The sequence below is a fragment of the Panicum virgatum genome, chromosome 4K (genome assembly GCF_016808335.1).
Source record: "Panicum virgatum strain AP13 chromosome 4K, P.virgatum_v5, whole genome shotgun sequence".
Taxonomy (NCBI): Eukaryota; Viridiplantae; Streptophyta; class Magnoliopsida; order Poales; family Poaceae; genus Panicum; species Panicum virgatum.
The window spans coordinates 45,023,807-45,129,426 of record NC_053139.1 but is presented as its reverse complement, the minus strand read 5'-3'; the positions used below and the strand labels follow the sequence as shown (position 1 = coordinate 45,129,426).

The window sequence follows — 105,620 nt, the reverse complement described above, 5'->3', positions numbered from 1 at the left end:
CTTTTATTTTGCTACAGAGTTTCAACTACTCAATCATCTTCGCATGTTAGCAAGTATGTTGCTGGAACAATTCTAGTTTCGATGACGACTGAGTTTGGTGTCCAGTCAAACTGACAGCGTCAGCGTTCTAGTAATCACTGGCGCAGGTTCGTTCGAGAGGCCGGCAGCTCCGCCGTCTGCGGTAGCACGCCAAAACGCGGCATTGGTCCCATTGGTCAACTGTCATTTGAGCAGCAGCCAGCGCCTACGAGTCTACGACGATCAGCGTTCCCTCGAATGGGCTCGATCTGCCAGTGGAGGTTCAAGTAATTAAAATGGACAGGGGTCCAACGGCTGCCGCTTGCCTGTCCCTTTTTTTTTTATCCCCATCCGTATCTCCTAACACGCGGAAGTCATCTATTGGTCAGGGGGCTGGGTCTTCTTTTCTATTTTACCATCAACACGATAACAGCCTCATTCGTATCCTTTCTTTATGTCAACAGGCTGAGTGTTGATCCTGAAAAAATCTGATGATTAGTAGCAGGTGGCGTGATGATGCTTTGTACTTGTTGAAGTAATGGCATGTAGATGATCGACATCTATTGCAATTGGCGTGATGATGCTTTTTTCTCTCCATTAATTCTGGCAACTGCTGTTTGGCGCTTAAAAAAGGAAAACGTGCAGGGGCCACGAACGGAATGGTTACGGGAAAATAACATAGGGCTGGAAGCCGGAGACACGAACAGAGACAGGTAAAGAGACAGACATTCTATCAGAATCAAATCTCAAAGATAATAGTGATGAGAATGCAGGGAACAGCCTGAAGGATAGTGGAAAGAAGACAAAAGGAACGGATAAGGAGGTGGCAACGACCGGTCCTGGGGCTACCGGCAAACTGCCGGGCGCTACTGAGAGCGCCCGACAGGAACCATGGATTCCCTCATGGTGAACGGCCGTGGTGAGGGATGGCCACGGTCTGTTCAGGTTCTTGTCCAGCTTGCCTGGACTTTAAATCCCGAACTGGTGTCTGATTCTAGTGGTGGTCAGCTTGTGTTGGACTCATCTGCTGTGGGATGGAACTCAGTCTGCAGAAAAGGGTGCCCCTGCTCTTTAGGGCTCTGCATGGATGTTTTTGTTGCTGCTTGTTTTTATCCTCCAGATCCCTCATTTGTAATGGCTCCAGGTCGTTATGAAATAAAAAGATGGAGCTGCTTGGCCTATGTGCTTGTTTGTTCTCTTGTCAGGTCTCCCCTGTGGTTGTTGCCAAAGTCTCTTGTTGTGTTTCCTAGTGCTGCAGTCACTCCCTATTTGTCTGATTCTAAGGCTGTTCCTTAGTGTTAATCTTGGGATGTACAAAGATCGTGACCTCAAAATATCATGTGATGGTGTATCATGTGATGGTGGGTCGATGCAGGCTGTGGGTGTAGGTTCTGAACATATTGCAGCGGGACTGCCAAAGCAGTCTTGCGGGGACCAATGAAGCTCATCGCATGCAATTGCCGGGGGTTGGGAAACGGCCCGGCAATTCGTGGCCTTCTAAATCTTTAGAAGGAGGAGGATCCCGACATTCTCTTTCTATCCGAAACAAAAATGGACGAGAGGAGGATAGAAGGTTTGAGGTGGAAGCTCGGGTTGACGAACTTGGTTGTGAAAGATTGCGTAGGGAAGAGTGGTGGTCTTGCAATCTTTTGGAAGAAGGAGATCAATCTTCAGCTGCGCGATGTGTCTCAGTTCTACATCGACGCTGATGTGGTGGAGAAGGATGGTTTTATTTGGCGGTTTACTGGCTTCTATGGTGAACCAAAAACTGACCCAAAGGAGCTCTCTTGGAAAGCGCTCAGAACACTGAATGCGAGCAGGAGGCGTCCGTGGCTGTGCATGGGGGATTTCAACGAAGTCATGCTTGGTTGTGAGAAGGAGGGTGGACAGCCAAAACAGCAGGGCTGCATGGATCGATTTCGGGAGGCTTTGAATGACTGTGAGCTGTCCGATTTAGGTTTTGTGGGGGACCCGTTCACTTAGCGAAACCAGTCGCATAACAGTGATAACTACATTAGAGAGAGATTGGATAGAGCTGTGGCGGATGAGGCATGGTGTGCTCGTTTTCTTGACTTTTGTGTGATTAATGGGGATCCACGACATTCGGATCACAGGCCCATTATTGTGGTGATAAGGGATGATGTAGCAGCTGGAAGGAAATTGGGAGGGCACACCTTTCGCTTTGAGGCTGGGTGGGTGCAGGAGGAGCAGTGCACCTCTATAGTGGACAATGCGTGGAAGCTTACAATGAACGCACGAGTGGGCAGTGTGGTTGATGCTGTGCGTGAGGTTGGAGCTGAGCTGTGGGACTGGAGTAGAAATATTTTGGGTGATCTTGAGAAAAGGATTAAACGTGCAAAGAAGAACTTGGAGAAGTGCCGACGGATGACAATAAATGGGAGAAATATTGCAAGGGAAGAGATCCTGAGATATAAACTGGAGAAGTTGGAGGCACAGAAAGAACTTTATTGGCACCAGAGAGCGCATAATCATTGGCTGAAAAATGGTGATCGGAATACATTCTTTTTTCATGCCTTTGCCTCGGAAAGGAGGAAGAACAGAATAAGAAGGCTAGTGCGGGAGGATGGTGGTGTGGTGGAAAATGAGAGGGAGCTCCATGATCTTATTGCTAACTTCTATAAAACCTTATTTCGCAGCTCTGCAGGAACTCGCTATGATGAATTGCTAGGACAGGTCCAGCAAAAGGTCACACCAATGATGAATGAATTTTTGTTGGGGGAGTTCTCTGACACTGAGATCAAGACAGCTCTTGATAGCATGGGTGATCTGAAGGCGCCGGGGAAGGATGGTATGCCTGCACTCTTTTATAAACAATATTGGGAAATTGTGGGTGCTGATGTTACAAGGGAAGTAAAGAATCTGTTGCAAGGAGGTGCAATGCCAGCTGGGTGGAATGATACTGTAGTTGTTTTGATCCCTAAAGTCCCTGAACCAGAATGACTAAAGGACCTTCAGCCCATAAGCCTCTGCAATGTTGTGCATAAGATTGCATCTAAGGTATTATCAAATCGTCTGAATGTCATCCTACCTGAGATTATTGTGCCGAATCAAAGTGCCTTTGTGCCAGGTCGGCTGATTACAGATAATGTCCTATTGACTTATGAACTGACTCATTATATGCAGACTAAAAGGACGGGGCAGCAGGGCTTTGCTGCAGTAAAGTTGGATATGAGCAAGGCTTATGACCATGTTGAGTGGAAATTCTTGGAGAAAATGATGGCAAAGCTCGGGTTTCATGAGCAATGGGTAAAGTTCATTATGAATTGTGTGACTACAGTGACATATCAAATCAAAGTAAATGGTGAACTTACTGATGTGATAGTACCTGAGCGTGGTCTACGTCAGGGAGATCCACAATCCCCCTATTTGTTCTTGCTGTGTGCCGAGGCTTTTTCTTGTTTGCTTCAAGCAGCCGAGGAAAGAGGTGATCTGGAAGGGGTCAAGGTGTGCCAGGGTGCGCCGAGCATCAATCATCTTCTGTTTGCTGATGATTCTTTGCTACTTCTGAAATCCGATACACGAAGTGCAAGTCATCTGCAACACATTCTTTCATTGTATGAAGATTGCTCGGGGCAAACTATAAATAAAGAAAAGTCGTCGGTGATGTTTAGTAAAAATGCTAAGTGTAGACAAACAACTGAGGGACCGAAAAGGCGACCAGATGGGGGTGAATGGGAGCCAATTAAAATTTTCTTCAGGGAAAGTTTGGCCTATAATCCCAAACGCGCACCACAAGCCCTCTCTTCTAGAGTGTGCAAAGTGTAGCTATAGCTGAGCTAGACACAAAGCACAAACCCTAGGAACAAGCTTCGAAGAGATCGAGTCAAGAACGGCGAGCGAGCAACAGAGAAAGCACGGTATATGAGCACCAGTTAAACAGACGTGGGAAGAAAACTCTCACCGGTTTAACCAACGTCACAGAGCCGACAGCAAGAAAAAAACAAGCACCGGTTGATTCGACGTATAGGTTTGAACAACATCGGTTCAACCGGTGTTACTACACCGGATGATCCGACAAAATCAAGAGTCAACGTCGGTGCAGTTGTCCAGAGACACCTCAAAACGGACTTAACGAGCACCGGTTAAACCGATGAAAACAAAACTCTAGCGTCGGTGTAGTTGTCCAAAGAGACTGCAAAACGAATCGCACTAAGAACCGGTTGAACCGACGTTGATGAATTTCTATACGCCGGTGCAACGAGCAAAACAGCACGCAGGGATTGCGGGTGAAGCTTCACCGATTGAACCGATGCATGTGGAACTAATGCACCGGTGCAACCAAGCAGAAAGGCCAAAAACCCTAAAAGCCAAAACTTTTACTCACCGGTTGATCCGACGATCTTGATCTCAAGCGTCGGTTCAACTGGCGATAACAAAAAAAAACCAGCCCGAGCAGAACTGGTGTTTCACAGCCCGCGACCTTTGGAAAACTTGACGATTGGAGGATCAAAACAAGTCCAAAGGGGCTCAAATTTTGCAGGCACGATCACAAAGATCTTGTGAACATACCCACCAAAGGAATCGATGAATCACTCCATGGTTTGGGAGGAATCGAGGAATTCCTGAGCAAGAACAGGGTTTTCCTAGAACGTGAAAAGCTTCGATTTGAAAAGACTCGTAATTCCGTAGGATTTAGCACTAGGCTAGGTGGATTAGAATCACTTCAAAGAGTCACGTGATCATCAAGAAACAACCCCTCATCTCGTGCACAAGAATCGACACGGGAAAATCGAATTTCAACTAAACAAGGCACAAGATATATGAAATTGAAACGAATTCAAAAGCCCCGAGGGCACAAGGAGGAGAGGGCCTCCTTTCCCGATCAATTTCATACAAGAGTCTCAAAAATCCATAGCCCTAAAATCCTAATCCTAGAGAAGAGGGAAGGAACAGGGGGGAGGAGGAGGAGAAGATGCCTGGGAGAGGGGGCGGCTCCACGTCTGGGCGCCAGGCAAGGAGCGAGGAAGAGAGAGTGGGTGAGTAGGTATTTATGCTCACTAACTCCAGAACTAAATGACTAAATTACCCCTAGACTTAACAAGACACTAGAAAACCAGAAAAAGATACAAGGACTCATCCGACGGCCAAGGTTCTTTCTTCTAATCAAAGTCTTCTCCGCGATGCCGCCGTGGGGATGAAGATCCGGTCCACAGTTTTGGAGGGTCCACGAAGCCCGGGTAGGTGGCCGGTTTTGAGAAAACCGCCAAAACTCCACGCGCGGGAAGATTCTCGCCTCCACGCCGTGGCCCTGGACGCCGTTCCCGCCTCGGCCTTCTGACGGCCCTAGACGCCGCCCGACGCCCATCACCTCCTCGCCCGCAGCGAGGCCCTAGACGCTGTCGACGCCCGTTCCTCCGCCAGTCCCGAGACTGACGCCCGTGCCTCCACGACTTGGCGTCTTCAACCGCCGTCCGCCAACTTGGTTTTGTGGCGCAAACCAAGAAACCCGTCATCCACTGGTGCTTGCGCCCTCGATCCAGGAGTGAACGCCACAGCTGCCGTCCGGCCCGAGCTCCGGTCCCGGCTGCCCTTCACCGTCGTCCACCGCACGGTCCATCGGCCACAGCATCTCCACGGCAGCTCTCCGTCGACACTCGACGCCCGTGTACCTGCAACCAAAGACCAAGCATACGATCACACCGTATGGTTGACAATTCACTCATCACAGCTAGGAGAAGGTACTCAAAATTCCTCAACAACTTGTAATGACTGCTCTTGGCATAAGTGCTGAGGCACGAAATGAGAAATATTTGGGGCTGCCAGTTTATACGGGACAATCGAAAGAGAAAACCTTTAATTATCTGAAAGATAGGGTCTGGAAGAGAATTCAAGGATGGAAAGAGAAATTGCTATCAAAAGCGGGTAAAGAGGTCCTAATTAAATCTGTGGCACAGGCTATACCCAGCTATGCTATGTCTTGTTTTGATCTCACCAAGACACTGTGTGATGCAATTAGCTCTATGATCTACCGGTTCTGGTGGGCACAGCAAGATAATGAACACAAGATGCATTGGTCGTCCAGGGAGGTTTTGTGTACACGAAAGGAGAAGGGTGGGCTGGGATTCCGAGACTTGCATTTGTTTAACCTCGCTTTGCTTGCTAGACAAGGGTGGAGGCTGCTGACAAGTCCGGATTCATTATGTGCTAGAGTCTTGAGGGCGAAGTACTTCCCGGATGGTGACCTTCTGAATGTGCAGGAGGGGCCTGGCATGTCATACTCGTGGCGCAGTATTGTGCGAGGTGTTAAAGCAATGAACGAGGGGCTCATTTGGCGAGTTGGTGATGGAACAAACATCAACATCTGGCTTGATCCATGGATCCCGGATGGTGTGACAAGAAGGCCGATTACCCCGAGAGGGCAAACGCTGCTGACAAAAGTTTCTGAACTGATAGACCCCATTACAGGCACATGGGATCGTGTACTGATCGAGGAAGTTTTCTGGGAGGAAGATTGGAAACTCATTCTCAGGATACCAATCAAGCAAGGAATGGATGATCTGATTGCCTGGCATTTTGATAGGAAGGGTGTTTTCTCAGTTAAATCTGCATACCATACTCTGGATGCGATCAAAGGAAGAGAAGCATGTCGTCAAGTTGGTGCTAGTAGCTCGAGTGCAGAAAGCTCAGGTGCATCGCCATCTAATACTGATTTCTGCTGGAAGAAAATTTGGAGTCTGAAGTGCCCCCCCAAAAGTGCAACAGTTTTTCTGGCGATTTACTCACAGTAGCCCTCCTCTGCGGAGAAGTATTTGTAGGCGTGGGATGGAGGTTGATACTCGGTGTCCAGTATGCTGGAGGTTGGATGAGGATGGTGGCCATTGCTTCTTCAAATGCAAGTTTTCCAAGAGGTGCTGGCGTGCTCTGAACCTAGAGGAAACAAGGCTATGCCTGAATAATCTGTCATCAGCTAGACAAGTTGCAGCACAAGTCCTAGTTATGCCTGAGGAAAGGAAGCTACTGATCATTGGGCTCCTTTGGGCAGTGTGGGAGGCACGTAACAAGGCAAATGCAGGGGAACGGAGAAGGCCAATTGAAGATGTGATATTCAGAGCTCGCTCTGTCATACGCCGAGAGGAACCAACAGCAAAACAACAGGCTGGAGCAGGTGGAGGAATCCAAGCACAGAGGTGGAGGCCGCCGCCACCTGATATCTGGAAGATAAACGTTGATGCTGCTTTCTGGAAGGAGGAGTTGATGGGAGCATGGGGCTTTGTGATTCGTGATAATCTTGCGACAGCAGTGCTAGTAGGTGCTGGTCACCTATCTACGGTGAGCGATGCTTTGTGTGCTGAGGCACATGCGTGCATTGAGGCACTTCAGGCTGCGGCAGCTCAGGGGATGCAGCACATAATTTTGGAGACGGGCTCTGCGACGACGGTGAAAGCTCTACAATCAAGTGAACACGATTTGGCGCCGGGGGGTGTTCTATTTAGAGAAGCGAAATTCATACTTGATACTATGTTCTCCTCGTGGTCGGTGGTCTTTGTTAATCGGTCCTGTAATTCTGTAGCTCATAATTTGGCTCGCTTTGGTCGTGATAGGGATCCGAATCATCCGTTCTTGTGGATGCATCCCCTCCCAGGTTTTGTAAACGACTTGTTGGTCCGTGATATCACGGCTCTTTGAATAAAGCAACGAGCATTCCCATAAAAAAAAAGAGATAGGCAAGCTGCGCCCCTTTGCCTCTGCTCCTGTCTGTCTCGGTGTCATCGGAGAATGCTTCAGAAATGCGTCCATCGATGGTCGCTCCCTAATTGTTCAAAAAAAGATTGTCGCTCCCTTGGTCCCTCCATTGAAGAATGTTTCTTTAGGTCTGAAACAATTGCAAGACCTTTGAAGTATCCGGAACGTTTGTCCCTACCTCACCCCAAGGATTTACTGCTTGCCTCTGTCGTGACTACCTAAAACAACTCGTTTATTAGTATGTGTTTTATTTATTGCACTCCACGAAAGATGCATATAAGACAACCAGCCAGCCGGGAGGGTGGCTGATCGAGCTGTGGCTGTTAGCACTTAAGCACCTCGGATACAGAGACGACCTGCGGCCTCAAATTCTATGTATCACTGATACGCGATACGGGTACGGCGATACCGGTACGGCGATGCGGCGATACGTGAGTTTGAAAGATGACACAATGGTAGTATAAAGAGAGTATCGAAGTATCGAAGTATCGGATACGCAAGTATCGGATACGGATACGGCTGGGTTAGTGAAGTATCGGTGATTCATAGCTCAAATTGTCGAATCGCGCATGGCCGCAGCTAGCACCGTCCATCCTCATCTCAGCTGGGGAGCAGAAGGGAAGTATGTCTAGAGGCGGCTGGGGGGAGTAGCGTGCTCGATCAGTATCAGGCCCTCCAAAAGAGATTTGTTCCGCGGTACGTGCCTTCACGCTTTCTTCTTGATTTTCATTCCTATTTCAACAGCCATGTACACACGGGTGCGTCGGGGCTGGATTTTATTTCCTTTATTATCTAGAAAAAGAGGGTCAATCGCTTTATAGACATTAGTTTGTGTGAAGCACGTCTTGCAAAAGAAAATGGAGGACCATAAATAGCTTTCTGACGCGACTTCGTCAAATTCACTTGGAGAGTTATGTTTGAGCGCACGTAATTCTGCAAAAAAAAAAACAGAGATTATAACACCAATAGTTTGTTTGCTGGACCATTCTTGTGTAGGACCGAGAAATGCGACCAGAGGGGGGTGAATGGGAGCCTTCGAAAATAATCGCGATCAAAAACTTCGGCTCACAATTCTAGAGTGCACCCCAACCCCAGAGTTCTAGGCGATGTGCAGAGTAGCTACAAGGGAGCTACACTAACACCAAACAAGCCTAGGAACCAAAGCGATCAAGCGCAGAAGCAATTGCACGAAAGCAGTGCAAGAACCAAGCAAGGTATATATCACCGGTTGATCCGACGCACACGTTTGAACGACGTCGGTTAAACCGGTGATACAGAGCCTGCAGCAAACAACCAGTGAGCACCAGTTGAACCGACACTGGGTTTTGAACCTCGTCGGTTAAACCGGTGATCGAACGTCGGATAAACCGACAAAATCGTAAACTCACGTCGGTGCAGTTGTCCAGAGGATCAACAAAATGCACCAAACCAAGCAATGAAGCCCGGTTAAACCGATGCTCAAAAACCTCGAGCGTCGGTGCAGTTGTCCAGAGAGACAACAAAACCGAAGTAAATGAACGCCGGTTGATCCGACGTAGGCAAAACCCTATACGTCGGTCAACCGCCAAAAACTGCAACCAAATTAGTAACGCCGGTTAAACCAACGTCGGGGAGATCAAAGCACCGGTGCAATCACACAAAACCCCAAAAACCCTAACCCGTGACAAAAGCACTCACCGGTTGATCCGACGCTCAGGAACGCCAGTGTCGGTTCAACCGGCGTTAAGGAAAAATCCTGCCCGAGCGCAGAACCTCTGTTTTCCTCTCGGCACGACCAAAAACTGGAAGATTGATCGATCAAAACAGGTCGAAAGTTCTCCAAAATTTGCAGGCACACTCACAAAGACCTTGTGAGCCTACTCACAAAAAGAATCGACGATCTACTCCATGGTTGGAGAGGAATCGACGAAGAACCGAGGAAGAATGGGGTTTTCAGGAATTTTTCAAAACTGAGTTCTTGAAGGCTCACGATCTAGATGAGTTTTAGCACAAGACTACGATGATTCTAATCGCCAAGAAGAGCCTCAAGAACTACGGCAACAAGTGGTAGACACACCAACACGAAGAAATCAAGAACAAGGATGATTCATGCACACAGAGCTCAGTAGGACATGGAACGAACCTTGATTTCAAAGCCCCGAGGACACAAGGAGGGATGGGCCTCCTTTCCCACGAATTCTCCTTACAAGTTCTTCAAGAATCCATGCCTAAACCCTAGGGAAGGTGAGGGAGGAGGAAGAACACGGGAGGGAGGAAGAAGAGGGCGCCTGGCTCTTTTTCCTTTCTCTTCTGATTTCCAGGGCGCCAGGGTCCAGGGAGGAGGCCTTGCCTTTTTGTGTCCAGGCAGCCACCACCCACTCCATCTCTCCCATCCTTTCTTCCACTCCAAGTCTCCCTTTAAAAGACTAAACTACCCCTAAGTGCTAGACTAAACTAGAAGGCCCTTAGGGGCAAAACCGGAAAAGATACATCGAAGACATCCGACGGCCGTGACGACTCGGAGAACCTTGCCTCATCTCGACGCAATCACCTTGATGTCGCCACGCGTCCTTCTGGAATCTTCCGGGGGCAGTTTTTGGAAAACTGCCGAAACCGAGTTCGGTTGCGGTTTTGGAGGGAACCGCGAACCCTTCCCGCGCGATGTTTCCGGGCACACCCGCCAAGCCCGATGACGCCACGTGTCCGACCTCCCGCCGAAACCTCTTCGACTTGGCCGACGTCGACGCATCCCGCCGTTGGTTTTTCCCGAGGTACCAACAAACTCCACGCCGTCCCGCCTTGGCGCCAGGAGTGGATCGCCACGCGGCCCAGCAGTGGCCCAAGCATCTGGGCTGTCCTTCTCCACCGCACGGTCGTCCGGTTGGGCCTCCAACGCCACCGCAAGGTCTCCCGCCTCCGCATGGTCGTCGAGCTCCCGCCACTGCAACGCCGCCGCATGGTACATCGGCACGCACCACGCTCTTGTTCAAACCGACTCGCTGCCACCGCGCCATCCGTATACCTGCACACCACAGACCAAGAAATCGACGCAATCTCCACGAAGTCGCGACTACACCACTGTCAGTCCACTCCACGTGTTGGCAATCACTCATCACACTAAGGAGCAGGCCTCCACTGCCTCTCAATCTCCCCCTTGATGAGTGCATTGTCAACACCACACCCCACACGGGCACTGGTGAAAACAAAGATAACCAAAAAGAAATAGAAAACAAAGAGAGCTATCTCAAGTGATCAAAAGCGAATAAAAGCCAGAAAAGATCACTTGAACATAGCAAAGCCAAAAGAGTCAGCCCCTAAGACAAGGGCAACGGCTCGACGCACTGACTCCAAAACATGCTTGACCCCTCAAGAAAGAGGCAAGGCTCAACACAGCCAAGCATGTGCAAATCTGGTTCCTCCAGAAAGAGGCTAAGCTCAACGCAACCAGCAAAGAGCATGAAAAAGCTCAAAAAACTCCCCCTGAAATGCTGCTCCCCCTCACTATGCAACTCTCCCCCGATGTGTGCACACTCAAAGTCTGAATCTCTCCCTGAGATCAAACAAACAAACTCTCCCCCTTTGGACAAGGATCAAGAAATTTCACCCTAACCCCTAAGGTGAGACAAAAAACAACATTCTCTCCCCCTTGTTGACAAGGCACACGTCAAGGAAACTCCCCCTGCCTAGATGCTCCCCCTGGAAATATGCCATGAAGTGCAAGCATGCGTGCCTAAAAGCTTCCAGGTACAGAACAAGAGCATTTGCAAGGGTCAAATCAGCACAGCATATGAGGGTGCATATACAAAGACAATGCATGAAGAAGCTCATAAGAATATATCTATACAGATCATGAGCAATCATTTGTCATTTGTAAAAGAAAAGCATCACCATAAAGGACCTAGCATACTAGAAGGCAAGCAAGCATGCTAGAGCTAGCAAGAACATACATGTGAGCTATCCAAACCATATCACAGCAACTGCCATTCAAGCAGCCTTGATACCAAAAGAAAACTTTCAAATTTCGGTGCCAGGGGTTGAAAGCTTGCAAGCGCTTAACTTAGCGAATGTGCCAAGCCTAGGTCAAGGACCATCAGAAGCTTAAGACACCACTCTCTGTCATCCACAGCCTTGTCCAAGTTCTCCAGAGGAGCAGTCTCGATACAAGAACAGTGGTGCAAGCAATCCCACCTGGATCTTTTCACTCAAAGCAACCCAAGATAAACCAATTTGTTGGACTTTTTGAAATTAGATACCAATTAAACTATTCCAACAGAAAAGAGGGCATCTTGTTGCAAGTGAGAGCAAGGGACCTAGCCACTAAGCATGATCAAGATAGCATAAGCATACAAACCTACACATACTAGTAGCAGACCCTGAAGATGACCATGTTTTATGATTTTCAGAGAATAAAATAGCTAAGCTCAGAGCCAATATACAGCATATTCAAAGGAGCTAGCTACACATGGTCAAAGCATATATACAACTCATAGCATAGCACAAGGCACAAGCAAATGCAGATATCATACATGAGAAGCTTAGTGCAAGTGTAATGCATATGAGCAAATGCAATGCAAGATGGTATGTACACAAAATGCAAGAAAAAGCAAAAAGAAGGAAAAACAAAACCTAAACTACAAAAACAACTACCCAACTCAAAATGGGTAGCACACGCCAAGCTCTCCCCGCAAGCGAGCATAGGTGGCTTGTTCCAGGGGCTTGGTCAAGATGTCGGCTACTTGATTAACAGTGGACACATGGGTCAGCTCAACATCACCCTTCTCATAATGATCTCTCAGGAAGTGGAACCTCACATCTATATGCTTGGAGCGAGAGTGTAGGACGGGGTTCTTGGCTAAGCTAATGGCTGAGGTGCTGTCAATGAAAATGGGAACTCTGCCATAGGTTAGGCCATAATCACTGAGAGTGTGTCTCATCCAAAGGATCTGGGAGCAGCAACTAGCAGCAGCAATGTATTCGGCTTCTGTGGTGGAAAGGGCTACACTAGTTTGCTTACGGGCAGACCAAGACACAAGAGAAGTTCCAAGAAACTGGCAGGTGCCTGAAGTCGACTTGCGATCAATCCGACAACCACCATGATCAGCATCAGAAAAGCCAACCAACGCAAGAGAAGAGGAAGCAGAGTACCATAAGCCAAACTCTAGAGTGTATCGAAGGTACCTGAAGATCCTCTTCACAGCGTTCCTGTGAGACGTGCGCGGAGAAGCCTGGAACCTCGCGCAGAGACAGACCGCGAACTGGATGTCTGGTCTGGTGGCCGTCAAGTACAGGAGCGAGCCGATCATGCTCCTGTACTCCTTCTGGTCCACAGTAACACCTTCAGTGTCCTCATCCAGCACCATAGAAGTACCCATAGGAGTCGGCATAGGACTGAGGCCCCCTAAGTCGAACTTCTTGAGCATGTCCTTGGTGTACTTGGCCTGGTGGACGAAGGTGCCATCCCGGGTTTGCTTGATGTGCAACCCGAGGAAGAACTGAAGCTCACCCATCATCGACATCTCAAACTCCCTGCTCATATCATCAGAAAAGCTAGAAACAAGAGAGTGAGAGGAGCCACCAAAGATAATATCATCCACGTAAATCTGTACCAACAGAAAATCAGCACCACGCCTGAGGAGAAACAACGTCTTATCTACCGATCCCATGACAAACCCCTGTTTAAGCAAAAAGGCTCTCAATCTCGCATACCAGGCTCTAGGGGCTTGCTTCAGACCATACAAAGCCTTCTGAAGCTTGAAGACTCGGTTTGGAAACTTGGGACTCTCAAAGCCAGGAGGCTGCTTCACATAGACCTCCTCCTCTATAAACCCGTTCAAAAAGGCACTCTTAACATCCATCTGATACAACTTGAACCCCTTCGAAGCTGCAAAGGCTAAAAAGATCCTGATGGCCTCTAAACGAGCTACAGGTGCAAAGGTCTCCTCATAATCTATCCCCTCCTGCTGGCTGTAACCCTGAGCTACTAACCTAGCCTTGTTCCTCACAACCATCCCATCCTCACCCTGTTTGTTCTTGAAAACCCATTTGGTACCTATAGGGTGGCAATCTGGTGGAGGCTCTACTAGGACCCAGACTTGGTTTCGCTCAAAGTTTTCTAGCTCCTCATGCATGGCATTGACCCAGTTAGAATCAGATAAAGCATGTCCAATATCTTTTGGCTCAAAGGAGGCAACAAACGCTGAATGAGCAAAGCCAGCGATACTTGTTACCTTGGACCTCGTGGTTCGTTCGTTGAGGTCACCTAACATTTGTTGAGGTGGATGACGACGCTGAATGTGTCATGGTGCTTCTCTTGACGAAGTCGCCTCGCCACCGCCCTCAACATGGGTCCCGGAGGAAGAACCTTGAGCTGGACGTGGATCGGCCGTAGTCGAAGCTGTGGGGAGCGGGCCGCCATCGTCGTCAGAACTCGAATCTCCAGGAAGTGGGCCTGCAGCCGGCGCAGGGACACCACCATCATCCTCAAAGGCCTCAGGCTCATCCTCATCCTCAAAGATGTCCTGGCCAAACTCATCATCACCTGCACACTCCAAAGAAGCAGACAAAGAAGGAGTGGACTCGTCGAAGGTTACATTACAAGTTTCGACGATCCGGTTAGTCTCAAGAATAAGAACACGATAGCCTCTGGATTGAAGAGCATAGCCAAGAAGAATGCCATCATAGCTCCTAGACTCGAACTTATCAAGATTTCCCTCCTTCAGAACAAAGCATCTACAACCAAAAGCACGCAGGTGGGACACTCTGGGCTGTCGACCAAACCGCAACTCATACGAAGTCTTTTTCATGAAAGAGCGAAGAAAGATGCGGTTGGCAACATAGCATGCGGTGTTGATCGCCTCGGCCCAAAAACGCCTAGGAGTCCTATGCTCATCGAGCATCGTCCTGGCCATCTCCACTAGGGTCCGGTTCTTGCGTTCAACCACGCCATTCTGTGGAGGAACATAAGGAGAGGAGTACTGGTGATCAAGACCAAAGCTACAACAGAAGTCATCAAAACGAGCGTTCTTAAATTCAGAGCCATTATCACTGCGGATAGCCCTCATGGCATGTGGAAGCTCATTCTGTAACCTCAAGGCAAGATCACGAAAGTGCTGAAAAGTCTCATCCTTAGTCTCCAAGAAGAAAACCCAAGAGTACCGAGAGAAGTCGTCAACGATCACAAGAATGTACCACTTCCCACCGACAGAGCGCACGCGAGCAGGACCAACGGTGTCCATGTGAAGAAGCTCGCCAGGGTGCGATGTCATCACCTGATTTACAGGTGGGTGCGGAAGGGAAACCATCTTCCCGTGACGACACGGGTGACACACAAGGTCCTTGTCCATCTTCAGCTTGGGCAATCCTCGGATCAGACCAAGTGAGCTGAGCCTAACTAGTAGATCAAAGCTCAAGTGACCGAGTCTCCTATGCCACCTCCAGAGCTCAGAAGACTGACCAGTCACCAGGCAGTGAGAGGTGCTAGAAGAAGATCCAGAAAAGTCAATGCGAAACACACGGCCAAAAGGAACAATGCCGCACACAAACTCTCCTCTGGAATCAAGAACACGCGAGCAACCTCTCTTAAAACTCACTTCAAACCCATCATCAAGAAGTTGTGAAACAGAGAGCAGATTAAAACCCAGCTTATCAACAAGAGCAACTTCTCTCAAGGTGAAGTCATCTGAAATCCGAATAGCGCCAACTCCACGTACCTTTCCTCTGCTGTTATCCCCGAAGGTGATGTACTCTTTGTCCTTCATCGGGGTGAGGCTGGAGAACCATCTGTGACTTCCGGTCATGTGGCGCGAACAACCGGAGTCCATGAGCCATATGTCCTCCAGGCCTCGAGTGTCCTGCTCAGTAAGAAGAGAAAGAGCGGGCAAATGGCCCGACACTGGGGTTAGCACAGAAAGAAGCAAACCAGTGTCGTGCCATCTGCTCGAAAGCAGGGTAAGTATCCTCAAATGAAAACTGTGGCTGGCGACCACCACGCTGAGGAAAACGTGGTGCACCTCCGCCACCAAAGCTTCGGCCACGCTGACCATCACCGAAAGCACGGTGTGGAATGGGGCTGGCGAAACCACCAACAGGAGCACGGTAACCACCACCGCCTCCCCCTCCTCCACCTACACGACGTGGCCTGGCATCCCGCCTCTGTCCACGTCGAGCTGGAGTGTGTCCACCTGTAGGCTGGTGGAACACTTCCGGAGCGCGCCTCTCAGACTGCCTGCGCTCAAACCTCAACCTCCGGAAGCAAAATTCTGCCAAGTGACCCTCCCTTTCGCACCACTCACACAGGTAAGGCTCTCTCTTGTGTGTAGGCTGTGGTGTAGAAGCTGGAGCTCTCTGAGGAACTCTGGGGGGCTGAGTCCTCACCTTGGGCTTAGGAATTGGCTTACCACTAGGAGGGAGTGTATCCAGTCGGTTCTTGAGATGGTTAGGCTTGGGAACCCACACTGGATTTTTAGGTGGAGCTTTAGGTGGCTCAGTGAGGATTCCATCCTTAACTGGTGCTGGCTTAGGAACTGGTGAAGCTGTGGAAGAGAGTACATTCACACTCGGCTCGAGTATCTCACCAATCTTACCATAGGGTTGGACAAAGTCAGCAGGAGTAAAAGCAAAACCAACCCCAACACCATCAGGACGCTTAAACTGCTGAACCATCATGCCCAACTGAGGCTCGCGGGCGGACACCCAACTGAGAATCTCCCGAAGGTGGGAGTTCTCCTCCTCCATCCGGTTCTTGTCCTTCCGTGCCTCCTCAAGCTCAGAGATCAGGCTTGGGCACACAGTACAATCAGCAGAGCAAGAGCTAGGAACTGCGGATTTCTCCAACTTCCTCAAAGCAACATTCTTCTCCTTAAGCTCTTCTCTAAGTGTTGGGCACTCCTTGCAAGCACCCAAGAGGGTAGGCCGGGACTTGAGCTCATCCAAGGCCTCCTTGCCCTCCTCGAGCTTGAGCAAGTTCTCATCATACTTGCTCCTGAGCTCGGACAGGTCAGACATCAAACCGATGCACTGACTACACTCATCCTCCTCAACACACTCCTCCACAATAGGTGCAGACTGAGCAATTTCTAGAGCTAGCTTAGCTTCCTTCAGCTCCTGTCTCAAAGCTCTAAACTGCCTCTTTGCATCCTTAATGATCAGGTCTTGATTATCTAGAGCAGTGTAAAGATCCTCCAACTCCTCAGGAGTGGGGTGCTCAGGACGTACCTCAGAGCTTGACTCTAGCTGAGGTGCAAGCTCTGCAGTAGTGGAAGGAGTTCCGTCAACGTCGGAGTCAATGGCCATGGTGCAAAGACCGGCCGCCTTCCCAGCATGGAGGCAAAGGCCAGTGAAGCCCTCTGTGGCCTTCTTCTTGGAGCTCCGCTTCTTTTCGCCGCGGTGGTGTGAGTCGGAGTCACTGGAGCTGGATGAGGACGAAGACGTCGAACTCTGGCTGGTGGAGGAGTGATCCTCGCTCTGGGCGACGAACGCCTGCTTGTCCTTGTACTTGCCGACGTTCTTCTTCTTCCGCTCGTGGTGCCGCTTGGAGCGTCCGCCATTCTTCTTGTGGGAGTGCCCACTCTTGTGCTTGTGGCGGTGCTCGCGGTACTCCTCGTGCCTGGAGCGACCGTCATCATCCCTGGAACTCTTCTTCTTGGGGCACTCGGCGGCGAAGTGGCCGGTCTTGCCGCAGTTGAAGCAGGTCTTCGCTCGTGCTTGTCTGTTGTTGAAGGCACGCTGGAACTTGTGGATGATCAATGCAAGCTCCTCGTTTCCCAGCACCTCCAGCTGCTCATCTGTCACAGACACAAGAGAAGACAAGCAAAAACCTCCAAGAGAAGGGTCAGAGTTAGCTCCAGAGGTGCCTACTAGGGCCATAGACTTGGAGGCGGAGGCATCAGCATGATTGCCTTCCATCTTAGCTCGAGAGAGCTTCTCCACCTCTGAAGCCTTGAGCTTGCTGAACAGCTCATCCACAGTGAGGGTCTCATAGCTAGCAGACTCTATGATAGTCTGGACCTTCACCTCCCAGACCTTGCGATCAAGAGCATAGAGAAGCTTCATAGCCTTCTCATGATCGGAGTAGGCCTGGGTGCCCTGTGGTTGGTTTGCACGCACCTTGTTCACAATCGACTGAAAACGACTGAACATGATGTCGATGCTCTCACCCGACAACTGAGAAAAGTTCTCGTACTCCCGCCGGTGAGTCTCATACAGCCTCGACTTGACATAGTTGGTTCCTTCATGGAAATTGGCCAACCGTGTCCAGATCTCCCGGGCTGTGAGAAGGTCGCTGACACGATCGAACTCAGGACGAGAGAGACAGGCTATGAGAGCGTTGTATGCCTTGCTATTGACCTCATGTCTCCTAACCTGAAGCTCGGTCGTGCGGACCGCAAGGTTCACATAATCAGGGTCCATACAAATCTCCCAGACCTCGGAACCTAGACTCAAAAGATAGGCACGCATGCGCACCTTCCAATAGTCGTAATCGGATCCATCGAAGATCGGGGGTTTGCCCGGTGAACCCATGGTCGCACAACGGTTTCGAACCGGAGAAGGCTATAGAGAAACCGTCCCGGCTCTGATACCAATTGTAGGACCGAGAAATGCGACCAGAGGGGGGGTGAATGGGAGCCTTCGAAAATAATCGCGATCAAAAACTTCGGCTCACAATTCTAGAGTGCACCCCAACCCCAGAGTTCTAGGCGATGTGCAGAGTAGCTACAAGGGAGCTACACTAACACTAAACAAGCCTAGGAACCAAAGCGATCAAGCGCAGAAGCAATTGCACGAAAGCAGTGCAAGAACCAAGCAAGGTATATATCACCGGTTGATCCGACGCACACGTTTGAACGACGTCGGTTAAACCGGTGATACAGAGCCTGCAGCAAACAACCAGTGAGCACCGGTTGAACCGACGCTGGGTTTTGAACCTCGTCGGTTAAACCGGTGATCGAACGTCGGATAAACCGACAAAATCGAAAACTCACGTCGGTGCAGTTGTCCAGAGGATCAACAAAATGCACCAAACCAAGCAATGAACCCCGGTTAAACCGATGCTCAAAAACCTCGAGCGTCGGTGCAGTTGTCCAGAGAGACAACAAAACCGAAGTAAATGAACGCCGGTTGATCCGACGTAGGCAAAACCCTATACGTCGGTCAACCGCCAAAAACTGCAACCAAATTAGTAACGCCGGTTAAACCGACGTCGGGGAGATCAAAGCACCGGTGCAATCACACAAAACCCCAAAAACCCTAACCCGTGACAAAAGCACTCACCGGTTGATCCGACGCTCAGGAACGCCAGCGTCGGTTCAACCGGCGTTAAGGAAAAATCCTGCCCGAGCGCAGAACCTCTGTTTTCCTCTCGGCACGACCAAAAACTGGAAGATTGATCGATCAAAACAGGTCGAAAGTTCTCCAAAATTTGCAGGCACACTCACAAAGACCTTGTGAGCCTACTCACAAAAAGAATCGACGATCTACTCCATGGTTGGAGAGGAATCGACGAAGAACCGAGGAAGAATGGGGTTTTCAGGAATTTTTTTCAAAACTGAGTTCTTGAAGGCTCACGATCTAGATGAGTTTTAGCACAAGACTACGATGATTCTAATCGCCAAGAAGAGCCTCAAGAACTACGGCAACAAGTGGTAGACACACCAACACGAAGAAATCAAGAACAAGGATGATTCATGCACACAGAGCTCAGTAGGACATGGAACGAACCTTGATTTCAAAGCCCCGAGGACACAAGGAGGGATGGGCCTCCTTTCCCACGAATTCTCCTTACAAGTTCTTCAAGAATCCATGCCTAAACCCTAGGGAAGGTGAGGGAGGAGGAAGAACACGGGAGGGAGGAAGAAGAGGGCGCCTGGCTCTTTTTCCTTTCTCTTCTGATTTCCAGGGCGCCAGGGTCCAGGGAGGAGGCCTTGCCTTTTTGTGTCCAGGCAGCCACCACCCACTCCATCTCTCCCATCCTTTCTTCCACTCCAAGTCTCCCTTTAAAAGACTAAACTACCCCTAAGTGCTAGACTAAACTAGAAGGCCCTTAGGGGCAAAACCGGAAAAGATACATCGAAGACATCCGACGGCCGTGATGACTCGGAGAACCTTGCCTCATCTTGACGCAATCCCCTTGATGTCGCCACGCGTCCTTCTGGAATCTTCCGGGGGCAGTTTTTGGAAAACTGCCGAAACCGAGTTCGGTTGCGGTTTTGGAGGGAACCGCGAACCCTTCCCGCACGATGTTTCCGGGCACACCCGCCAAGCCCGATGACGCCACGTGTCTGACCTCCCGCCGAAACCTCTTCGACTTGGCCGACGTCGACGCATCCCGCCTGTTGTGGGGTTCTAGGGGTACCCACAGCCGGGTGGCGGAACGCACCCGCCTATTCCCAGTGAGGGAGTACTCGGGGAAGTACTAGGCGACGGGGCTGGATCTACGCTGAGACAAGGACTCAAGAACACACGATTTAGAGTGGTTCGGGCCGCCGGAGCGTAATACCCTACGTCCACTGGGAGATGTATTGTTCTTGGTGGTGTGTATGAATCTATCCTCTGCCGGCCTTGGCTCTTGCGCGGCCTGAGGTTTTCTAGCGGCGCCCCCCCTTTTATAGATCAAGGGGGAGCGGATACATAGGACGTTGGTGCCCCGACAGGTGGGCCCAACGTGACTGTGGCTACAGTGGTAGCGAATCTTTCCTCCGATATGCACACTGCTGCTCTCCTGACTCAGGGGGGTCTTTTCTTGTCCCGTTGGCTAGGCGCCCGTTGGAGTAGCGTAGCTTGCGGCGTGGCCTGCTGAGGCTATTATGTAGCGTCATAATGGGCGAAGCTGAGCCGTCGTATCCATCTGCTATGGCAGACTGGCAGGCGCGGCGTGGGCGGCTCCACTACCTTGGTAATACGCGATCAATAGTGTCCCCTGGTCAATGAAACGCCTCAGCTTCTGTCATATCAATGCAGACGTTCACCTACCGCAATAAATGCAATGGTGGGTGAACGTTGGCATGGAAACCCAAACGGCCATGTCTTGCAGACACGTGGCGGCCCCGGACCACCCCGACGCGGGGCGTCGATCTCTTCCCTTAGTGAGGGGTCCGGTTACTATACAGGGGGTTCGGGACCCTATGAGGGGTCCGGGACCCTGCGGGGGTCCGGTCTCCTTGGGAGGTCCGGAGCCCCGGCTGCTTGGGCACGAGTTCCTGCCTCTTCCGGGACACGTGGTGTCTCCGGACCTTTCCAAACTGTGGAACGGTCCGGGCCGCTGCTGTGAGAACAGGACTCCGGACCGCAGGGGTCCGGCTGTTTGGATGTAGTTAAGGATAACTACAAGATCCTTGCCTAGACACAGCAAGAGGGGGTACCCCAGTCCTGGGGTACCGACAGTGGCCCCCGGGCCCACCTCGGGTGAGGTACGAACCCGCAGGTGGGGCCACCATCGTGATGTGTTCCTACGCAAGTTGATTGCGTTGGTGTGCTCATGGAGAGAGCGGGCATCCCGGACCCCTGAGGCCGGTATGCCTGTTGCCAGGTTCAGGTACTAGAGTGCTCTCCATTGGGCGACGAAGGTGTAGGCTTAGGGTACGGAACCAAGCTAAGCGGCTACACAGACTTCGGGTCGCTCAGGGAGTAGGCACCACTTCCCGGACCCGGCTCTTGTCGACCGTGGCGAGCGGTCTCCGCCGGAGCGGGCCACCGGAGTGGACTTGGAGCGACCGTGGCGAGCGGTCTCCGCCGGAGCGGGCCACCGGAGTCGACTTGGAGCGACCGTGGCGAGCGGTCTCCGCCGGAGCGGGCCACCGGAGTGGACTTGGAGCGACCGTGGCGAGCGGTCTCCGCCGGAGCGGGCCACCGGAGTGGACTTGGAGCGACCGTGGCGAGCGGTCTCCGCCGGAGCGGGCCACCGGAGTGGACTTGGAGCGACCGTGGCGAGCGGTCTCCGCCGGAGCGGGCCGCCGGAGTGGACTTGGAGCGACCGTGGCGAGCGGTCTCCGCCGGAGCGGGCCACCGGAGTGGACTTGGAGCGACCGTTGCTGACAATCCGATGAAGCATGTTACCGGACCTTATAGTAAGGTGCAAAGAAACCAAGCCTTATACTAGAAGAGAACCCGGGACCTCTAAAGACAGCAGTCCTGGATACTAGAGTACTTGTAACAGGGTAGTGAAGTACGTAAACTTAGGGTACATTACCAGGCTAAGCCACGCGGAGCTTCTCTACCCCAGGATACAAATACCACTTCCCCAGAGCAGGTCCTTAGGGGTCCGGACTGCCTTCCAGCTAGAAGGGGTGTCTTCACCTGACCACAAGCCAGCAACTTAACTTGGATTGTTAGCAATAAGGGAAACTCCGGTCAAGAGGAAAGAATAGTTAAACCAAGGCGAATAAATGTAATCAGGGTGGAGCCTAGGTAAAACTGAGAAAGAAAATCTCCTTTATTATTGTGGTTGTCACGGTATACATCGGAGGTCGGGATTACGAGGTCGGACCTCCACCGCTCCGGACCGCTTTTGCCTGTTTGTGTGATAGGGCCAGAGGTCGGGTTTACAAGGTCGGACCTTGACCGCTCTGGACACACACGTAGACGCCACGCTATTACAAAGGAGAAAATCTCTCATTCTTTTCTTAGGAGTAACCTACGGCTGCATGCTAGCAGCGCGTGAAGGCGCCCTGGATGTGCCTGAACCGCATCATCCAGCATCACCTCAGGAGCTCGGGGGACCCCTCCTTGCCTAAGAGCTGTCACATGCTTACATGGCATGAGACAAATTCTTTGGCTTTGAATGGAAGAGGCCCCCTCCCCCTGCCGTTGCCGTTGCCGATGGAAACCAGAGCGCTTGCGCAGCAGATGGACCGGTGCGACGCGTGGAGAAGTGTGGTCGTTCGCCGGCTTGTCCTTGGTGCTAGCGCCAGGGGCCCCCGCGCGAGGAGGCGGGGTCCTGTCTTGCAGCAGCACCGAGCAACGCTGAGGTGGATCTCCGGTGCTGGAGACGGCAGGACGACACGGTCCACATCCTCCGGGATGGCCGTCGGCTCCAGGCTCTATGTTGAGAGGAAGCCTTGAGCCGACACCATGCCACCGCAGAGGAGGTGTGGCCGTTGCTTGAGAGAAAACCTTGAGTCGACGTAGGGGCAGCAGCGCCCAGCGGCGCCTCCGCTGTGCGCCGCTACGCCGGCTCCGAGGTGTCGCAGTGGCGACGCACAGCAGGCGTCGCTGTCGTGCGCCACCGCACCGAGGGCGTTGCTGCGCCGGTGCCAAGACAGCTGGAGTGAGTGTGGCCCTGCCTTCCTTCATCTTCAGGTTCGTCGTTGCAGAGGATGAACACGGCCCCAGAAGCCTGAAGATCCAGTCAGCGCTTGTTCTTCCCCACGGACGGCGCCAAAATGTTGTGGGGTTCTAGGGGTACCCACAGCCGGGTGGCGGAACGCACCCGCCTATTCCCAGTGAGGGAGTACTCGGGGAAGTACTAGGCGACGGGGCTGGATCTACGCTGAGACAAGGACTCAAGAACACACGATTTAGAGTGGTTCGGGCCGCCGGAGCGTAATACCCTACGTCCACTGGGAGATGTATTGTTCTTGGTGGTGTGTATGAATCTATCCTCTGCCGGCCTTGGCTCTTGCGCGGCCTGAGGTTTTCTAGCAGCGCCCCCCCTTTTATAGATCAAGGGGGAGCGGATACATAGGACGTTGGTGCCCCGACAGGTGGGCCCAACGTGACTGTGGCTACAGTGGTAGCGAATCTTTCCTCCGATATGCACACTGCTGCTCTCCTGACTCAGGGGGGTCTTTTCTTGTCCCGTTGGCTAGGCGCCCGTTGGAGTAGCGTAGCTTGCGGCGTGGCCTGCTGAGGCTATTATGTAGCGTCATAATGGGCGAAGCTGAGCCGTCGTATCCATCTGCTATGGCAGACTGGCAGGCGCGGCGTGGGCGGCTCCACTACCTTGGTAATACGCGATCAATAGTGTCCCCTGGTCAATGAAACGCCTCAGCTTCTGTCATATCAATGCAGACGTTCACCTACCGCAATAAATGCAATGGTGGGTGAACGTTGGCATGGAAACCCAAACGGCCATGTCTTGCAGACACGTGGCGGCCCCGGACCACCCCGACGCGGGGCGTCGATCTCTTCCCTTAGTGAGGGGTCCGGTTACTATACAGGGGGTTCGGGACCCTATGAGGGGTCCGGGACCCTGCGGGGGTCCGGTCTCCTTGGGAGGTCCGGAGCCCCGGCTGCTTGGGCACGAGTTCCTGCCTCTTCCGGGACACGTGGTGTCTCCGGACCTTTCCAAACTGTGGAACGGTCCGGGCCGCTGCTGGGAGAACAGGACTCCGGACCGCAGGGGTCCGGCTGTTTGGATGTAGTTAAGGATAACTACAAGATCCTTGCCTAGACACAGCAAGAGGGGGTACCCCAGTCCTGGGGTACCGACACCGCCGTTGGTTTTTCCCGAGGTACCAACAAACTCCACGCCGTCCCGCCTTGGCGCCAGGAGTGGATCGCCACGCGGCCCAGCAGTGGCCCAAGCATCTGGGCTGTCCTTCTCCACCGCACGGTCGTCCGGTTGGGCCTCCAACACCACCGCAAGGTCTCCCGCCTCCGCATGGTCGTCGAGCTCCCGCCACTGCAACGCCGCCGCATGGTACATCGGCACGCACCACGCTCTTGTCCAAACCGACTCACTGCCACCGCGCCATCCGTATACCTGCACACCACAGACCAAGAAATCGACGCAATCTCCACGAAGTCGCGACTACACCACTGTCAGTCCACTCCACGTGTTGGCAATCACTCATCACACTATGGAGCAGGCCTCCACTGCCTCTCATCTTGTAGTCATAAACTCATAGCACATTGAAAGAACTGAAAGTAATTTAATCCTACATAGTCTGTTCTGCAGTGTCCAAACACAAAACCTTATTCTTTATGTATGATTTCCAACCGTGATTGTCGTTCCATTATGCAACAGGGCAGCAGTGAAAAAAAATTGTGTAGCTACTTCACTGGTATTTTCCTTCTTTGAGTAGACAGAGTTCCAGTCAGTCACCCACTATGGCAGAGGTGATTATATCAAGCTTGGCAACCTCAGTTCTTCACAAGGCTGCATCCTTTGGTACTGATTGGGCTGTTAATCAGATCAAGTCAGCATGGAAAGTCAAGAAAGAAGTAGGAAAGTTGGAGAGGTCACTAAGATCCATCTGTGCTGTTCTCAGAGATACTGAGAGCAAGCAGTCTACTTCTCATGCACTTCAAGAGTGGCTGGATAATCTAAAGGATGCAGTCTATGACATAGACGATGTTTTGGATGACCTAGCCACTGAAGCTCTTGAACAAGAAGTTCAAAAAGATCTATTCTCTCGAGTAAATCATCTTATTACTTATCCTTTTCGGTTGAGCAACAAAATAAAACAAGTTCGTAAAAAACTTGATGAGATAGAAGCCAACAAAGAGCAATTTGGTTTAGCTGTGCAGCCAGTGGATAGCCAGGTGGCACCCAGAAGCAGCAATAGGGAAACACATTCCTTCATCAATGAATCAGACATTATTGGAAGAGATGAAGCTACAAAGGATATTGTTACAAGGATTCTGACAGCTTCAGACTCCACAAGTTCTAATTCTGTTCTTCCCATTACTGGCTTAGGAGGCATTGGAAAAACAGCACTAGCGAAACTGATTTACAATGCTGCGGATATTACTGATAAGTTTGAAATGAAGTTATGGGCATGTGTCTGATGTTTTTGATCTTAAGAAAATCTTGGAGGACATAATAGAATCAGGTACTGGTGAGAGCAATAAACATCAAAATCTTGAGACACTGCAGAAGAAGTTGTTTGGGCTTTTACAGGGAAAGAGATACTTTCTTGTGCTAGATGATCTGTGGAATGAGAAACCTAGCGATTGGGAAGAGTTGAGAAGCTTGCTATCCAGAGGTGGAAGTGGAAGCATGATTATAATCACCACTCGTAGTTCAAATGTTGCATCGCTGGTGAAAACTTTAGAACCATATGATGTAGCAAAACTACCACAGGATGAGTGCATGCAAATATTTATTAGGTATGCATTCAGAGATAAGGAATTCAAGGATCCCGAGCTGCTCGAAATTGGAGAATGCATTGTGAAAAAATGTTGTGGTGTTCCCTTGGCAGCGAAGACCCTGGGTTCTCTTTTGTTCAGTTGCCAAGATGTCAAAGAATGGAGATGCATCGAGGGAGACAATTTGTGGAACGTGAAACAAGAAAATGATGGTATATTGCCAGCGCTGAAATTAAGCTATGATGCACTTCCACCTCATCTACGAGCATGTTTTGCTTCCCTATCCACTTTCCCTAAGGATCTTCGTCTTTATAAAGAGATTCTTGTTGCATTTTGGATGGCACTAGGGTTGCTGCATACAGACAGTGAAAGCAAGGACATGTTGTCTATAGGTGAAAGATACTTGCATGAACTTTTAGGAAGATCATTCTTACAAGATCAACGTATCATTTTCGACAACACTATTGAGCAATGTAAAATGCATGATCTAATTCACGATCTTTCAATAAAAATATCACAAAAAGAGCGTGCAATTATTAATAGTAGAAAAGTTGATGTCTCTGATAGGACAAAACACCTAGTTTGGGACTGCCAAGACTTGTCAACGGAGATGAAATTTCCCAAGCAACTAAAAAAGGCATGCAGGGCAAGGACATTTGCAAGCATGCGTAACACTGGCACTGTGAGTAAATCCTTTCTTGAGGATCTTTTCTCAACTTTCAAGCACCTTCGTGTCCTGATTTTCGGCCGTGTTAGATTTGAAGAGCTACCAAGTTCGATAGGAAATTTAAGGCACCAAAGGTACTTAGATCTAGCATGGAATAGGAACATCAAATACGTTCCAAATTCTTTATGCAAGCTGGTGAATCTACAAACACTTCACCTTGGTCAGTGTGACCAACTAGTGGAGCTGCCAAGAGATGTGCAGACACTTGTTAACCTTACGCATTTCAGCCTGACATCAAAGCAGAAATATTTGATAAAAGATGGGTTTTGCGGTTGGCCTTTCCTCACAATTCTGTATTTAGATGCATGTCCTGAGTTAACATCATTGACAGAGGGACCTGGCAGCCTCGCTTCTCTCAGAGAGCTACACATCTTCAACTGTCCAAAGTTGATTTCTCTTTCTTCCTCCACGTGTCAGCTCTCCGCACTCCAGAGGTTGACTATTAATAACTGCGCTGAGTTTGATTTGATGGAATCGGAGGAAGCCTTGAGCGGGGTGTGCTGCCTTCGTTCCCTCGAGCTTGTTGCCCTTCCAAAGTTGGCGGGATTTCCAGATAGCTTCAAATCCGCTGCGTCCTCTCTCGAATATGTTTGCATTGTTGATTGCAAAGGATTGGAGAAGCTGCCAAGTTTCATCCAAGATTTCACTTGTCTTAAGAAAATTGGAATTAGTGGTTGCCCTGCACTGAGCAGGAGATGCACAGTGGGTTCTGGTGAGGATTACCATCTCATCCGTCATGTCCCTGTTGTACGACATTATCAAGGGAAAACTGTCATACGACACTGATGGAGGATTCTCACCTAAAGGTATGCCTCGGCAGTCTTGATCGGCTCCAGGGTCGTGGTCCCTCCAGCGCGCGAATTCAATTCATCAACTAGATACGGAGTAGTGTTTCCTTTGCACCCCAGTGGAAAATAGTTTCGTTCACTTTATTTGTGATTGAAACGTGCTAATGCGCTTAGCTATCCTCACATTGCAGAAAAGAAATCGACTGCATGCGGCCGGACTTCAGTTTGGAGCTTTGGCAAGTGCATGTCGATCTGGAGTGGTGATTAATTATTGGAGAAACGAGTCACAGATTATCTACGCCGGGCGAGCTCTCGGCTGAGCATATAAACTCCGATCCATCCGCCCCTGCCGAATCATCGCCGCAACATCCATGACGATATCCATCCGTTGTTTTTTCTGTTTTCTGGCCCACGTGTGCTCTGCTCTTTAATTTCCGGACAATACTCCACTATATATGGCTGATGCTGTGGTTTGTGCTTCCGAGTGTAATAGTAATACTGTTAAATTACTTTTCTGCTATCCCACAATAATAAGCTGGATATGATTATTGTACTGCTTGAGTTGTGATGGAAGTGGCACGATATCCCTTGCTTATACATGAAGTTAATTCGGCTTTGTTTCTTGATCAAGTCACGTAGCGATATTCCAGCAGTAAGTAATATATATTATATTATTCTGTTTTTAAAAACATACTACTAGAATATTATAATATTCAGCAGGAACTTTGGATTCACTGTAACATTTTGTGCTACGGCGGACATCGTCTTCGTCTCCCTCCCGCTGTCTCGGCTGTCGCCGCCTCGTCCCCTCTCCAGCCTGCCATCGCCTTGTGCTCCCCCCTCTGGCTGACCAGCCATCACCGCTTGCCTCCATGGCGGCGACCAGTGGAGCTCCCCCCACGTGGCAGCTCACCGGCCGTCCAAGCTCCATTTACTTTTCTTTTCTTTTTAATTTTCTTGTAATATTAATTTATATAAAATAGTATTTTATTTTATGTTGTATTTTTTGGATATTTGATTTTGTTTAGAAATCTTCCAGAACAATATTCTATAATATTTGATTTGTTCTGAAAAATAATATAGAAAAGTGTTCTGGATAATTTGATTGTATTCCACGATAATGTTCCGTAACATTATCATAGAACATTTACCTTTAATTTAAAATAATTATGTTTTAGTGATGATAGATCTATTTAGACAATCATAATGGGTGTAATCGAGCTGCCCTACTCGATGATATCCCCTCCAAAATTTCTGACCAAAAACGAGGAAAGTTGTTTTTTCTTCTGTTTTTTGGTACACATGTGCTCTGTTTTATGATGCTGTGGTTTGTGCTTCCGGGTGTAATACTGGTAAATTATTTTCTGCTACCCCACAATAATAAGCTGGATGTGATTATTGTACTGCTTGAGTTGTGATGGAAGTGGCACGATGTCCCTTGCTTATACATGAAGTTTAATTCGGCTTTGTTTCTTGATCAAGCTAAGCCACGTAGCAATATTCCAGCAGTAAGTATATATTATTCTGTTTTTTAAAACGTACTACTAGAATAACTGTAAACGGGTGCTGCAGAGAAGTGCGCTGCAGGGGACACTGGGACAGTAACGAACCTGCGCTCGACAGGAAGAAACAGGCGTAGCACTCGGGTCAGAGCATACCAAGTGGTTAACATCGTTTGGTGCAGCCGTATTGATCGATCAGCGTCATCCGTGGTAGCCTCGGCATAAGCCCTAGTTTGGAACTTTGGATTCACTGTAACGTTTGTGCTACGGCGGACATCGTCTTCGTCTCCCTCCTACGGCCTCGGCTGTCGCCTCCTTCCCTCTCCAGCCTGTCTTCGTCTCCCTCCTACGGCCTTGGCTGTCGTCGCCTCCTTCCCTCTCCAGCCTGCCGTCGCCTTGTGCTCCCCCTCCTGCCAGCCTACCATCACTGCTTGCCTCCGCGGCGGCAACCAGTGGAGCTCGCCCCCCCCCCCCCCCCCCCCCCCACGTGGCGGCTCACCGGCGGTCCGAGCTCTGTTTATTTTTTTATTTTCTTGTAATATTATTTTATGTAAAATAGTATTTTATTTCATGCTTTATTCTTTGAATATTTGATTTTGTTTAGAAATCTCCGAGAACAATATTCTAGAATATTTGATTCATTCCAAAAAATAATATAGAAAAGTGTTCCGGATAATTTGATTGTATTCCACGATAATGTTCTGTAACATTATCCTAGAACATTTACCTTTAATTTCAAAATAATTATGTTTTAGTGATAGATCTATTTAGACAATCATAATGGGTGTAATCGAGCTGCCCTACTCGATGATATCCCCTCCAAAATTTCTGACCAAAAACGAGGAAATTTGATTCCATTCGCAAGCGACGCCGAGCCCCGACGTGTTGAGTTGTTGACACCTCCGCCCGCCACCGGAATCTCACCGGCGCCGCTTGTGTTGCCGGGGCTAAGGCAAAACCATATGCAAACATCTTAATCAACTACATATTCGCAGTAGACAGAAAGGAGCATAAGCAGTGAAAATCACATCATATGATTGACTTCAAGTCATGTCCAAGACGCATGAACAGAACAAACGCATCTGTCTAAGCACTACTGCATCAAATGTGGCACTCATACCATTTCCTGCTTAACTTCCTGGACAGCAGGCTCGGAGATAGATCCTGCTCTCCCCAGTGGCATAGGTGGATTCTCAGGCATTCCCATATGTCGACCTTCTTGCTTCTCAACCTCCAAGGACAGAAGGGTCAGTGCGTGATCTCCTCTCCCCGGTGGCACTGAATTCTGAGGCAGGGCCGCATGTCCATCGTCATGGACCAAAATGTTCAATAGTCTTGTTGCATCATCCTTGACTTCACGGGCCCACACAATTTCATTGTAGACTGCCGCGCCGGTACGCTTCAGTAGCTTACCATCATACAGACGTGCGTCAGCTTTCAACCTAAGTAGCTCGTCCTTCGATAACATCTGAAAGAAACACGTTTGGCCTATTACTAAATGGCTAGATTACACCAAACAGTGAGAAACTGAGAACAAATTCAGAAGATTTGTGGTTTACCGATTCAGGATCATCATATACAATGTCAGTTTCAGGATCATATAAAACCTTGAGAGCTGTTGCAATTTTCATTAAGCTCCAACCCTGACACGCAATACCTGATACCTCCATAATGCACTCACCAGCACTAAGCAAGAATTCAGAATGCTTCGTCTCACATAAATCACAGTCATACAGGACACATGCTGTATCAATAATACGCTCATTAACCTGTATACAAGGAGAGTTGCTTCATCAATAACAGAAAAATATAAACTATGTACAGAAATACTGTATTAAAAAGTTTGGTCAGCAGCAATTAAGGCCTCAAGCCACAAACTATCATACAGAGCGCAGCAGCAATTGAGGCCTCAAGCCACAAACTATCATATATATAATAGTAAATCAGAAAGCATTTAGTTCCATCCATACAGCAAAGCAAACGGTGCTCTCACCATCTCTGGTTTAACACTGAAACCATGACGATTCAGCACAGTCTTCAATCCATAACTCATCTGAAGGCGCTCTTCCATAGGCAGCTCAGATTCTTCCTGAGGCACTAGACTCTTCATGAGATGTTTTATGCCCCACATCACCTCCATCACAGCATCATTAAAAAGGCAGGATATTTTCTGCAAAATACCACAGAAAAATTGCTTCTCAAAATTATGCTAGAAAAATTGCTTCTCAAAATTGTTCAAAGATATAAGCAAAGAAGGTAGACTGTACTAACCAACTTCTGTTCAATGATTGATTTATGCTCCTGCTTTCCAACAGCTAATTTTTGACCTGGGAGATGCCATTTCTTGATCATCTGGGCAAGCTCACTGTTCATACCAGTGTGGTTAAATGCATTGGACTTGTCCTTGAAAGTCTTGAATTCCTTCAGCCAGATAACCTGATATAACAAATAATTAAGTTAAGGGTAAAATACAACTATCAAGTGTCATGCCAGTATCTAGTGGGCATAAGTTCTGTAGGTGCATCAAGGTATATTCTTGTTTTTAAGTCTTTGTTTACCCGACTCTTGCAGTGTAATTAAGAATAAGTATTCGTTCCTAAAATAATGCAATGCTTTTTTTAAAATGGACCATAGTGGCACTTTCTGATAGTAGTACTATCATGTCTGGGCGAAGCCACACCTAGCTAGCAGTCACTAGTTAAAAACTGGTGCATTTGGTTTCATTCTGTGCCAATCAATTGCCTGCATCGTGAACTTTCAGGAAAATAGCTTTCGGGCATGAGTGCAAGTGTGCAACAGCATCACACTAGACACTACATGCTGTGCAAACAGAGTTATGGAAAAGAGTTTGAACAAACAAGATATAATGAACAGTTAAAACTGGCTAGCAGTTATTACTAGTTAAAAACTGTATTAGGTTTCACTCTGTCGCGATCAACTGCCCGCATAGTGAACTTTCAGGAAAATAGTTTTCAGGCATGAGTGCAACAGCATCATACTAGATACTACATGCTCTGCAAAAATAATTATGGGAAAGAGTTTGAATAAATAAGAACTAATGAACAGTGAGCCTATCCATATGCCTCCCATCAAGCAATAGAATACAAAATAGAAAATGGTAATAATGATTATGCAAGATCACTGCTCGGTTATATTGGCAACAAGCAATCAGAAGGAAAGAAAGGGGCACTGACGCGGTATGTCATATAATCTTTGACATAGTTTGCCCAGATGTTCTGCAGGAGACAAAGCAAATACAGAAAATTTAGGTCGATGACAATGCTTCGACAATCAAGTTACATCAGATGGAAGAATAAAACAAGTACCTCCTCTGCTTTTGGTAGAAACAATTGGACACCATCAATGTTGAATATGGCAAATCCAGAGGGTGTCTCAAACAGCAGTAAGACCAAGCCCGTGTTCCCCAACTCATCAACTGCAAAACATTAGTCAATCAAACTTGGGTTGGTATGATTACCAAGGGGAAAAAAAACTTGTACAACAATTGCCAATTCCTACAATGGCTACAAAACCAGCCTCATTTGGAAAGCACATGCAGAGAACAAATGCTAAGCCTTTGCTTGGATTCTTATCCGGAACAAAATTCTGATGGCTGATAACCTAGCGCTAAGAGATTGGCCTCATCAGAGTTCCTGCACCCTCTGCAGCGGTCAGATGGAAACTGGATCCCACCTTTGCTTCCATTGCCCCTTTGCTAATGCTGCGAGGAGCATTTCGACAGCCAATAGCTAATGAACACCACCAGGTCCTTCACTTTTTTCCTCTTAATTGGAAAGTAGAGCTGCCATTTGCGCTAAAGAAAAAACAACAACCGCCGATTCATATACAAAACATGAATTCAACCACCCGGGGAGCAAAAACTTGTACAGCAATCGGCGATTCAGATATCAAAAGTGAAGTCAGCCGCAGATCGGAGGTCCCCTCCGGCCAACCCAGGTTAACAACCCCCTGGTCTCCGGGGACTGGGGGAACAGACCCAAGTCGGTTCCATCAGCGCGGAAGATCACGACACATCCCTCCCTTGGTCCCGCGGTAAAGGTGTAAGACTCCGCTCTAGGGTTCCCTTGTCGTTCTAGGTACTCGATCGATTATTTCCTCCCGGCGTGGTTGGGATTGAGAGAAGGATGGCGACGGCGGGGAGAGGCTCACCAATAGTACAAATCTGCGTCTTCGGAACGGCTGGTGTGGAAGAACGCCCTCGTCGCTTCCAGCCTTTTCGCGCCATCGCTGTCGAGGTCGAGAACTCGAGATCGCAGATAGCGCATGTGCTGCGTGCTGTCCAGTCGCCGCGCCGGCGTACGCAACCTGTTGCCACTGCGGCTAGGATGAGACGAGCCAGCCGAGCAGCCGGACGGCACGGGATGGATGGTTTGATCATTCAAAACTTGAAAAGCGTAGCCGGCCTCCGTTGAAAAAGGTGTGGCAGTCGGAGAGGAAACACGCTGCTTTTTCGGCTAGCGGAACTGCGGAAGGGATCACCTGCTAATGGAATGAAATAAGCACGCAGACATACGCCTGCTCTCCGCGGCGCCGGCGCGGCTTCCTCCTCCAAAGAGATTTCCAAGTTCGGTTTAGTCCAAACTTAACAACGCTGCACAAGGTTATGGATGGTTATACCAAATTTATTTGAGCAAATTCTCTAAAAAAAATTATGTGAGCAAAGGCATTCTGCATAATGTAAAAAACAGTAACTGAATCGTGCCGAGGGTGCTGGGTGGTTGATGTTGGCCAATGTGGTTCGGAGAGAGCGCGGGGTTCGGAGGGTTTGGCGGCCTCGCGAAAGGGTTTGGCGGCCTCGCGGGCGCTTTCAGTCAGCGAGGCCGCGACGCGCCGGGAGATGTCCGCGGGACGCCGAGCCATCAGCGGTGGTAGGCTAACAAGTAGGAAAACCAAATGAATGCGCAAAATGACAAGCATGCATCAAAGAAACAATTTTGCTGCTGGCAGAAGATCCGATCGAAATTGGATGAGCACGAGTTGTCACATACATCATCGAGTACACAAATTATCGAATAGGTTAATCAGCAAAAGAAACACACAGTTAAACTGAAGAATCCCGCAGCGCGCGCTCCTCGACGATGTAATCTCCTGCCCGCTACAGCGTCTCGACGATGAGGTCCCGCAGCGCGCGCCTTGACGCCTCGACGTCGCGACGGGTGAGGAACGGGTGCCCAAGCAGCTGCGGCACCGTGGCGCGCCGGGTCGGCTCCCTCTGCAGGCACGCGGCCACGAACCCGCGCAGCTCCGGCGACGCCTCTGCTTCTTCCGGCACGCGCAGGGGCTCCCCGTGGCAGATGGCCAGCTCCAGCTCCAGCTCCGCCGCAGACGCCTTGTCTGCATCCGGCACGACGGCGAAGCGGCCCAGGAAGAGCTCCAGGACGGTGACCCCGAGGCCCCACACGTCGGCGGCCATGGCGCCGTGCGGCCCGGCGCGGGCTCTGGGCGCGAACCGCTCGGGGCTGAAGTAGGCGCGGGTGCCGGCGGTGATGGGCACCTGGAGGCGCTCGCCGGCGCTGCCGTAGAGGATCCTCGAGGTGTTGAAGTCGCTGATCTTGATCTCGCCGCGGGAGCTGGCGAGGAAGTTGTCGGGCTTGACGTCCAGGTGCGCGACGCCGCGCGAGTGGAGCTGGGCCAGCCCCACGACGCAGTGCGCGGCCGCCTCGGCGAGCGCCGGCTCGGGGACTCCTCCCCTGCTCCCCCGGCGCCGGCACAGGACGCGGCCGAGCGAGCCGGCGTCCATGAACTCGAGAGCGAACGCGGGCTCGCCGGCGGGCCCGCGGAGCATGGCGTGGCAGTCGACGACGTGCGGCGGCGCGGCGGAGCACCTCGGCCTCCTCCTCCACGTCGGGGTCCGCGTCGTACGACATCTTGAGCGCGAACACGGCGCCGGTGCGGCGGTGGCGCGCCTTGCTGACGCGGGCGAAGCCGCCGGCGCCGAGGTCGCCGACCCAGTCGAGGTCCGACAGCCGCAGCTCCTCGGGCGCCGGCGCCGGCGCTGGCGGCGGAGCCGCCGGGACCCTCTTCATCATCTGGTGCGGAAGGAAGCCGACCCGGTGGGTCGCCATCGGGAGGACGGAGCAAGCCATCATCGGACGCGCGGCGCGGTGGTGGGTGGGAGGCGACGCCGGCGAGATGCAATGCAAGAAGCGACGGGGGCAGGAGCGACGGGGCTGCAGACGCGCAAGATGGGAGGGAAGCAGTGGAGGCCCTGGGATTTATGGCGGGGGATGATGGATTGGAACACACGTCTCGTTGGAACCGAATCGAACTGGATGCGGAGTCGCGGCTGAGGCGGTCGCCATTCTTTCCATGTATGGAATGGATGGCGGGAAGGGAGTCCGATTGAGCAGCGGAGAACAACAGCTGGAGAACGATGGCCGGAGTCGGACTCGGACACACCATACAGCAAAGGCGCGTCTCCGTACAGCTGGGCGCTGTGGTTCCGACTTCCGACTCACCTTCCGGCTCCTTATTCGGCCTTCGCGACGCGCGCACTAGAACAAAGTTTCAGATTTTTGTATATCGAAGAAAAAAGGAAAGAATATCAAAGCTCTGCAGTTTTGGCCCAAATTTACCAAAATTTATCCAAAAAAAGTAAAGTATCTGCTACTTTGCAGCACTTGTGCAGGTACCACTCAGAGAACTTGAGCTCATTCAGTAATAGGGTACTGACTCCTGAGAAGCACTTGTGATCTCAAAGCACAGCCACTTAGCCCCACGTTGCACGCATTTTCTGGAAAATAAAAGCAAAGAAATATTTGATCAAAGCTCTTAATTAACTTATTTTGCTCGCAACAAGAATTGAAGTCCGAGCATGTTAGTATTTCTTTTCTTTTTTTGCCAAGAACAAGAAGTCAATTTTCTTGACTGCTGGATTAGTTATATATGGTACTACTTTTTCTTGCCAAGAACAAGAAGTCAATTTTCAACAAACTTCAACTGTGTGGGGAATTTGTGATTTTGGTTCAGCAGTTGAAAACTTATTCAATCATCATACGTACGTACCTCTGTACATCTCCCCAACTTCGTGGCTTGAGTCCACGCATGAGGCCCTGAAGGATGTCCCTCATAAGCTTGTCACGGTATTCCTTGGAGACAAACCTGATCTCCTCGTGAGCCGTCCTCGTCATCCGGCCGTCGGCGACCTCGACCGTGACGTCCGACATGCGCCCCACACTCTCGACGCGCACCTCGTCGGCGTAGCAGCATCGCCAGTCGAACACCCGCAGCTTCGGCGCGCGGAGGCGGAAGGACGCGTACGAGGTGAAGCTGGCGCGAAAGCGCGAGCTTAGCAGGAACCACTTGAGATCGGACGGCGACTCCGTGGAGCTGTACCCTTGTCACGACATGCGGAGCGTCCTCAGCTCGTCGGCGAGCACGCTGATCCCGGCCTTGGTGTCTCTCGTCATCACGCTGACGTCGACGATGTCGAGGTGCCTGAGGCGAGGCATGGCGTCGCACGTGATGGCGATTCTGGCGGGGAGCGTGCACTCGCCGATGCGCAGGTGCTCCAGCGACGGCAGGCCGGTGAGGAGGAAGTCCAGGCGCAGCACGGTGAGGCCTACCAGCGCCAGCGACCGAAGGGTGCTGGCGCTCGGGCCGTGGATGTGTGGCGGTGGCAGCTGGAGGGACCAGGCGCCGGGGTCCTCGTCCTTGTCTTCGTCCTCGTAGCGCATGTGTTTTCCGAGGGGTGAGATGAAGAAAAGACCAGCGCCGACACCGGCGCCGGTTTTCATCACCGACCTGTCGAAGTACATGGTCCAGCATTCAGCTTGGATTTGTGGTGGGGGTAGCTGAGTGACCGTCCACTCAGCGACAAAGTCGGCCAAGACTTGGGACTTGATCGCCTTGCGAGGGGCGTAGGTGAGAGTTTCTCCTATCAGCTCTACGGACCACTTGGCAATTCTACCCTCGGCTTCCCTGTTGCGGACTATCTCTCCTAGAGGGAAAAACGAGACCACGGTGACGGGATGGGCCTCGAAGTAGTGGCGCAGCTTTCGCCGAGCCAAAACCACTGCGTATAGCAGCTTCTGGATATGCGGATAGCGTGTCTTGGTTTCGGACCTCCTTGATGAATCCGGCCGCCAGAAGTTTCTGCAGCTCCTCGCCGATCGCCCGGTTCTTGAGCTCGTCGAAGCGTCGCCGGCGCTGCTTCACCGGCTTGGAGTTGGGTCGGATATCAAGGGAGTGCTCGGCGACCTCCCTCGGTATGCCAGGCATGTCCGAGGGGCTCCACGCAAAGATGTCTGTGTTGGCGCGGAGAAAGTCGACGAGTATCACTTCTTATTTGCTGTCGAGGGTGGCGCTGACCTCAAACGCCTTGTCATCGGAGTGATTCGGGTCGAGGGGCACCTTCTTGATACCCTCGGCGGGTTTGAAGCTGCCCGTGTGTCGGTGCGTGGAGTCCAAGACCTCGCTTGCCATCTTGTCGAGGGTGGCTGCGAGGGCCTCGTTCTCCGCTTGAGCCTCCGCGTGCTCGACACACTCGACGTCGCACTCGTATGCGTGCTCGAACGAGGAGCTTGAGATAGGTTTAGTTGGGGATGGCCATGAATTTGGTATAGCAGGGACGACTAAGGATGGCGTGGTAGGCTCCCCGAAACCCCACCACCTTGAAGGTGAGCACTTCCTTGCGAAAGTTGGCTGTCGTGCCGAAACAGACGGGTAGATCGATCTGGCCGAGGGGTTGGACTCGCTTCCCCAGCGCAACGCCATGGAATGGCGACTTGCTGGGGCGGAGCTTGTTCAATCCGATCCACATGAGCTCCAAGGTGTGGGCGTACATGATGTTGAGGCTGCTGCCTCCGTCCATGAGCACCTTGGAGAAGCGGGTGTTGCCGATGATGGGGTCGACAACATGAGCTCCCGGGTGTGGGACGTAGTCGGGGTGGTCCTCGCGGCCTAAGGAAATAGTGTCCTCCGACCAGTCGAGGTAGGATGGCGTGGTCTTGGTGACGGAGAAAACTTCCCGGCGCTCTCGCTTGCATTGTCGAGAGGTCATGTTTGTCATCGGTCCTCCAAAGATGAAGAAGGCGTTCTCCACCAGGGGGAACTCGTCGTCTCCACCTTTGTCGCCAGCATCCTTCTTCTTGTTCTCGTCGCGATGCGCGACGCAGTTATAGTATTTTCGGAGCATCTCGCACTGCTCTAGGGTGTGGTTGACCGAGCCCTTGTGGTAAGGGCACGGTTTCTTGAGCATGCCGTCGAACAGGCCGCCACCGCCTCGAGGGGGGCCTCGAGGTCCTTTGCGGTCTGGGGCAGCAACGAAGGCCTCGTCGGAGTCTTCCACCTGCCCCGGTCCATGCTGGTTTGGTGGGGCCGAGTCTTCCGCCTGCCCCGGTCCACGCTGGTTTGGTGGGGCCGACTTCTTCCATTTCTTCTCCCGCTTTTGTTTCTTGGCGGGGGCGTTGGTCTTGGCATTGTTGCCCTCTGCGGGCGCATCTTCCTTGCGCTTGTTTGGCTTGTCATCGAAAATGGCACCAACGGCCTCCTCGCTGGCGGCGTAGTTGGTGGCAGCGTCGAACAACTCGTTGGTGTTGGCGAGACGGCTTTGCAAAAGCTCGTGCACCAGGTTCCTGCACGTTGTGCCCTCGAGGAAGGCGTTGATGACCTCAACGTGGGTGACACTGGGGAGCTCGGTGCATTGCTTCGAGAAGCGCCGCACGTAGTCGTGCAGGGACTCATTGGGCTTCTGTCGGCATCCTATGAGGTCCCAGGAGTTCCCAGGGCGCACGTACGTGCCCTGGAAGTTGCCCATGAAGATCTGGACTAAGTCGGCCCAGTTGTGGATCTGGTCCGCGGGCAAGTGCTCGAGCCACGTTCGTGTGGCGTCAGCAAGGTGAAGGGGAAGATTGCGGATGATGACCGCGTCGTCCGTCGCACCGCCCAGCTGGCATGCTAGGCGGTAGTCGTTGAGCCAGACTGCGGGATCGGTCTCGCCGGAGTACTTGACGAGGGTGGTAGGCTGTCGAAAGCGTGGGGGAAAAGGAGCGGTACGAATCTCCCGACTGAACACACGGGTGCCCGGAGGCTCCGATGACTCGCCCCTGTCATGTTCGGGGTCGAAACGTCCACCCCGTCGAGGGGTGTACTTCCTACCATTGATGATGTTGTGGGCGTTGCCTTCGCCGGCATGTCCGCGCGTGTCGTGGAGTCGCTCCCTTGCGGGAGTCTTTCTGATGCGTTTGTGCATCGAGGGTGCCTTCGCACCGTGCGCTGCGGCTGTCTTTCCCTTCCCTCCTGGTGGAGTGTGCACCGAAAACTCGTGGTCCTGTCGTGCAGTCCCACCGGGCTGCTTCGGGACTATCGAGCGCATGCGAGACGCAGAGCTCTCGTCTTGCTGCACAGCAGCTTGCTCGATGAGCGCCTGTGCCTCGCGGCGCAGGTTGCGACCCGAAGTCGTCGACGGCTCCGGCATTGCTTGGAGTAGGTAGGACGCAGCGACGTGTTTTTTGCTAGCCGTTTTCAGTTCCGGAGGTTTGTCGACGTTGTCATCGACTAGGATCCGCTCCCGGGCAACGCGTGCCACCGCCTGGACATGTGCATCATGCGCGGTGCGCAGCTCCTGTGTTTGCCGACGTTGCTCGTCGAGCTTGGCTTGAAGCTCCTTGAGCTGCGCCAGCTGTGCCTGCCGCGCCACCGAGCTTGACGAAGAAGAAGGGGTCACGGGCGGCACCACTGGTTGGTTTGCCTGCGCGTCTGCCCCGCCGTTCCCGTCATTGCCCGGAGCATTGTCGTTTTGCCCGTCCGCGAGCTCGGCCATGAAGCACTCCCGAGTGGGATCGTAATCCCCCTCGCTAGAGTCCTCGGAGCAAGTGAGGCAGTAAGCCGCCGCGAGCTGGAACGAGCGGAAAGTGTCGGGGTCGCGGACCCCGGAGTAGTCCTCGGCCTCCTCGGCCGTGAAGTTGTCCATGAAGAAGCTGATGTCGTCGGCGATTGAGCTCGCCATCTCGGGGTAGGAGTCGTCAGGGGGATGATGCGATGAGGTTGCGGATCGACAAGAGGTGATGACCCGACAGATCCTCGTACTCGGCGAAGTTGGTGCTGGACGAAGATGCGTAGGTGGCAGCGTTGCACATCCCAAAGGGAAAGGGCGACGGCGCAGTCGCGCCCCCTAGGAGGCACTGAGACTACAGTCGATGATGGTGCCGGTGTAGATGACGCCGAGGCACGTGATGACGAAGCGGTGGCCCCGTCGGCCGCGACGCTGAGCAGCGACATGGCAACCTCAACCCACGTGGGAGAGCTAAGGCGTGCCGCCCGGCGCCGCTCCATGCATGCGCTTGTCGTGAGTGCTGGCCCGAGCTCCTATTACGCCGGGCTGGTGAAGTCGGAGTGTCAGGGTTGCGTCTGGGCGAGAGGAGCTCCATGAGGTAACCGTTACCGGTTGCTCTGAACTCAAGACTCCCGAACCAAATCACGTATCCCGCTGGGAGCGGACCCGAGGCGCCCATGGGAAATGGGTTGGATCTGCTCGCCATCCCTAGAGATCAAATGGGAACAAAAGACAAATGTCACACAGCGTCCCCTGCCTGACGCGCCAACTGTCGGTGTCCTGACCCGGCGGTCCGGACCCATCCAGTGATGATGCTGCGTGTTCCTCGTCCCAGATGTTGATGCAAGAGGCAACACATTAACGCACAGGTTTATCTTAGTTTCGGCCGTGGGGCCGTACGTCCAGCAAAGGGGTGTGCGAGAGCACTGTACTGTCTTGCACCGGGGGTGCATGTAGTAGGGGGTACAAGCGAGGCGAGAGAGGGAGGGAAGCTCCCAAGTCTCTGCGAGAGGGGGAGTTGATTGACGCGAGTGCCAATATCGGGCTCAGAAGAGCGTATGTGCTCTGTGAGTAGTGATGAGCGTTGTACATGCATAGGGGACGGTGTACATGCATAGGGGACCGTGGAAGTCGTCGTCTTCTCCCCGAATCGCGGGAGTGCAGTGGTCGAGCACTGTGGGAAGTACACTGTGGGATATGGCGCCGGGCGTGGCAGTCATTCTGGGCATCGTCCTTGGTCTTGCGGAGATCGCACCGGCGTCCTGGCGGCTTCAGCGGGCGGCGTGGTCGTTGCTATGGGGGGTACCGTCCTCCAGGCGTGGCGTGGCGGCGTTCCGAATGTCCTACAGGCCAGGGTCCTGTCCTGGTCAAGGCCGGAGCCGCTTCCGAGGGTCGTGCCCATGCCGTTCGAGGGCTCCGCGGAAGGGAAAGTACGAAGGAGGTATGAGGAGTTGGCAGTATAGTAGTTGGAGCAGTGCCGAGCATGTCTTGCGCGGCGTCGCAGGTTTCCACAGTGTCGTCACAGCGTCCGGGATGGCGGAGCAGTGACCGGAGTTGGAGGACGAGACTCCGGTCACAGCCACTGTGGGGAATGGCGGTCTGGCGCCGTCTGGCCGGAGCGATGTGGAGGAGTGGTTGTCATTTAATACCTCCGTACGGCGGGCGGGTGAGCGGAAGAGCGATTTGTCCTTTCCGTCGAGGGGTGGCCTCGAGCGAGGTGGAGACGTTCTGCTTTCTCGAGGGCAGGCTCGCTACCCTCTAGCGAGGTAGAGGCGCGGGGTGCGGTCGAGGGCTTCGGCGGAGAGCCCTCGAACGAGGCGGAGATCACCCCGCGGGTCCGAGGGGGTGCGGATGGGCCGCACTGCGTACGTGGGCCGCGTGTTGGGCTTCTTTGAGTCATTTCCTTTCTTCCAGATTGGAAGAAGGCTGTAGGCTTTCGTGGGCCCGGTTGCCCAGCATGTATTTGTGTTTTTAGGACGATTTTAGTTCTCTGATTAGAGTGCCCCTAATCATAGTACCCGACAATACTCTTGTTGCGGTGGACACTACGATGCACTTGCTTCTTCTCCTTTCCCCAGCCCGTTTGAGGGTGGCTCGTGACCAGCCGCGACGGCTGCACTGCTGGAGCCGCGGCCGCTCGTGATCGCACCGGCTCAGCGAGCCGGTGTGCTCGTCGCGGCTGTCCGCGCAGTTGTTTGCGACATGTTCAAAGATGACCAGAAACATGCACGCACATCGCTGAAACGGCTGGGGCTTCCCTGTCTCCTTTGCCTGTCTCCGTCGGTGTCCCAGTGCACGTGGAGGCCATCCCTTCATCTCCCATCTAGAAAGCTGGGCCCACCAATTTTTCATCCACATCTCACGCTGCCAGGAAAACGGAGCCGTTAGTCCGTTCGTCTGCTACTGCTCGATTCCCCCTTGAATAAAAAAGCGCTCGTCAGCTCACTGCCGCACAAATCAGAGAGCTCGATTTAGGTGTGGATAGCTTATCCTCTGCGGAACTTCACACTCAGCAGCAATATGATTGATTTGGGCGGCAGCAAGGTAAATCTCGATGGTGAGTAGCTGAATTTTGTGGCAGAATCTCAATTCCAATGGATTTCGATTTGGGTGGCGAGAACCTCGATTTCGGCTGCGAGATTTGGATTCGGATGGTCACAATCTCGATTCATGATGCAGGATCTCAAGTCAAGGTCCCGCACGTCTCGGGCGGCGTCCCTCTGCGCTCGCGTCACCTCACGTATCCATCACCAGGCGGATCGATCGGTGCGCCGTCACGCGGGCGGGGGGCCGCGCGTCTGACCCGGGCGGGTTCACGTGGATGGGGCCTGGGCCCTACCGTTATGCCGACCCCACGTGTCAGTGGAACTGGTTCTGTACCGACTTGGTGACGTTGGTGTGCTGGGCGAAGTCACCGTGACAGCCCTAGTGCGGGTCGAGTTGTAGCTGGCTCTTTCCCTATTGCCAACCGTCGGAAGGACACGACTTGGAGTCCGACACGAGTAGCGTTGCAGTCCTGCTTATAAATTCAACTCAAGCAGTAGATAAGCAATCGACCAATCGTACAAGTTCAACTCTGGGAGAAGGCCGGGTTGCAAGTAGAATAGAACAAAAACTGCGTGTCTCACGAGCTAGCTAGGGTCGAGCATGAACTTGAATTTGGATGTTGCTCTCCGTGCCAAGTATGATGAGAACATAGCGAACTTAGATGTTGCCAAGATATCGCTGGCTGACGTGTCTCACGAGCTAACTAGGGCCAAGCATGAGCTTGAACTGGCCAAGGTCGCTCCTATCATTAGTGATGTGCTTGAATGTGATAAGTGCTCCATTTTTAAGTCTAATCTAACTTCTTTGCAGTCTAAGTTTGCTACTGTTGTGTGTGAGCTAGAGGAGCTTAGGTCTAGGCCTGTTCTGCTCATGGTCACAAAGTTCCTGGGTCGACCGGGTCGAGGAACAGGGTCGAGGGTCGAGTGACGTCACTTTATAAAATTGTGGTACGAAAGAGGTATACCTCTATGGAACGATAAGTTATTATGTGGAACGCGACTCTGATTCATCCGGGTCGATATTTTCGGGTCGATGGGTCTTTAAAAAGACAAAAACTATATATATATATATGTGCTACTAATGAAGAAACTAATCTGCACAAGCATATAAAAAATACAAAATACTACATTTAGATCATACTACACGTACTCAGCTTATTATCTAATAAAAACCACCTCAATCCGCTATCAATAACCTTCTTATCCCAATTAAATCTGGTAGCAATGAGGGCTGCGACCCCTCTCAAACCGGGACGCGATCCAACCTTGAATGGGACACTGACCCTCTTCGACCCCGACCCTCGAATCGGAACGGCGTTCCCGGGTCGTGGGACGAGGCATCGACCCCGAATTCTGTGACTATGGTTCTGCTTGGTGCTTGTAAGTTTTGTCCCACGCTTAGGTCTGAGCTAGGTGAGAAGAACGCCTTGATTAAGTCTTTGGGGAAGACTAAGGTCGGGGAGTCTAGCCCACCTATTGATTGTCATGTTTGCCCTGGTCTGATTTCTGATTTGGATAATCTTGCGGTAGAGAAAGCCAACTTGGAGAATGAGAACACATATTTTAGGGCGATTCTTAGTTGGGTTTTTAGTAGTGAGCCGCAGTTGGGCATGATGATCAAGCAGTTTAAGCGTGGTGATGGGTTTGGGGTCGGTTACACTTACACGAAGTCAGACTTTGACATGCTGTATGGTAAGATCGGCAAGGCTGCTGGAGTTCCAAGTGCTCTAAACACTGCTAGTACGAGCACGCAGCCTTCGCTTGTTGACCCCGTGGATGGTGTGCTGAAAGAACCACAAAAAGCACATCCACAGAAGCAGGTTTGGTTTCCAAAGCCCAATGAGCTGAGGAATCCCCTCGATACGCTCCCTGCTGCCACAGCCCAGGTTGCCCAGAAGAAGGGGGCTGCTCCTTCCAGTCCAAAGGCGGGGCCTCCACCTCCCAAGAGAGAGGTGGGGTACTACTGCGAGTACTGTCACAGAGACGGTAACTTGGAGGAGTTTTGCTTAAGGAGGAAGCGGGCTGTGAGGCGTGAGCAGTAGAGACATAACTCGGACATGTACTCTGCTCGAGTACATGGTCCTCCTCGGCGTGGTGGTGGGCAAGATGTTAGGGCGCACCATGTAGGTGGAGGACAGGGAGACGGTGGTGATTACCGTGCTCCAGTGGGTGGTCGCTTTGCCGGTCATGCTCCTGGTCATCCTCAGTACGGCTATGGACCACGGGACCGAGGCTTTGGAGGAGGTTACGAGACACCACACTTTCCTCACGGTGGTGGTCGTCAGCCTCGCGGTAGACGGGACGGGGGATACGCTTTGCCTGATTTTGCTAACCCTTCTATAGAGTAAATGGCTCGACACTGGTTTGCTTCACACTTTGCTAACCCCAGTGTTGAGACATTTGCTCACCCTTTGTCTCGCTACTGAAGTGCAGGCTGGAGGCTTGGAGAACAGATGGATCGTGGACTCCGGTTGTTCGCGCCATATGACCGGGAATGACAAGTGGTTCTCCAGCCTCCCCCCGATGCGTTCAAAGGAGTACATTGTGTTCGGGGACAATGGAAAAGGAAAGGTACGTGGAATTGACGCTGTTCGTGTTTCCGATCGTTTTACCTTGAGAGAAGTTGCTTTGGTTTCGAACCTTGGGTTCAATTTGCTCTCTGTTTCGCAACTTCTTGATGAGGGGTTTGAAGTTCGCTTCAAGGAGGGTTGTTCTCGTGTTTTAGATTCCAGAGGAGATTTTGTTTGCCGGATTTTACCTCGCGATCAGATTTTCTTGGTTGATTTCTCTGGAACTTCTCTTGGTCCTCCTTGTTGCTTGTTGGCTGGTCCTTCTTCTGATTTGTGGAAGTGGCATAGGAGACTTGGACATTTGAGTTTTGACTTGTTGTCGAGACTTAGCTCACTTGGCCTGATACGAGGATTGCCCAAATTGAAGTTTGAAAATGATCTTGTTTGCCACCCGTGTCGCCACGGGAAGATGGTTGCCACCTCTCATCGGCCGATTAATCAAGTGATGACCACTCACCCTGGAGAGTTGCTACATATGGACACAGTTGGTCCTTCTCGGGTGATGTCGGTTGGTGGGAAGTCGTATGTTCTTGTGATCGTGGATGACTTTTCTCGCTATTCTTGGGTCTTTTTCATGAGAACCAAGGATGAGGCTGTTGAGTTTGTTCGAGACTTGATCTTGAGGTTGAAAAACGAGCTACCCCATGCCATGAGAGCGATTCGCAGTGACAATGGCACAGAATTCAAAAATGCTCGTTTTGACACCTTTTGCAGTGATCAAGGTCTTGAACACCAGTATTCCTCCCCATACACTCCACAGCAGAATGGGGTTGTAGAGCGGAAGAATCGGACGCTGGTTGAGATGGCTAGGACGATGCTTGATGAGCATAACACTCCTAGAAAATACTAGGCTGAGGCGGTTAACACCGCTTGTTATGTGTCCAATCGTATTTTCTTGCGTGCTTTCATGCACAAGACTTTTTATGAGTTGCAATTTGGACGCAGCCCCGTGTTGACCATCTCAGAGTTTTCAGTTGCCGGTGTTTTGTGTTGAAGGAAGTAAATCTTGATAAGTTTGAGTCTCGATCGTCTGACGGTATTTTTATCGGTTACGTTTCTCATTCCAGAGCCTACCGTGTGTTGATTATTGATACTAACATCGTCAAAGAGACTTGTGAAGTCACTTTCGACGATACTGCACCATGCAATGCCTCTGTCTTTGAAGTTGCAGGAGATGATGAGCTCGGCACCTCCATCTTTGAAGATGGGGAGGAAGAACCTGCGGAGGGTGATGCTGAGGCTACCACACGTGCTGTGGACCCAGCTGCCTCCGCCACGAGCTCGGACGATGATGACGTCCCCGACCCGACTACATCTACTTCCCGGGCGCCGATCGAGCAGGTGACTCAGCCTTCACCAGCTGCATCTGAGGAGACACCAGTTTTGGTTGAGGAGGAGGCGACTTCGACAAGGGAAGCACCGCGACCCATTCAGCGTCGTCATCCACCTCAACAGATGCTAGGTGACCTCAATGAGCGAGTCACACGGTCCAAGGTAACAAGTATCGCAGGCTTTGCTCATTTAGTGTTTATTGCCTCTTTTGAGCCCAAAGATGTTGGACACGCACTTTTTGACTCTTGGGTCAATGCCATGCATGAGGAACTCGAAAATTTTGAAAGGAATCAAATTTGGGTTTTGGTTGAGCCTCCGCCTGCTTGTAACCCCATTGGAACCAAGTGAGTTTTCAAGAACAAGTAAGGTGAAGATGGGTTGGTAGTGCGGAACAAGACTCGACTTGTAGCCCAGGGGTTTTGCCAAAAGGAAGGGATAGATTATGAGGAAACTTTTGCCCCGGTAGCACGCTTAGAAGCAATTCGAATTTTTCTTGCTTTTGCTGCTTCCAAGGGCTTTAAAGTTTTTCAAATGGATGTGAAATCTGCCTTCTTAAATGGTTTTATTGAAGAGAAAGTTTATGTGAAACAACCCCCTGGTTTTGAAAATCCCAAGTTTCCAAACCGAGTTTACAAACTTCAGAAAGCTCTTTACGGTTTGAAACAAGGGCCTAGAGCTTGGTACGATTGGCTTAAAAATTTCTTGCTTGCTCAAGGTTTTAAAATGGGATGTGTTGATAAAACTTTGTTCCTCATGCGCTCTAGCTCTGATTTTTTGTTGGTTCAGATTTACGTGGAAGATATTATATTTGGTGGCTCTTCTCATGCTCTTGTTTCCAAGTTTTCTGAACAGATGTCCAGAGAGTTCGAGATGAGCATGATGGGGGAGCTGCAGTTCTTCCTCGGGTCGCAGATCAAGCAAACTTCCCATGGCACGTTTGTCCATCAAGCCAAGTACACCAAGGACTTACTACGGAAGTTCGACATGAGTGACTTGTCTCCTCGGCCGACTCCGATCAGCACATCGACGGCGCTTGATGCGGACTTGGACGGCGAGGCGGTGAACCAGAAGGAGTACAGGAGCATGATCGGCTCCCTCCTGTACCTGACGGCGACGCGGCCGGATATTCAGTTCGGTGTCGGCCTCTGTGTGCGGTATCAGGCTTTGCCGCACACCTCCCACAAGCAATTGGTAAAACGCATCTTCAGGTACCTCAAGTTCACTCCTGAGTTCGGTCTTTGGTATTCTGCGGATTCATCTCTTATCTTGGTTGGCTTTTCGGATGCCGATTTTGGCGGGTGTCGGCTGGATCGCAAGTCGACTTCCGGCACTTGTCACTTTCTCGATACATCGCTAATTTTGTGGTCCTCTCGCAAGCAAGCTAGTGTAGCGCTCTCTTCCACAGAAGCCGAATACGTTGCCGCTGCTAGCTGCTGCTCTCAGATTCTTTGGATGAATCAAACCTTGCAGGATTATGGGTTGAGTTTTGGTAGGGTTCCCATCTTTATAGACAACATGTCTTCCATTTGCATTGCAAAGAACCCAGTGCTCCACTCCAGAACCAAACACATAGACATCAGGTTCCACTTCCTGCGAGATAACCATGAGAGAGGCCACATAGATAAGATCCATGTACCATCCGAGAGGCAAACCGCAGATATCCTTACCAAACCACTTGAGCTTGAGACTTTTGCTCGCTTGCGAGGGGAGCTTGGGGTTTGTTACCCCCTTTTAGTTGCTAGTCTTTCTTTGGTTAGCTTTGTAGGTCTTGGTTCCTTGTTTTCTTCATTTTTCTAGGTTTGGTAGCTGCATTTTGCACTTGCATTGTACATTTTAGCATTTTTGCATTGCCTCACTTGCACTAGCATTCATGAATACTTTGCTATGATCCTCTGGTGCTTGCTAGTGTTAGTCCATAAATGTGATCATGAATAGCTTGCTCCACTGTGTATATGACATCCTCTGAGTTAAGCTATTTTGTTTTGAAAATTTGAAAACATGGTCACCCTGTCTTGGCTACTAGCATGTTAGGGCGTGTTGATATGCTTTGCTATCTTATTCATGCTAGTGTAGCTTCTTGATACTTAACTTGTTGCAATTCAAACTGGTTCAGCAATTCATATTTGACATAATCTAAAAATTGATAAAATTGTTTGAATTGTGCTTGAAATGGAATGGGAAGATCCAGGTGGGATTGCTTGTCGGACTGATCGAGCTTTCGGAACGGCTCACTTTGCACTTGTGAGAACCCGGACAAGGCTGTGCATGACTGAAACAAGTGTCTTAAGCTTCTGATTGCCTTTGGCATAGGTTTGGTCTCGTTGCTAAGTAAAGCATAACAAGCTTTCAACCCCTAGCATTAACATTTGGTTGATATAATTTGATTGCATAATAGATGTTTGCAACATGCCTTGACTGTTTTTGGCTCACCTGTATGAGTTTGATTAGCACTGATTTCCATTCCCTACATGTTAGTGCTAGATCATGGGTGATGCTTTTATTTCTGCTAAATTGAACTTGCTAAGCTCTAGACATGATCTGATATACTCTATTGAGCTAGATGCTGGTCTTGTTTATGGATGCACACGTGTTTGTGACTAGTTGTTGCTCATATCCTTGTATCCCTGAATGCTTTCACTTACACCTCCTGCATTGCAGTCATTGCATAGCATATTTTCAGGGGGAGCTTTAGGTCTGTTTAGCCTTCATGTGTGCATGTGCCAACAAAGGGGAGAAGTTTAGTGATCGAACAAGGGGAGAATTGTTTGATTTTTGAGAGAACCAAAAAAATAAGGGGAGAATTGTTTGATTTTTGAGAGAACCAAAAACTTGTTGTGCATAGGGCTTTGAGAGTGCATACATGTGGCGAGAGTTGCACTGGTGAGGGGGAATGCATTTCAGGGGGAGTTTCGGCCTTGTTTGGCTCCTAGTTTTCCTGGTTTTCCCTCCGCTTCTGGCATGATTGTGTCGAGCCCTACCTCTATCCTTGAGGAGTCATGCTTGTGTTTGATCGATTGCGTCGAGCCGTTGCCTTTGTCTTAGGGAATCGATCTTTACTTGGTCAAGTGACCTGTTCTTGTTTCTTTCGAGCTTTTGTCACTTGTTCGAGTTCTCCTTCTTCCTTATTTTTCTCAGTTTTTGCTTCTCTCTTAGTTCATTTTTGTTTTGTTTGTGGTGTGTTGACAATGCACTCATCAAGGGGGATTGAGGAATATTGAGTACCTTCTCCTGGCTGTGATGAGTGAATTGTCAACCGTGCGGTGTGATCGTGTCACACCCCAAAATTTTTGAATTTCAGGATGTGATTAAAATTAAAAATAAAACAATAATTTTCTCACAATTTTAAAATTTTCTCAACATTTATTTTTCTTCACAGAGAATTTAGTGTAAAAGAAAATAAATATTGGTTGTTTTTCAAATTAAATGATGTTGTTCTTCTGGTGATGCATTCATGTCACATTCATAGTGTTGTTGAGTGTGAAAACTTTTCAAAACATGTTCTATCATCAAAAGTTCTTCCCGGGAATTTTCCGGATTTTTCAGGATTCTTTTCCCATTTTCCCTAGAGCAAACTCTAATTTTTAGAGGCTCTTCCAAATCTTCTCATGAGCTCCAAATATTTTATTTGAGTTTGTTAGGTCCCAATATATTTCTAGGATTTTTCCTAGAATTTTCAGGCCATTTGGAATATTTTTTAGACTTTAAATATGAATTCTAGATTTTTCTAGATTTATTTTAATTTCGAAAATAATTAATTCCGAATTTTAAATGGGCTAAGTCTATCAAAAGTACATAAATCTCTAATGGACCTCAAGGGCTCATTCGTGTGTTCCCTAATGGGCTAAAGGCACGTAAAGCCCATTAGCATGGGAGGGAGGTTTAGTACCACATTGCTAGTTGATGTGGGATGATGAGACTTTTCTCCATATATATTAAACCAACCTCTCATGGCAACTCCACACAAAAATATAGACTACCCATAGGGAGGCTCCTTGTTTGGGAATCCCTAAAATAATCTTTTCCCCAGAATCCCACCAGACTCCTCATCCGTGCATCTCCGGTGAAATCCGACACCACCCTAGTGCTCAGCTCGTCGTCCTCTTCGTCGTGTTGTCTTCCTTCTCGCGAGTCGTCGCCATTTCGCCGTCGACCCCGTGCCTTCTCCTTGACAAGTTCACCGCCCCAGAGTTTCGCAAGGTAGCAAGGGAGCTCTCCGACCTTTTTTCCCCTCCCCTTCTCGCTCCTGCGCGCGCGCCCGCGCCCGCCGGCTCTGCTCCGCCGCCGCTCGCCTCAGAGCCGCCTCCTACCGCGCGCAAAACCCTATCCTTCGCCGCCGCGCCGATTGGAGCTCGGAGCCACCGCCGCGTGGCCGTTCTGTCGCGCCCCCGCCGTCTTCGAACCATCTCGGAGCTTCGCGTCAAGGTAGAGAAACTCGCCGGCCTGTTTCCCCCTCCCTCGCGCTTGTTTCCGCCCGGTCCTGCTCACCGTCGCCGTCGCCCTGCCATGAGCTGCCGCGAGCTCGACTCCGGCCATGAGAGCCCGCGCCGCTGCCCTAGATCACTTTCCCGCCCCGCGCGTTTGCTCCCCGGCCTAGTCGTGCTCGATTTCGGGCCCCGGACGGCCGTTTTCGGCGAAGTTCAGAGACTCTCTGCCGTGCGCCGCCGCTAGCCCACCCCAATCCACTCCCGCCGTTCGATTTAGATCCAGCGGCCCAGATCTAATATGACCCGAGTCAACTAAACCAAATACCGGTCAACCGTGGTCATTTTTGCAAATAAACCCCTCCGTTTTTCCAAAATCAACCCTCCGTCCATCGCAGTTCAAAACTATTTCTGTTTTAGTCCAAATCTTTACGGAAAACACCCTGAGCTTTTCCAAAATAGAACCTGCCATCCTTAGTGCGTAGTTTTGCAAGCTAGCCCCTGTAGTTTAGGTTAATCTCATTTTAGTCCTTGGTTTCTTTATAGCTAGCCCCTTTTCTTTCAAATCTATCGCAGATAAGTCCCTAGAACCCTGTTTTAATCATAACTTCTTCGTTTCAACTCCGTTTTCATCGATTCTCGCGCTCATGTGATCCTTGCAATGTGTACGATAGTTTTATGACCTTGTTATTCTCTGTGAGCATAGTTTTCTGTGTCTTACAAATCTTTTCTGTTAGTCCTTAACCCTTTAGTTAATCGTGACTAATAAATTCCTGACTCAACATTTAACCCATAGAATCGCCGTTTTAGCTCCGTTTTTCGCATTTCTTGTGCTCTCGTAACCGTAGCAGTGACCCCTATCTTTTAGTATGCCCTTTTAAAGTCTTTCTTTTATTTTGGTGTATTGTTCTTAGATGTATCTTCTTGTTTGCTTTGTATGTTTGCCCGATGATTGTTCCGAGTAGAAGGATCGTTGTTCGAAGATTGAAGATCAAGAATTGCAAGTGAGCAAAAGCTGAAGAGCAGTAAGAGTAGCTTTTCGTTGGAGAAAGGCAAGTGACCATAACCATCTTTCTATCTATGCTTATATACAAGAGTACTTGATTTAATTGGAACATGGAGAACCACCCAAGAAAACCGTACAACCACAATACTATATGGCTCTGGTCTTGGCTAAGTAATTAAATGATCTATATGTCGTGCCTGGGGCGTTTGATTGGTGGATATTTGGGTTATCGAGCTTTGAGGAGCGGGTGAAGGAAGCTTCGTCTTCTGAGGTACCGCAGAAAGTAAGGGACCAGTGCGTACATATAGTGATTCTTTGGAAAAGCCTCGTAGCGTCCCTATGCAATCACACCTCGGAAGTGTGATATTGTGCCTAGCTAGCACATTGTGTGGTTGGGTTCAAAGTTCTTCGGAACTTTTACACGAATTGTGGTGAAAGTGTACAACCTCTGCAGAGTTAAAACTAACCGGTTAGCCGTGCTCACGGTCAAGAGCGGCTTGGACCCTCACATGATTAATAAACTTAAAGATGGATATAAATCACATTCTGGTTATTTCTTGTGGCCTTGCTCAGTACCAACCATAAGTGTACTCACCCTTACTGCTGCTCACAAGGAGAAGGTTTATGAAGTTTTCTGAAGATGTTGCTGAGTTCTAGGCGTACGCAACCCCCAGTCGATTGCCTGTGAAGTTTGGAGCCTTCGTTTCCAGGATAAGCTGTATAACTCTGATAATCTTCTATTTGTTGTAATTCTCTTTTACGTGATATTGTTACTGATTATTCACTTATGATGTCTCTATATGTATGAAACTTGATCCTGGCATACATATAGCTATGTATTCGGTTTTGTCCTTAAAACCGGGTGTGACAGATCGTGTGCTTGGTCTTGGGTTGCAGGTACACGGGCGTCGAGTGTCGACGGAGAGCTGTCGTGGAGGTGCTGTGGCCGATGGACCGTGCGGTGGACGGCGGTGAAGGGCAGCCGGACCGAAGCTCGGGCCGAGCGGCAGCTGTGGCGTCCACTCCTGGATCGAGGGCGCAAGCACCGGTGGATGGTGGGTTTCCTGGTTTGCGCCACAAAACCAAGTTGGCGGACGGCAGTTGAAGACGCCAAGCCGTGGAGGCACGGGCGTCGGTCTCGGGACTGGCGGAGGAATGGGCGTCTAGGGCCTCGCTGCGGGCGAGGAGGTGACGGGCGTCGGGCGGCGTCTAGGGCCACCAGAAGGCCGAGGGGGGAACGGCGTCCAGGGCCACGACGTGGAGGCGGGAATCTTCCCGCGCGTGGAGTTTTGGCGGTTTTCTCAAAACCGGCCACCTACCCGGGTTTTGCAGACCCTCCCAAACCGCGGACCGGATCTTCATCCCCACGGCGGCATCGCGGAGAAGACTTCGACTCGAAGAAAGAACCTTGGCCGTCGGATGAGTCCTTGTATCTTTTTCCGGTTTTACCCCTACGGGCCTTCTAGTTTAATTTCAGCTCTTAGGGGTATTTTAGTCTTTAGAGGGAGGTTAGGAGGATAAAAGGGAAAGGGAGGCCAGCAGAGAAGGGTGGCCTTGCCCCTGGAGCCAGACGACGCCCCTCCCCTCTGTCTCCTCTTCCTTCCTCCTCCCTTCTCCTCTCTAGGGATTGAGGTTTTAGCCATGGATTTTTTAGACTCTTGTACGGAGAGTGATTGGGAAAGGAGGCCATTCCCTCCTTGTGCCCTCTGGTTTTTGAATCAAATTCAATTTCGTGTCTATTTGGAGCTTTCGGTGTTTGAATCTTCCGATTTCTTGAGTTCTACACTTTGGGGATTCATCCACTTGTTGCTGTGGTCCTTAAGGCTCTTTTGTGCGACTTGAATCATCATAGCCGTGTGCTAAAACTCCTGTAGGTCATGAGCCCTCAAGAACCGAGTTTTTAGAAAACCCCGAAAACCCCGTTCTTGCTCGGTAATACCTCGATTCCTCCCAAATCATGGAGTGATTCATCGATTCCTTCTGTGGACATGTTCACAAGTCCTTTGTGATCATGCCTACAAAATTTGATGAGATTTGGACTTAATTTGGTCATTCGATCATCGAGTTTTTCCAAGAACGCGGGCTGGAAAATTGTTTCTGGGCACAAGCAGCTTTTTCCTATCACCGGTTGAACCGGCGTTTGCTAATGGATCAACCGGTGATCAGAGTTTTGCCAAAATTCGCATTTTAGGGTTTCTGGTGTATTGCACCGGCGTGGTTGTTAAAGTCTCAGTTGCTTCTACGTCGGTTCAACCGGCATTGTCATTTTGCTTTCACCGGTGCATTGAGCTTTGAGCTTTTCCTCATCAAATCAACCAGTGCTCTCTGAGTTCGTTTGTGTCTCTCTGGACAACTGCACCGACGTTGGTTTAGATTTTGTCGGATCATCCGGTGTTACTACACCGGTTGAACCGACGCTGTTCAAACCTATACATCGGATCAACCGGTGCTTGCTTTTCTCGTGCGGCAGGCTCTGTATCATCGGTTAAACCGACGTACTCAAGTCTATGTACGTCGGATCAACCGGTGATATATACCGTGCTGAATCTTGTGCTGTTCTTCACGTTTGCTTCCGCATTTATTCTCGTTTGTTCCTAGGGTTGTTTTGTGTTGGTGTAGCTCCTCTATAGCTATTCCACACTTCACCTAGGAATCCAGGGTTGGGTGCGCACTTGGGATTATAGGCCGAACTTTCGCTTGTGAAAGTTTTTAATCGGCTCCCATTCACCCCCCCCTCTGGTCGCCTTTTCGGTCCCTCATCATGTCGCTGAATGTCTAAGCTTTCCCAATTGAGGCTAGAAAATCTGCTGGTCTGTGTACTGAAAATCCCTTGGCAGTGCCAACATAGTATTTCAGCCTTGTCTTGATGAGCAGTAACTGTTCTTCCTTGGTCAATCAGTGCTGGAATGAAGTTTTTACACTGGCGCGCATTATCTCTCAGGTGAAAATACTTTGAATTTGCATCCTCAGTTTGATCCATGTCGTAGCCGTTGTCTGATTTTAATGCGACGGATTGTTGAGAAACCCAGGATGCGGATTTTGCCAATTTTCGTAAGGCCAATTCCTCTGGCGTGAGTGTTCTCTGTTCCTGGGCTTTATCCAACTGGAAGATCAACTCCCCCGCCATATCTGACTGTAACTTCATCGGTTGGATTTGTTGACTGCTCCATCTTTTCGAAGTCTTACTTAATCTTGACAAATTTATATGCAGTAGTCTTATCTTGTCTGACGAGTGAACCGACTTCTATTCGAATAGTTTTTTTCTGGTATGTTTGCTAACTGATGATGTTAATGTCTTCTGCAGTGCAAGAGTTGCGGATTCCTCGGTTCTGGTATGTTAATGTTTGCTGACTGGTTCTGTACGTCGCTTGCATAGGCTACAAGCCTGTGTCCTATTGCCCGGGCCCTGGATGGACGGCCAGAACTGCGGCCGAAGACGTCGTCAAGGTCAACTACAGCGACAGCGGCGGCAACTTCAAATCCTACCACGAATTGACAGGCGTCTCCATGTTGGTTACCACTGAAGTGAAGTTCTCATTCACAAAGACTTTCTGATCCCGATGGTGCATAGCCGAGCAGAGTACAAGAGTAGAGTTCATTACCTTACCTTGCTAGAGTTACCAATATAGTCTGTATAGAGTAGTTGTGATACATTTGGACTACAATTCTTCAGTAACAGGGACGAGATGAATGAAGGGGTTTTGGAACGTGGGAAAACCTTCAGCTTTACCTGTTTTGGGAGTGGTGACATGGTAAGCGGTCGAGGAGTGTTCTGTGTGATCGGAGGCCTGCGTGCCCTCTCTCAGTTTTCTTTTATGCTAAGCTGGACCCCAGTGTGTCCTTGTAACCAAACTCGTTATTTGCTTTCTATAAAAGCAGGATGAATCCTTTATTAAAAAAATCCTCTGCCTCTTTCGGTTTTGTGGTGGCTAACAGTTCTTGTCTGTTTTCTCTTCTCAGTTTGCGGTGTTGGCAGTTTGTTTGAACGAGTTCACATAGCTGCTCTCTAGTGGACCTAGTGGTTTGTGCTTTCTGGTTGTTTTGTTTCGTTCCTGAACTCGATCACGGGTGCTACCTGGAATGTTGGAAATTGAGGTGGCCCTAATACCCACTAAGTTGAGGATCTATCCCTATGACACACAAACTCACTCCAGAGTCGGTCAGCTTCTAGTTACTTAGTGTACCGGGTCCTTTTGACGGCAGAGCCGCCTTTTGCTTCCGGGAGGCAGAGCCTATCAACAGATGAAGCTGGCTTCCGGGTGACAGAGCCAACCTTCGATGAAGCCCAGACCCTTTTTGTGATCCCGGGTGACAGAGCCAACCTTCGATGGATCACAACTTATACACTAAGTACTTATACTTAACCAGGAGACTAACACTTATAAAGACACTTACTTTATTGGAGTAACAAAGTTACAAAGAAACACACACCTTTATGTGGCTAGCCTAGCACTCACCCTTCTAGCCCTACCACAACTCATCTACCTTGCTCATGGATGGATGTCATGGCAAGGAGGAGGGCTCTATTTATAGATCAATGGGAACCATGGTATTAGGACAAGTGTCCCCCTTCTAGAGAATTCCAAAAATATTCTAACATTTTCAAAATTTTACTTATTACTAATTCTAGAGTACTCCATGGAAAATATCTCATTCTTGCTTAGTGGAGAATGTTCTAGAGGGTTGCCTTGCATTCCTTTCAATATGGAAACTCTCTGAAAACCTTGTAATTTCGTTACATCAGTGGAAAACATTTGGACTACAATTCATGCTCACACAACAATTCAATGAATTCGGAGGTAATAACCTCGTATAGAACTTTCTTGTTGCAACAAGCCAACGTCTGTGGAAAACATTTGGTGGTTGGAGACAGATAAAAGTAGTTGTTGGCTTGTTGCAGTAAAGATTCTTGGTGCCGCTATTTTTTCGGTGAGACGGGCGCTTGAGTTTGTCAAAAGAGAGTGAAATTAGCCCTTCTCCAAAAGCGAGGTTTCTGTTGCCCGGCGAGGCACGCTCGCCACATGAAGCTAGAATTCTTTGGAAGCTCCAAACGCCCAGCCGCGGCTAGCAAGCGTAGCAAGGCCACCACCCGTACTAATTAATCAACAAGTTTTAAAAACACGCGCGTACCATTATTATCATGATACGACGATCATGAGTAGTGTCGACGAGGGTGATGAGCTGAATTAGGCGAATGAACATGACGGCCTCCTGCTCTCTGCGGCGCGGAGAGGTACCCGCGCGCAATTTGACACGCTGTGACGAGCACGTAGCACCGGCACCAGCGCAGCACGCGTTCAGCTGCTCGAGCGGTCGCCGCGTGGCCTCTCGGCGCATCAGCTCGGCGAGCTCCCGAAGATCTCATCGTGCTTCGCCAGCCCCCGGCACGCGTCGCGGTGGCGGCGCGACGCCAGCCGGAGCGCGTCGACGCCGACCAGCTGCTCCAACGGGTTTGGCCATGCGCCATGGCCACTTCCTGCTCTATGCCGACCCGGGTGCCGAGGACGAGGCGGTGGCGGAGGAACGCGCGTGCCGCGTCGACACGCCCCGACGAGCGAGCATCTACCGTGGCACCACACCGCAGTGTGCGCAGCTGCTCGAGCTCGATGGGCGGCCCACAGCATCAGGCACGGCGCGGTCGCAGCAGGACGACGAGGACGAGGACCTCCACGTGCTCAGACCATGGGGCATGGACACCGCCAGCCCGAGCGCGTCTCCGCCGCAGACTGCTGGTGCTGCTCCTCTCGAGCTGTGCCGTGGGCTCGCTCGCCACGGCCGCCGCGCTTCCTGCCGCCAGCAACGCGGTCTCTCTGGGCTCCTCCGGCTCCTGACCTCGCCGCGGCCGGCCGTTGCTATTGGCGAGTGAAATATGGGTGGGCGAGGTGAGTATAATGTGTGCACAGCAAAAAGCGACGGTTCAGAGGGCAGGGCGGCTGCGCAGTCCACACGGTAAACTCAAACCCTAGCTAGCGTACGTGCGTGCGGCACGACGTACAGGATTCGGAGCACGGACGCAGCGAGCTTTATGGGTAGTGTCCACCAAAGAAGCGGATGAACACGGTGCGGAGGAGCTCGTCGGACATCCGGCTGCCGGCGAGAAGGGTGCGGATCGAGTTATCCGCACTACTCCTGATGCTAGGCTGCTAGTATCATCTCGGCGACCTCCAGCTGCTCCCGCAGCATGCCGTCGATGATATCCACATGCTGTGCCAGCCGCCGACACATGTCCCGGTGTCGGCCCGCCGCCAGCGCAGCGCAACCGGCACGACCATGGACACCACGGCAGCCCGCCCGAGCGCGTCCCTCCACGCCGTCTAGCTGCGCAAAGTTCGAGGCGGTGAGGCCTGTCCGAGAAAGGTCCACAGGTCGCTTGAATGGTTAGTTTTGAAAATTTTACTACAGTACTTATTACATCGAATCTTCGGATATATACATAAGTATTAAATACAAGTAAAAAACTCATTACACAGTTTAACTGTAAATGACGAAATAAATCTTTTAAATTTAATTAGTCTATAATTAGATATTAATTATCAAATGACAACGAAAGTGCTACAGTACCAAAAACTCAAAAAAATTGCAAACTAAATAAGGCCTAATAGCAACGCCCACTGCCGGCTGGGAATGGTGGCGGACCCAATATCTCAACCAATAGGAGCGGAGGTAGGATGTCTTCGCTGGCTGCACCGACGCATAGCGAGTTCTCTTTCTTCACGTAGACTCTCAGTCGGCTCTGCGCCATCCATAATACTTTGGTGTGGGACCTTATCAATCTCCATTTAATGGCCCATTGGAGAGTGTAGACAACTCTATCGATTTATCTGTTCGACTGGCTGCTGCTGGTGGCTAGTGCTCATTTGTTGTGAGAGAAAATACTGATAGTTGGCTGGTGACTGGTGACTGATGCTGGTTAGTGTGAGAAAAAAAAACACTGTTAGCTAATTAGCCAACTGGCCAGCGGAACAGAGTAATGTCCAAGTCATAGATTTCGTGTGCTCTCTCCGATTTTTCTTTTTCCATAACTTTGTTTTCGAGGATTTTTTATACGGAATTTCTAAACATTCATCGGGTGATTTTTTTCCATCAGATTTCACTCGGTTTTTGTACGGCCAGGATTATTTGTTGATTCGTGCTAATTGGCGAAAATGGTGAAGTCATAGCGCAGATATGGGCCTTTCTGTTATTAATGTCGGCCCACCTTCCCGCCAACACCTGCACCCGGCGGCGTCATTTGCAGCGCGCCGTCCTAATTACCCAACCGCCAACTTTTCAGCACCGCTCGCTTCCCCTTCCCACTCCTAGCTAGCGCGTCCGGTGGTCGATGCTTTTGCTGCTTGTGCTTCTGATCTCTTTCTCCTTTTTTAATCAGGAGGTTGATGGGCCGTGAATGCATGGAGACGTTGCAAAAGCATTAAACATCATTGTTTTCTACAGTCCAAACACATTGTGCATGCAATTTCACATATATCGCAGACACAACGCATGCAATTCGCAAGAAAAATTAGCAGCAAATTCACAGTTCTTCGAGCGGGGCTCCTCGTCCGGGAACGGATTCAAAGCCGACATCGCCTCCGACGGAAGAAAGTGCTGACGACGGCGGCGCACATCATGTTCGAGTGTAAGTTCGCCATCTCCTTCTGAACACCACTCCAAATGGCACTGCCACTTGATATGACGACTGCACGCGAACTGCTAGTACCCTACTACCCTCTTGAGCTGCCTGCGTTTGTTGCAGGTGTTCCTAGCACCTCGAGTCACGCCGTTGCGTTCACTTCTTCTCACTACCCGCGCCTTCACTGCCGCCCCCACATCAACCGCTCTGCCCTCGTCCTCTATCAGAAAATTGGGGGAAGAGGATGGGTGGAGAATGGGGAAGAAATGGGCAGCGCGCGGGTTTTTTGCTAAATGGCCACGGGGCGGACACACGGTGGCACGACCACGTCAGATTATGGAGCTGGCGTGACTGACTTTAAACCGTTCGTGCGCCGTGGCAATAGATGAGGGACCTAGATAGTCACTTTTAAAGTTCGAGGACCCAGCAAAAAGTTTGAGGACCTAGAGTGTATTTTATTTTTTAAAATATTATATTACTATCTTTGTCCCAAAATATAACAACCTATTGACTTTCAAAGGCAAACAGTTTTATCTTTGACCAACAATATCTCAAAAATTATTACTTTTAAATAGAAAAGATTACATGTTACGATAGTTGGTTTCATTACAAATGAACTAATATCACTTTTATATTTTCAATCTTTTTTTTACAATCTATGGTCAAAGATGAAAATTACAATCTATGGTCAAAGATGAAAATGTTAGATTTTGGGATGGAGGTAGTATTAGAAATTAGTGGTCAAATTGTGCCCTATACTCCCTCCATATAGGATTTAGATGTTGTTTTGGACAAGATTTGAGTCAAACATTGGGAATATAAATCATGAATAACTTTTTAAGTTATTGAGTTTGAAAAAGTGAAAATTATATGAATAGATTTGTCTTAAAAAACACTTTCATAAAAATATACATATATCACTTTTCAACAAATATTTTTTATAAAAAAAGCAGTCAAAGTTATGCTTTGAAGACCGTGTCGCTATCCTAAATGTCATCTATTTCCTATATGGAGGGAGTATGCTTTGTCGATGTCCTAAACAGTCTATATTTGTGGTCAAATGGAGTAGTTTCATTTATTGGAGTTTGTGCTAGAATACACATTTATTTCCAGTACAAAGTTGCTCTTTACCTTATTACCCAAAATGGCGAAGAAAAAAATGTTCTTAAAATCGAATATATGTACACTAAACGGCCATCACATTTCAACTTTCTGCCATCAAAATTTTTGTGCTTCTTCTTTTGCATATACATAAATCTTCTTTTCTTCTTTCACATGTATTAAGAAGGCTTTCAAATTATCACATTTTTCTAGTTATTACCACTAAAAGAACTGCTCCCTCCTTCTCTCCTTTTTTTTTAATTGCAAGGTGTATACTCCCTCTTCCATTTGTCCTTGTTCTACAAGCCGTAATTCGTTTTGTTCGAGTAAGACTTTGACCAACAGTTATTCCAATAATATTTTTATTTGGTACAAGATTATAATCATAATAAAACCTTTCTGAATAGAATATAATAAAATCAAGGTTTGTTTCATAAAAATCATATATTAATATAATAATTGCTGGTTAAAGACTTGTCTTGACAAAACGAAATAAGTCTTGCACAGAAATGAGAAGAGTATACGCAACTCGAAGCATGCATAGATGCAAAATAGAAAGTGAATATTTATTAAGGTTAAATACACAGGGAACAACAGACTTATGGTGCATCGGCATGTGAAATAAAATCACATTATGTCTCTGGGTCTACAATGATGCGAACTCTAGTTGACAAAGGAGCTGAACCCGTGATGGTTATGGCTACTGTCCTATTTAATTGACCAACATATGCAGATAAGTTGAAATCTGTAGCATCTCTGTTAATCAGCTCTGATGGCGGTTTAGGATCAGGTAACAAACTTGTGCTTTCAAAGTTCAGAAATGCAATAACATCTGACATGGTGGGACGGTCCACCGGATCTTCCTGAACACATAGCAGTGCCACCTGAACAAATCTCACCATCTCATAAATTTCGTGCCCGTCACGCAACAATGGGTCGACAAGCTCATGTAGCCTTTCATCACTCCATAGCTGCCATGCCTGGAACATTTTTTTTCCAATTCGTGTTAACCATAAAAAATTATTTGTACTGTAAATTTAAACTTTATTGTCTGTTGAGTGCTAATAACATTTAGGATGTAACACATAGCAACGATGCTTGAATGAATGTTTACTCACATCTCGCACGAGGTTGCCAACAGTGTCTCCTTGCTCCTCTAGTATGATATTCTTTCTCCCACTAATGATCACAAGAGCTAACACCCCAAAGCCAAATACGTCTATCTTGACTGAATAAAGGCCACGAGATGCATACTCTGGAGCTATGTAACCACTGAAACAGTTAGCAGACTGTGGCATTAGAACATTGGATCACGATTGTTATGTACTCCCACAGTCTCAAGATAAAATAAGGCGCACATGTAATTCAAGATTCAAACATAAAAAAGTTTGACCTACGATTAATCTTGTATAATAAAAATTTTATCTTATAACAATCATATATTTGTATTCATATTTAAAAATAGTTTCGTATAACTATAATTTTGTTGCTATAAATATTATATTATAGGAGATATTAACAGTCAAATATTAGTATCCTGGGCGGAGGAAGTACTATGTTTGGTGTTTTGTGTAGATCTTACCTAGTTCCCACAATCCTAATTGTGCGCCCTTCTTCTAGATCTGAGCTCAGTGTTCTAGCTGATCCAAAATCAGCAATCTTTGGATTCATGTCTTGATCTAGGAGGACGTTATTTGGTTTCAAATCCCCATGTATGATCCATAAAAGCGAGTGCTTGTGCATGTAAACAAGCCCCTCAGCTAACCCTTTAATTATCTGCAGCCTCTTATGCCAGTTTAGCAATGCCGCCTTTGTTTTCTCTGTGAAATGATTAGACAAGAAATGTGCTTATGCCCCATACTATTTGTAATCAAACGTGCATACTTTTAAATGAGTCGATCGTCATATCAAAGCAGCACACAAGAGGAATGGGGTTTGTTCTGGCCTTTATTTTTGATAAGAAAAGAAATGTGTGATGGTCTTTGAGAAAGCATACCAAAGATGATACGGTCCAAGCTGCCATTATGCATGAACTCGTACACTAGAAGCCTTTCTTTTCCATGTACGCACCATCCCAGTAACCTAATTAGATTGATATGCTGAAGACTCGCGAGTTGCAATTCACTGTTGAAATCAAATACTGTTGCATTTTCATCCAATCTTTTGATGGCAACCATGACTCCAGTAGTTAACTGGCCCTGCAATTGTTAGTTACAGAGTTAAGACACCATTCTCAAAGCAATGTTTTAGTTTGTGGATGGGGGAGCCAATGAGTACAGACTATATAGCATCAATTAGGAATCCACTGTTCACTGTAAATCCCATAATGTTTCTGTTGATTATTACCTTGTAAACTGTACCGAATCCACCCCTTCCAACTATTCTTTTCGCTGAAAAATCATCTGTGCCATCCACAATCTCAAAGAAATCAAACTTTTTGAATCCTGGGCAGCTCACTTCTGTACGAGTACAAAGCTCCACCAGCTCATCCGCATCCATGTGTTTCTGATCTTGTAATTCCACTATCCCTGAATCATTGGGTAATCTCCTCATGTCACAAAATTAATCACTGGATTAATGAAGACAGTAGTAGAATGGCATTTATCATGCTGATTTTGTCTACTTAGTACCAATTTATAACCCCCCCCCCCTCCCAGGAGAATCATGAGTTCCTGCCTACTGAAACAAGCAAAGGTATGAACATTTTTTTTCACTGCAGCCATTTGTGGAACTTTTGTTACATATTGACAAATGTCATATACTGTACTCTTCTATAAAGTGAGCTCCAATAGTTTCCAGTGACCATAAAATTATTGTAAGTAAAATATTATGAAAATTAGTCATACATGCAGTCTTATTTGCTCAGTAGCAACACATATTTAGTTTTCACATTTTATTGGTCCGCAAATGAGAATGGCAGGAAATTTATATAATTAGTACCTCCTAATAGTTGCTCCCCAACTTTACGAGGTACAGCGGTGGCTCCTTGTGAGACTATTTGCTTGGGCACCACAGCTTCTCTTGGAATCCTAGGAATGAACAGATCTTAGAACTATATATGCCAAAAAAAAAACTTCAATTTTCTGATTTGCATGCTAACAAAATTATAAGCTCCACACAACATCTCAACATTCAGGATATAGGGGTTCTACTGATTTTGCAAACAACCATTTTAAAATAAACCTAGAATAAAATGGATACGTATGATATAGATATGGGTTTCTTTTGTAGGTGTATACGGAGTACACAATTAGGAACTCTCCCTCTTTTCTTTTGTTGTTATTGTTGTTGTGTGTGTGTTCCGTACATCGTGGTGCATTTTATCTTCTTAATGGAATAATGCATAGCTATATGTATTCGAGAAAATAAAAAAGAAATACTACAATTATAATTTTTTAAAGAAATTCATCTTGATGACAAGATGAACAATATGTGATGCATCCACAGTTCGAAGTTTAATATATAAAAATGCAAAGAAATTCCTCTTGCCAAATAAATCAAATGAAAATCAACAAGATATGATAAAAAAAATCTAGTGTTCAAGACCAGCAATGAGCCAATGATTAATCTCAGAAAATGTTAATCTGTCAAACATCCAACATTTTTTTAAGAAACGTATTGAAGAAGGTATCGAACCTTGTGTCAGAATTTGAACAGCTTGCAACCACACTCCACACTTGGCACACCCTCCGTAGACTGCCAGACAAGGATAACGACAGTAAAAAAAATACTATTGATAGAGCAGGATTGACCAGCACACGTCATAAAGTTTTTCTGTAATGGCCTCCGGATTTTCAGAAGCACCCAGTTCATGCAAACCTGTCTAATATGTAGCTGCAAGTGCTACTGGACCCCAATTGAGATGCGATTATTCAGATTATCACTTGGAAGGACCAGGAGTTCAGTCGGATTAAGAAAGAAAATAACAAGCCGTAATTCCAGGCTGAACGACGCAACTACATGTGACTATGTGAGATCACCAAAATTTCTTGTGGTGATCGATCAGCAATCCGAAACACGCGTACCTTTGCCCGATGATCAAGAGTAGTGTCGACCAGCGCGATGAGCGGGACGAGGCGGATGAACATGTCGATCTCTTGCTCCGCGGCGCGGAGCTCTTCAACCATCCGGGTTCCCCAGAACAGGCGGCCGAGGTACCCGCCGCCGCCGTTCTGGCACGCCGTGACGAGCGCGTAGCACCGCCGCAGCGCGCCGCTTAGCTGCTCCAGCGGCCGCCGCGTGGCCTCCCGGCGCATCAGCTCGGCGAGCTCCAGCTCCTGGAGCAGGCCGCCGACGAGCTCTACATGCTGCGCCAGCCTTCGGCATGCGTCCCGGTGGCGGCGCGCCGCCAGCGCGGCCTGCACGACCATGGACACCAGCCCGAGGGCGTCCACGCCGACCAGCTGCGCCACGTTCGAGGCCTGTCCGAGCACTGTCCACAGCGCCATGGCCGCTTCCTGCCGTGCGCGCACTGCCTCTTCTGAGTCTTCTCTGCTCCCCAACTCGTCGCTGCTGTTGACGAGTCACGACTCGCGAGCGCAATTATATGGGTGAGGTGCATCGGTGAGTCTGAACGGGTCTTGTGTGGAATTTCTCATTGTTTTTTTTCTGTCAGATTTTTTTCCCCTGCTGGCACGAGGATGTAGACTTTCTGATTTTCAGAACCCCATAACAAGCAAACTCAAAAGGAGCTCTCTAATGGTGAGGCTAGAGATGAAGTTGAACAAAAATAAAAATATTAGTATGCCCATAATATGAAAAATTTTGTTTACACAAAAGAGGAAACATCGTTCTTAGCATCTGAAACTTCTCAATTCTGTGCTATTATTATGTTTTTAACGTTTCAAATCCCTGGTTCCACAATGATGCAGACCCTAGTTGACAGTGACACCAGCGCTGAACTAGTGATGGTTATGTCTATGGTTCTCCTTGACTTGATTGACTAATGTTTGTTGAGAATTTGTTGCAGGTAGCTTAGCCAGATAGAGACTCCATTAATCAGCCCAGATAGCTTCTTACGATCCGGAAATAAGCTTATGGTCTCAAAGTTTAAGAGACCACTCTCTCACTTGGGGGAAGAAATGCTTTAAAGAGGAGGGAATTGGTTGTGCTTTGGGCAAAACCAAAGATAAAACTGCTGTTAGTTAATTGGCCGAGTAGTTATGAAACTCTTCTTTAAGGTCTCTTCTTTGTAACCGTAAATATCTTTTTTCTTATATATATAAAAAAGAGAGAAAAATCTGAGAACTCCCCTGCTGTTTTGTCAAACAAAAAAAAGGAAAGTTCAAGAGACCACAACATCCAAACTAGTGGGTCAATCTGCTGGGTTTTTTCCTGAGCCTATAGTAAGGCCACTGGAGCAAATTGTATTATCGCAGCAATACAGGATCTAGTTTTCCATGAAATATGTTTCGATAGTGCATTTATTTGGTATTCTGGATATTATTGTGTTTTTTCATAAACTTGGTCAAATTTAGAAACATTTGTCTTAAGACAAATCTAAAGTGAATAATAATTTATTTGGAGGTTGAGTCCATAAATTACCAATATTGTGCACACGAACAAGTATTAGTACGGCAAAGCATCAACAGCTATACACAATTACAGAAAGAGATACTATATCAGCTTGAAGATACAGCTATGTTTTTCCTGATAATTGCATAGCTAGTTGTCACCTATTAGATAGTTGGAGTATCAGAGATGAAATCCAGAAAATGAGAAGAATGATATAACATATAAAATTTCCCAACATATATAATATTAAAGATGATGTTTTTAACATGTGACATTTCTACATCAACAGGCAAAACCCCATCACATTTCCAGTTTCAACTTTCTGCTAATTAAATGGTTTTCAGGTCTCTGGCTCTACAATGATGCGGACTCTAGTTGACACGGGAGCTGAACTTGTAATGGTTATATCTATGGTCCTACTTGATTGGCTAGCATACGTCAATAACTTATCGCTAGCAGCACCTCCCTTAATCAGGTCTGAGGGATGTTTAGGATCTGGTAACAAGCTTATGCTTTCAAAGTTCAGAAGTGCCACAACATCCGACATGGTGGGGCGATCTGTTGGTTCTTCCTGAGCACATAGCAGTGCCACTTGAGCATACCGCATTAACTCTGCAGGTTCAAATCCATCACCGCCCAGTATTGGATCTACAAGCTCATGTAACCTTCCATCATTCCACAATTGCCATGCCTGATATATATTTTTCCCAGACTGTTTAGTATTAACATAACAATGATTTTGTAGGGTAAATAAATAAAAATTCATAATTGTGGTAAGTTTTAGCACAAATATGTAGAGGACAAAATAACAAACATTTAACAAAGGGTCGTGTTAACTCACATCTCTTACGAGGGTACCAATAGAATCTCCTTGCTGCTCCATTATGGTATTTTTTCGCCCACTTATGATCACTAAAGCGATCACCCCAAAGCTAAAGACATCTGTCTTTAGTGAATAAATGCCACGGGATGTGTACTCCGGAGCTTTGTAACCACTGCATAAACATTAGAAGAGCGATATCGGCCATTGGAACATGGTTGTTGCACAGCACTATAACTGAAATTGTGTATAACTTACCTAGTTCCCACAACCCTGCTTGTACGCTCTTCTGCTACATCTGAACTTAGACTTCTGGCTGATCCGAAATCAGAAATCTTTGGGTTCATGTCATGATCTAAGAGGATGTTTTGGGGTTTCAAATCCCTATGAACAATCCACAACATGGACTGCTTGTGAAGGTAAACAAGTCCATCAGCTAACCCTTTAATTATATTAAGTCGCTTAGACCAGTCTAGCAATGAACCATTTCTTTCGTCTGCAAAATGTCCAAAGAATAATTTGCGTTTTAGTTTAAAATGAAATTACAGTTTCATGCAAGTGCAAATCAAAATGAGAATAGATTCAGATTAACTATGACAACAAACCAAGAATCTACTGAAACAATAATTTCCCTGGTCATTCATATAAAAAAAGTAATTTAGATACAAACAAGTCTAAGATACTACGACAATAATTCAGGTCCCAGGAAAAACATACCAAAGATGAACCGGTGCAGGCTACCCCTGTGCATGAAGTCATACAGTAAAATCCTTTCTTTCTCATGGATGCACCAACCCAATAATCTAATCAGATTGGTATGCTGAAGCCTTGCAAGCAGAAATTCACTGCTGAAATCAAATACTGTAGCATATACATCCATCCTTTTGACGGCAACCATGAGTCCATTAGGCAATTGACCCTGCAATGGTTACTAAGTTTAAATAACATATTGTCGAAACTGTTAGTTTCTTTCTATTTTGGGTCATAATTACCTTGTAAACTGTAGCAAATCCACCATACCCGACGTTTCTATTTTCTGAAAAATTGTCTGTAGCATCAACAATCTGAAAGAATTCAAACTTTTTGAATCCCGGACAACACTCTTCAGTACGTAAGCAGAGCTCCAACAATTCTTCAGTGTCCAGAATTTTCTGTTCTTGCAAGTCAACTGCTCCTGAATCATGGAAAATCTATTCTTGTGAACAATAGGATCGCAACATTTACTGAAATACCATTAATATGTTCGAGTTTCTCTGATAGATCATTAAATCATAACATTGGATGACTTTGAAAGTGTCCTTACTGAACTGACATTCTTCTTTGAAAAAGGGAACTGTATAGTCAAAGCTTTATTCAAGAGTTTGTAATTTGTATTGTAAAGATATGTTGTACCACTAGCTAGTAGCTTAGTACTCTTCCATTACTCATGTTTATTTCTTTTTATTTGACAAGAAATTATGTGCAGTATACACAAGTGGTATCAAAATTATTAAATTAGTCACACGTACACCTTGGTATTGTCCCTGTTTCAGTATGATTAAAACCATGAGCGACAGAGCAGTAACTATGGGGCCAAAAACTATTTGTTGATTCTTGGAGCAAAGATATTGTCATGGGAGTTTTTTTTTTTTGAGTTTTGATATACGAGTAACAGAATTAGAAAAATTACAGTGGCAACTGCATCTGCATACCTTCTGCTTGTTTTGCAACATCACAAACTTGATTACCTCCTTGAATAATGTGTATTTCGGTGGAATCTGAAGCACTTCTTGAGAACCTAAGGGTAGATAAATCTTATCATTATTATGCAAAAACTGTCAACTATTTCAACAGTCTGAAATACTCCATACTAGTAGGAGTCCATAACAAAAGAACTGATGGCAGCTTACATAATTAATGGTTCACATTAAAAAGATACTTATTGCTACATGGACAAAGGTGCTATAAATTTGTTGAAACATCAAAGTTTTTAGCCAAATGAATTCATGGTCATCCAATAACCCCAAAAAAAGAAATGGTTGAATGAAATCTATTATCTAAAATCTGTAAGAAGTCATTAATCAGCCAAATATGATCAGCAATTTTCCAAATATTGGCATCCATTGAGTTTCACCTAAGTTACTAATTTCTTACAAGACATGATATAGTTTGGGATTTGATCTGATGGATCACTTGCTGAGTAATCAACAACATTAGAAAATAAGCTTAAAATTTCCCTTATCGAATTTTTTTTTAGAAATAAGCTGACCTGATTTGAGGGTTCGAACTATTCGTGATTGCGCCTGGCACTCCCTTAGCGGCCTGCTGGACAACGAGTGAAAATTAATATATGCCCCCCCCCACCCCACCCCACCCCTAAACTAGCAAAATTAACAAACTTTGCCGATTTATAATTGAGTAAATGCACACCTATTTTTAGGATAACGGATAACCTTTTCTTCAAAAAATAATGCTACAGAACTAAAAGCTTCACAAAAAACTGTTCAACTTGCAGATGAAAGTATTACAGTCGGTGGTTCAGATGCTACTATCTGTTTCCATCTCGTTTGTAGTCAATATAATAGACAAGGAGTCCAATGACACCAAATGATTGATTGACACGTGGCCAACAAATAACAGTGAACATCTACAACTACAATGGATAAAAATAAAATGTTGCCTTATGAGTTTTATCCCGTTCTCCCAGACCGTTTGTTAATTACCTCTGATGCCACTTTACTGTATATACTAGTATACTCCGCCCTTAGACTCCAATTCACGCACAACTATTCCTATTTCATAAATTGAAAGGACAATTTCGGATGGCCTAGAGGTCTGGTGAATCGCACTGAAACCAATTCCATTCTTGACCTCGTAAATTGTTAGCTTCAACCAAATCAACCATGATATTGACTGAATACCAAATCAATGAATCGCAATTCGACAGTAAGAATCAGCAAGGTACAGGCGTACCTTAGCCCCGCGATCATGTGTTGTGTCGACGAGCGCGATGAGCGGGACGAGGCGGATGAACATGTCGATCTCCTGCTCCGCGGCGCGGAGCTCCGCGGCCATCCGGGTTCCCCAGAACAGGCGCCCGAGGTACCCACCTCCGCAGTCCTGGCACGCCGTGGCGAGCGCGTAGCATCGCCGCAGCGCGCCCCGGAGCTGCTCGAGCGGCCGCCGCGTGGCCTCCCGGCGCATCAGCTCGGCGAGCTCGAGCTCCCGCAGCAGGCCGCCGACGATCTCCACGTGCTGCGCCAGCCGCCGGCACGCGTCGCGGTGCCGCCGCGCCGCCAGCGCGGCCTGCACGACCATGGACACCAGCCCGAGCGCGTCCACGCCCACCAGCTGCGCCACGTTCGAGGCCTGTCCGAGCACGGTCCACATGCCGCTCGAGTTGTCCAGCAGCTGCGCCATGGCCGCCTCCTGCGCACGGCCTGTCTTGCTCCGCACCGTGTAGCCGCTAGCCTTCCTCCGCTCCTTCCTCCTTGTAGGCCGCCGAGTGGGTGTGTCTGAACGGCGACTTTGACTAAGCGTGGCTCTTGTATGGAATTTCTGATTATTTTTTGTGCGTGACTTTTTACGTCAGATTTTTCCCGTTGGTAGGAGGATGAGCTTTCTGATGTTGAAAGGCCAAAAAAAAGTTAATTGAGTTCTAACAAACAATGAGCGGCGACGGCGAGCCGCCAGCGCGGCCTGCACGACGATGGTCCATGGACACCAGCGGCCAGCGCGAGCGGCGCGTCGACGCCAACCAGCTGGGCCATGCTCGAGGCCTGCCCGAGCATGGTCCAGAAGCCGCTCGAGCTGTCCAAGGAGCCTGCCACGGTTCCTGGCCACTGTACTACGGCTTCTTGTTCTATGGACTTCGTCGTGGCCATTGGTGACTTTGACTAAGCCTGGGTCTTATACTCTTATGTAGAATTCTGGTCTTTTTTTTTTGTCTTATGCCAATCGTGTGTTTCTGACCATGTCAACGAGCTCAACCATGGTGAATAATCACCCACCTTCTTCTCTCCTCAGTGGCTGCTCACTGCCAGATCTACCGCCTCGTACTGCCACTGCCACAGCCACACTACTGACCGACCGTCGCCCTCCCCTGATGCGGTGATGCCCTCACCCTACCAGAGAAGATGCTCTTGTACGAGATCAAAGAGAAGAGAGAGGCCCAGATTGACAGTTGACTCTTGGTTGGGGAGCTATTCCTCTCTGTTATCTTATTGTTGAATTTAGGTCACTTTTTCCCCTTTGCGAGGGGAATGGGCTTTGTGGTTTATGGACAGAATGGGCCGGCCTGCTCAGCCTTATCAGACTAAAATTATTGCCTTTCTGGTTTCTCTGTAGCCTGACTACCAGAGCTCGACGGGTCCGATGAAACTCGCGATGAATGGATAGCAGCAGTGAAGGTCAGAAGGATGAATATTGGACCAGAATCTGGCATACGAATCCTGCAACAATACCGCTCGCCATGGCCGACAGCGACCTGGCACAGATGCTTGAACTGGCCCGCAACACCTCGGCGGCGTTCATCCGCGTCAACCTCCATGCCGGTAGCCCGAACGCAGTGGATCCTCCCCCATTCACCGGCCAGGATACAGGCGGAGGTGGCTGGCCCTGGCGTTCAGGGTGCGCCCTCCACTCCACCGCGAGCTCCCACGGGTCGCAGCTGCTACCTCTACGTCACCGGAACACCCGAGCTGAGCTGCCGAGAGGAACGGCGCGGTGGAGAGCGCGAGGAAGAAGAAAGGCGTCTCCGTTTGTTATTACACGCTGCAAATCTTGACCGGACATATCCCATCCGACGGCTGTAAGAGAATCCAGGGTGGACGGTGTTTCATTTACCGTCCACCCCAGACGGTATCCGAAACACCGTCCACCCCCCTAGGTCGGGTTGCCACTCGCCACCGCCCACCCCGGCACCCGGCTGACATCGCCGGCGCAACCACGCGCCCCCTGGCCACCACCTGGAGCCCCAGATTAAGGCAACGACGCCGCCCCGGCTGTGCCGCCGTGGACGCCAAGAAGATCGACGACTCCGAGAAGAGGCAAGCTTGGCCTCCGGCGGCGTCCCTCGTCACCGCCGGGCATGCCGCTGCCGTCTGAACTTCGTCCCTCCCAACCTTCCGCTCTCACAGGACGCCGGCCAGCAGGCCTCCGCTCGTTTCTGGCTAGCTAGCTTGCTGCCCGGCAGCGGCGCCCGTCGCCGTGGACGCCAACAAGGCTAGAAGCACGCCCGTCGGAGCGAGGGGCTGTCGCACGCAGAGGTCAGAGGAGCAGGATGCATCCCCCGCGCCGCGCGTCATGCATGCGCCTGTCCTCTCCATGGACGCACAGGCCTCCGGTCCCTGCTGGCACCTCGGTGTGGCGTCGACCATGGGCGAGGTCGGGTGGGCTTCCGCCGATCAGTGCCTGTCGCGGGACCGGATCGACCCTGCGGCTGGTGGGCTTGGCGTTTGATTCCGCTTGAGCCCGGATTGCGTTTCAGGACGCTTCATCTCTGCTACCAGCTGCTTTGATGCACTGCAACTTACCTGAATTTCATGATAAATAGCAAATACAAGACGATAGATTGGGTAAAACAAACTCTCAGGTCTCGTCAGGTTTAAGTGAATCATCGTCAGCTCTAAAAAAACAAGAAGAAATGGTGGTACGCGTGCGGATAAGCTTTCACTTGGTTTCACGGAATCCTCTAAAAATTCTAAGTTTTAAACTAAATATCAGCAGCTTGAAATCTCAAATTGGCCTCCTTTTTGTGCCAGCTTTTTTTTGCAAAACAGGGACGGTGGATCTGATGGCCAAAAGCTTATGTCTGCCTGTCTCTGCTAAAATCCAAACGTCCTTGCAATTTTCAGTATCGTGATCATAAGTTCAAATCCAAATCTTTGCCGGGAGCTCATTTTCAGTTTTTTTTAGAGAAGTTGACTCTTGGGGGAGCTAGTTCTCTTTGTTGTCTTCTTGTGGTTTGTGGTCAGAATGGGCCGACCTGCTCAGTCTTGTAGACTAAAATTGTTGCCTTTCTATTTTTTTCTCTCTGTAGCCTGAATGCCTGAGCTCAGCTCAACGGGTTTGGCGATGAAGCTCACACAATGAATGGATAAACAGCAGTAGTGAAGGATGAACTGCGCAATATTGGACCAGAATGAAGCATACGAATCCTGCAACAATACCGCTCGGCCATGGCCGACAGTGACCTGGCACAGATGCTTGAACTGGCCCGCGATACCTCGGCGGCGTTCATCCGCGTCAACCTCCACGCCGGTAGCCCAGCGGATCCTCCCCCGTTCACCGGCCAAGATACAGCGGAGGTGGCTGACTGTGACGAACCGCCAAATTAAAACTCTCAATTCAACATAATGGCTGTCATTTGAACACATCTGGCGCATTAGTTTAATGATTTAATTTGACAGTCCTTTCTCAGCCCACGTCCCGATCGAAATATCACCGATAGTCTCACACGAAGGTTGGCTGTCATTTGAACACATTTGGCGTATTAGTTTAATGGTTTAATTTGACAGTCCTTTCTCAGCCCACGTCCCAATCGAAACATCACCGATAGTCTCACACAAAGGTGAGCACAGATGGTACAAGCACGACATATATTTGAACATACAACAATATACATAAGACTTTACCTTGAGTTTTACAATCCAAAGTTGAATACATACATAGTTTATAAACTTTACAATACCGAAATTAAGGTTCGAATAGCGGAAAGGGGCCTACAACTACCACACGTGTATGCCGAGGAGAACCCTAACTAAGTGTCTGGCTCCACAACCTCCCATCCCTCCGCGTCCCGACGGATGAACTTAACGCAGCAGGGACAGAAGTCAACGTCCGGGTATCCTGAAATAATTGTGGCAACAAACCCTGAGTATACTAATACTCAGCAAGGCTTACCCGACCAGTGGGTATAACTTAGCACACATATCTAGACATGCAAGACTTTTGGCTGGTGGTTATTTTGCAGAAAACAGCGACTAAAGTAATTTTCCCTAATTTCCATATTTTAGCTCCAGATTGTATATAAATTAACTATAGTCCAATATTTGCTTAAACCAACTACAGAAGGCATAGTGGTGCAATCCATAATAATTCAATATGTTCATTATCATATATATATATATACCCATCTTTCCATCATAACACTACGATACGACGCAGTGATCAAGGTGCTCATATCCGAGAGCGACTGACGGCGAATCGATTCGATTTAACCTTGCAAGGTGGACCTAACCGACACGGCACGCATTTGCCCTGTCGGACGATACGAGCCAACCATTCCCCTCCCCGCCTCGAACTACAGAACCGCCCCACCTACATATAGTTAGCCGGGCTCAACGAGAGACCACCAAAAGTAAATACATGCAACCTGATTCTCCGCGACTACCCGACTCGCCCTAAGGGGTAGTGATGAAGTTCTGTACTTTCGACGCGAGGCAGTACTAGGCTTACCTGTTTCGACTACCTCCTACTCCCGGCATGCGTTTAGTACAATTCGAACATGATCAGCAGGGCCAACAACGGCTCGGTCCTTAACCGACACAGGCGGAACTACACTTTTCTCCGCCCGGTCTCAAACTCTATTCTTCATTTCCTTCCAAGATTAGTAACTCATATATGGAAACATGAATATAACCTTTATCTCGCGAGTAACTGCAATTTACTCGACTTTTACCGAACCCTATCTAGCATAGCATTTCTATCGTCCTATACATATTAGTATAACTCCAGGAAACCTAGGGTTCATGCAACTAGAGTGTCAACAACTCCTAAACGTAATGCACAAGTATTAAATACATATATAGGTGTCATAATTTAAATTAATAGGATGTGCACCGAGGCTTGCCTTGTGGCTGTTGCTCAGAACTAGGGTCAGATGGGCCTTGGGCCGGGTTCTCACGCCTCTCCTCCTGGGCTTGCTCCGGCTGCTCTTGCGATGCCGCAATCACCTCATATACGGCGCCCTCAGCTGCGGATGCTACACGAATGCATATGAAATGATTGAGTGCAACTCAAACTATACAATCACTATACTGTAAAAAGAAATGTCTTGCGGATTATCCGCGCCCAAATGGCGGACCATCCGCAGTACAATTCCACAGACCAGCCAGACCCAACTACGCCTCTGGACAAACTTCAAAACTATAGGGCGGACTGTCTGCTCCAAAATAGCGGACCGTCCACGGTTCAACTCCGCAAAACCACCAGAGGCAATGACGCCTCTGGACAAATTTTAAACTCTACTGCAGACTGTCTGGACCTCCTTGGCGGACCGTCTGCAGTTCACTCTGCCAATTCCACCAGAGACGATAACGTCCCTGGACAAAATTCTAGACTCTACAGCGGACTGTCCGCTCTCCAATAGCGGACCGTCCGCAGTTCAACTATGCGAAAACACTAGAGACAACATCGTCTCTGGACAAATTTCGAACTCTACGGCGGACTGTCCGCTCTCCAATACCGGACCGTCCGCAGTTCAATTCTATGAAACACCAGAGGCAACGTCCTCTATGGACAACTTCTAACTTGACCTGAGGCCAGCGCGGCGCCGCGGCACGCCGTTCCCGCCGACGGTGGCCCGACCGATGGCGAGGATAGCACTACACCATCTACTGGACGAGACGCACACGGGCATGGGTGATGCACGTGAAGAATTCAAGCCTAACCTAGTCGGCGACGTGTGGCCCATGGCGGTCAAAACGACATCGCCGTGAACGTGCGTGGAAACAACAACAACATGGAGGAGCGAGGGGAGCATGAGCATGAGTGGCTCACTTACAGTCGATTTGAGCCCTTGGATGAAAGAAACGGTGCCCATACGATGGAGTTCCACGGCGAGGTCGAGTTTGGGCGAAACTCGAACTGGCGGCCGGGGAATCCGAGATTCCCGGCGAGGTGGAGGTCATGGCTACGGTTTGAGGGGTTGAGGAGGAAGCTAGGGAGGTGGTCGAGCTCTGGGTGCGGTGGATTTGAAATCCACGGAGGGAAACGCCCGGATTCGGCCGGCGAGCGGGAGGAGCTCACGCTCCGCTCATGGCGTCGGGAGGGAGAGGAAGAGCGAACCGAGAGAGAGAGAGAGAGAGAGAGCGAGGAAATGGGCGCGGGTGGGTGGAGGAGGATAGGCTCGCCTTCAATGCGGCGTACGGGGTAGCCGGGGAAGAGCTCAATAGCTGGCACGTGGCGGCGACCGACGATCCTCGGTCACGGAGTAGATGAAACAGAGTGTCGCGGACCGTCCGCCGTCCCCAAGTGGACTGTCCGCTAGGCGCGGTGTTACAATCCTTCCCCCTAAAAGAAATCTCGTCCCAAGATTTAAAATGAAGTTACTAATTGAAACGGGAGCGAAGGTTAGGTACCTCAATAAGTTTGTAGCAACTCAGGACACTTGGATTGAACGAATTCCTTCGTCTCTCAAGTAGCTTCCCACTCAGCGTGATTGCTCCATTGTACTTTATAGAAATCACTGGTTTGATTTCGAGTGACCCTGGTCTTGTGATCAACAATTTTGATTGGATACTCGGAATAGATAAGATCAGGCTCCAGTTGCAACTTCTCTATGTCAATCACTTTTTCTGGAACACGGAGGCATTTCTAGAGCTGAGAGACATAGAAAATATTATGAACCGCGGATAATTGGGTAGGAAGTTCCAGGCGATATGCTACCGGCCCACACCGCTCAATGATACGAAAAGGGCCATCATAGCGAGGGGGCGAGCTTGCCCTTCAGTCCGAATCGCTGGACTCCTTTCATTGGAGATACCCGCAAGTAAACATGGTCTCCCACTTGGAATGAGACGGACTGACATTTCTTGTCCGCATAATTTTTCTGTCGAGATTGGGCTATTTTCAAATTCTCCTGTATGAATCGGATTTGTTTTTCTGCCTCACTGACTGTCTCAGGGCCGAACACATTCCTTTCCCCGGCTTCTGACTAATTTACTGGAGTTCTACACCTTCGCCCATATAATGCCTCAAAAGGAGCCACTCTGATGCTTTCTTGATAACTGTTATTATAAGAAAATTCCGCTAAAAGCAGGCATTCATCCCATTTCTTGCTATAAGAGAGTACACATGCTCTAAGCATATCCTCCAGAATTTGATTGATTCGCTTAGTTTGACCATCAGTCTGAGGATGATAGGCAGAGCTGCGAATAAGCTGAGTACCCAGAGATGCATGCAACTGTTCTCAGAAACGTGCAACAAACTGTGAGCCTCTGTCTGATATGATTGTCTTGGGTACACCATGAAGACTCACAATCCAAGCCATATATATCTCAGCATATTGGTGAGATGAATAACGGGTCTTCACTGGAAGAAAATGAGCGGATTTAGTGAGGCAGTCAACGATAACCCAAATAGAGTCATATCCCTTTGACGTGAGAGGCAAACCAACAATGAAGTCCATACTAATATCCTCCCACTTCCACGAAGGGATATCCAAAGGCTGTAGCATGCCAGCAGGTTTGAGATGACTTGCCTTAACCCGTCGACAGATATCACACTCAGACACATATTTGGCGACCTCACGTTTCATTCTGGTCCACCAGAATCGCCGCCTGAGATCTTGATACAATTTGTTATTGCCCGGGTGAATGGAATACCTAGACAGGTGAGTCTCATCAAGAATTTGCTTCCGGAGTTCTAAATCCTTAGGTACCACCAGCCGCTTATTAAACCATAAAACACCCTCGCCATCTAAATGGAAACATGCCACTCGAGGGTCATTTTCTCTGAGCCTTTGCCTAATCTTTTCCATGCCAATATTGTCTTTCTGAGCCGCAATAACTTGATCTCGGAGGGTTGGAGTTAGAACAATGTTAGCAAGAGTACCCTTAGCTACAATAGCCAAATTCATCTTCTCCATTTCTTGACACAAAGTCTCATGCAAACCAGTAGCTGAGATGTAGTTTCAACTTGCCTTGCGACTCAGTAAATACATGCAACCCAATTCTCCGCGACTACCCGACTCGCCCTAAGGGGTGGTGATGAAGTTCTGTACTTTCGATGCGAGGCAGTACTAGACTTACTGGTTTCGACTACCTCCTACTCCCGACATGCGGTTAATACAATTCGAACATGATCAGCAGGGCCAACAACGGCTCGGTACTTAACCGACACAGGCGGAACTACACTTTTCTCCGCCCGGTCTCAAACTCTATTCTTAATTTCCTTCCAAGATTAGTAACTCATATATGGAAACATGAATATAACATTTATCTCACGAGTAACTGGAATTTACTCGACTTTTATCGAACCCTATCTAGCATAGCATTTCTATCGTCCTATACATATTAGTATAACTCCAGGAAACCTAGGGTTCATGCAACTAGAGTTTCAACAACTCCTAAACGTAATGCACAAGTATTAAATACATATATAGGTGTCATAATTTAAATTAATAGGATGTGCACCGAGGCTTGCCTTGTGGCTGTTGCTCAGAACTAGGGTCAGATGGGCCTTGGGCCGGGTTCTCACGCCTCTCCTCCTGGGCTTGCTCCGGCTGCTCCTGCGATGCCGCAATCACCTCATATACGGCGCCCTCAGCTGCGGATGCTACACGAATGCATATGAAATGATTGAGTGCAACTCAAACTATACAATCACTATACTGTAAAAAGAAATGTCTTGCGGATTGTCCGCGCCCAAATGGCGGACCGTCCGCAGTACAATTCCACAGACCAACCAGACCCAACTACGCCTCTGGACAAACTTCAAAACTATAGGGTGGACTGTCCGCTCCAAAATAGCGGACCGTCCGCGGTACAACTCCGCAAAACCACCAGAGGCAACGATGCCTCTGGATAAATTTTAAACTCTACTGCGGACTGTCCGGCCCTCCTTGGCGGACCGTCCGTAGTTCACTCTGCCAATTCCACCAGAGACGATAACGTCCCGAGACAAAATTCTAGACTCTACGGCGGACTGTCCGTTCTCCAATAGTGGACCGTCCGAAGTTCAACCCTGCGAAACCACCAGAGACAACATCGTCTCTGGACAAATTTCGAACTCTACGGTGGACTGTCTGGCCCTCCTTGGCGGACCGCCAGCAGTTCACTCTGCCAATTCCACCAGAGACGATAACGTCCCTGGACAAAATTCTAGACTCTACGGCGGATTGTCCGCTCTCCAATAGCGGACCGTCCGCAGTTCAACCCTGCGAAACCACTAGAGACTACATCGTCTCTGGACAAATTTCAAATTCTACGGCGGACTGTCCGCTCTCCAATAGCGGACCGTCCGCAGTTCAATTCTACGAAACACCAGAGGCAACATCCTCTCTGGACAACTTCTAACTTGACCTGCGGACTGTCCGGCCCTCCTAGGCGGACTGTCCGCGATTCTTATCTTTTGACACCCCGCGCCGCCACCAGTGAGGCCGCGCGGAGCTGCGGCGCACCGTTCCCGCCGACGGTGGCCCGTCCGACGGCGAGGCTAGCACTACACCATCTACTGGACGAGACGCACACGGGCATGGGTGATGCACGCGAAGAATTCAAGCCTAACCTAGTCGGCGACGTGCGGCCCGTGGCGGTCAAAACGACATCGCCGTGAACGTGCGTGGAAACAACAAGAATATGGAGGAACGAGGGGAGCACGAGCGTGGAAACAGTCGATTTGAGCCCTTGGATGAAAGAAACGGTGCCCGTACGATGGAGTTCCACTGCGAGGTCGAGTTTGGGCGAAACTCGAACTGGCGGCCGGGGAATCCGAGATTCCCGGCGAGGTGGAGGTCGTGGCTACGGTTTGAGGGGTTGAGGAGGAAGCTAGGGAGGTGGTCGAGCTCTGGGTGCGGTGGATTTGAAATCCACGGAGGGAAACGCGCGGATTCGGCCGGCGAGCGGGAGGAGCTCACGTTCCGCTCATGGCGTCGGGAGGGAGAGGAAGAGCGAACCGAGAGAGAGAGAGAGAGAGAGAGAGTGAGGAAATGGGCGCGGTTGGGTGGAGGAGAATGGGCTCGCCTTCAATGTGGCGTACAGGGTGGTCGGGGAAGAGCTTGATGGCCGGCACGTAGCGGCCACCGACGATCCTCGGTCACGGAGTAGATGAAACAGAGTGTCGCGGACCGTCCGCCGTCCCCAAGCGGACTGTCCGCTAGGCGCGGTGTTACACTGACCCTAGCATTCAGGGGCGCGGCCTCCATCTCCACCCACCACGAGCTCCCACGGGTCACAGCTGCTACCTCTGCGTCACCGGACCACCCGAGCTGCCGAGGGGAACGGCGCGGTGGAGAGCGCGAGGAAGAAGAAAGGCGTCTCTGTTTGTTATTTTTAACCGCAAATCCCGGCCGTATATGTCCCATCTGGCGGCTGTAAGAGAATCCAGGGTGGACCGTGTTTCATTTACCGTCCACCCGGACAGTATCCGAAACGGAAAAAAATTTGGTGAGGACGGACCGCGCCATTGCTCCCGTGAGGACCCTCTCCCGATGCTGCACGCGTGGCCAGCAAACTGATCCGACGCTCCAATCACATGCTTGCTGCCTCGCTCTATCGAACATTGGCTCGGCTTGCTTGCGCAGGCGCAACGCTGCTTCCTCGCGCCTTGCGGCTCGCACAACTCGGCTCCCAGGCTTGACTCGAGTTCCTCTTCATCAGGAGCTCGGGTTCATCTCCATCAGGTCATCACACCCAATTCGTTGGGAGCCTTTTTGATCTTCCAAATCGCAACGAGCAAGGGCAGCCGCCAGGTGCCATGGCAGCAGAATCTCATCCAAACGCCGCAACGACACTGCAGTTGCCATACCAATAGGAGGCCATGTGAAAGATAGCAGTCTCCAGGCGGTGATCCTCCACTGCCCTCCCTCCTGGGTCGACTGCTCCTGCGCTGCCGGGAGCGCGCGAGGGAGGAGCGGGCAAAGAGGAAGAGAAAGGTGGGTGCCAGCGGGTAAGACTTCTCCGGCCATGGTGCCTAGCGGCTGTCCTGCTCGCGGCGTTACGGCGGCGGCATGTGGATGAGATGTATGTTTGGCTCTCAACGAAGCCTGTAGCGAAGCCGAGCAAACAAAAGCATCGCTTGGGAGTTGGGAGCCACGAGCCGCAAGGAATGAGGGAGCAGTGTTGTGCCCGCGCAAGCCGAGCCAGGCGTGCGATAGAGCCGCAGTTGCCACGAGCGTCGGATCAGTTTGCTGGCCACGCGTGCAGCATCGGGAGAGGGTCCTCACGGGAGCGATGGTGCGGTCCGTCCTCACCGAATTTTTTTCCATCCGAAACACCGTCCATCCCGCTAGGTCGGGTTGCCACTCGCCACCGCCCACCCAGGCGCCCGGCTGACATCGCCGGCGCAACCACGCGCCCCTGGCCACTGCCTGGAGCCCCAGATTAAGGCAAGACGCTGCCCCGGCTGTGCCCCCGTGGACGCCAAGAAGATCGATGACTCCGAGAAGAGGCAATCTTGGCCTCTGGCGGCGTCCCTCGTCACCGCCGGGAATGCCGCTGCCGTCTGAACTTCGTCCCAACCTTCCGTTAGCTCTCACAGGAACAGGACCAAGATGCTTCCGATCACTACTACAGATTCGGCCTTTTGTCCCGGTTTTGGAACCGAGACATGGTTTTCGGGACAAAAGCCTCCCCGGGTGGCAGAACCGGGACAAAATGTCCCTCACGCTAAATTTTTTTTTGCACCCCGCGGGATTCGATCCCAAGACTTCTTGGCTAGCGTATGGTTTCCTTGCCAACTCACCTAAGTAGTACATGTGACTCAGTATAAAATAACTTCCTTTTAAACTATCACGTGGAGGGGCCTTTTGTCCGGGTTGGTAACACCAACCGGGACAAAAGGAGACTTTTGTCCCGGGTGGAGCCACCAATCGGGACAAAAGGGTCACCCTTTAGTCCGGATTGGTGTTACCAACCGGGACAAAAGCGTTAGGTCTTTTGTCTCGGGTGGAGACACCAACCAGAACAAAAGGCTTCTATCCCCCGCTGGCCCGGCTAGCTGTTGGATCCGGAACAAAAGACATTTTTTTGTCCCTGACCCAAAGACAGTCGGGATAAATGGAGTGGATCCTTGCTGCCGAGCGACGCCGGCCCGGCTGCGGCGCCCGTCGCCGTGGACGCCAACAAGGCTAGAAGCACACCCGTCGGAGCGAGGGGCTGCCACACTCAGAGGTCTGAGGAGCAGGATGCATCCCCCGCGCCGCGCGTCATGCATGCTCCTGTCCTCTCCACGGACGCACCGGCCTCCTGCCCCTGGCACCTCGGTGTGGCGTCGACCATGGGCGAGGTCGCGTGGACTTCCGCCGATCAGTGCCTGTCGCGGATCGACCATGCGACTGGTGGGATTGGAGGTGAAGTGGAAGGTGAATGCTTGGGCTTGGCGTTTGATTCTGCTTGAGCCGCCCCGGATTGCAGTTTGGTTTGGAGTGAAAAAGATTTCGTGGAAACTTTTTGCAGCTTTGACTACTAATTTAAAGTATTAAATAAAGCCTAATTACAAAACCACATGCAGAACTTCTGATAAATTCACGAGACCAATCTAACGAGGCCTTTGACCGCATGATTAGAGGATGGTTACTGTAGCATCACTATAGCATATCATGGATTAATTACCGTCATTAGATTCGTCGCGAAAAATTATATCTATCTCTAAAAAGGTTTTACAAATAAACTACATTTAGTACTCCATACATACAAGATTCTCTTTTTGCGAAATTTTCATTGTAGCAACCAAACATGCCCGAATTTCATGATAAATAGCAAATAAAAGACGATTGGGTAAAACAAACTCTCAGGTCTCGTCAGGTTTAAGTGAACCATCTCTCAGAAAACAAGAAGAAATGGGTGGTACACATGAGGATAAGCTTTCACTTGGTTTCACGGAATCCTCTAAAAATTCTTGGTTTCAAGCTCAAACTGGCCTCCTTTTTTTTTTGCAAAACAGGGACGTTAGATTTGATGGCCAAAAGCTTATGTCTGCCTGTCTCTGCTAAAATCCAAACGTCCTTGCATTTTTCGGTATCGTGATCATAAGTTCATAACCAAATCTATGCAGGGAAACAGGCTTCAAGAGTGATCGAGCCTTTTCCTTTTGTTTTTTTAGGATGACTACTTTCCGGTGACTGAGCTTTGAACAGTTAAGATTCAGCTAAAGTTTACTTCAAAAAAAATAACATGAACAGTGCCAAACGTTGTAGCCCGGCACGAGCCGTTGCTTAACTGGAGATCACAATTAAGATGGCTAATTACGGATTCATGGAGATAAATAATGCAGCAGCAGTGCGGTGGAGGCAGAGGCGGGTACAACACTCTCGGGCCCTGTTTAGTTGAAATGAAAATTTTTTTTTGAAAAAATCTTGCTAATTTAAAATACTAAATGAAGTCTATTTACAAAACTTTTTGTACAGATGGGTTGTAAATCGCGAGACGAATCTAATGATGCTAATTAATCCATGATTAATTTATAATTAGTGGATGTTTACTGTAGCATCACTGTTGCAAATCATAGATTAAGTAGGCTCATTAGTTTCGTCTCGCGATTTACAGCCCATTCATGCAAAAAAATTTATAAATAGACTTCATTTAGTACTCCATACATATATTAAAATATTCGATGTGACTTTTTTTTTTTGAGTTTACAGGGTTTATAACTGTCAAAAAAACACCAACACCATGGCATGGACCTGGGGAAGCTAGTGGATATCGCAAAATAAGAAACGGCTCTGCTTTTGATGCAGCAGACCAACGGGAAGGAAGACGCAGGCGAAAGCCGCGGGCGGCACGGAAAGGAAGAAAAAAAAACTGCAGCTGTCGCTGCCCAAGCTCAGCTACCTCACCTCACTGTCCCGGCGGAGATCCCGATCCTGGAGTGAGTGACGAGCGAGCCGCCCCGGTTGGCGTGGCACGGACGTCACTTACCTCGGAAGTTTCATGTGCAAGACACGAGATCCGAATCGAAGCCAAAGTCCCGTCTCAAAAAAAAAAAAAAAATCAAAGCCAAAGCTAAGCCACCACCATCTGCTCGCCTCCAGCAGCAACAATTTCGATTTATTCAGATTTATTCTTTCTCAAATAATACTAGTCAATTAGTTAAAACCAGCCAAACTTTTTACCACCCAAACAGACGGATTATTTTGCAATGATCTGCCGTGGCTCAGAAAGGAAAAGGAAGGATTCATGGCTGAAAATGAAAGCTGGAGCGGAAAGTTTCACGCGGACGCATGCCTGCCGGAGCAAAGTTTTTTTCCCCTGGCGTCTTCCACCCCGGCCGGGGGCGGGCCCACTTGGAGTTGAAGCGCAAGCTGCCGAAGCCTCCGGTCCGGTACGCTGCTGCTCCCCTGCCTCACCAACTCCACGTCTCCACCCAACCCGCTGGCGCCCTCTTCACTCTCCCCGTCCCCTCCCGCTGCGCCGTGGGCCCCGCCGCCCGCGCGCCAACAAGGCCTCCGCTGCCCTTTTTGACGGCCGCCCTGCCGTCGCCAGGTTCCGGCACCGCAATTATTGCCGCAGCGAAGCGACAGGTGTGGCGTCAATGGCGTGGGTCTGACCGCGCGGCCCATCGCCCGTCGTAGAGCTCTCGGTGATGGAGCTAGTCATGGCTGCCATCATAGCGTAGCCACCACTCCTGCTTGCCATCATTCGCTGCTCGGCCAGTCGCGGCAGCAGTCCCATTCCGGAAAGAAACTCCCTGATCCTCCCTCCTCCGCACATGCGCTGCGGCTCCGGCGGCGGCGGCGGGGTTGTCGTTTGCGGCGTCTCCGGCCGCCTGGGCGGGCGCGGGTTTGTTTAGTGCCGGAGGTGTACCGCGCCGGGGTAAAGAATTGGGGGCGGGTTGGATGCTGTGCGTGCGCGCGGAGGACGCGCTGGCCGCCGCCGCGGCGTCCGACAAGATGCGCTCCGTGACCCTGTCAGCCCCTGCTGCTCTCTGGCTGCCTCCTGCAATTTACAAGCACGCTTCATCAGGTCAGGTCTTGGAGTCTTGCTCAAACTTTGCGCTTCTTCTCTTGGTCTGCGCGTGTGCAGGGGCGGGTCGATCCAGAGGGCGGTGCGGAGGATGGCCGGCGGCGGCGGGAGGAGGTCGGGCGGCTCGGCGCGTGCGGGGAGCGGCGGCGGCGGCGCGCCGGCGAGCTGCTCTGGGGTTCGTTCTTTCCTCCCTGATGATCAAAGTCCCCTCTCTTCCTGAAGCTTCTCTTCTGCCACACTACTGCAATATTTTAGAATCCGTACGACAATTTCTGTGCCATTCTGGTTCATCGTTCGAGGATTTTTTTGCTCCGAGAATTTCGGTAAGAATGCGCGGGTTGTCTTGTACTTCAGACAAGCTGTCTGCTCGCGTTCCGTGTTCGGGGGCCCAGATGACATGTCGCTTTCCCCTTTGCTAATTGCCTTGACTGGTTCTTCGCTGCCCTTGTGAAGTGGTCACATACTCGCATACATGCAGGGGCTGGGGGCATGTATTGTTTCTTCTTCCTGCCTTGGCTGTATCCTCCAATCCAATGGCGTGCTTGTTTCTTGGTTCCAGGACAGTTTCAGGTGATGCATTGAGTCTGATGGAAGCTCTGATCGGGTGGTGTTTGTGTTTTCTTTGCAGGATGACACCAGTATTGGTAGTGGCAAGAGGGAAGGGGGGCGAAGGTGCAGCATTCGGCAGTACAGGTCGCAGCTGGAGCAGGAAGTGAGTGCCTTTCTTGGTTAATGAACTCCAAAATTTTGAATTTTGTAGAATGATGTTTTAAGTTCAAAAAACTTTGCTTGTTTTGAGTTGTGATGAGTTCTCTGCCTGTTAAATGGAAGCATTTGCCAATGGGACTGGCTGCTATTGGCCGTGGGCATATCCAGTGGTTCATTGAAAATTGCTCTTGGGAGTGGTCCTCTGATGTGCATTTCTTGTTTTTTCATGCCGTGCATGTTAGACACAAACATTTAATCATAGCGAATGCATGCAATTTGTTCCAAATATACTATGGTTTATGCTTGTAGCTGATTTCGAGCAGTTTTCCATGAAATGTGTAGCTTCTGTGATATGAGAATATTTTTTTGCAAATTTAAAAGAACAAAAGCAAGTAATCCCAGATGTGATTGAGTACTAAGTGTAATACTCTAGTCCTGAGTCCTGACATACCTCTACAGGTTAAGAAATTGCAAAGGCAACTCCAAGAAGAGATTGACCTACATCTGGCATTGGCAGATGCCATCACATATAACGCCGCGCTGATACTCAAGTCTTCTATAAAGCTTCCAGACAAGGTGCACACTTTAGATATTAATGTATTCATTTGTTTCTGGCACTCATTGTGCACCCTGTAATCTTATGATATCCTTTCCTTTCTAAAGGCACATGAGCTACTAATTAGCGTAGCCTCTTTGGAGATTGCTATCACAAAGCTTGAAGAGGATCTAAATCACCTACATTACCAATTATGCCATGCAAGGAATGAAAGGCTACTTGCAGAGAATAACCCAGGATGCTTGCTACCTTCATCAGATTGCCAACCCTCCACAGCTTGCGATTCTACAGGGGAAGAAGTAAGTTATCTTCATAGTTTAATCTAATTTCAACTTACGCTTTTTTACTATGCAATTAGTATGCAATTAGTGACTGATTCTTTGTTACTTTTCTAAGCATGCGTCAATGTTAAGAGATTTGGAATTCAGAGATTATCACTCAATGGAAGAAGATTTTTCTACTGAACCTGAAGATCTACAGGATGACGAAAAAGAGACTGAAGGTAGAGAGCGGGTATCTCTAAATAGGCTGCTAGAAAAGCATCGGGATGTTTCTTTAACTGGACTGTTGGATCACCGAAAAGAAGAGGTCCTATTCTGCAGTTATATTTATCAGTTTTACACATCTTGGTACATATATTCAGTTTTCAGCGAAGCAAAATCTAATTGTATTCCTGCAGATGCAAGAGCCATGCTCTATGGAAAAAGAAAGCAAAGAAGATCAGAAGATAGATGCATTGCCATTTAGCCGATCCAATTTGACGAAAAGCAGCATGGGTGGAAATGTCTGGAATAATCCAAATCAGCTATCTGAAGAGATGGTGCGCTCCATGAAAGATATCTTCCTTCATTTATCTGCATCTTCCAAGATATCACCAAAGGCGACTTTTGCTAATTCATCTTCATCAGCAGAACGTCTATCTGGTTCAACATTGACATCTTTATCAGATTCATCAGTAATAGCCTCAGTGTTGCGCAGTCCTTCAATTGACTTGCACCACGAGGATATTGATGAAGTTAAAAACTTCGACCCATACAATGTTAATGGAAAGGAAGCCTGTAGAGACATTGGAAGCTATTGTTCAGTAGTTGAAGTGTCTTGGATGTACATCGGCAATGACCAACTTGAATATGCATCTGGAGCTCTGAAGAAGTTCAGGTTTCCAGCTAAACACTTTCGTTCAGCTATTGATTTTAATTGACACTTTGCATGTTCAGAAAAGATTCATTTAAAGTTAGATCAACCCTGGCAAAAGTGAATCGACATTATTTAAGGCATTCTTACAAATGTGAAAACAATTAAGCTGCACTGCAATTTATTGTAAGTGGTAGTTAATTGTTCCTCCCGTTCTCTTTTTGCAGGTTTCTTGTGGAGCAACTATCAAAGATTGACCCTTCTTCTATGAACTGTGATGAACGGTTAGCATTTTGGATTAATCTGTACAATGCATTAATAATGCATGTAAGTATCACCTTTTTTAAGGATTTTCTACTTGTTAGACATGGAAGATGATGCTTTCTTTTGTTCTTTCTTTGCAAAATTGTTGGCATCCTGAACAATATGCATTTTTACCCTGGACTTTACCAGGCATATTTGGCATATGGTGTCCCTGAAAATGACTTCAAGCTTTTCTCGCTAATGCAAAAGGTTTGACTATTATCTCTTTTGATTCATAACTTTCGCTGGATTTGCAACATATATTAATTTGACAAGCTAGAGATAATGTTGCAGGCCTGTTACACGGTCTGTGGGCAGCCTGTTAGTGCAGCTGAAATTGAGTTTGTGATTTTGAAGATGAAGACTCCAGTGCACCGGCCACAACTCGTACTACTCTGTTCCTCATCTGTTAGTTTCTATATTTATACAGGTCATAACGTATCTTACTATTTTCCTCCTTTTTAGTCCTTGATGCTGGCTCTTCACAAATTTAAAACTTCAGAGAAGCTCAAGAAATATTCAATAGATAATACTGAGCCCCTTATGCTCTTTGCACTCTGTTGTGGGATGTTCTCTTCACCTGCAGTAAGTGAATGAGTTACAGTATAACTCTGTTACTGAAGCTAATAGTTATCAGTATATTTTCCTTTTGTTAAAATATGTTTTTTAAACGACTTTGTTAAACTACCTGCCCATGAAATTCTTCAGATGCTTCAGTGTGTAGTTTCTAGAGTTAAGTTTTCTCAGATGGTAGTATTACATGCTTAAAATAACTGAATACTGTGGCTTTCCGGAAAGTTTGGAAAGAAGAAATTCAAGTTCCAGTGCTCATAACCTGCCGTCACCCAGGTACGGATTTTCTCTGCTGGAAATGTTCGACAGGAACTTCAAGAGTCAATGAGAGACTATATCCGAGCATCAGTTGGTATAAACGATAAAGGAGAACTTATAGTCCCAAAGCTACTGCAGAGCTATGCCAAGGGCATTGTGGAGGACTCTCTGCTTGCCGACTGGATCTGCCGGCATCTAACCCTGGACCAAGTCGCTGCAATCCAAGAGAGTTCATCGTCACACAAGCAGCGTCTTCTTGGAGTGCGCAGTTTTAGCGTTATACCATTCGATTCAAGATTCCGGTACCTGTTCTTGTCCGACAATAGTAGGTGCCAGAGCTGAAACAAACTGCATTGCCTATGTGCAGAAAGTAACTAGAGTGGGCATTTTGAGTTTTTTGACATAATGAAGGATGGAAAGATTAGCTGCTGTACATTTTGTAAATCCTGGGGGTGATTGTGATTCTTCTCTGTATGTAAAGTTCACTAAAGTTTTGTGCTAACTAGCCAACTGCCCGCACATTTGCGCAATTAGTTTTAAATAATAAATATATAATCGTATTCAGTATATCACTGTGACTTCCATTATATATATAGTTCAGTTTCAGTATACTGGCATAATTACTGACAAGCAACAGAAAATTATGCTGCAAATTCACTGCCAGTAAACCTGTACATCAAGCCAACTGAACTGAACTACAGCTAACAGCTGTTACTGAACTTTCTCAAGGCGCTTCCTGCTTCTGCACACGGATTCCTCGAGCTGAATCGGATGCAATCGAGCACTCATTTCTGAATAGGCTCAATGTCGATGAGGAGGCCCTGGGACGGGTACGGCAGCGGGAACCTGGAGAAGCTGCGGTCGCAGCCGGCGGCGAGCTTCCACCTGAAGCGCGTCACGATGTAGTGCACGGCCACCAGCGTCTCCACCCTGGCGAACTCGTTCCCGGGGCAGACGCGCGCGCCGCCGCCGAACGGCACGAAGGCGAAGGGCGGTACCCCCGACGGGTTCTCGAACCGCGCCGGGTCGAACCTGCCGGGCTCCGGGAAGATGGCCGGGTCCCACTGCGTCATGTTGGCGGCGTGGATCACCTGCCACCCTTCGGGGATCAGGTAGCCGCCGTACTCGACGTCGGCCACCGTCTTCCTCATCATGCTGAACACCGGCGGGACCATCCGCAGCGTCTCCATCGCCGCCGCCCAGGTGTACCGCATCCTGACGAGGTCCTCCCACGACAGAGCCTCCCCGGGCGCCTTGCTCCGCGCGATCTCTTCTTGCTCTGATCGAATCCCATCGTCCATGGATTAGAACAACCCATCAAAATTTATGCTATTGCTAGCTTATGATCAAGAACGCAAAGCTAGTTACCGTGGACAACTTTGTCGTAGGCATCCTTGTCGGCCTCGAGCTGCCGGATGAGGAAGGTGAGGAGGGCGGCGGTGGTGTCGTGCGCGGCGACCATGAGAAACATGACGTTGTCGATGATCTCCTCGTCAGGAAGACCCTCCGCGAGCATGTTGGTGACCACGTCGCTGGACGGCGCGCTCTCCCCGCGCTCCAGCTTGGCCCTCCTCTCCTGGATGACCCCAGCGACGGCGTGCCGCCCGCGGCGGCTCGCCGCGAGGCACCGGCTGTAGGTGGTGAAGGGAAGGTTCACCGGGACCGCCCAGATGCCCCTCACCAGCTGCTGGAACTCCGTCCAGAGCTCCCGCCGGACGGCGTCCCTCCCGAGGCCGAAGATGGCTGTGCACATGACGTCGAACGTGAGCAGCTTCATGGCTGGCATCACGGCCACGGTGCCCCGGCCGCGCCACTCCTCGTCGAGGTGGCGCCGGACCTCGCCGTCCATGCTGGCGACGTACCTCTTGACGGCGTCCACCCTGAGGAACTGGACCATCATGGCCCTGACGCGGCGGTGCTCGTCGCCGACCACCTCCCTGATCGTCCGTCGGCCGACCATCCGGGCCAAGGACTCGGGTGTCTTGGCGGTCACCGCGGCGCTGGCGAAGATGAACTTGTTGGCGGCGGGGCCGACGAGGAAGGCCGTCGGGCAGCCGAAGAGGGACAGCCGCGACACGGGGCCGTACGCGGCAACGCAGCGCCGGAGCCAGTCGTCGGCGGTGTTGGCGCGGAGGGCGCGGACCAGGCTGAGCGTCTGCCCGATGAAAGGTAGACCAAATGGACCGGGAGGCAGTGGGAGCTTCGTCTTCTTGCCGCCGGTGCTGGCAGAGAGGAGGCGCAGCAGTACTGGGAGCGATGCAACAACGGCGAGGACTGCGACTGCAGCCGCCAACATCGCCGGAGTAACATCCATTGCTCCGATCAAGAGATTTGCAGAGGACCAGATTTGCAGTAGTAGCTGCCTTGTTGGGTTTCTGCTCCACTCCATTTTTTTACCATTTATTAATTGTTGGAATTATTAGAGGAATACAATTACGTTTCTTTCCAGGTGATGCCTTTTTGGTTGAAAATTGGATACCATTGGAGTAGGGACAAGATGAATATGTCAGCAACTAGATGATCTGTCCTAATTCGAAGTGGCCGTCCTCTGACTGAGAGTGACATAGCGATCGACAAGAATACAAGTCAAACGATGAGAAACGACCGAGTCCTATTCTCATCATCTCATGGCAACAATTCCATGAAAACATTGGGAGGACTAGTCATTCTCGTTCTCATGAATCTGCTGATAAACCTATTGTGACCTCATAACTGCAACAACTCACTGCTGAACTTCCTTCCTATTCTGCGGGGCTCACCTTACTGCGTTTACAAAAATATAGTCAACTGTAGCTCCTTTATATTTAACCTATAGAGGAGACCTTGTACTGGAATATCGAAATAATTGTCTGCAATGTACAAAAAGAATATCGAAGGAATAGTCTGCAATGTACAACGGTGTAGGAAATGTTCACTGGTTCTGACCGTACTCACCCATCAACTTCTATTCAGTGTTGTAACCTTCTGGTGTAGCTAGTAGCTACTATCATTGTGGTTCTGACCTAATCCTACTGGTTGTCTCTCCTGATTTTGTTAGTTGCAGTCCATGGCTGTGTTTAGATATGTAAAATGGTGGTAAAAAAGGTCACATCGGACACTATAGCATATTGTAGCACTTTTCGTTTGTTTGTGGTAATTGTTGTCCTACCATGACCTAACTAGGCTCAAAAGATTTGTCTAGTCGTGTACATCAAAACTATGCAATTATTTTTTTTATTTACCTACATTTAATGCTCCATGCATGAGGCAAAAGATTTGATGTGATAGGTGAATAGTGAAGTTTGGAGAGAGAAATTTTGGAACTAAACACAGCCCATGTAACAACCGGTTTGTATAAGTAGTAGGGCTTAGAAACATTCAATTTGCATCAGCAACAGGCATAGTTTTTTTCAGTCCAGTCCAGATTCATAAGAACCATGTAACCTCTCACTTTTGTGCTGAACCACTACGACGTGCTGTGGCCTTGCTGTTCTGCTGCTGCTCACCTTCACCTGATCCACCAGTTCCTGACAGAGCAGGAGCAGAGTTCTCCCTCCTAGAGTTCTGCATATTTCACCCACATTTCTCTCCATTTCTCTCCATGGCAGTCCACCAGTGAAATTGGTGTTTTACAGTACCATTGTCGTCCTCAAGATGGAAATTTGTTTGTAGATTGAATCATGAAAGACACTGAGTAGTCCGTGGTTAGTACTCGGTAGAAACGAAGGGCGTGATGATTGGGATGGTTCGGCGACTTTTCTCCTGTTCCCAGAGATAGAGACGACCACGGGATGAATCCAATTGGACCACGCTATGGAAGTCGACAAGTGGTGATAGATTTTTGTGCAGCTACTAGTCGGTCAGTATAAATAAAGTATGGAGTAGACACGGCTGATTTAGATGTTATCTGCTAATTTTCTTTGAGGGAAAAAATACAAAAAGATCAACAACATTGAAGTAGCAATTATCTTCTTCCTCCATGCTACTGCAGAAAGAACCTCTAATTCTGTAGCCAATCAGGGCCCAAACTAAACAAACAAGCAGAGGTGAGTTTCATGAGAATCAAGCAGCCACTCTATTTTCTGAGCACAGCAACATCAAACTGGCCATGCTTTTTTGTAGTCTGGCGTTTGTCCTCCTGCTCTCCTTTGTCTCTCTATCCACCTCCTGCACGGAGCAAGAAAGGAGCTCCCTCATCGACTTCCGAGATGGGCTCTCGCCGGAGGGCAATGGCGGCCTCAACGTGTCATGGATCAACAGCACAGACTGCTGCCAATGGGAAGGAATCTTTTGCAGCACTGGTGGTGTGGTCACGGATGTCTTGCTTGATTCTGAAGGCCTCAAAGGCAGCATCCCACCATCCCTCAGCAATCTCACCGGGCTGCTGCGCCTCAATTTGTCCCGCAATTCACTCGAAGGAAGTCTACCAGCAGAATTGCTGTTCTCCAACAGTATCCTTGTCTTGGATGTCAGCTTCAACTACCTATCTGGTCCTCTGCAAGAGCGGCGGCAATCCTCAAATTCTGGTCTTCCTCTCCAGGTATTGAATATCTCAAGCAACTTCTTTAAAGGGCAGTTCCCATCCACAACACTGGAAGTGATGAAAAATCTGGTTGCTCTTAATGCAAGCAACAACAGTTTTACTGGATCGATGCCATCTTCAGTTTGCAACTACGCCCCATCAATTGCCATGCTTGACCTTTCTTTAAATGAATTCAGTGGCACTATTTCCCCAGAGTTTGCCAGTTGCTCCATGTTAAAAGTACTCAAGGCTGGCCACAACAACCTTACAGGGCTTTTACCTCATGAACTTTTCAATGCAACCTCATTGGAGCAGCTCTCTTTTCCAAACAATGACTTACGAGGGATTCTTGATGCTTCCAACCTAGTCAGGCTCAACAATCTGATCATCCTTGATCTTGGATCAAATGGGCTCAGTGGTAATATACCAGATTCTATGGGGCAGCTGAGTAGATTGGAAGAGCTCCACTTAGACAACAACCTGATGTCTGGAGAGCTACCATCGGCACTAGGTAACTGCACAGGTCTCAGATACATCACCATCAGAAATAACAGTTTTATGGGAGATCTTAGCAGAGTTAACTTTTCCCGGTTGGATCTGAGAACTGCAGATTTTTCAATGAACTACTTCACTGGTACAGTTCCTGAAAGCATCTATGCATGTAGCAATCTAATTGCATTACGGCTGTCTTTCAACAAATTTCACGGACAGTTCTCACCAAGCATTGCCAATCTCAGGTTCCTCTCCTTCCTTTCAATTGCCAATAAATCATTTACAAATATCACAGATGCACTTCACAAGCTCAAAAGCTGCAGCAACCTCACCTCCCTGCTTATTGGAACCAACTTCAACGGTGAAACCATACCGAAAGATGAAGCAATTGATGGTTTTGGGAATCTTCAGGTCCTGACTATAGATTCTTGCCCATTGGTTGGGAAAATCCCTCTTTGGATATCAAATCTCACAAAGCTGGAGATGTAAGATTTATCAAACAATCTACTGACTGGACCAATACCATCCTGGATTAATAAACTGCATCTCCTCTTCTATCTAGACATATCAAACAACAGCCTTGCAGGGGATATCCCAATTGCATTGGTGAATATGCCAATGATACAATATCAGAAGAACGCTGTCCAGTTGGACCCCAAGTTCCTAGAGTTACCAGTATATTGGACACCGACACGTCAATACCGGATGCTCAATGCTTTTCCCATTTCATTGAATATAGGCCACAATAGATTCACAGGTTCCATTCCCACAGAGATTGGTCAGTTAAAAATGCTCGATGTCCTAAACTTCAGCTCCAACAACTTATCTGGAGAGATACCATGGCAAATCAGCAACCTCACAAGCCTGCAAGTGCTAGACCTGTCAAACAACCAGCTCACAGGTGAAATCCCACCAAAATTGAGTGAACTGCACTTCCTTTCGGTATTCAATATGTCTAACAATGAACTAGAAGGGCCCGTTCCAACTGGATGGCAGTTTGATACATTTGCAAATTCTAGCTACAGTGGGAACTCCAAGCTATGTGGCCGTATGCTCAGCATCCAATGTGACTCAACAAGAACACATCCAGCCTCCACCTCACGGGAACACAGATCACGTCTTGCAGTCATCTTTGGATTTGTTTTTGGAGAACTTGCCGGCCTTGCATTGCTTGCATGCTTCCTGATAGCAAAATTGGTATATGACGATCACACTGAGAACCTAGTTCTCCTTTGGAGGCGCTAGCTTTACTGACTGTATGATGCTTTGAGCATTGTGATCTTATTAGCCTTTTTAATTTCATTCACTAAATATGATAGTCCCGTGTATACATTTATTAAACCTTTTCTAGAACTACCAGTTCTTAAACTTTGTCGTGGCATCGTGTGTATTGCTTTCAAATTTGATAAAGTGACCGGAAATATCAAGTACTATATGTATAAAGTAAACTGAGGTTCTCAAAACAACCCAGCGGGCACAAAGGTAAAAACAATTCTTTGGACAAATGCTGCACTGTTACTGCAGTAAATCTAGAAATTGCTACTCCCTCCGTTCCAAATTGTAGATCGTTTTGACTTTTCTAGATTCATATATTTTGCTATGTATCTAGACATATATTATATCTATATGCATAGCAAATACTATGAATTTAGAAAAGCCAAAACGACTTATATTTTGGAACGGAGGGAGTAGTACATACCTAAATATTCTTTTTAATTTGGAACGGAGAGAGTAGCAATATACAGGTATCTATACAGATCTTGTGATTCTAAGCAGCTAAACGTCTCGAGTGTTAAATCTTCAGTTATTGAATCCACCAAAATTAAAAAAAAAGCATACAACAACAAGGGAATTCAGAATGCACTCTTGGATTTTAAAAAATTCGAAGTTTTACCACGCAGGCTCGAGGCATCTGACGTTGCGCTCGCTGCCGGTGTCGGCAGCCGGAGCCGCGAACACCTAGCCGCCGCCATCTCGTGTACCCCGTGGCCTAGTGGGGAACCGCCGCTTCCCTCCGTTCCGCGACTCTTCGGCACTGCGTGCCGCAGCCGAGCGGAGCCGGTACGCATACCGTGCGTCTCCATCCCCGGTGGCCCGGTCCGCTCGCGAGTTGCGGCCCGGCCGGCGGCCGGCAGCGGAGCGGAACCGGCCCGGCGGCGAATCTGGTTTGGACAGAACGGGCGTCGTAGAGTGGGACCAACAAATCTGGCCGCTTATTTTGGATCCAGTGGTCTGCGTGTCGCTGGGTGCGTTCAGAAACCGGAACGGCGATTCAGACTTCAGTATGCCATCGATACTTAGCAAATTCGTGGCGAATTTACAAACATAAGATTTTGATTCTCATAATAAGCGAAAAAATCTTGAATGTCCAAAAACATGCAAACTTCCTGGCAAATAAGAATGAGTACCTCGTATTGCGAAGGTTGTCGGCTTGGTTCGCTTAGAGCATCTCCAAGAGTTTGACAAATCGAGTTGTTATCTTTGATTTTTGGCAAAAACATTAAAAATACTCCTCCAACAGTTTGACAAAAGACTTGGCAATTTTTGACAACTTGGAAAAACCAGCCTCCAGCGCGTAAATATACGCGCGCGGCGCGCGGTTGGCATCGTGGTTTCTAGTCAGGTGGGAGGGTGAAAAAAGAAATAAATAACAGAGAAGGGTTTCTGATTTAAGTTTTCAAGAGGTGGAAGGGTATAAATATAATTTTGTTTCTCTCTCAGGGTTCCTGATGTAAGTTAGATATGGATTTGACAAGTGAATTATGTCAAACTGTTGGAGATAAGCTCTTTTTTTACTTGGCATATTTTTTTAGAAGTTGGCAAAACACAAGATATACCAAGTAAAATATGACAAACTCTTGAAGATGCTCTTACTCTTTCTTCCACAAACCACTTATCATCTACCACATGAAACAATACATGAGCTTCACACAAAAAAATAAAATGGAGTAATTTTTAAGATAGACTTTAAAAAAACATATGACAAAGTTAAGTGGATTTTTTTACAACAATCTCTTAGAATGAAAGGTTTTGACCCAAAGTGGTGCGAGTGGGTTAAATGTTTCGTAGAAGGAGGTAATGTGGGGGATAAAGATGAATGATCAAGTGGGATCATACTTTCAAACTAAAAAGGGTCTTAGGCAGGGTGATTCACTGTCTCTCATACTCTTTAATATCGTTGCAGATATGTTGGCAATCTTTGTGTCTAGAGCCAAAGAGCATGGTCAAGTGCAAGGGGTTGTAACAAATTTAATTGATGGCGGGTTATATATCCTTCAATATGCATATGATATAATTATTTTTATAGACCATGATATTGAACAAGCAGAGAATTTGAAACTCATTCTTTATGTTTTTGAACAATTATCTAGTCTTAAAATTAATTTTCATAAAAGTGAATTATTCTGCTTTGGGGATGCAAGAGATCATGAATATCAATATTCACAATTATTCGGTTGCAATATAGGTTCTTATCCCTTTCGTTATTTGGGGATACACATGCATTTTAGAAAGTTGTCAAAAAAAAAGGATTGGAAGGCAGTAGAGGATAGAATAGAAAAATGACTAAGTGGATGGAAAGGAAAACTCCTTTCCGTAGGGGGGCGTTTGGTCCTAATTAATTCTGTGCTCTCTAGTCTACCTATGTTTATGCTCTCCTTTTTTGAGGTCCCGAGAGGAGTTCTAAAAAAATTTGAATACTACAAGTCAAGATTCTTTTGGCAGAATGACGGGCATAAAAAGAAATATAAGTTAGTCAAATGGAACATTCTCCGTCAACCAAAAGAACAAGGAGGATTAGGGATACAAGATTTAGATATACAAAACAAATGCCTCCTAAGCAAGTGGCTTTACAAATTGTGTAATGAAGAGGGTTTGTGGCAAGATTTGCTTAGAAACAAGTACCTGAAGCATAGAACTTTAAGCCAAACAAGTAAAAAAAAATGGGGAATTCACATTTTTTGTCAAGCCTGATGAGGGAGGTTCAAGCTGGTTAGCGGTAACCAAATTAGATTTTGGGAAGACAATTGGTTAGGTAACCAGAAGCTAAAAGATCAATTCCCTAATTTATTTAATATAGTACAAAGAAAACATGCAACTGTTGTTGCAGAAGTATTTAGTTCGAACCCACTCTGTCGGTACCCTGTAACAGGGATACCCACTCTTAATGCAGCAAGGCAGGACCCGCGTAAGTTACCCGTAGCTGCGCGGGAAAGATGGAGTAGCCCGGCCCCACAGGCCAGGTTTTTCCCTCACCAGGCCAACGGCCCCGGACCGTTCCCCGCCTGAGGATGGGTCCGGTGACGCCACGTGTCTACACAGAAGGGAAGCTCCGAGCTGGCCGCCGGGGCCTCGGACCCCCAGAGGGGTCCGGAACTTCCTGCGCCCGTCCGGACTCCCCTCACCGTGTAGGGGTCCGGAGCCGCCACGTGTCCCGGAGACGTGGGGTTGTGCGCGAGTCTTCCGCAGGAAGACTCGCCCACCTACCGCATTTAATGCGATGGACAAGGCGTGCTCTGCCACCGCGGTACACAAGACAGCCTTTTGTCAGGCCCCGCTGCGCGCCGCGTATTACCAAGGAGCACAGTGGAGCCGCCTGAGCCGCGCCCGCGTAGAGCCCGTCTGCCGCATTAAATGGATACGACGGCCCGGCACTTTTCCATCATGCCGCCTACGCCGCACCCTACACAGCCGCTCAGCTACGTAACAAGCGATGCTACTAGCTGCGTCGCGCTCCGTCTCGACAAGACAGCGCCAAGACATGATGGACGGAGGGCTCCGGGAGCAGGCGAGCGAATCCAAGAGAGAGATCTCCTTCGCCTGCAACGCCATAATGTGTGAACACCTCGTTATTTTATATCGCATCGTTGGGCCCACCTGTCGGGGATCCAACAGTCGTGTACGCGCCCCCTTGAGATATAAAAGGGAGGTGCCCGCTGTGCACAGGACAATCTACACAATCCAGACAGGCAAAAACTCTCGCACCTTCTCACTCTCGTGGAAGGCAATACAACACACAGTGGACGTAGGGTATTACGCTCCGGCGGCCCGAACCACTCTAAATCCCGTTGTGTTCATCGAGTTCTTGAGGAAGATTGATCTAAGACTAGCTAACCCCCGAGTACACACCCTCTGGGCTAGGGCGGGTGCCTTCCGCCACCCGGCTGTGGTTTGCAGCACCACGACATTTGGCGCGACAGGGGGGGAAGCCAGCTGGTCGCATTCCATCATCTTCTTCGTCCCCATGGTTCGCGTAGACGACGTGGAGATGACGGAGGGGGTGGCGTCCTCCACGCCACATGCCTCTCGCGTCCCTGCTCCAGGGGCAACTGTGCCTGTGGAGCAGGCACCGTTGGCGGTGGCGCGTGCCGCCCGCCGGCAAGAGTCAGGACCAAAGTCAAGGGTCCCCTCACAGGCTGCGAGCGGCGGAGCGCTGGCAGCGGCTAGGGAGTTGCTTCGCAACCCCCCGGCTGAGGCAGCCTCGCCAGACGCCCTGAGGCAGTGGCGGGACGACGTCGATCGTCTCCTCCATCTGGCTCAGGCCTCCCCCAGTTCTGCAAAGACTGGGCAACGACCTCCGCCTGGCAACGCGGTGGTACCTTACCACCAGCGTCAGGGCGGAGCATCGGCATCTGTGCGCTCCCCTACCGTGAGGGGTGCACGAACAGAAGACTTGCGGGCGGAGCTCAACCGCCGGCGCGCGGGGGAGGATGCCCGCATCGCTGTCGAGAGGGCGCGAGAGCGCCGCCTCAACTTTGAGGGACGCAACCTCAATGCTGATCTGGACGCGGCGGCACCCAGGCCTCCGGTGAACGCCCGGATTCAGTCGGGTGCCCCGGTGGCCGGGGTGGGCTGTGCTGCGCTTGCGGAGCACCTCCGCGCCGTGGCGTGGCCACCCAAGTTCCGCCCCCACCTGCCGGAAAAGTACGACGGTACTACTAACCCGTCGGAATTCCTGCAGGTGTACGTTACCGCCATCACAGCGGCTGGTGGCAACGGCGCCGTCATGGCAAGCTACTTTCATGTAGCCTTGTCTGGGCCAGCCCGGACCTGGCTCATGAATCTCACACCCGGGACGATCCAGTCCTGGGAAGAGCTCTGTGCGAGGTTCACAGCGAACTTCGCCAGCGCCTACCAGCAGCATGGTGTGGAGGCACACCTTCACGCCGTGAGGCAAAAACCCGGGGAAACGCTTCGGGCTTTCATCTCGCGCTTCACCAAGGTACGGGGTACCATTCCTCGTATCTCAGATGCATCTATTATTACTGCTTTCCGTCAGGGGGTACGTGATGAGAAGATGCTCGAGAAGCTGGCGACGCACGAGGTGGAAAGCGTCACTACGCTTTTCTCCCTGGCAGACAAGTGTGCCAGGGCCGCTGAGGGCCGTGCATGGCACTCAGCCCCCCAAGATGGAGACACCAAAGCTGGTGGCTCCAGTGCTACCGCTCAGGGCGGTGGCAAGAAGAAGAAGAAGAACCGGGGTCGCGGGGAGCCGCATTCCGGCGGACCAGTCGTTGCAGCAGCAGCGCCAGCAGCGGCGCCGGCTGCGGCTGCAGCGGCTGGGGGCCAGAATACACACGGCAAACGCCCTCGCCCGCAAGGTGGAAGCGGAGGTTCATGCCCAGTGCATCCCACCGCTCGCCACAGCGCCGCTGACTGCCGCGAGATCCAAAAGCTCGCGAAACGGGTCAGTGGGCGGCGTGAGCAGTCCTCTAAGGATGGCTCACCGCCTCCTCGCCAGCGGGCCGGCAAGGAGAAGGCCTCTGACAGTGGGGCCGCGGCCGGGGAGAAGGAGCTGGGGTACCAATCCCCCGCCCGAGAGCTAAAGGGCGTCTATCACAACGACGACTCCGATTCCGACAACGGCGACCGCCGCAAGAAGCTGTACGTAATGTATGGCGGGAGCTGGGAGCTTGTCTCCCGGCGGGACGTGAAGACCCTTCGCCGGGAGGTCCTCTCGGTGAAGCCGGGGGTCCCGAGGGCGGCGCCGCACCAGAGGTGGATGAACACCACCATCTCTTTCGGGCCATCCGACTGCCCGGAGAATATGGCCGGAGCTGGTGTGCTACCTTTAGTCACCGCTCCTGTCATATCCAACGTGAGGCTATACCACGTGCTGATTGACGGTGGAGCTGGTCTCAACGTCATCAGTTATGCAGCATTTAAGCAGCTGCAGATCCCAGAGTCCAAGCTGACTCCCTCTCGCCCATTCTTCGGAGTGGGCCCACACCCGGTGTTCCCCCTGGGGAGCATCACATTGCCGGTCACGTTCGGGACCGAGGAGAACTTCCGCACAGAGAGCGTCATGTTCGATGTTGCGGAGGTGAACCTCCCGTTCAACGCCATCATTGGCCGACCGGCACTCTACCGCTTCATGGCCATTGCCCACTACGGGTATTTGGTCCTGAAGATGCCTTCCCCTGCCGGAGTCCTCACCGTGCAGGGTGACCGCACCGCTGCCGTTGCTGCAGTTGAGAGACTGCATACTCTGGCGGCAGAGGCTGCACGCTCCGAGGAGGATCCGTCCACCTCGCAACCCAGGGCGCCTGCAAAGGCTCCCAAGGTCCAACCATCTGACCCGGACCAAGTTCTCGTGAAGTCGGTACAGATTGGAACAGACTCCACCAGGACCACCCGCATCGCGGGAAACCTGGAGGAGAAATAGGAAGACGCGCTCATCGCTTTCCTCCGGGCAAATGTCGACGTGTTCGCCTGGGAACCGTCACAGATGCCCGGGATCCCCAGGGAAGTGATCGAGCACAATATGAGGATCTACCCTGACGCCACGCCGGTGCGCCAGAAGCCTCGGAAGTAGTCCGTGGAGCGGCAGAACTTCATCCGCGAAGAAGTCCACAAGCTCCTACACGCCGGCTTCATCGAGGAGGTCCACCATCCCGAGTGGTTGGCCAATCCGGTCGTCGTCCCAAAGGCCAACGGGAAGCTCCGGATGTGCATCGACTACACCAGCCTCAACAAGGCATGTCCAAGAGACCCCTATCCTCTTCCGCGTATCGATCAGATCGTGGACTCCACCTCCGGGTGTGAACTTTTGTCTTTCCTAGATGCATACTCTGGTTTCCACCAGATTCAGATGTCTAGAGAGGATAGGAAGCATACTGCCTTTGTAACAGTAGATGGGCTTTATTGCTACATTGTCATGCCGTATGGTCTAAGGAATGCCTTACCCACGTTTGTACGAGCTATGAACAAAACCTTCTGTAATCTAATTAGAAATATTGTTGAGGTTTATGTCGATGACATTGTGGTCAAGACTAAGGTAGGGTCAACACTAGTGGAGGACCTGTCCCTCGTCTTCGACCGTCTTCGCGCCACGCGCACCAAGCTGAACCCAGAGAAGTGCATCTTCGGCGTCTCAGCAGGGAAGCTGCTAGGTTTCCTGGTCTCACATCGAGGCATTGAGGCAAACCCAGCCAAGATCAAGGCGATCGAAGCAATGAGGCCTCCTGGCCGTATCAAGGACGTCCAGAAGCTTACTGGATCTCTCGCTGCTCTTAGCTGCTTCATATCGAGGCTGGCTGAGAGGGCCCTTCCCTTCTTCAAGCTGTTGAGGAGGTCCGGTCCATTTTCATGGACCGAAGAGGCTGAACAAGCCTTCCAGGAGCTGAAGCAGCGCCTCACCTCGCTGCCAGTACTGGTGGCTCCAGAGCCCGGTGAGCCGTTGTTTCTGTATCTTGCTGCATCTGCGGAGGCGGTCAGCATGGTGCTGGTCGCCGAAAGGATGGAGCAAACTCCCCAGGGGAGCACCAAGGACTCCTTGGCCAAGGGTGATGAGCCGGACCCCGGACACGGGGGCCCGTCAGCCTCGCCCCAGCTTGAAGGTCCGGGGCCTGCACAGGCAGGTCCGGGGGAGCCTCATTCCAGTGGGAACCCAGAACCGCTGGGGGCCCAAGGGACGGATGTGATGGACAAGGGCGAGCCGGACCCAGGAACTAGGGTCCGAACCGTCCAAAAGCCAGTCTACTACGTCAGTGAAGTCCTCCATGAGGCAAAGGCCAGGTATCTTGAGACGCATAAGCTTATCTATGCAATACTTATTGCGTCCAGGAAACTGCGCCACTACTTTCAAGCACACCGAGTTGTTGTAGTGACCTCTTACCCATTAAGAGCGATCCTACACAACTCCAACGCCACAGGCAATATCGCCAAGTGGGCAGCAGAGCTGGCAGAATTCCAACTGGATTTCCAGCCACGCCACGCGGTCAAGAGCCAGATCCTGGCTGATTTCATAGCGGAGTGGACTCCTTCCCCAAGCAACCCTGGGGGTCCGGTCATAAATGCTGGACCCCCAGAGCCGGAAATCAGGACACCAGTCTTCACCGAGCCTCACTGGACACTCTTCTTTGATGGGTCCGCCCGCGAGAAGTGGTCCGGGGCTGGTGTGGTCCTCATCGACCCAAACGGAGATCAGCTGAAGTACATGGTGCACCTTGAGTTCAAGGCCACTAACAACATGGCGGAATACGAGGCTCTGATCTTCGGCCTGACGCAAGCCCTCTCATTGGGGGTCCGGCAGCTTCTGGTGAAGGGGGACTCCCAGCTGATCATCAAGCAGGTCCGAGGGGATTGCAACTGCAACAATCCCCAGCTCGCGGCATACCTCATTCACGTGAGGAAGCTCGAGAAGGACTTCGACGCCTTGGAACTGCAACACGTTCCCCGCGAGCACAACTCAGCAGCAGATGATCTCTCTGCGAGAGCATCTACCTGGGCATCTGTGCCCGAGGGTGTCTTTGAAAGACGGCTGCTGAAACCTACCGCCCAGCCTGCCGAGCCGGGTGAGGGGGACCAAGCTGGCACCTCGAAGCTAGCGGTCCCGGCAGCATTCCACCTATGGTGCCCAACCGGGGCTGTGTGTTCTGATGAGGAACCTGGTGACCTCACGGAGCCGCCCCTACCTGCTTTGGGAGCTCCCGATGCATGGATCTCCGAGATCCGGGGCTACCTGAGGGATAACATCCTCCCTGATGACGATGTGTCCGCTGAGCGCAAAGTCCGGTTGGCTAAATGCTACGCGGTGGTAGAAGGGGATCTCTACCGCCGTGGCGCCAACGGAATCCTCATGCGATGCATTTCCCAGGGAGAGGGCCGCGAACTGCTCGCGGAGATCCATGGAGGCGAGTGCGGAAGTCATTCCTCCTCTCGCACGCTTGTTGGCAAGGCCTTTCGGCATGGCTTCTACTGGCCAACAGCACTCCAGGATGCGGCTGAGCTGGTAAGGTCCTGCAAAGCATGCCAGTTCCATGCAAAGCAAATACACACCCCAGCTCAAGCCCTGCAGATGATTCCACCCTCATGGCCATTCGCTGTGTGGGGTGTGGATATCCTGGGGCCTTTCCCCCGGGCTGTCGGCGGGTACCGGTTCCTCTATGTCGCCATCGACAAGTTCACCAAGTGGCCGGAAGTTACTCCTGTGGTGAATATTACTAAGAAATCAGCAGTCGCATTCCTCAGGTCCATTGTGTGCCGATTCGGCGTCCCAAACCGCATCATCGCGGACAACGGGACCCAATTCAAAAGCAGACTCTTCCAAGAGTACTGTGAGGACATCGGCATCCAGCTATGCTTTGCGTCCGTGGCACATCCCCGCAGCAATGGACAGGTTGAGAGAGCGAATGCAGAGATCCTCAGGGGACTCAAGACCCGCACCTACAACTGCTTGAAAAAGCATGGAGCCAAATGGGTTGACGAGCTTCCGAGTGTACTATGGGGCAACCGGACCACACCCAGCCGAGCTACCGGGGAGACTCCGTTCTTCCTGGTCTACGGGGCCGAAGCATGCCTTCCCCCAGAAATTCACCTGGGCTCCCCACGGGTCCAGGCCTTTGACGAATCCATGCAGGAGCAGCTGCGGTGCGATGACGTGGACTTCGTTGACGAGCGAAGGTGGCGAGCAGCAATCCGAAATGCACGTTACAACCAGGCGCTCCGGCGCTATCATCAACGGTTCGTGCACAGTAGGGAGCTCCGGGCTGGCGACCTCGTCCTCAGGCGGATCCTGAACCGAGCGGGGCTCCACAAACTCTCCCCCAGCTGGGAGGGGCCTTTCAAGGTTACGGAGGTATGCCGGCCCGGATGCGTTCGCCTCGCCACAGAAGACGGAGTGCCGCTGCCCAACCCGTGGAACATAGAGCATCTGCGTAAGTTTTACACCTAGGCAGAGCAGGGAAATAACTTTTCCTTTGTAATAAGATAGAGTCAGCGTGCGGCCCAGAGCGGTCGAGGGCCACCCTCGTAAACCCGACCTCTGGCATCCATCGCACCGTCGGCTAACGCGCGGCTCAGAGCGGTAGAGGTCCGACCTCATAAACCCGGCCTCTGACATCCATCGTGCAAGCCATATACATCGAGTTTGCAAAGGAAAGATTTTCTCCTAGTTCTATCCTTGTGTCAAAGCTAAATTACGCATTTCGATTCTCGGAATTTTCGCCTTTTTCTAACCCCCGCGGGACCTCCACTCTTGCTGCTGCAACTAAGATCCGCATTGAGCTGCTGGACTACCGTACAGGTCCGGACCCTCTTGCTGCTGGGAAGGGGTCCGGGCCCCTAGAGACCTACTCTGGGGAGCGGGTACTTGTTTCCTGGGGCGGTTCGGAGCCCAGTGTAGCCGCTTAGCTGGTTCCGTACCCAAAAGCCTGCACTCTCCACCACCCTGTAACGAGTGCTCTAGTACCTGGAGCCGGGTACTTAGGGGCCCGGACCTCGTCCCAACTCAAGAGCTGGCTTCCTAAGTCCAACACGGCATGTCCAGCACTATATCTCAAAGGATCGAGCACAGCAAAGTGGCCTCACCCACTGCTGCGAAGGGTCTGGGACAGTGAAGCCAGGTCCGGAAAGATCGTGCTGTTTCCTGGAATGGTCCGGAGCCCTGCGTAGCGCTTTAGCCTGGTTCCGACCCTAAGCCTACGCACTCCACCACTCTGTAACAAGCACTGACCAACCTGGACCTGCGCATCTTGAGCCCCGGACCCTGTACCAGCTTGGCACTGGTCAGGGATAAGTCCCGCGGGCCTGCTACTAAGCTGTGAATTTGAAGTGGTACACAGGTTAAGCCGCCTCTAGGGTGGTAGCCAGCCTCAAACCATTGAGCCTACCTACCAGGGGGTCCTGGCATCCGCTTCAAAGCCTTCATGCAGACCAAGGTCTGGTTTCAATGGTAGACAGACTCAAAACAACTGAGTCTATCTCCCAGGGGGCCCGAGCATCCACCTTGTCCCAGACACCATGAATGGATTCTGCATGCGCCAAATAGCTAAGTTGCAGTATCATTGCTACCATATAAGCAAATTTGATTCTTCTCTCTGTAGTTCTGTATGCTACGCAGGGAACAAGACGATTGCTCGTCTTACAAACTATGTGACACCTATGCCCAAGGAGGTCCGGAGTATCTTCTGCGGCTCACGTGGCAGACAGGTCCAAACAACTGAACCTATCCGCCAGGGGGCCAGGGCGCCAGGATGCCGCATACCGCAAATCAACAACCGACAAACAGCTAAGTTGAAGTTTCTTCTATTCCAAAAACTTTCAACTAATACAATGTTTGTTACATAATGCAAAGGAAAAAAGATACAATCCCCAGCCTAAGGGTCCGCAGGCTCTCGCTTGAAGTAGGCGGCGACGAAGTCAACGACCTCCCGCACGCTGTCCCGAGCGGCGGCCTCCGTCCCTGCTACAGGGCCATCGACCACGGGCGCCAGCGAGATGGCCGGGTCGTGGCTCCGGAGGCAGGTCAGGATGT

The 105,620-nt window shown here is 49.7% G+C and overlaps 7 protein-coding genes and 2 pseudogenes across 12 annotated transcripts; 3 read left to right on the top strand and 6 right to left on the bottom strand.

Annotated features, from left to right (window-relative positions):
• The first annotated feature begins 24,744 nt into the window (after window positions 1-24,744).
• Window positions 24,745-27,793, top strand: LOC120705247 (annotated as a pseudogene).
• A 1,955-nt stretch (window positions 27,794-29,748) lies between these two features.
• On the bottom strand, window positions 29,749-33,440 carry LOC120704315. Of its 4 annotated transcripts, none has more exons than XM_039988661.1 (7): window positions 32,913-33,438; window positions 32,069-32,178; window positions 31,937-31,978; window positions 31,014-31,178; window positions 30,736-30,912; window positions 30,302-30,511; window positions 29,749-30,210 (listed from the first exon to the last, which is right to left on the bottom strand). In XM_039988661.1, exons 1-7 carry the CDS (start codon window positions 33,139-33,141, stop codon window positions 29,857-29,859), a joined length of 1,287 nt encoding a protein of 428 aa, XP_039844595.1. In that variant the 5' UTR covers window positions 33,142-33,438; the 3' UTR covers window positions 29,749-29,856. The 4 variants fall into 4 exon arrangements, with proteins under 4 accessions (XP_039844595.1, XP_039844597.1, XP_039844598.1 ...); XM_039988663.1 differs by lacking the exon at window positions 32,913-33,438 and adding an exon at window positions 32,436-32,901; XM_039988664.1 differs by lacking the exon at window positions 32,913-33,438 and adding an exon at window positions 32,631-32,901.
• A 345-nt stretch (window positions 33,441-33,785) lies between these two features.
• LOC120702281 (mitogen-activated protein kinase kinase 9-like) lies at window positions 33,786-34,828 on the bottom strand. Its single transcript, XM_039986000.1, has 2 exons — window positions 34,644-34,828; window positions 33,786-34,597 (listed from the first exon to the last, which is right to left on the bottom strand). Exons 1-2 carry the CDS (start codon window positions 34,826-34,828, stop codon window positions 33,859-33,861), a joined length of 924 nt encoding a protein of 307 aa, XP_039841934.1. The 3' UTR covers window positions 33,786-33,858.
• On the bottom strand, window positions 34,793-36,439 carry LOC120702280 (annotated as a pseudogene).
• A 24,196-nt stretch (window positions 36,440-60,635) lies between these two features.
• LOC120702279 (putative cysteine-rich receptor-like protein kinase 20) lies at window positions 60,636-65,654 on the bottom strand. Its single transcript, XM_039985998.1, has 8 exons — window positions 64,083-65,654; window positions 63,762-63,884; window positions 63,066-63,154; window positions 62,472-62,653; window positions 62,122-62,323; window positions 61,708-61,945; window positions 61,244-61,397; window positions 60,636-61,105 (listed from the first exon to the last, which is right to left on the bottom strand). The coding sequence occupies exons 1-8, from the start codon at window positions 64,571-64,573 to the stop codon at window positions 60,758-60,760; spliced, it is 1,827 nt and encodes a 608-aa protein (XP_039841932.1). The 5' UTR covers window positions 64,574-65,654; the 3' UTR covers window positions 60,636-60,757.
• A 200-nt stretch (window positions 65,655-65,854) lies between these two features.
• Window positions 65,855-69,948, bottom strand: LOC120704314 (putative cysteine-rich receptor-like protein kinase 31). 3 transcript variants are annotated; one of them, XM_039988658.1, is made up of 8 exons: window positions 69,412-69,948; window positions 68,708-68,763; window positions 68,151-68,236; window positions 67,452-67,633; window positions 67,177-67,378; window positions 66,718-66,955; window positions 66,481-66,634; window positions 65,855-66,351 (listed from the first exon to the last, which is right to left on the bottom strand). In XM_039988658.1, the coding sequence occupies exons 1-8, from the start codon at window positions 69,856-69,858 to the stop codon at window positions 65,980-65,982; spliced, it is 1,737 nt and encodes a 578-aa protein (XP_039844592.1). In that variant the 5' UTR covers window positions 69,859-69,948; the 3' UTR covers window positions 65,855-65,979. The 3 variants fall into 3 exon arrangements, with proteins under 3 accessions (XP_039844592.1, XP_039844593.1, XP_039844594.1); XM_039988659.1 differs by having other exon boundaries at window positions 68,708-68,760; XM_039988660.1 differs by having other exon boundaries at window positions 65,855-66,330; window positions 69,412-69,944.
• A 13,921-nt stretch (window positions 69,949-83,869) lies between these two features.
• LOC120704312 lies at window positions 83,870-88,440 on the top strand. The gene is made up of 12 exons (XM_039988656.1): window positions 83,870-84,285; window positions 84,402-84,516; window positions 84,970-85,053; window positions 85,509-85,625; window positions 85,713-85,904; window positions 86,002-86,193; window positions 86,285-86,763; window positions 86,967-87,066; window positions 87,193-87,252; window positions 87,337-87,429; window positions 87,508-87,627; window positions 87,892-88,440. Exons 1-12 carry the CDS (start codon window positions 84,215-84,217, stop codon window positions 88,213-88,215), a joined length of 1,947 nt encoding a protein of 648 aa, XP_039844590.1. The 5' UTR covers window positions 83,870-84,214; the 3' UTR covers window positions 88,216-88,440.
• LOC120704313 (cytochrome P450 716A1-like) lies at window positions 88,422-90,440 on the bottom strand. Its single transcript, XM_039988657.1, has 2 exons — window positions 89,242-90,440; window positions 88,422-89,152 (listed from the first exon to the last, which is right to left on the bottom strand). The coding sequence occupies exons 1-2, from the start codon at window positions 90,260-90,262 to the stop codon at window positions 88,659-88,661; spliced, it is 1,515 nt and encodes a 504-aa protein (XP_039844591.1). The 5' UTR covers window positions 90,263-90,440; the 3' UTR covers window positions 88,422-88,658.
• Window positions 90,441-91,754: 1,314 nt separating this feature from the next.
• On the top strand, window positions 91,755-94,329 carry LOC120704311 (receptor-like protein 2). Its single transcript, XM_039988655.1, has one exon. The coding sequence runs from the start codon at window positions 91,961-91,963 to the stop codon at window positions 93,353-93,355; it is 1,395 nt and encodes a 464-aa protein (XP_039844589.1). The 5' UTR covers window positions 91,755-91,960; the 3' UTR covers window positions 93,356-94,329.
• Window positions 94,330-105,620: the final 11,291 nt, after the last annotated feature.

Coding starts and splice junctions, on each gene's coding strand:
- LOC120704315 (XM_039988661.1), bottom strand. CDS start 33,141: ATGATCAAACCATCCATCCCGTGCCGTCCGGCTGCTCGGCTGGCTCGT. Junction 31,979..32,068: donor TTCTACCAAAAGCAGAGGAG/GTACTTGTTTTA, acceptor TGTCTCCTGCAG/AACATCTGGGCAAACTATGT. Junction 31,179..31,936: donor AAGATTATATGACATACCGC/GTCAGTGCCCCT, acceptor TTGTTATATCAG/GTTATCTGGCTGAAGGAATT.
- LOC120702281 (XM_039986000.1), bottom strand. CDS start 34,828: ATGGCGACCCACCGGGTCGGCTTCCTTCCGCACCAGATGATGAAGAGG. Junction 34,598..34,643: donor CACCGCCGCACCGGCGCCGT/GTTCGCGCTCAA, acceptor GACGTGGAGGAG/GAGGCCGAGGTGCTCCGCCG.
- LOC120702279 (XM_039985998.1), bottom strand. CDS start 64,573: ATGGCGCTGTGGACAGTGCTCGGACAGGCCTCGAACGTGGCGCAGCTG. Junction 63,155..63,761: donor TGTTCAAATTCTGACACAAG/GTTCGATACCTT, acceptor GTTCATTCCTAG/GATTCCAAGAGAAGCTGTGG. Junction 62,654..63,065: donor TGGGGAGCAACTATTAGGAG/GTACTAATTATA, acceptor CCAATGATTCAG/GGATAGTGGAATTACAAGAT.
- LOC120704314 (XM_039988658.1), bottom strand. CDS start 69,858: ATGGCGCAGCTGCTGGACAACTCGAGCGGCATGTGGACCGTGCTCGGA. Junction 67,379..67,451: donor GATTTGCTACAGTTTACAAG/GTAATTATGACC, acceptor TAACCATTGCAG/GGTCAATTGCCTAATGGACT. Junction 66,956..67,176: donor CCTGCACCGGTTCATCTTTG/GTATGTTTTTCC, acceptor GACATTTTGCAG/ACGAAAGAAATGGTTCATTG.
- LOC120704312 (XM_039988656.1), top strand. CDS start 84,215: ATGCTGTGCGTGCGCGCGGAGGACGCGCTGGCCGCCGCCGCGGCGTCC. Junction 85,626..85,712: donor CTATAAAGCTTCCAGACAAG/GTGCACACTTTA, acceptor TCCTTTCTAAAG/GCACATGAGCTACTAATTAG. Junction 87,430..87,507: donor CAGTGCACCGGCCACAACTC/GTACTACTCTGT, acceptor CCTCCTTTTTAG/TCCTTGATGCTGGCTCTTCA.
- LOC120704313 (XM_039988657.1), bottom strand. CDS start 90,262: ATGGAGTGGAGCAGAAACCCAACAAGGCAGCTACTACTGCAAATCTGG. Junction 89,153..89,241: donor CTACGACAAAGTTGTCCACG/GTAACTAGCTTT, acceptor GGATTCGATCAG/AGCAAGAAGAGATCGCGCGG.
- LOC120704311 (XM_039988655.1), top strand. CDS start 91,961: ATGCTTTTTTGTAGTCTGGCGTTTGTCCTCCTGCTCTCCTTTGTCTCT.